At 44.6% G+C, this 144,179-nt stretch overlaps 1 protein-coding gene across 4 annotated transcripts; it reads left to right on the plus strand.

Moving 5' to 3' along the window:
- Positions 1-12,611: 12,611 nt before the first annotated feature.
- Positions 12,612-116,937, plus strand: DPYSL2 (dihydropyrimidinase like 2). 4 transcript variants are annotated; one of them, XR_013215539.1, is made up of 15 exons: positions 12,612-13,465; positions 72,944-73,032; positions 73,628-73,812; positions 87,342-87,506; positions 90,846-90,907; positions 92,862-92,942; positions 101,454-101,522; positions 104,340-104,460; positions 105,995-106,151; positions 109,195-109,336; positions 112,033-112,203; positions 112,288-112,467; positions 114,370-114,535; positions 115,570-116,392; positions 116,496-116,937. XR_013215539.1 is itself a non-coding variant. In XM_077262124.1 (14 exons), exons 1-14 carry the CDS (start codon positions 13,172-13,174, stop codon positions 115,659-115,661), a joined length of 1,974 nt encoding a protein of 657 aa, XP_077118239.1. In that variant the 5' UTR covers positions 12,613-13,171; the 3' UTR covers positions 115,662-116,937. The 4 variants fall into 4 exon arrangements, 2 of the variants coding, with proteins under 2 accessions (XP_077118239.1, XP_077118240.1); XR_013215540.1 differs by lacking the exon at positions 12,612-13,465 and adding an exon at positions 54,860-55,038; XM_077262124.1 differs by having other exon boundaries at positions 12,613-13,465; positions 115,570-116,937.
- The last annotated feature ends 27,242 nt before the right edge of the window (positions 116,938-144,179 follow it).

Genomic DNA, 144,179 nt, shown 5'->3' on the forward strand with positions numbered 1-144,179 from the left:
TACCACAAAAGTATCGGATCTCGGTATCGGAATTCCGATACAGCAAATATCGGCCGATACCCGATACTTGCGGTATCGGAATGCTCAACACTAGTCATGTTACATTTGTCTCTTGTGCATTCTGATAAAGTTTAGTGACAAAAAAATATATTCTACTTCATAAGGTTTTGGCACAAAAAAACAGCAAAACCTGATACCTGCGTTTTTCAGCTTTTTTTCAACACCCATTACTTTCAATGGGTGAGAAACTCTGAAATAACGCTGAAAAAATTGACGCTCTAGTTTGCAAAAACCAAGCAAAGCACAGAATACTGAGGACAAAAGAACAAGCTGTGTGTACTAGATTTTTGAAATCTCATAGACTTTGCTGGTACTGTAAAACGCAGCTGAAAAGTTGCATAAAAACAGCATAAACGCCACATGTGAATATGGCCTAATGCACTCTCCATAGTCCTCCATATAGTACAATGCACTAGCCATAGTCCTCCATGTAGTACAATGCACTAGCCATAGTCCTCCATGTAGTACAATGCACTCCCCATGGTATAATGCACCCCACAGTCCTTCACACAGTATAATGCAGCCCCATATGGTACATATAGTATAATGCACACTTCATAGTCCTTGACAGAAAACAATGTGACCCCATAGAGTACAATGCAACCCCTATATAGTATAATGCAGCCCCCATACAGTACAATGCAGCCCCATATAGTATAATGCAGCCCCCATGTAGTCCAATGCAGCCCCATATTCCTCCAGTATTATAGCCACCACAATATAATCACCTATTTAAAAAGATAAATAGAATACTCACCTCTCCCCATTCTCCCCCTGCTCTGGAGTCTGCAGCACGTCACCTAAGCAGCATGGGGTGCGATGATGTTCTCTCGTCCATCATTGCTTTCAACTGCATCAGTATCTATGATGCTGATACAGTTAAATGCGTGATGCAGAGGGGGGAACACTGGCACCAGGCCCCTCTAACTCACGGGCCCCATAGCGGCTGCATGGCATAGGCTGCGTGGCGTATCACAGTCTGTGTGCTATTGGGGGTGTGGGGGCTCTAGGCAAATGCCTAGTTTGCCTGCCCCTACAATGGCCCTGGTTCTGGTGATTACTAGTTGCTTTTAGCGCATATTGTGTTTTTTCAAACAATCAACAAAAGTCAAAGTAACCTCAAGCTGTTGTTGTTTTTTTTGTCACATCTAACCTCGTGGCGTGGGAACAATCCTCTGAACAAAACTCCCATTGTTAAAGTGTAGTTCCCCTCAAGGAACACGCGCCTCTTTCTCGTCAGTCGTTCACCATCAACATTACCATTTCCCTATTAACCCTTTCAGCAGCCGCTCGTGAATCCGTGCCGACATCACGTAACAGTCGGAGTGTGAAGAAGCAAAACGCAGAGTGATATGCGCCGTCATGCCCAACAAAGCAAACATTTCACTTCTCTTCGAAAGTAGATTTGCTCCGGGCCTTTTTTTTTGTCCCCAATCCTCTTACAACTATACACCACATGGATCCAATCGACTAGGACCCCCAAAGTTCCAGCTGAAGAGGACCATGTTTTACTTGTTATGGGGCAAATCCCTATGAGTTACATTCGTAAACAATATATGATGTGCACAATGGTCACTTTGTGGAATAGTTTCCTCTGGCGCAGCCCTGTCCTGGGGGTCCTCCTGGTATAACGCATCTTGTCTGACGGTCCATGATTGCAGTGTAATACTCTCTGCTTGGTACGGAGAACTGCGTGATATACCCTGATTCATGCCACGTATTGTGCATGACAGCCGAGCCCTGTTATTGGCGGCCGCTCGGTGGTCTGACAGCAGATGTCACTACGTCTGGGCCATTAAAGCGTTTAGCAGCTTTCTTCCTGCTCTACACTTATGCTAATGTCGGAGGGGGCATCTGCTATAGATCTGCTGTCCCCCCTGTGCGTGCCTGGGAAAGCTCCTATGGAATTAGGTTACAATACCAGGCAGTGACAGCTTTGTGAGGTCACACCCCATTATTCCATGTGTTTATAGGCATTACCGTGCACTTTCCAGACATATTTCTTTCAATGGTAGCTCCTTGGATTATCAGGACGCCTCACAAAGCTGTAGACCCCCACGCGAATAATGCTGATACCAAGGGCATGGCTGCATCTTGTAGGGAAAAATATTGCGCGGCTGCACACCGGCCCTGGGGACAAAGGGGACCTGCTGGCCGGAGGGGTGACGTGAAGCTTACGGGTCCAAATACAAAATCTTTGACAGGGCTCCCACTTACCATGTGCCATTTATAAAACCCAAAAAGGCAAAAATGAGGAGCAAGAACTGTACCAATAATGGCAGCAGGTAACATGAAAAATACAATATTATTAGGGCTCAATTACAACAAGCAAATAAACAATTATCACAAAACAGGCACCAATGTGCTACACACAGAACTTAAACCATGAAAGGTGGTGACAATCAGCCCCCTATTTCTTTTAAACAAAGATCCCTGCCCAATACAAAAATTTGGCATAAAGAGCAATTATGTAGTGTAACAAAGCATACACATATAGTACAGCTGATAACATGCCAAAAACAGGAATGATATAAAATACAACATCCAGGAATAAAGTGTTTTAATACAAGAAATAAATCAAATATTTCCTAGAGATATACGGGGCCTTTTTGTCCCATGTATCACCACACATGGCTTCATCAGGGGTTACTGGTATTTTTGTTTCAGTGTCTTAAAGGGAATCTGTCAACTGGTGTTTGCTACCCTTTAAACTGCTCTCAAATTATGTGACAAAACCTGATGACAGATTCCCTTTAGCCCATTCAAGATGAGGAAATTTTTCCCCATTCCTGAACTGGCACTTTTTTTTTGTACATGTGGTTTATAGAGGAGTAAATTTTATTCTCGTTTAAAATAATTTTTACTTTTTTTTATAATTATTATACAGTATGTAGTAATTATAATTTATTTTATATTATTTTCATGCTCTCTCAGACGATATCAGTTCACTTTTTTTTTTTAAGTGAAAATATAATTTAAATTGTTTTACCCTTCCAAAACATTGGGAGTCTGTTGCTGTGAACCCACAACATGCAGACAAGGGAACTCTCAATGGAAGTGAAACAGATCATCATTAGGCTGGAAAAAAAGAAGTCACAGAGATAGCAGAAATGTTAGGAATGAACAAATCAACAGTTTTGTACATTATACAAAAAAAAAAGTGCATTGATGAGCTTGAGAACTCAAAAAGGCCTGGATGTCCACGGAAGACAACAGTGGTGGAGAAAAACCCCTACATAACATCCACCCAAGTGAAGAACACTCTCCAGGAAGTTGGTATTTAAAGGGAAGACTTCATGGGAGCAAATAGAGGGTTCACCACAAGGTGTAAACCATTAATCAGCCTTAAAAATAGAAAGCCCAGATTAGACTTTGCAACAACAAAAGAAAAACACCTAGAGAAGAGAGCCCAGAAGCCCAAATTTATGCCCAGTTCTGGAAAAGCATTCACATGGCAGATGAAACCTGAACCAGAATGATGCGAAGAAGAAAGTATGGAGAAGACTTGGAACGGCTCATGATCCAAAGTACACCACACCCTCTGTAAAGCATGGTGGAGGCAGTGTGATGGCGCGGGCATGCATGGCTTCCAATGATATCCTAAAAATATTTTTGTTCAACCCCTATAATTAAACCTGAAAGTCTCCACTTCAACTGCATCTCAGTTGATTCACTTTAAATAAAAAAAAAATAGTGGCTTGCAGAGCTGAAATCACGGAGATAAGGTCAGTGTCCAAATATTTCTGGACCTAACTGTACGGCATGGCGATATACATAGGGACATACAGGTGCTAAACAACCGGGATTGGAGTTCTCTGACCTCGGCCATTAGAGCAATGTGCTGCGTAATACGGCTCCTGTAACATCTCTAGATATAGTTTCTGCAGCGTAATAGTACAACACATGGTGGGAAAGATTTAAGGACTTCCCGTCAGGTTACAATGTGAAGAGTAATGGATTGATTTCAGTAAACCCTCTGAGCTTCCATGTACAGCTGAGCTGAGCTGATGTTTATTGTCTCAGGGGAGTACAGAATCCAATATTCGTTATCCATAAGAGGAGGGGAAAGTGGCGCCAGGGTGAGTCAAAATGCTGAGCAATGATGGCTCTGACAACTGCGTGACCCACCATATATATGGCCGTCATCTCTGATCAATGTCATTAATACAAGTGAAAACTAGAAGATGACTATAAGTGTGTATCTGATAGGGGAAGACCATGCGGCTCCTATGGTTGCATGTCTTGCCTTAGTTGATGATAACCCCCTATGCTGCTGGGTGTCAAAAACCTATGAAGGACTCCATTTTCCATAGAAACTGTAACTTTATGCCTCACCCAAGAGATGGATCTTTAATGTCCTTCGCCTGGATGAGCAGTTCTTCTGAAGCACAGACATGTGATGCTGGTGCAGTGACAATAGACGTAGCGAAGTTGTAATCCATGAAGAAGCAGAGCAGACACCTTGATGCAACAGAGTTGACACAGTGATATCAAGCCATGCAGGGAGCTGAGTTTGTAATAATAGCAGCTGAATGTAGTGCAGCTGGAACAACGATGTAGCAGAGTTGTCTCAGTGAAGAGAAACCATTGTAGCAGAGCGGAGTTTCAATGCACAGGAGCTGCAACAGCAATTTATTAAAGCTGACTCAGCAAAGGGAAATCATGGTAGCAGAAGTGACTTGGTGATTAATGTTCACTATAGCAGGGCATTGTCACAAAGGCGTCACATCCACCTGGAAGACCTGGAGTTAGACGGTTAAATCGGGTAATGAATCGCAGGTCTTCTGTAGAGATGATGTGATTTGTGTCCCATATTAAATGGATTTAGTTTCCTCTGGTGCTGAAGAGATTACCCTTTCTATGCAGGTCAGAAACATGCAGCTCTATTTCAGCTACTTCTGATTTGATCATTACCTCTTCCTATAAAAACTGGGCATACCTTCTTGTCCCTGCTGGTGAAAGATTTGTCTTCCTGTGCTGTGTGGTAAAGCTAAGTGGTTGGAGTAGAGTTGTAGTGTTTCATGGTTTTCTATAATACATATGTGTTTATCTCCTGGTCCCTGTTCCCATTTAGTTTATTCCTCCATGTCCCTATCCTCCTATTGTTTGTTAGTGCTTCTGTATTATAAAGCTTTTCTGTTATTCCTGTTTTGTCTTTGTGTCTTGTTTACATTACATTTCTGTCCCATGCTTCATGGGGTGGAGGAGGGGGCAGATCAGGGTTTAACAGGAGCATAGTAAGGTCAGAGACTCAGACCTCTCTACCTTCAAGAGTACCCCCAGGAAACGGATAGTTAGGGTCCCAGTTCTAGGGACAGTTTGAGGCTCTCCTTCCTTACTGAAGACCGTCATAGCATGACACTAGTATAGCAAAGCTGAGCTTGCAACATATTCAATGTAGTAGAGCTGGCATGGTGATGTAGCAGAGTTGACTTAATTAAGCAGATCCAATGAAGCAGAGCTGAGATGGCAATGGAGGTTCAATTTGCAAAGCTGACGTGGTGAGGTAGCAGACTTGGCTCAAGGACTGAGGTAGCAGTACTGGAACAATGAAACAGCAAAGCTGTGGCATAGGGAAAGTTCCTAGTACCAAGTAGCAGCAAGATGTCAACTATCTGAATACTCAGGCAGTGTCCTGCTGCATGAGCCGGGCTATGTGGCCCGGGAAGTGGACAAAACAAAGGACAAAGGGATCTGGAAGCTGAGGATGAAGGACCCAATGCCCGGTGCTGGAGCTAGGAGAGGTGTGTAAGATTTTAAATAAGGGGTAGGGATATCGGTCCAACATGAAACATACCGAGCTCTTTCATCCTGGGTTGTAAAACTGTTTGTACAAGTATCCACAGAAGTCCATGTGACTTATTCACTCAAAAAAAGAATGTCCTGTTCAGATACCATATTATAAAGAAAAACAATTTTGTAGCAAGTGGATCTGATTTGGAAAATATTTGTCATGTTCCAAAACTTGGGAATCATACAGTATTGTATTGCTGTTGTTATAATGCTGGATTAATTCGGAGGGTCTTTCTGCGGACCATTTAATAAGAGAGTACTGTCAGCATTGTCAGAGAATGTGAGTTCTGAGGGTCCGGTGGCCCATTGTAGAAGGAGGGGGACTGTCATGGCTCGACTCTGGGTCTTGATCCAGTGACCTCTGGCTGTGTGGTTGATTTCCCTATCTGTTGGACCACAGCCTGTTTTGTCTCTGTCCAACTGCTGATACTGCTGGTCTTTCTTGTGCTTTGCTGTTTTGCTTCTGAGCAGGTGTTTTCACTTCCTCATTTGGTTTGTTCTATCACATCTTTAGAGGGACTATTTATACTCTCCTGGAACATACACTCTTTGCTAGTTATATTTTAAGACAGATGGTGTTTGGTGATCCAGCTCCTCAGCTAGGAATTATCTTACCTGGTTAATCTATTGTTTTTCCTTCGGTTTGTGTGCCCAGTACCCTTTCCTTCTTTTATGTGTCGGATCTGGGAGGTTTTCCACTTATTCCGTTTGTTGTATAGGTTTTCTTATTTTCTTCCGTGTTTCCTGTGTGTCTGTGTGTTCACGTTCTTTGGCCTGCGCCACATATTTTTGTGTATTTCACCTTATAGTTATTATTGTTTTAGTGCTGCACATTGTTTATAGAGAGGGTGCAGTTAAGGACAGTTAAAGTAAGTCGACGTTGAGTGGGGACACCATTGCGCATACTTAGGGTGCAAAACCTCCATGGTCAGGCAGGGAGAAATTAGGGCCGGATTAGGGACTTTCCTAGTCTGAACAGGGACCTGTTTGGTTCAGGTGTTTGTCTCTCCTGGTTTTTACGTTACTCATGTGAGTTTGCTTATACAGTCACAACGCTTTAAAGAAAAAAATCGAATGAAGAATAGAGTGTCATGGTCCTTGTTGGTAACATGGATTCCCACTCAGGCTTGGCTGAACGATGCAGGATCAAACAGATGTCACTTGGAGAACTTTACTCCCAAAGAACCAATAAACTTGATAGTTACAACACTTACATGAAGTAATGGGATTAAGTGAAGACAGGCAAAACAGCTGGCACTTGAGACAATCTTCTGGCAATTCCTTCACTCTGGAGTAGTCTCTGTATCACTATCTAAGCAACTCAACTCACGCGCTCGTCTCAATCCCACTCATGGTCACCTTGTGAGAGCAGCAAAATCCAGCAGTAAGAAGTCCAACCTGTGTTGCTATGAGAACAAACCTCTGTAATCCCATTGCTATTCGGCCATTTTGGGCCCTGATGGGATTAAAATAATAAAAACATGATAAGTAACCATTACATCTTACGTCACCTCCACGTCATCTCTGTCACTGAGATCAGTCATTCGACTACGGCACAGGACTGAACACCGGCGTGGAGGAACAGGGGGCTGTAGTGTAAGACAGGTGAGTAGAACGTGTTTTATTATTATTTAACCTCTTCCCTTACCTCCATTTATTATGTTTTGGGGTCTAGAGGCACCTCAGTATAATAATCATAATCATCGCATTTGAGCAAAACTGCCCAAAACAAACTTGGGGAGATTCGTATATCTCTAGCTGAATATTACTCACTATCGGGGCGTAATACTGCACAACACAATATAACCTAACATTGCAGGCTAGGTATACAGCACTGATATAATCAGATGGTATTTCCATCACAACGGGGTCCGCGATAACCCACAGAAACCATAAATGATCTGACAGCCCAGAACATAACAGTGGGGTCAATGCAATTTTTTTGTAAAAGGGAGGATAATTTTTGTTCCCTCTTACAAGCTCCTGGGATATAAACAGAATCATGAAACAGACTAAATCTGGGGCGTACAGCAAGACGCTCCCTGTCTCTTACATGGAGTTTTCCTGCGAACAATGCAAAACTCAGTTTACCATGGCAACTATGAATACCAACCGTACAGATCCCACTGCAGAGAAACCCATAATGTCAGCTATGGAGACCAAAGATGTCGGAAAGTCAAACATGACATGGTCGTATATCAAGGGAACCAAACTTGGGTCACCATAGAAGCCTATATTTTACTGAAGGTGTTATAGATCGGAGTTTGTGACCATAATAATACTTCTCGCCTATTTATTGTGCTTGAGATGGTTCATGTCCCCTTTTTTTTTTTATCCAATTTTTCGTATTTTTTTCTAATTTTTTATTTTCTGAAACATTTTGATTCCACGCTTTCACTACATGAATCGTCACAAGGACTGGACCATCCTACAGGTCTGGATTCATGGCTATGTAAAATTGCCACCATTCTCCTAATTATTGTTATATCAGAAATGGAATACGAAACAACTTTACAAATGGACTCAAATATGTGATTTCATTCTGGGGCTATAACTTTACAGTCTGCAGTATATTTCAATGAGATCCTGTAACAGTGCGCTGTCCGAGGACGGCTGGCAGCTCTTAATCGGGCTTACACGGGTAGTCATGGCACAAACCACTTCGTTTAAAAGATTCCATGGTGAACCCTAACCTTCTCCCTTTAACCTCTGTACAGGGGTCTTCACTTATGCAGAGTTACATCCACTGAGTGGCTGCTGACCGGTGGGGCGAGCTGAGCAGAGAGTAGGGTTGTCAAGCCGAGTCAAAACCAGAGAGGACTGCTTTAGGACAGAATAAGAAGATAGGGACATGGTCAGGAGGATGCCGAGATTAGTAGGAGGACAGAAGTTAGAGATAGGCAAGATGTCAGTAACAGGAGTAGCAAGCAGAACCGGGGAAGAGATTCCGGAGGATAAACCAGGTAAGTAGAACTATAACTGGCAGCTAGAGATAGACGGATAGGGCTTTAACTACTGAAGTGCCCTGTCCATGGCTCCCAAAAGAGCTAATTACATCTGAGAACTATCTCTCCGCGGCAAAACACAGGTGAACTGGAGACGGACAAGTAGTCCCAGCCATGCTAAAGTGTAACTGAAACACAGTGCCGTCACCAAGCGGCATCTGCAGCGTCAGTGTGGTACTGCCTAGCGACAAAGGCAGAGATAGGAGCGTATTCTACTGCCATGACCCTGACAACAATGGGGGGTATTGCTGTTTTAGCAATCCCCCACCCCCCCAAAAAAAACTATGCATTTACGGTTTCACAAAAATATGCATCAATCTGTATAATAAGATTCAGGATTTTTATTTCACGGTAAACATGGCAGAATTTGTGCCTCAAATAAATTACAATTATACGTCCCCCAAAAATGGAGCAAGTGAACGATACAACTCATCCTGCATTAACCAGGCGCTTATAGAACAAATAGAGGGGAAAACAAGTTACGGATCTTGGAATGTGACAATAAAAACACAAAAAAAAATCCTCGGGTGATTTCTAAGACCCAAAACGATTTTCCATCAGTTTCAAAAATTTTTTTGAAAGGGCCCAAGGAGGAGAAATAACAAGAAAATTCTACCCCCTGAACCCGCGCTCCTCCTCTGTATTCACTGTTGTTCCCCCCATGGACAGGGGTCATCATGTGACTGCTGCAGCCAATCAGCAGCTCTTGCTCTGCCGCTTCTTTTAGACTCTGTCCAAGCTGGATTTGACTACAAAATGTGAACGCTGCTGTCGATCAGCAGCTGATTGGCTACAGCGGTCACGTAATGTTCCAGACAGATTTTGATGCCAGTAAGCCCGAAGGGGGAGACACCAGAGAGTATATATTTATTACCCTCATCCTGGGCCCACGCAGAAAACACTTTAACAGTAGGAGAGAACCACTTTAACCCTTGAAGGACTAAGGCACTGTCAGCATGAATGGGACCCTCACCCACAAAGCTCTCCACAGGTCAGCACCACCCTCCATCTCCTCCCTCGTCTATCACCCTACCCCACCCTCCGCTCCTGATCTAACATCCTCCGTAATCTGAACCTCCCTCTCCCGTCTCCAAGACTTCTTTGTGCTGCACCACTTCTATGGGATGCGCTACCCAGGACAATTCAGTTAATGCCCAATACCCACAGATTTCATCATGGCCTAAAAATACATTTCTTCAGACTCCCCTCACTTATGTAACTATTCCCATTTTACCCGCACAATATTTTCCTCCAAATCCGGACCCTCTTAGCATCCGTTCACACCCTCCATGCACTTAATAGCCCTCCGTGTCTGTACACATACTGGATGGTGGCTGGATCATGCAGCATTATGTCAGCACCCTATTTATTACATTGATGGCCGGACCGTACAGTACACGCGCTCGTTACCATTCACCTCTCATGTTTCCCCTATTTCCTCATAGACTGTAGCTTATGTGCAGGGTCCGCACCCCTCTCGGTATCTGTCAGTCATGTTTCTATTCTGTAATGTCTTTATTGTCTATACAAGTCCCCTCTATAATGTAAAGTGCTGCAGAATGTGTTGTCGCTATAGAAATAAAACTATTATTATTATATGGGCGACACCTGTCAATCACTTAATATCGATGCCGGTTTTTCAGAGAAAGACACATCTGGTGGCATTACTGGTTCAGGCAGCATGAATGCACTGACTGATGTTAGCAGACCTACAGTGAGTGGGGTGCATGTCCTGGGGGCACCGAAATGGGAAGAAACAGGGGCGACTTTATTGTCTATTAAGTGGATAGACACAAGATAAATAGATATGGGATAGATGATAGATAGATAATAAATAATAGATAATAGACAGATAGATAATAGATAGATGATAGATAATAGATAGATAAATAATTGATCGATAACAGAAAGATAATAGATAGATATGAGGTGTCCATAGATCATGCATCTACAGAGGGCTGGCAGGGTGGCACACATGGCCGGCAGTGGTGCTTTCTTCTTCTGGCAGGGTGGCACACATGGCCGGCAGTAGTGCTTTCTTCCTCTGGCAGGGTGGCACACATGGCCGGCAGTGGTGCTTTCTTCCTCTGGCAGGGTGGCACACATGGCCGGCAGTAGTGCTTTCTTCTTCTGGCAGGGTGGCACACATGGCCGGCAGTGGTGCTTTCTTCTTCTGGCAGGGTGACACACATGGCCGGCAGTGGTGCTTTCTCCTCTGGCAGGGTGACACACATGGCCGGCAGTGGCGCTTTCTTCCTCTGGCAGGGTGGCACACATGGCCGGCAGTGGTGCTTTCTTCCTCTGACACGGTGGCACACATGGCCGGCAGTTGTGCTTTCACCTCTGGCAGGGTGGCACACATGGCCGGCAGTGGTGCTTTCTCCTCTGCCAGGGTGACACACATGGCCGGCAGTGGCGCTTTCTTCCTCTGGCAGGGTGGCACACATGGCCGGCAGTGGTGCTTTCTTCCTCTGACACGGTGGCACACATGGCCGGCAGTGATGCTTTCTCCTCTGGCAGGGTGGCACACATGGCCGGCAGTGGTGCTTTCTTCCTCTGGCAGGGTGGCACACATGGCCGGCAGTGGCGCTTTCTTCCTCTGGCAGGGTGGCACACATGGCCGGCAGTGGTGCTTTCTTCCTCTGGCAGGGTGGCACACATGGCCGGCAGTGGCGCTTTCTTCCTCTGGCAGGGTGGCACACATGGCCGGCAGTGGTGCTTTCTTCCTCTGACACGGTGGCACACATGGCCGGCAGTGGTGCTTTCTCCTCTGGCAGGGTGGCACACATGGCCGGCAGTGGTGCTTTCTTCCTCTGGCAGGGTGGCACACATGGCCGGCAGTGGCGCTTTCTTCCTCTGGCAGGGTGGCACACATGGCCGGCAGTGGTGCTTTCTTCCTCTGGCAGGGTGGCACACATGGCCGGCAGTGGCGCTTTCTTCCTCTGGCAGGGTGGCACACATATCCGGCAGTGGTGCTTTCTCCTCTGGCAGGGTGGCACACATGGCCGGCAGTGGTGCTTTCTCCTCTGACAGGGTGGCACACATGGCCGGCAGTGGTGCTTTCTCCTCTGGCAGGGGGGCACACATGGCCGGCAGTGGTGCTTTCTCCTCTGGCAGGGTGGCACACATGGCCGGCAGTGGTGCTTTCTTCCTCTGGCAGGGTGGCACACATGGCCGGCAGTGGTGCTTTCTTCCTCTGGCAGGGTGGCACACATGGCCGGCAATGGTGCTTTCTCCTCTGACAGGGTGGCACACATGGCCGGCAGTGGTGCTTTCTCCTCTGGCAGGGGGGCACACATGGCCGGCAGTGGTGCTTTCTCCTCTGGCAGGGTGGCACACATGGCCGGCAGTGGTGCTTTCTTCCTCTGGCAGGGTGGCACACATGGCCGGCAGTGGTGCTTTCTCCTCTGGCAGGGGGGCACACATGGCCGGCAGTGGTGCTTTCTTCCTCTGGCAGGGTGGCACACATGGCCGGCAGTGGCGCTTTCTTCCTCTGGCAGGGTGGCACACATATCCGGCAGTGGTGCTTTCTCCTCTGGCAGGGTGGCACACATGGCCGGCAGTGGTGCTTTCTTCCTCTGGCAGGGTGGCACACATGGCCGGCAGTGGTGCTTTCTCCTCTGGCAGGGGGGCACACATGGCCGGCAGTGGTGCTTTCTCCTCTGGCAGGGTGGCACACATGGCCGGCAGTGGTGCTTTCTTCCTCTGACAGGTCGCACATGTTTCTGGAGGGCCGGGCTGGGTGGTGCTGAAGGGACAGCGCCCCGGAGAAGGCTCCTGCCGGCAGCTCCGCTCCCTGCGCCGTCTCGCTCCTATTGTTCCTCACCTAGGGGACCGTGCACACAGACCCTACAAGCCAGGACGGACCCCCGGCCCTGTGGTCAGCGCCTCCTCCTCCTCACACCAGCACTGCAGCACGGGGACCCCAGCAGTGGCCATTGCCCCCAGCAGATGCTGCTGCCGGTAACTTGCAGGCTCCCTCACTTCCGGGTGTGCGGCTTTCTGCAGCAGCCTCCTCCTCCTCCTCCTCTCCCCTCCCTGCTCCTTCTCCTGCTAAGTTGAGGCGCAGGCTGGGCAGTTGGGAGCGGAGGAGATCCCGGCAGATCCTCCAGCTGAGCTCTCCAGTGGACTCAGCATGGTGTGAGCAGGACTCGCTTCTTTTGTCTCCTCCTAACCTGCAGTGCCTTCTCCTCCTCCCACCACATCACAGTCCTCCTCCTGCAGACTCCTTATTTTTTTTTCACCCATTTATTAATCTTTATCTGCCTGAAATAACTGGTCCATCCCTAGGGTGGGGGGCAGGCGAGTTCAGGATGGCAGACAGGAGGCAACAAGGTGGCCGGCAGAATGATGGGGAGGAGGTCCCAGCCTTCTTCAAGAACATGGGCTCTGGAAGTCCCAAGCCAAGGCAGAAATTCTGTGGGATGTTCTGCCCCGTGGAAGGCTCCTCTGAGAACAAGACCATTAATTTTGACTCTTTATCTTCTTGTCGGGGGTCTGGGAAAGTCATTGACCAGCAGAAGGATGTGACATCTTCAGACATGAGGAGGAAGCTTGAGATCAAGTGTTCTTATGGCAAAGAAGCTCTTCAATACCTCAATGACAAGGTGGGTGATGTCTGATGACCTATGTCAGTAGACCAGAGGAGGGGGCAATGAAGCCGCCTATAGGGCAGGGCATTAACCCTTCTCTCGCTGCAGCTATCAGAAAGTGGGAGTCTCCTGTGGTTAAAGTTGATTGCTTGTCATCATGTGATGTAGGAACAGGGGTGTCCGTGCCCCTTGTGTGGCCCATACGGTACCCCAGGATTAGTGATGCTCAGTGCCCCCCTATTGCATTGCCTTATTCTCCATGGACCCAGCTGTATTGATGAGGCTTGTCCATGTGGGCTCCACCCTATAGGTGGGCTCAGATTTACTGCAGATCTGCTGGTGGCAAGCAACATGTGCCATAGTGAAGGCCACCATGGAGCCACCAGGACCTACGATATTCATGGCCAACCCACCTCACGTAATATATACATATAGGCCATACAATATCACTTAGGAATCCAATGACTGGGCCTCTGGGTGCGGAGACGCCAAGAAAGTTTTTTTTTTTTAATGGTGGGAAGTACTGACTATGGCGCCATAACATGACTCAGATACATTTATACAGAGAAGCTACAATTCAGCATGGATTTATTATTTACATTATTATTTGTCTTTATTAATTATGGATTTTAACTATTTCTTTTATTTCCATGTTTATTTTTTACATGTTATTTATCTACGGTATTTTATGGATTTTTATTTCTTATGTTTAGTTTGGGGTACTAATTACATATTTTTGTTTACATAATTTTATTTATTTATTTACCTACATTCTAATTTACATATTTTTTTTATCTAAATGTTATATATGCTTAATTATTTTCACTTTTTTAATTTATTTATTTGCATACTTATTTATTATATTTTCAGTTTTACTTACTATTTATCCATTATTTATATTTTTTTATCTTTTTTAACAGGTTTGTATTTAACTACTTTCTAATTTACATAATGATTTATTATATATCTATTTTTTCTTTATTATTTTTTTGTTTTTATTTATGTACTTATTTATATTTTTATATTTTGTTACTATTCATCCATTTATTTATATTGATTATCTTTAATGTATTCACTTTCTAATTTAAATATGTATTATATGTTTACTTTGGAGTACTATTTTTTACATATTTTATTCACCTACTTTCTAATTTACATATTTATTATTTATCTATTTTTTTAACATATCTATTTTCATTTTTTATTATTTATATACATATTATATTTTGGTTATTATTTATCCATTTATTTATACTTTTATTTATGTATTTTTTAACATTTTAATTTACCTACTTTCAAATTCACATATTTATTATTTATCTTTTTTTTTACATATTATTTCTTCACAAATTTATTTATGTGCTTGTTTATTATAGTTTTTAGTTTCGGTTACTATGTATCCATTTATTTATATTTTTATTTATTATCTTTTTTTTTTCATATTTTTATTTGTTTACCTACTTTCTAATTTATTTAAATATATAGACCCAGACAGGGACGGGACTTTCACTGTCTAAAAAAAAGTTTTTTATTTTTTTTCGCACATAGAAAAGTGTAGAATAGCAATATAGTTTTACAATTAGCTCCGTATAGTAATTCTGGTCCCCAGCCTGTAATAAAGTCCAAAATCATGTAATAATGTGCCTCATCCTGTAATAATCTCCCCAGCCTGTAATAAAGTCCAAAATCATGTAATAATGTCCCTCAGCCTGTAATGTCCCTCACCATGTAATAATGTCCCGTGTCCTGTAATAATGTCACTCAGCCTGTAATAATGTCCCCGCCCTGTAATAATGCCCCCTGTCGTGTAATAATGTCCCTCCGCCTGTAATAATGTCCCCTGTCCTGTAATAATGTCCCTCCGCCTGTAATAATGTCCCTTGTCCTGTAATATTGTCCCTCACCCTGTAGTAATGTTCCCCGTCCTGTAATAATGTCCCTCACTGTGTAATAATGTTCCCAGTCCTGCAATAATGTCCCATCTTGGAATAATGTCCCTCACCCTATAATAATGTCCCTCAGCCTGTAATAATGTCCCCGTTCTATAATAATCTCCCCAGTCCTGTAATAATTTCCCTCCCCCTGTGTCACGATCCATGTTTGGACTTGTGGCAGCTCTGGTTTTACTCTGTTTTAAATATAGCTTTTTCCTTTCAGGACCAGCGGGGGGTTAATATCAACTTTCCCACACTGGGTATGAGCAGTAACTGCAGTGTGGCTAGGTCAGCTGATGTGGGTGGTGACCACACTCACCGTTCTTTAAATGGTCACCTGATGCATCAGCTGACTGTCCGTGATAGAGCGATCTATAGTGACCAAGCCTGGAGGAAGGGGCTTGCTGGCTGCTGTGGTGTATCAGCTGGTTTCATGAGCTCCTTATCATGGTGCCTTTATTCTGCTGTGCACTGCAGCAGAGGAAGTTGAAGCTAAGTTGTGTTTTTACCCCGTCCCTTTTGTGCTTGTCACTGTCCCCTGTGTGGTATTATCTGAAGTGGTGAGGCTAGCGCACCTTGCCGGACAGTGCACTAGTCAGGGCAGTATTAGGTGACAGCGAGGGACAAGGTTCCTGATGGCGGTGGGGGGAAGGACACACTTAGGGCGTTAGGGGAGTGCAGGGACAGGCTCAGGTTTGAGCTCAGGTGGTGACCATCCCCCATTTCACTATCAGTAGGGCCTTCCTCTCCCCATTTCCATCCCATTGTTAGTGTGTTGCGCTATCCGCTGACCGAACCCCAGTTGGCTCGTGTCACATCATGACATTCACTTTTTTTCCGGTGAACCTATGGCGCAAGCACAGGCTTTTGCTCAGCTTATCCAGACCCTCACTGATGAGGTTAAAGGGGTTGTCCACTACTTTCAATTAACCCCCCAATGTATCCCCCCGGGGCCCCTAATGAATTGTGCAAATACCTTTCGTTGCCGTTTTCGCCTGTGAGCGGCGCTATTCCGGCGGCTGAGTCTGGGTCACGTGACCCCCAGGCTGCAGCCCCCGCTTATTTCCGCCGACATCACGTCAATTTCCAGACTCTGGAAATTGACGTGACGTCAGCAGCAGGCGTGAGCCAGCCTCACAGTCAGCAGTCACTCATCAAGAGTGACTGGGCTGTGGGCGGGGCTGGGGGCAGGCGGGACTTTGCTGGGGGCGGGCGGGGCTAGGCAGGGAATCCACGATGTGATGAGCGGGACTCTGTGTGCCGGCGCCAGTATGTGCGGGCCGGCGCAGGTATGTGCGGGCCGGCGCCTGGGCTCTGCGTGCCGGTATGTGCGGTGCTGGGGTCTGCTGTGGGGGTGGTCATTGGTGTGTGTGTGTGTGTCTCTATGTGCAGGCATCGTCCGATGGGACTACAAGTCCCATCGGGCTCTGCCTGCTACAGTGACAGTGAGTGACACACTAGCCAATGATGAGACAGTAGTAGTCCCATCATCCGGCTAATGTGTTGAATGTAAAAAAAACCCAAACACATACACATGTACAGTACATACATACAACACACACCATGTAACATGTGACATGCAATGATATGCAACATGCGACGACATGCACCATGCGACGACATGCAACATGCGATGACATGCAGCATGCGACGACATGCACCATGCGACGACATGCGACATGCGACAACATGCACCATGCGATTACATGCGATTACATGCGACGACATGCAACATGCGTCATGCACCATGCGACGACATGCAACATGCGATGACATGCAGCATGCAATGACATGTGACGACATGCAACATGCACCATGCGACAACATGCACCATGCGACGACATGCGATTACATGCGACGACATGCAACATGTGACATGCGACATGCGATGACATGCATCATGCAATGACATGCCACATGCGATGACATGCGACGACATGCAACATGTGACATGAACCATGCGACGACATGCACCATGCAGCGACATGCAAGATGCGATGACATGCAGCATGCAATGACATGCAACATGCGATTACATGCGACAACATGCAACATGTGACATGCACCATGCGACAACATGCACCATGCGACGACATGCGGCGACATACGATTACATGCGATGACATGCAACATGTGACATGCGATGACATGCAGCATGCAATGACATGCCACATGCGATGACATGTGACATGCAACATGCACCATGCGGCGACATGCCATATGCGACGACATGCAACATGCGATGACATGCACCATGCGACATACGACATGCGATGTCATGCTACATGCAACATGTGACATGCGACATGCAACATGCCACATACAGTAGGTACATACATACAACATACATACAGACATACAGTACATGTAACATAGAGTACATACTCACCATCACTTGTCACCTTGATCCCCGAAGCCAGTGTCATCTGTATAAAATATTAAAATAATAAACAATATACTATAATATATGTCCACAGAAATCCAATTAAAACGAGTGTCCCTCGACGATCTCCCGTGGAGAGCAGGAGCATCTGCTGATGCGACTGCTCTCCAGGGGCTCCAGGAATACAATGATGGAAGGTATCCTTCCACAATATATTCCTCACAATGTATTCCTATGCCCCTGTGAGAAAATAGTCCCTAGTCTCACTTCATGCCATTGCTGTGTGAGATATTTTCCCAGGCAGCAATTGCCATAAAGTGAGACTCAGAGGTTACTATAGTTCAGTGATGCACTGCAGGAGCCATTGTCTCCTGTCAGTGTGTCACTGAGGGTCCTATAGAGCAGTGACATCACCCGATGTCACTGTTCTATAGGGGAGATCGTCGTGGGACCCTCGTTATTAATTGGTAGTATGCGGTTTATTATTTTACGTTTTTTGCAGGCCCTGAAGTATGGTAAGTATGGTTAAATGAAGAATATTAAAATACATTTTTCCTAATGTGTGTGTGTTTTATTAACCCTTTATTACTATTGGATTAATAACGGATAGGCGTCTTATTGACGCCTCTCCATTATTAACCCGGCTTAATGTCACCTTACAATAGCAAGGTGACATTAACCCCTTATTACCTCATATCCCACTGCTACACGGGAGTGGGAAGAGAGGGGCTAAGTGCCGGGAATTGGCGCATCTTACAGATACGCCATTTCCGGGGCGGCTGCGGACTGGTATTTGTAGCCGGGGGGGACCAATATCCATGGCCCCTCTCTAGGCTATAAATATCAGCCTGCAGCTGTCTGCGTAGCCTTTCTGGCTATAAAATATAGGGGGACCCCACGTCATTTTTTTTGGGGGGTCCCCCTATTTTAATAGCCAGTAAAGGCTACGCAGACAGCTGAGGGCTGATATTTATAGCAGGCTACAAATATTGGCCCCCGGCCATCGGCTTTCCCCCTCTGGCGCAGAAAATTGCGCGGGAGCCCACGCCGATTTTTTCCGTTTTTTATTAAATTAAACGCTCATTAAGGCCTCTTTCACACTTGCGTCGGTACGGGTCCGTCGCTATGCGTTGGGCCGACGTACTGACGCACGTTGTTAAATTTGTGCACGTGGGCAGTGGATGCAGTTTTTCAACGCATCCGCTGCCCATTCTGAAGTCCGGGGAGGAGGAGGGGGCGGAGTTTTGGCCGCACATGCGCGGTAGAAAATGGCGGACGCGACGGACAAAAAACGTTCACTTGAACATTTTTTCGTGCCAACGGTCCGCCAAAACATGACGCATCCGTTGCACGACGGACGCGACTTGTGGCCATCCATCGCGATCCGTCACTAATACAAGTCTATGGGTAAAAAACGCATCCTGCGAGCAAATTTGCAGGATCCGTTTTTTTCCCAAAAAGACGGATTGCTAAAAACGCAAGTGTGAAAGTAGCCTTAGAAACATCGGCCTTTCTATTATATATCTATGGATATATCTATCTATAGATATATTTATAGATAGATATATCTATAGATACATAGATGTATCTATCCATATATATGGCTGCTTTCACACATCAGGTTTTTGCCGTTAGGCACAATCCGGCGAGTTTTGAAAAAAATGGATCCATTTTTTTCCGCCGGATCCGTTTTTTTCTCATAGAGTTGTATTAGCGCCAGATTGTGCCTGATGGCCACACGTTTCATCCGGTTTTTGCCGGATTGGTCAAAAAAGCTGTTTCCGCCGGACGGAAAACACATACAGAGGAAAGTTTTTTCTGTCCAGCGAAAAAACGCACAGCGACGGATCCGGCAAAAAACATATGAAACTGAGATGTGAAATGATGAATCCAGCCTCGGAATCCGTTTTTTTCATGCATGTTTCCTTTCAAATCATGCACATTTTCCGTTTATTTATTTATTTCCAAAAACTGCATCAAAACCGTGCAAAAACCGCACCAAAAACAGCATCAAAACTGCACCAAAAACTGCATCAAAACCTGGTGTAGTTTTGCAGTTTTGGTGCGCTCTTGATGTAGGTTTTGGTGTGTTTTTTATGCAGTTTTTGGTGCGGTTTTTGCGCATTTTTTTGTGCGGTTTTGGTGCAGTGTTGATGCAATTTGGGTGCAGTTTTGATGCAGTTTTTGGTGCGGTTTTGATGTAGTTTTTGGTGCAGTTTTGATGCGTTTTTTATGCAATTTTTTGCACGGTTTTGATGCATTTTTTAATTCGCTTTTGGTGTGGTTTTTGCACGGTTTTTATGCGTTTTGGTGCGTTTTTGAAAGCTCAATAAAGATGTATTATTGAACAAAAAAAAAAAGATTTGTGATGTCATTATTGTCCAACCTCCTCTTTTACATTTGTCCAACCCACACTCCATTACACACACAGATAGATAGATGATAGATGAAATGGATAGACAGATCTGCATATAGATAGATCTATAGATGCATACATCTATTTATTCATATATCTATCTGTAAATGTGTCTGGATAGATATATCTATTGATAGATGTATGGATAGTGTAGGGTGTGTGTCCACTGTCCGGATTACATCCGAATTAGTTGCAGATTTGATGCTGCGTACTTGTAGTCCCATCAGATGATGCCTGCACACACACCCCAAAAGACCCCCCGCACAGCCCCGCACACACCCGTACAGTCCCGCACACACCCGAACAGCCAGGCACCCACCCGAAAAGCCCCGCACACACCCGAACAGTCCCGCACACATCCGAACAGCCCGCAGACCCAGCACACACATACACGCACACAGTCACCGCCCACACACTTCCCTCCTCCCGAACTGCAGCGTTTCTTGGACCTACATCCGCAGCAAAACTGCAGATCTTTTTTATATCTTCGGCTTTGCTGCGGATGTGCCCGACTCAATGAAAGTCTAAAGGTGCAAGAAACGCTGCAGTTCCGCACAAAAGAAGTGACATGCTGTGAGAAAAAAAAGCTGCGTTTCGGTGCGGCTTTTTCCGCAGCATGTGCACAACAAGTCTGCGGCTCCCATAGACTTACATTGGTTATGCACTACACTGCGGATTTGATGCAATTCAGTGCGGCAAAAAACACTGCGGATCTGCAATCAAATCCGCAACGTGTGCACACAGCCTTAGCATTTAGTGAGCCTAGCAAAAAAGCCAAGCAAAAAACAAGTGTGGGATTGCACTTTTTTTGCAATTTCATTGCACTTTGAATTTTTTTCACATTTTCTGTTACACGACATGGTAAAACCAATGGTGTCGTTCAAAAGTAGAACTTGTCCCGCAAAAAATAAGCCCTCACATGGCCATATTGACGGAAAAATTATAGCTCTGGGAAGAAGGGGAGCGATAAACGAAAAAAGCTCCAGGGGTGAAGGGGTTTAGAAACATGGATATGGACATATCTATAGAAATAGATATATATATCTATCTCTGTATCTATCTATCTATCTATCTATCTATCTATCTATCTATCTATCTATCTATCTATCTATCTATCTGTCTGTCTGTCTGTCTGTCTGTCTATCTGTGTGTAATGGAGTGTGGGTTGGACAAATGTAAAAGAGGAGGTTGGACAGAAATGACATCACAAATCTTTTTGAAGACAGAGGGGGGGAGAGGAGAGAGGGGTTGGGGTGTGTTTTGGAGTGGGTGTGCCAGGTGCAGAGTTACAGGCAAGTGCAATGCATCATGGAACTTGTAGTATTAGAGCACAGTAAGTCAGGAGAAAGGAAGTTGTCGATTAACCCCATGAGAGCTGGATCCAGCACTAAAGATGTGCTGCTACAGCATGATAAAAGGTAATATTGCTAAAATAAACACAGTAGATGTTTTCAGTGGCCCATAATAGCAAGATTTATGTAAAAAAAAAAAAGTTATAGTAGTGGACAACTTCTTTAAGGTGCTGCAGTGTCAGGTGGTGCAGCAGCTTCAGCAGTTGTCTTGGTTCTGGGTCTTGGCTCATGTGCATGCTCAACCGGATCCCAAGATATCTCTCCCAGACAGGTTCTCTGGAGGGAGAGATATATTTGTGGTTTTTCAGGAGGCCTGTAAATTGTATTTCAGGCTTCACCCTCGTTCTTCAGGGAGTGAGGAGCAGCATGTAGGGATTATAGTCTCCCTTCTCCCTGATCCCCAATCCTGGGCTTTCTTTTTCCATGCCGACCAATTCACCATGTTTGCATTCGGTGGACACATTTTTTGCAGCATTGGCGCTGGTTTATGGGGATCTGTTGTGAATTTGGATTCTGGGCTCCCCCGGTGGCCGCTTGTGGAATTGGACTTGTCATCCTCTTTCCTGTTTCACCTGGTTCCATCAGTAGTGGGTGTCGCTATTTAAGCTCATTTCTCTGGTGGTTTCTTGCCGGTCAACAATGTTATCTGATGCCTCTCAGTGCTTGTTCCTGCTTCTAGACAACTACTAGATAAGTTGGACTTTTGTCCATGTTTTGTTTTGCCTATTTGTTCCAGTTCACAGCTGAAGTTTTGTTACTGTGTCTGGAAAGCTCTCGTTGATCAGGGATTGCTACTCTGGCGTTATGAGTTAATGCCAGAGTTTAAGGTAATCTCTGGATGGTGTTTTGTTAGTGTTTTTCTGCTGACCATGAAAGTATACTATCTGTCTTCTGCTATCTAGTAAGCGGACCTCAAATTTGCTAAGACTATTTTCCTGCTGCGTTTGTTGTTTCATCTGAACTCACCGTCATTATATGTGGGGGGCTACTGTCTTCTTTGGAATATTTCTCTAGAGGTGAGCCAGGTCTTATATTTCCCTCTGCTAGCTATTTAGGTCTTAGGCCAGAGCTGGGCATCTAGCTATAAATAGGAAATGCTACCTGGCTATTTCTAGTTGCGCGGCAGGCTTAGTTCATGGTCAGTATAGTTCCATCTTCCGAGAGCTTGTCCCTCTATAGGCTTGCTATGATCTCTGCCTGCAGAGATCATGACAGTTTGACCGGCCCATAAAGTGTTAAAGACCCAGGTTGAGAAAGGAGAGTTATAAGAAGTCTGCTGGAATTTTTTTTTTTTTCCTCCAGTCTGCCTTGCTGCAGTCTTTTTTCTCTCTCTCCTCCTAATCTCTGTATGCTCTGTGTGCACCTGACAATAATGGATCTCCAGAGTGTAACTGCGGGTTTGAATAATCTCATCACGAAAGTACAAAATTTACAAGATTTTGTGGTACATGCTCCGGTATCTGAACCGAGAATTCCTTTGCCGGAGTTCTTCACAGGGAATAGAGCTAGCTTCCAGAATTTCCGAAATAATTGTAAGCTTTATTTGTCCCTGAAGTCTCGTTCAGCTGGAGACCCTGCTCAGCAGGTTAGGATTGTGATTTCCTTGCTCAGGGGTGACCCTCAAGATTGGGCCTTCTCATTGCCAGCAGGGGATCCTGCGTTACGCGATGTGGATGCGTTTTTTCTGGCCTTGGGCTTGCTTTATGAGGAACCTCATTTGGAACTTCAGGCAGAAAAAACTTTGATGGCACTATCTCAGGGGCAAGACGAAGCTGAAGTTTTCTGCCAAAAATTCCGTAAATGGTCTGTGCTTACTCAGTGGAATGAGTGCGCCTTGGCGGCAACTTTCAGAGAAGGTCTCTCTGATGCCGTTAAGGATGTTATGGTGGGGTTCCCTTTGCCTGCAGGTCTGAATGAGTCCATGACAATGGCTATTCAGATTGATAGGCGTCTGCGGGAGCGCAAACCGGTGCACCATCTGGCGGTGTCTATGGAAAAGACGCCAGAAAGTATGCAGTGTGATAGAATTCTGTCCAGGAGCGAGCGACAGAATTTTAGACGGAAGAATGGATTGTGTTTCTATTGTGGGGATTCTACTCATGTTATATCAGCATGCTCTAGGCGTACAAAGAAGCTTGATAAGTCTGTTTCCATTGGCACCATTCAGTCTAAGTTTATTTTGTCTGTAACCCTGATTTGCTCTTTGTCATCCATTGCCACGGACGCCTATGTTGACTCTGGCGCCGCTCTGAGTCTTATGGATTGGTCCTTTGCCAATCGTTGTGGTTTTGATTTAGAGCCTTTGGAGACTCTTATTCCTCTGAAGGGGATTGACTCCACCCCATTGGCTAATAATAAACCACAATACTGGACACAAGTAACCATGCGTATCAATCCGGATCACCAGGAGATTATTCGTTTCCTGGTGCTGTATAATTTACATGACGATTTGGTACTGGGATTGCCATGGTTGCAGTCTCACAACCCAGTCTTGGACTGGAGAGCAATGTCTGTGTTGAGCTGGGGATGTAAGGGTATTCATGGGGACGTACCTTTGGTTTCTATTTCGTCGTCCATTCCCTCTGAAGTCCCTGAGTTCCTCTCTGATTATCAAGACGTCTTTGACGAACCCAAGCTTGGGTCGTTACCTCCGCACCGTGAGTGCGATTGTGCCATAGATTTGATACCGGGTTGTAAATATCCAAAGGGTCGTTTGTTTAATTTGTCTGTGCCGGAACATGCTGCTATGCGGGAATATATAAAGGAGTCTTTGGAAAAGGGACATATTCGTCCATCTTCTTCTCCCTTGGGAGCTGGGTTTTTCTTTGTCTCAAAAAAAGACGGCTCTTTGAGACCATGTATTGATTATCGGCTTCTGAATAAGATCACTGTTAAGTATCAATACCCATTGCCATTGCTTACTGATTTGTTTGCTCGTATAGAGGGTGCTAAGTGGTTCTCTAAAATTGATCTTCGTGGGGCGTATAATTTGGTGCGGATCAGGCAGGGGGATGAGTGGAAGACCGCATTTAATACGCCCGAGGGCCACTTTGAGTATTTGGTCATGCCTTTTGGTCTTTCTAATGCCCCTTCAGTTTTCCAGTCTTTTATGCATGATATTTTCCGCGATTTTCTGGATAAATTTATGATAATATATCTGGATGATATTCTGATTTTTTCTGATGACTGGGACTCTCATGTCCAGCAGGTCAGGAGAGTTTTTCAGGTTCTGCGGTCTAATTCTTTATGTGTGAAGGGGTCTAAGTGCGTTTTTGGGGTCCAGAAAATTTCCTTTTTGGGGTATATTTTTTCTCCCTCTTCCATTGAGATGGATCCCGTCAAGGTGCAAGCTATTTGTGACTGGACTCAGCCCTCCTCTCTTAAGGGTCTTCAGAGATTTTTGGGCTTTGCCAACTTTTACCGCCGATTTATTGCTGGTTTTTCGGATGTCGTTAAACCACTGACTGATTTGACCAGACAAGGCGCTGATGTTGCTAATTGGTCCCCTCATGCTGTAGAGGCCTTTCAGGAGCTTAAGCGCCGTTTTGCCTCTGCCCCTGTGTTGCGTCAGCCTGATGTGAATCTGCCTTTTCAGGTTGAGGTTGACGCTTCGGAGATCGGAGCTGGGGCAGTGTTGTCGCAGAAAGGTTCCGACTGCTCCGTCATTAGGCCTTGTGCCTTCTTTTCTCGCAAATTTTCGCCCGCAGAGCGGAATTATGATGTTGGGAATCGGGAGCTTTTGGCCATGAAGTGGGCGTTTGAGGAGTGGCGCCATTGGCTCGAGGGGGCTAGGCATCAGGTGGTGGTATTGACTGACCACAAAAATTTGATTTATCTTGAGACTGCCAGACGCCTGAATCCTAGACAGGCGCGCTGGTCTTTATTTTTTTCTCGCTTTAATTTTGTGGTGTCATACCTACCGGGTTCTAAGAATGTTAAGGCAGATGCCCTTTCTAGGAGTTTTGACCCGGACTCTCCTGGTAATTCTGAACCCACAGGTATCCTTAGGGAGGGAGTAATTTTGTCGGCCGTTTCTCCTGATCTGCGGCGGTCCTTGCAAGAGTTTCAGGCGGATAGACCGGATCGTTGTCCGCCTGATAGACTGTTTGTTCCGGATGATTGGACCAGCAGAGTCATCTCTGAGGTACATTCTTCTGCATTGGCAGGTCATCCCGGAATTTTTGGTACCAGGGATTTGGTGGCAAGATCCTTCTGGTGGCCTTCCCTGTCACGAGATGCGCGAGTTTTTGTGCAGTCATGTGACGTTTGTGCTCGGGCCAAGTCTTGTAGTTCTCGGGCTAGCGGACTGCTGTTGCCCTTGCCTATTCCTAAGAGGCCTTGGACACACATCTCGATGGATTTTATTTCAGATCTGCCTGTTTCCCAGAAGATGTCTGTCATCTGGGTGGTCTGTGACCGTTTCTCTAAAATGGTCCATTTGGTTCCTCTGCCCAAGTTGCCTTCTTCTTCTGAGTTGGTTCCTCTGTTTTTTCAGAATGTTGTCCGATTGCACGGTATTCCTGAGAATATTGTTTCTGACAGAGGTACCCAATTTGTGTCTAGATTTTGGCGGGCATTCTGTGCTAGGATGGGCATAGATTTGTCTTTTTCATCTGCTTTTCACCCTCAGACTAATGGCCAGACCGAGCGGACTAATCAGACCCTTGAGACATATCTGAGGTGTTTTGTCTCTGCTGACCAGGATGATTGGGTTGCTTTTTTGCCATTGGCAGAGTTCGCCCTCAATAATCGGGCCAGTTCTTCCACCTTGGTGTCCCCGTTTTTCTGTAATTCGGGGTTTCACCCTCGATTTTCCTCCGGTCAGGTGGAATCCTCGGATTGTCCTGGAGTGGATGCGGTGGTGGAGAGATTGCATCACATCTGGGGGCAGGTTATGGACAATTTGAAGTTGTCCCAGGAGAAGACTCAGCGTTTTGCCAACCGTCATCGTCGTGTTGGTTCTCGGCTTTGTGTTGGAGATTTAGTGTGGTTGTCTTCTCGTTTTGTCCCTATGAGGGTCTCTTCTCCTAAGTTTAAACCTCGGTTCATCGGCCCTTATAGAATATTGGAGATTCTTAATCCTGTTTCTTTCCGTTTGGACCTCCCTGCGTCCTTTTCCATTCATAACGTTTTTCATCGGTCGTTATTGCGCAGGTATGAGGTACCTGTTGTACCTTCAGTTGAGCCTCCTGCTCCGGTGTTGGTTGAGGGTGAGTTGGAGTACGTTGTGGAGAAAATTTTGGAGTCTCGTGTTTCCAGACGGAAACTCCAGTATCTGGTCAACTGGAAGGGTTACGGCCAGGAGGATAATTCTTGGGTCAATGCATCTGATGTTCATGCTTCTGATCTTGTTCGTGCCTTCCATAGGGCTCATCCTGGTCGCCCTGGTGGATCTGGTGAGGGTTCGGTGCCCCCTCCTTGAGGGGGGGGTACTGTTGTGAATTTGGATTCTGGGCTCCCCCGGTGGCCGCTTGTGGAATTGGACTTGTCATCCTCTTTCCTGTTTCACCTGGTTCCATCAGTAGTGGGTGTCGCTATTTAAGCTCATTTCTCTGGTGGTTTCTTGCCGGTCAACAATGTTATCTGATGCCTCTCAGTGCTTGTTCCTGCTTCTAGACAACTACTAGATAAGTTGGACTTTTGTCCATGTTTTGTTTTGCCTATTTGTTCCAGTTCACAGCTGAAGTTTTGTTACTGTGTCTGGAAAGCTCTCGTTGATCAGGGATTGCTACTCTGGCGTTATGAGTTAATGCCAGAGTTTAAGGTAATCTCTGGATGGTGTTTTGTTAGTGTTTTTCTGCTGACCATGAAAGTATACTATCTGTCTTCTGCTATCTAGTAAGCGGACCTCAAATTTGCTAAGACTATTTTCCTGCTGCGTTTGTTGTTTCATCTGAACTCACCGTCATTATATGTGGGGGGCTACTGTCTTCTTTGGAATATTTCTCTAGAGGTGAGCCAGGTCTTATATTTCCCTCTGCTAGCTATTTAGGTCTTAGGCCAGAGCTGGGCATCTAGCGATAAATAGGAAATGCTACCTGGCTATTTCTAGTTGCGCGGCAGGCTTAGTTCATGGTCAGTATAGTTCCATCTTCCGAGAGCTTGTCCCTCTATAGGCTTGCTATGATCTCTGCCTGCAGAGATCATGACAGGGATCCTGATGGCGTCTCCCTGGTGAGACGAGATGTGGGCTGTGCTGTATATATCCCTGTGTGGGCTGTGCTGTATATACCTCTGTGTGGGCTGTGCTGTATATACCCCTGTGTGGGCTGTGCTCTATATACCCCTGTGTGGGCTGTGTTGTATATACCACTGTGTGGGCTGTGCTGTATATACCTGTGTGGGCTGTGCTGTATATACCCGTGTGGGCTGTGCTGTATATACCCCTGTGTGGGCTGTGCTGTATATACCCCTGTGTGGGCTGTGCTGTATATACCCCTGTGTGGGCTGTGCTGTATATAGCACTGTGTGGGCTGTGCTGTATATACCCCTGTGTGGGCTGTGCTGTATATACCCCTGTGTGGGCTGTGCTGTATATACCCCTGTGTGGGCTGTGCTGTATATACCCCTGTGCGGGCTGTGCTGTATATAGCACTGTGTGGGCTGTGCTGTATATACCCCTGTGTGGGCTGTGCTGTATATACCCCTGTGTGGGCTGTGCTGTATATACCCCTGTGTGGGCTGTGCTGTATATAGCACTGTGTTGGCTGTGCTTTATATAGCACTGTGTGGGCTGTGCTGTATATAGCACTGTGTGGGCTGTGCTGTATAATACTATGCGGGCTGTGCTGTACACTACTACGCGGGCTGTGCTATATACTATGCAAGTTGTGCTATATACTATGCGGGCTTTGCTCTATACTATAGGGGGTATATTATATTCTATAGGGGAGGCCTATACTATGTGGCTGTGTTATATATGTGTAATATAATACTATATTATATACTATGTGGCTGTGTTATATACTATTGCGGGGTATATTATATTCTGAACAAATAGTCCCCAAAACATTATTATCAAAAAGGTTTTACCATGCATATAATTGCATACCAATGCTGAATTGCATTTTCGAATACTAGGCAAGAAACGACTCAAACGTTTAGCTACAAAACCGGAGAAAATAGAGTCAAAATGCCAATAGTTGCAAAGAATTTTTTTAGAAACTTTATTTAATCACCTATACAAACACTGAAATCAATATTGTGCACAACATGTACACAATGCCGTGAGCAATTAGTATAACACAATGAGGTAAGTGATATAACATTCCAAGAAAAATGAGTAACGATGCGCCTTATCAGTGCATATGGGTCATAGCATGAATATAGCTTATTATCACATAGGTGGATCTAATGTTTAACATCCCATACATATAGGAAGCCGCAATGAGGTGGTGGGTGCTTCAATATTGGGCCAAGCTACAGCCAGTAGAGGATATCTGAGTCAGCAACTCCTTCTGGGTGCCTGACACCTGTACCGGCCAAACCACTAAGCATGGTCCAAAGGCTCCAACCAGCCCATAGCAGCATATTAAGTCATCCCCTAAATGTTAAACAAATAGGCCACAGAAGGCATGAACAACCTAAGAGAAGTATTTACCCATATTTCTACAGAGACAGGCGTCACCGAACTCTCTCCCCAACGCACGTTTCGGTGCGAGATCACCTTCTTCAGGGGGCGTATATTATATTCTGTAGGGGAGGCTGTGTTATATACTATGGGGGGTATATTATATTCTATGGGTGAGGCTGTCTTATATACTATTGGGGGCTGCATTATATTCTATGGGGGGCTACAATATATATTATGGGGAGGTGGGCTGTATTATATTCTATGGGGGGCTGTATTAGATTTTATGAGGGATGATTGCATCATACTCTGATGGGGCTGCATTATATTCTATGGGGAGGTGGGCTGTATTCTATTCTATTCGGTGCTACATTAAATTCTATGGGGGGCTGTATTATATTTATATTCTATGAGGGGTGATTTCATCATACTCTATGGGGGGGCTGCATTATATTCTATGGGAGGTTACATTATATTCTGGGGTGGCTGCATTATACTCTGTAGGGTGGTGGCTGCATTATACTGTATGTGGGCTGCATTATACTGTATTGAGGACTATGGGGAATACGTTATACTATATGAAGAACTATGGGGTGCATTATACTATGGGAAGTGAATTGTACTACATGAATGACTATAGCGGTGCATTATACTATATGGAGCACTATGAGGAGTGTATTATGCTCTGTGGAGGACTGAACATACATTTTAATATATGGAGGACTATAGGGAGTGTATTATACTATATGGAGGACTGTGGTGCACATTATAATATATGGAGGACAATGGGGTGTATTTTACTAAACAAGTAAAATGCTGCATATTCAGATTGTTTTTGCCAGAACAAAAATCATTGCACAAGGACGGTGAATGTTGCCGCTTCATTCTGCATGTTTTCTCCAAAAAACATTGTTCTCAGCAGCACATCGCCGCTGTAAACTGTAGATGTGCTGCTGATAACATGATACTGTATGGTGATCTGTTAGTGATCGTTCTGTCCCATCATTCTGTCTCAGACAGTGGAAAGAGGCCGGGAAACAAGTGTTGAACAACTTCAGTATTGTCGATCAAACTCATTTAGCGGCCTGAACTCAGCGCTTGTAAATACAACCGAAATGCTTTTGTGTGATGTGCAATATGTTAGCATTTGGGGCCCCATTTTAAACTTTGCCTAGGCGTAGGGCCCCACTTTGCCTAAAACCGGCCCTGCCTACAAGTGTACAAAGATATTATACAGTCACCATGTGACAAGTGGGCCTGTGTAACTTCAAATGCCAGGGCTGAATTTTAGTCCCAGTCCGGCCCTGGCTCAGCGTTTAGGAAGTGGGCCACTGACACATAGTGGAATGACTCTGCTCTTAGCAGTCATTTCTGTCAGGGTCTGTCACCTAGGCTACTCTGGTGCAGTACGCCACTCCTGGGTCATTGGAAGCCACCATTGCCCTTGCTATCCGGGTGGATAGACGCCTCAGGGAGAGACATACACCAAATCTGCCCCCTGTTGTCCTTTCTGGGGAGGCAGACACATCCGGGCAGACGGACGAACCAATGCAGGTGGGAGGAGTCTCTTCTCAAATGGGGTTACCTGCGGTTTGCTGTGGTATTGGGGCATATTTCTACTGTGGTCTGACAGGTCATTTCATCAATGTCTGCCCAACTCGTGCCAAAGTATGTGCACTAACTCAAAAGCCATGTCCCCCTGGTCGTGAGGAGGGAGGCGACCAGGGTGTGTATATTTCCTCCCTCTTTTTACCTCAGTGTACCATACCTGCTGAAGTGGTGTTTGGTGGGGTTACTGAGACTGTTCGGTGCTTGTGGACAGTGGAGCGGGAGTCAATTTGGCGGATGCTCGCTTTGTGCAGACCCATGGCCTGATGGGTAGGAGGCTGGCGAGACCCATTAGGGTTCAGGCAATTGGCTCTGTTCCTTTTAGCCAGGGGAGAAGACCCAAGTCCTAGATATTAACCTGCGTATAGGGACTCTTCATAAGGAGTCCCTGTCATGCTACGTCTTGGAGGGTATGCCAACTCCCATCGTCCTAGACCTTCCCTGGCTGAAGAAACACAACCTTGTCATAGATTGGCAGTCCAGGGAGGTGGTCAGTTGGGACCAGTCTTTCAAGGACTGCTGCCTGAGAGCCACTGTCTCTACCGTCCTTCTTAAACCTACCCCTTCATCTCCGTTGAAGGCAGCTAAGGAGCTGCCAGAGGGTAGGGGCAAGACTCAACCCTCACCACAAGTAAACCCTGAGTCTCGGAGTCCTCTTAGGGGGAGGGGTCCGGGGAGGGTGGTGGTTCCCTCTGTGTGTAGTGGGGGTATGAGTTTGGTGACATATGGGGACGCCTCTGTTGTCGGTTCCTCAAAGAGTTCACTATCTTATGGCAAACGCATGCATGGAAATAAACGTTCAGGTCCGGACCTGGGTGTGAATGAGCTGTGTGGGTGTCCACCCAAAACATCAGGCGGTAGTATGCTTCTGGGACCTGGTGTTTTAGGGTGATGAGGCTGAATCAGGTGTCGGCCATTCTCAGCAGGGACTTTCCAGCTGGAGTTACCCCCAGTAATGTACGTACACAACGTATTCCCTAGGTTGGCGCTGTGGAGATTTGTGGTGCTTCCAGAGCCTACATTTTTACCATCTCCATTGGACTGCGTTTGCCGTAAACCTGAGGATCAGGTGACTGCAGAGGTGAACTCTGGTGGATCGAAGCGTCCTCACCGTATGTAGTTTCTGGTGAGGTCCGGTGTTGAGGGTCCAGAGGCCCCTCATTGAAAAGGGGGTACTTGCACGATCCATGTGTATAGCTTTTTCCTTTCAGGACCAGCGGGGGTTAATATCAGTTTTCCCCTGCTGGCTATGAGCAGTAACTGCAGTGTGGCTAGGTCAGCTGATGTGGGTGGTGACCACACCCACCGTCCTTTAAATGGTCACCTGATGCATCAGCTGACTGTCAGTGATAGAGCGATCTACAGTGACCAAGCCTGGAGGAAGTAGCTTGCTGGCTGCTGTGGTGTATCAACTGGTTTCATGAGCTTGTTATGCTGGTGCCTTTATTCTGCTTAGTTGAAGCTAAGTTGTGTTTTTACCCCGTTCCTTTCGTGTTTGTTGCTGTCCCATGTGTGGTATTATCTGCAGTGGTGAGGCTAGCGCCCCTTGCCAGCCAGTGCAGTATTAGGTTACAGCGAGGGACAAGGTTCCTGACAGCGGTGGGGGGAAGGACCCACTTAGGGTGTTAGAGGAGTGCAGGGACAGGCTCAGGTTTGAGCTCAGGTGGTGACCATCCCCCATTTCACTATCAGGGCCTTCCTCTCCCCATTTCCATACCGTTGTTAGTGTATTGCGCCGTCCGCTGACCGATCCTCCGTTGGGTCGTGTCACATCGTGACACCCTGTAATAATGTCTACAATCCTGTAATAATGTCCCCTGTCCTGTAATAATTTCCCTCAGACTGTAATAATGTCCCATCCTGTAATAATGTCTCTCAGCCTGTAATAATGTCCCCTGCTCTGTAATAATGCCGCTCACCCTGTAATAATGTCCCTCAGCCTGTAATAATGTCCCATGTTCTGTAATAATGTCCCTCAGCCTGTAATAATGTTCCCTGTCATGTAATAATGTCCTTCAGCCTGTAATAATGTCCTTCCGCCTGTAATAATGTCCCCAGCCTTGTAGTAATGTGCCTTTCTTATAGAAATGTCCCTCAGTCTGTAATAATGTTCCCTGTCCTGTAATAATGTCCCTTAGCCTGTAATAATGTCCCCGTCCTGTAATAATGTCCCTTGTCCTGTAATAATTTCCCTCAGCCTGTAATAACATCCCCGTCCTGTAATAATGTCCCTTAGCCTGTCATAATGTCCCCGTCCTGTAATAATTTCCCCGTCCTATAATAATGTCCCTTGTCCTGTAATAATCTCCCTGTCCTGTAATAATGTCCCATCCTTGTGCCTACATTCAGTTGAAAAGCACTAACGTCGGTGGCCCCTGGCTCACTGGATGTGATCGTCTCAGGGACCAGAGGGCCGCACATCGGAGCCTCAGGGGCCACATGCTGCCCGCGTGTTTCATATCCATGCCCTATACCATAGGAGAATGGAGATCTCTTGGCACTCCGAAAGAGGTAGATGGGTAGTCGGGCATCCAAGCTTCTCTGTAGTTTATCTGAGCTGTAAATTACTCCACTGTTTCTACATCTCCAATAAACAATGACGTAAATAAGCTGGATGTCTGCTCCCTTCTGTAGTGTGGAGCTGGAAAGAAGAGGATTCTGATTCTATTCCATAACTAGACCACCCACCAATCAGGCACGACCACTAGCAGTGGGGCAATCTGACAATTTGGCCCTCAGGCCAGACATATTGTGCATCCCAATAGTAAGAGGAATGATATGGTGAATAGAGGGGATCACTCACAATGGCGGCAGTGGTGCACCCCAGTATGGCAGACTACTGAAATCATATCAATCACATATGATTAGTGGTGCTTGAAAGTTTGTGAAACCTTCAGAATTTTCCATATTTTTGCATATTTATGACCTAATACTGCATCAGATTTTCACACAAGTGCTAAACGTAGATAAAGAACCAAATCAAACTCACGTCCAAGATACCAAACTTTGTCAACTTTTTTTTAGGAAAGTGATCCAATATTACATGTTTGTGAGTGGCAAAAGTATGTGAACCTTTCCTTTTAGTATCTGTTGTGACCCCCTTGTGCTGCAATAAATGCATCAAAAAGTAATTTTTGGTTAGTCCTGCATATAATTTTAGCCTATTATTCCTGTGATGCAGTGACCCCTGTTACAGCTGCCTGTGCTCCTCAGGATATGCATGGAGGCGTAACTGGGTTTGTGAAACAGTGTCCGGCATGATGTGTCGCAGAGGGAGGCTGCGCTGTAAGCCAGTATTGTTGTTCTGGGACCTGTAGTCCCACAAGTATTGTTGTGTAGCTTTAAAGGGAGGCTTACAGGGTTAGTTGGAGAGCTGGACGGGTCTGACTAACCACACACACCTCCCACCTATGGGAGTGGTTACTAGTATATAATGTGACCATGGTGTGGTCACATGAGAGAATGGATAGACCTGATTGGTCCGTGTGTAAGGTCCTGGAAGGCCTATGTGTTGGACGGTTCCAGGTGGGGACGGACGTCCTGAAGAGCACATGGTGAGGCTTTGGATCTGGTGGACTGTGTGTTGGACGGTTCCAAGTGGGGACGGACGTCCTGAACAGCACACAGGCCGTGTGTGCAGAGTCTGTGATGGCACTGTGTTGGGGAAGCTATCGTCCGTCTGAGGATCTGGACTGTTGGGAGTGCACTGGTCACAGGGTCGGTGATCCCAGTTCGGCAGCTTCCCCAGGAGAGAGCACTGACAGGAGGTCAGCATGTGGAGCAGGAGATCCAGGAAGGTAACCCAGAGTTGGAGAACTGTGTGCACTGACAAGGGTCAGTTAATAAACTGTGTGGTCTCCCTCGGTAACTGGACGAAGTGAGGTCCGGCGTGTGTAGAGACTGCAACTCAATGTGAAGCGCTATGGACTATGTGGAAGGTCTGTAATGTGTAACATGGCCTACAGTGGTTTATGCTGAGTGTATAACAAACCACATGGACTGTTTAAGTAAGAAAACGTGACTGTGTGCCTTCATCCCGTTGTCAAGCGAGTATTCCCCAACCCGCTAGTGATTGCGGCATTACATTCCCTAACAAACAGCTTCAACTCTGTCATGTTGGTGGTTTTCCCCCATGAACTACTCAGCTCCGTGAACAACATTTCTATAGGATTAAGTTTAGGAACTTGACGTGGACATTCCAGAACTTTAATTTAATTGTTTTTTTAACTAAGTTGAACGACTTGTGGACTTTGGGTCGTTGTCTTGCTGCATGACCCACATTCTCTTGAATGGTCAGATATCCAGATACTACAGTCTTGCCTTGCACACCATTATTGTTCAGTGTCCTCCTGATGGTGGAGTCATGAACATTAACACTAGCTAATGCAAAAGAGGCCTTTAATTTCTTAAAGATTACCTTTGGTTCCTTTGGGACTTTGAAGACTACTAGACTCCTTGCTCTTGAAGCGATCTTTGCTGGTTGACCAGTCATGGAAAGGATAACAATGGTTTTGAATTTTTTCCATTTGTACACAATCTGTCTGACTGTAGATTAGTGAAGTCCACATTGTAGAGATGGTTTTGTAACCTTAACCAGCCTGATGAGCATCAACAACTCTTCCTCTGAGTTCCTCAGAAATCTCCTCTGTCCTTGCCATAATACACTTCTACAGTCATGGGTTTGATAGGTCTGTTATTAAAATAAAACAGGTCACTCACTCACACCTGATTGTCATCCCATTGATTTAAAAAAAAAAAAAAAAGATGAGCTAATCCTAAAGGTTTACATACTATTTCCACTCCCTCGTTCATATACATGTGATATTGGATCTTTTCAATTACCGGTAATACGAAAAAAATTAAAATGGTCAAAGTCCAATATTTTTGACCAATTTGTTTAAATTTATTGTTCTTATCTACTTTTAGGACTTGGGCGAAAATCTGATTTACGTCAAGTTTAGGCAGAAATATGGAAAACTCTGAAGGGTTCACTTTGTGCATCTCTTCAGCTCATATGTTCCACATTTAGTAATTCCTGTACATTGTGGTTATCCATCGCAGGAGCTCCCCAGTGATTACAGATCCTGGAAAATGGGATGTAATAGATCATAATAACAGCCATAATCCTATTGTGCTTGTCTTGCAATCACTAATGACTGAGGAGTAGTCTCTGACTATTACATCACTGGTAATTGGGTTCACTAATGGGTATATAGATTATGCTGAATCAGCGGATTCCTAATATTCAGGAGCTATATTATCGACCTGTCAGAAAACACAGAGGACAATGTCTTATGGCAATCTGCCTCTGTAGCCTTACATGCTAATATAGGCTGCTGTACAAGATATGGGACTCTACTTATCGGTGGTCCAGTAGGGTCGGCCATCCGCTGCTCTGACACATCCTATGTAGGCCAGAGAAGGAGGCTAATAATTTGAGCCAGCCAGCCAGCCCCCTTCACCATCATGGTCACAATTCTTTATCTGCAAACATGTCATAACAATGTAGAAGTATTTTTCATTCAACCATATTAGTAAATTCTAAGAAATGTGAATGTCAAGTAAATAACCAGACTCTCATCCTCCCTGGTCTACACTCACCCCACATGGTCTACACTCGCCCCACATGGTCTACTCTCACCCCACATGGTCTACACTTGCCCCACATGGTCTACACTCGCCCCACATGGTCTACACTCGTCCCTTATGGACTACACTCACCTTTCTAGCCTCAACTTCCATGATTTACATTTACCCTTTATGGTCCATTCTCCCCCCCACGGTCTACACTCAACCTTCATGGTCTACACTCACTTTACATTTATCTACACTAACCCTTCCTGGTTTATATTCACTTTATATGATATACACTCACGATCTATATTTACCTTCCAAGATCAAAATTCACCCTCCATGGCGTTTGCTCACCCTAAAGGGTCTACACTCACTCTCCATGGTCTGCACTCACTCTTTACGGCCTAAACTTACCCTCCAAGATCTATATTCACTCACCATGGTCTACACTCACCTGCCATAACCTATACTCACCCTTCATGGTCTATACTTTCCCTTCCAAGATCTATATTCATCCCCCATGCTCTATGTTCATCTTACATGGTCAACACTCACTCTTCATGGTCAACACTCACCCTCTATGGTCTACACTCATCTCCTGTAACCTATACTCACCCTTCATGATCTATACTCGCCCTTTAAAACCTACATTCATCCTCTATGCTGTATACTCCTCCTATATGGTCTATACTCACCCTACAGTCTACACTCATCTGCCGTAATCTATACTCACTCTCCATGGTCTACACCTACCCTCCTTAGTCTACACTCACCTGTCGTAATGTATACTCACCCTGCATGGTCTACACTCACCCTCCAAGATCTACACTCAGGAATGTTCTACAAGGATGATCCTGTAGAAGCTGCGACGTTCTTGGTCCTTGTTTTCTCTTCTCCAGCTTTTTCTTGTGTTGCTGTTTCTCCGGGTCCATATTAATACTTTTCTCGACTTCCTCACTCATCGTAGTGGATGACTTTAAAGATAAAAACCTGTCATTCATATGAATGTCAATGGATTTTTAAAGATGACCGTCTCAAGGGCATCTTATCCTTAGCTGTTCTTTCTGGATGCCAATATCTGCTGTTATCCCAGCATTTAGTACTGCCAGACCAGCAATAATTCTATCTGGTGCCAAAGATGACAGGCCCCAATACAGCAATGGGATACAGTGTCAAAAGTTGCAAATTACCATATGAAGTCTTTTACAGATTCTCTTTACATGACCCATTCCTAGGAGCTTTCATCATGCAATAAGGTACATGTTTAAATGAACGCATCATTCATTAAAAAAAAAACTAAAATATGTCTTACTCAACTGATAGTTTACTGAGAGATCAGATTACAGCCACCTATTGAAGCCTATGGAAAGGGGAGAGAGGAACACAACACAAACTCAGGCAGATACATTCTAGTGAGTATTTTATCTCATACCAGTGCTGTATTCACAGCTACCCTGCTCAGTACTTCTATATAATGTCCTCCATGCTACTGCTGCTTCTCAACATGTGCTACATAGAGACAGGAGAGCAGGAATCCCTCGTGTCTGTGTGTGCTGTGTATAGGAGGCCTTATAGAAGCTAATCTCCCATTAAAGCAGAGACAGCTAGAGTCTGCAGAGGGGAAAGCTGGTCATAGAAATGGCTAGAAATAATGTTATTTCTGTGTGTGTACTGTGCATGACTGCGTATTCTAAAAACAATAGCTGCACTTTAAAGGGGTTGTACGGCCTCGGGGTACAAGTCTGCAGTCACTCTATGTGACTGCGAGCTGTGAGGATTCTCTGGTGTCGCGTGACAGTAAGTATGTGATGTGCATTCATGCGGTCATGTGCCAACTAGACGTGCTCAATGCAAGCGTATTGAGCGAGGCCGGACACGTCTAGTTGGAATGTGGCGGAAAGTATGCAAATCACATGCTTGTGATCATATGACCGCCCGCTCCCAGCGCCAGACAGATTAGCGGCTGATTACATCTCAATAACTTGGGTCGATCCGACCAATGAATGGTGAGTTTTTATCTTCTCAGTGATAAAAATCTTTTTGGCTTGCTGTAGTAAATATTTCACATTTCTACAATGTGAGTGTGCGAGCGATGAGACGGCAGCTAATGATCCCACCCTGGCATCAAATCGTAATGTATTGTCAGCAAGAGGCACTGGATGCCACTGAGTCGTCACCCACTGGTGCTGGGCTGGCAAAATCAGGGCTAGACTAGCCAGTGATATGATATAGTTGGCACTGACTGTGAAATCTCTGTGAATTACACTGCAGTAATAGATTCTGTCACTGCAACTCCAAACCCCGACACTGCATGACAATGAGTAATAGAACTGGATTACATTGGAAAACAAAGATTGGCACTGGCTCACAATGTGATATGTAAGGGCGTCATCACAGGATATCACTGGATCACTGGAACATCAGGTCTGATGGCACCGGAGTTCTTCAGCACTACTTTAATTCACAGTATAATGCCAGCGAGAGACACTGGATTACGCTGTAATTTTACCGACCGAGCACTGGATTGCACCATGGTTTTACACACTGAAAATTTGATTCCTCTGTAATTTTACCCTCCGAGAATTGGATTACACTGCAATTTTACCTCCTGAGCACTGGATTACATTTTAATTTTACATCCTGAGCAACAAATCCCACTGTAATCCACACAACCCTGTTCACTGGATCACACTCAGACTGAGCACTTGATTGCACTGCAATGTAAGCTCCAAAAGACTAGATCACACTGTACCCCATGAACCATATATTACACTGACCCACTAGATTACTAGGTAATTTACTCCCCTGAGCATTGAATCACATTGTAATCTTACCCCATGTGCGTGCACTGGATTACACTGTAAATTAACACCTTGAGCAAGGAACTGCATTGAAATTTTATCCCCCTGAATACTGGATTACACTATAATTTGATTCCCTTGCAACTGGATTACACCGCAAATTTAATCCTTTGAGCACTGGATTACACTGTAATTTTACCCTCTGAGCACTGGATTACACTGTAATTTTACCCTCTGAGCACTGGATTACACTGTAAGTTTACCCTCTGAGCACTGGATTACACTGTAATTTTACCCTCTGATCACTGGATTACACTGTAATCTGATCCCCTGGGTACTAGATGACACTGCCATACTAACCTCTAAAGACTGGATCAGACTGTAATTATACCCTCTAAGCACTGTATTACATTGTAATTCTACCCTGTCAACACTGGATAACATTGTCATTTTCCCCCCAGCACAGGATTACACTATAATTTCCCCACCACCACTGGAGTAAAGTGCAATTTCACCTCCTGAACACTGAATAACACTGTAATTTAACCCTCTGAGCACTTTACCTCATGATCGCTATATTACATTTTAATTTTACCATTTGTGCACTGGATTAAATTGTATTTTTACTCCTGGGGCACTGGATTACCCTATAATTTTATCCCCAGGGCACTAGATTATATTGTAATCTCACTATTTTATCACCGGATTCCACAGTAATGTTAAACCCATGAACACTGGACTACACTAATATCCCACACCACTGGATTAAAATTGTAATTTCAACACCTAAACACTGTATTACAATGTAGTTTTACCCCCTGAACACAGGATTACACTGTAATTTTATTCCATGAGCACTGAATTATAAAAGTAAATGTAACCCCCCTGAGTACTGGATTACACTGTAAATGTTTTACACCCGCAGAGGACTAGATTACATTGTAATTTTACTACTTGAGCACTGGATTACACTGTAATTTTATCCCCAGAAAAAAGGATTATACTGTAACTTTATCACCTGAACACTAGTTTACACTGTAACTTTACTACTTTATTATTGGATTACACTGCAATTTTACCCCCTGAACACTGGATTACACTGTAATATCCCACCACTGAATTGCATTGTAATTTTACCCCATGAGCACTGTATTACATTGTAAGTTTTCATCCAGATCAATGAGCTACACTATAAGTGTACCCATTAAACACTGGATTACACTGTAATGTTATCCCTCATCACGGCTTTACATAGTAAATATACCACCTGAGAATTTCTCCCCTGAACAATGGATTATACTGTCATTTTATCCCCCTCCATCAGAGGATAACTGTTATGACCTGGTGGTTAAGAGGCCACACTGATATGACCTGGTGGCTAAAACGCAACATGGGACGAGCTCTGAGGAGGTGGTATCTCTACTGACCGCAGTTCCTAATCCTAACAACAACACTAGTAATAGCCGTGGGATGTTCCTGACTCTCCCTAGACACCTCGTTACAGCCTAAGAGCTAACTACCCCTAAAGTAGGAAATAGAAAGCTATCTTGCCTCAGAGAAAACCCCCAAAGGAAAGACAGCCCCCCACAAATATTGACTGTGAGTGGAGAGGGAAATGACGTACACAGAAATGAAATCAGATTTCAGCAAAGGAGGCCAATACTAAACTTGATAGACAGAGAGAAAAGGATACTGCGCGGTCAGTATTAAAAACTACAAAATCCACGCAGAGTTTACAAAAATGAACTCCACACCGACTCATGGTGTAGAGGGGCAAATCTGCTTCCCCGGAGCTTCCAGCTAGCCTGAATATGACATAGTGACAAGCTGGACAAAAAGAGACATATTTGCAGAGCAATAGAGTCCAAACAAATGGACAAACAAAAACTAGCAAAAACTTATCTTTTGCTGACAAGGACAGGCCATATGAGAAATCCAAGGAGAGAACAAATCCAACCAAGAACATTGACAGCTGGCATGAACTAAAGCCCAGAGCAGGTTTAAATAACAAACCCAGGCAAGGCGATCAGTGGAGGCAGCTGCTACAGCTACCTAAAGGAGCAGCAGTTCCACTCGAAACCACCAGAGGGAGCCCAAGGGCAGAACTCACAAAAATACCATTATCAACCACAGGAGGGAGCTCCAGAACGGAATTCACAACAGATAACATTGTAATTCTTCCTTATAAGCACTGGGTTCCACTGGAATTACAATGTCATTTCCCCCAACAATAGGTTGCAGTGTAAATTTACTCCCTGAACACTGGATTACACTGTAACTTTCCCACCGAGCACTGACATATGTTATTATGTTACCTTCCGGATTAAACTGATTTTTTACCCCCTGATCACTGGATTATACTGTAATTCTACCAATTAACACTTTAAATTACCACCTGAGAACTGAATTTTACTGTCATTTTACCCTATCCCCTCATCACTGGATTGCAAAAGTAATTTTACCCCCTGAATACTGGATTAAACTCAATTTTTACTCCCTGAGCACTGGATTACAATATTTCTTTGCCTCAACTCCCAAGCATTGGGTTTCACTGTAACTTTACCCCTAAGCACTGTATTACACTATGATTGTACCCCCTGAGCACTGGATTATATTACACTTTTCCACCCAAAACACTAGATTACTTCCGGAGCACTTTCTTCATTAGTACTGTATTATACTGTAATTTTACCCTCTGAACACTGGATTGCATTCATTTTTCCCCACCAAACACTGAATTATGAATTACTTCCTGAGCACTGGATTATTCTAAAATTATATCCCTTGAATCCTGGATTGGACTGTAATTTTTCCACATAGCACTGGATTACAGAGTACATTTTACACCCAAAAAACTAGATTACGTTGTGATTTTAACCCCTGAGCACTGGATTACAATGCAATTTAACCCACTTGAACACTTGGTTACACTGTAAGTTTATACCCTGAACACTGCATTACACCAATTTAACCCCTGAACACTGCATTACACTGTAATTTAACCCATTAAGAACGGGATTGCACTGTAATTTTCCCTCATAACACTGGATTACAGAGTCAATTTTACACTCAAACACTAAATTACCTTGTGATTTGCAACCTCTGAGCACTGGATTACAATGCCACTTTATACAATGAACAATAGATTACACTGTAATTTTACCTCTTGAGCACTGGAGTATACAGGATTTTTATCCCCTGAACATTGGATTACAGCATAATTTGATCCCCCTAGCACTGGATTACACTGTAATTTCAACCACCGAACTCTAGATTACGCTACAATTTTACCCTCTTCCCCCTGAATTACACTGCAATTTTACAACCCAAGAACTGTATTTCACTGTAATACGGAACTGTAGTATATGAAATATGCCCTTGATTATCATCTCTCCCGGAATCTAACCAGTGCGCACTTGCTGCCAATGTTTGGACAGGCGCAAGTGGATGATCTCTATGGAAACCAGCAGTACACTATGAAAGATAAAAGCTCTCACAGCAGGAGAATGACAACAGATAGCAAAAGCAAGTCAACTGCATACTTGCTTTCATGCTGTCTTACTAATTAAAGCAATTTAAGAACACCCTTTAAAATCTATTGCCAGAAGCACCAATACAGACTGGCACTGGATAATACTTGAAAACCAGAGTCTGGCACTGGGATGCAGTATACAGTAACTGGCACAGACTAATGTAAAAGCAATCACTGGATGATGGTGTAATACTATACTATTCATATGGAAAACACTGCCGTGCACTGTGTGGAAGGTCGGCTCACTTAGCTGCTCCTCGAGTTAGACAAAGGCACACGTGGGGTCAAAGTCTCGGTATTTTTTTGGGTCATAAACCAAAAACTCAAAATGGTAACAGAAAAACAGCCTGTCCAGCTCAAATGAAAAACAGTTCGCACACAGTCCTGCCCAGTACTACTGGGACAACACATATGGCACCTTACAATAGCAAGGTGACATTAACCCTTTATTACCCCATATCCACCTCTACTCGGGAGTGGGAAGAGAGAGGCTGAGTGCCAGAATAGGCGCATCTTACAGATGCGCCTTTTCTGGGGTGGCTGGGGGGCAGATGTTTTTAGCCAGGGGGGCAATAACCATGGTCCCTCTCTAGGCTATTAATATCTGCCCTCAGTCACTGGCTTTCCCACTCTGGCGGAGAAAATTGCGCGGGAGCCCACGCCAATTTTTTCCGTGATTTAACCCTTTATTTTAACAGCTAGAGCTCCCAAATTTTGCACACACACACTACTAACATTATTAGTGAGGAATATGTAAAAATATAACGGATATAAAATGGTTTACTGTATGTAAACCATGTATCATATCCTGTCGGGTTTGATAAGGAGATAGCAAAAGCCGGCAATTGAATTATTGGCTTTTAAGCTATCTAGCGCTGTATGAAATATAAATATATATGTATGTGTGTCAATGACACACATATATATATATATACAGTATATATATATATATATATACTGTATATACAGTATATATACCTATTCTATGTGTAGACATTTATTTGAACTATTCTATTCTAACCTGTCAGTGTGATTTTACTGTACACCGCACTGAATTACCTGCTTTTCTATAGAACACTGCTGCGTATTTCTCGCAAGTCACACTGCTGGTCCATGTGTAATCCGTATTTTCTCACCCCCATAGACTTTCATTGGCGGATTTTTTGCGCAATACGCTGACAAACGCATCATGCTGCGATTTTCTCAGCCCGTAAAATACGGCCGTGAAATATACGGCTGATGGGAGCTGCCCCATAGAGAAACATTGGTCCGTATGCAATGCGTTGTTTTTGCGCCTCTCACTCCACGTATTCCTCTCTAGTGTGACCCCGGCCTGACCCTGTCACATATTCCCCCCCTCTGCTTTGGCACCTTCAGACACCAAACAGGGAATTAGGGAGAGGGCATGTGCGTTCCAGTGTGACTTCCAGGGCCTTTGAAATCCCTTTTTCTCCCTTAACCATCTCAGAGGGGCATGATCAGACACAAGTTTGAACCTACGGCCTAGTAGATAATACCTCAGTGTATCCATGGCCCATTTTATGACTAGACGCTCCTCCTCGACGATGGCGTAGTTCTCCTCGCATGACGAGAGCTTTCGGCTCAAATACAGGATGGGATGTTCTTCATTTATTACTTGAGACAGGACGGCCCCCAAGCTAACTTCTGACGCATCCGTCTGGACCACGAACTGTTTGCTGAAGTCTGGTGCGACCAGAATCGGATGTTTACAGAGAGCTCTCTTCAGTTCCTGGAATGCCATCTCTGTGTCATCAGTCCATTTAACTATCGTCAATTTGGTGCCTTTACGAAGATCTGTCAATGGCGTGGCGATTATAGCGAAACGCAGAATGAATCTCCGATAGTAACCCACAATTCCAAGAAATGCCCTCACTTGCTTCTTGGAAAGCGGTTGCGGACCATCTTGAGTCACCTCGATCTTGTTGATTTGCGGCTTAATTTCGCCTCTCTCAATGACATCCTCTTCACCTCACTGGATATCACCTCTCTCCGTGCTTCCGGAATTCTATAGGGCTTGAGGTTCACCCTTACGTGCGATTCCGTCCACACGTCATGCTCGACCACCTGCGTATGCCCCGGCAACTCTGAAAATAGGTCCCGGTTCCACTGCAACAGCTCCCGACACTATTGCCTCTGGGCCGGCGTCAAAGTCTCTGCAATGGTGACATCATCCATGGTGACTATAGGACTGGCTCCCAGGGAACGGGTGTCCAGCGCTTCTCGGTCTCACCAGGGTTTGAGCAAGTTCACATGATAGACCTGGTGCAGCTTCCTTAGCCCTGAGTGGTGTACCTTGTAATCGCCCAGTTTTTCCACCACCTCGTATGGGCCTTGCCTCTTGGCTAGGAACTTGCTTTCCACCGTGGGGATAAGCACTAGCACATGGTCCCTGGGCTGGAACTGGCTCAGCCTCGCTGATCAGTTATACACCCTTGCCTGTGCCTCCTGTGTCTGGAGAAGAAGCTCCTTCACGATAGGCATCACTTTTGCCATTCTCTCCTGCAGCTGGGTGACAGGCTCTATGAGACTCCAGTGTGGTGTGACCTCAGCTTCCCGTGTTTCCTTGGCGATGTCCAGGAGCTCTCGCGGATGCCGACCATACAAGAGCATAAACATCGAGAAGCCTGTAGAGGCCTGGGGAACTTCCCTGATGGAGAAGAGCAGAAACTGAAGTAGGTAGTCCCAGTCTCGACCGTCTTTCTCAATGACCTTTTTGAGCATGGCTTTCAAGGTTTTATTGAAGCGCACTACTAGGCCGTCGGTCTGTGGATGGTACACGGAGGTTTGCAGCTGGGCAATCTGGAGGACCCTACAGAGTTCTTTCATTACCTTGCTCATGAAGGGGGTTCCATGGTCTGTCAGAATCTCCTTTGGTGGGCCCGTCCTAGCAAAAATATTGACAAGTTCCTGGGCGATACTCTTAGCCAAAGAGTTCCTTAGGGGTATTGCTTCAGGGTACCGAGTCGCATAGTCCATGACCAATAGGACATATTTGGTGCCCTCGTGCAGACTTAACTAAAGGACCAACAAGGTCCATGGCAATTCGCTCAAACAGGATCTCTATTACCATTAACAGGACTAGAGGACTTCGGAAGTGCGCAGAGGGTGCGGTTATCTGGCAGGTAGGGCAGGACCTACCATAATACAGCATCTCCCGATAAAATCCCGGCCAAAAGAACCTCTGCAGTATTCTCTCCTGCATTTTCTCCACCCCCAGATGTCCCCCCAAAACATGTGAATGGGCCATGTCTTGAATTCTCCGCCGGTATAGCCCTTAAACCATCAAATGCTACACTATTACAACTCCCCTCAGTGTAGTCACTCTTTACAGCAATTCTATACTGTATTGAATGCAAAGTGTGGGTACCTTGTGTCAGCCCCAGGCTATTGAGCAACCCCATCAATTACAGACACATTTTCAAAGGCCCCTTTTAGGTTAAGATCCTGTATTTGAGCAGTCCCAAAATTATCCCCAGAAACCCCCAGCTCAGGAACCTCGGCCTCCCTGCTGACCGTTTTGTCCTCATCACTAGCTAGGACACACAAGGGGAACTCCTCCACCTTCAACTGGTATTCTTTAGAGTGGCGCTAGCTCCTGCCTGAGCCACTTGGCAACCCTGCCTTTCCCCACAAGTCCCAGAACAGGCTGAAGTCCCGCCCAATTATCACGGGGTGTAGTAAGTCTTTGACTATCCCGACCTCATGGAACTCCGTACCGCGGCTCGTTTTAATCAACTCTGGCAACCGGGTAGTCTTTGGCATCCCCGTGGATACAGCGGACGCTCACATGCTTCCCTGGGATCAACTGGTGGGGAAGCATGGTCTGATACCAGTACTCTGTTTATGGTCACAGGGTATGACTGAGGCCCCTCTCCGGGCTGATAGTTCACACTGCAGGCTGGGTAGGCATAATACGAGCAGCGCCTGCTTAGGCTACAATCCATCTGCAGCTATAGGACAACGGACCACCATGTGTCCAGGACTGTGACACCGCCAGCAGATCAGGTCTTTACCAGCAGCATTTGGTAGCCCATCAGCGGCTCCTTGGACTCGCCCCAGTGGAGGCTCTGTTACCCCTCTTTTGGGACTCAGGCTCCCGCTGGGTATCGCATTATAGAGATATACCACCCTCCGGGTTCCTCAGGGACTTCCAGACCACCTGATAGCTTTCTATGAGGCCCCCCAGGTCATCCGCATTCTGGGGGTCTCCTTGGGCAACCTAGGTCTGCACCAGCCTGGGGAGTGAGTGAATAAATCTGTCCATGACAACCTGCTCGACCATCTGGGCTGGAGTGGAGGACTCTGGCTGCAACCATTTCTGGACCATATGCAACAAGTCAAACATTTGTGAGCGGGGAGGTTTGTCACCAAAATACGCCCAGTGATGAACCCTTTGGGCTCTGACAGACATAGTGACCCCTGAACGTACCAATTAGTGATGAGCGAGTATACTCATTGCTCGGGTTTTCCCGAGCAGGCTAGGGTGGTCTCCCGAGTATTTGTGACTGCTCGGAGATTTAGTTTTTGTTGACGCAGCTGCATGATTTACAGCTGCTAGCCAGCCTGAGTACATGTTGAGGTTACCTGGTTGCTAGGGAATCCCCACATGTAATCAAGCTGTCTAGTAGCCACAAATCATGCAGCTGCTGCAAAGAAAACTAAATCTCCGAGCAGTCACAAATACTTTGAGATCATCCGAGCGTGCTCTGGAAAACCCAAGCAACGAGTATACTCGCTCATCACTAGTACCAATATATCCATTTTCAACTTGGCATATTCTCGGGCATTTTGCAAGGCCAAGTCAAAATAGGCTTTCTGGGGTTCACGTGTCAGACAGGATGCCCGCATTCTCCACCACTTGTGGAAGGTCGGCTCACTTAGCGGCACCTCGAGGTAGACACAGGCACACGTGGGGTGGTTTATTGAGTCGTAGACCAAAAAAACAATATGGTAATAAAAAACTGCCTGTCCAGTGATCCTGTCACAACTGTAATGTAAAGGAAAACCAATGCCTGACAGCAATACCAGAGCCTAGCATTGTCTGACTGTCTGAGCTGGACTGCACTGTAATATTACAGTCTGATGCTGAGATCAGGTTCTGTCACCTTCTCATATTGTACCAAGCCAAAGTAATATAATAGACTATTACTGAAACATACTACAATACCTCCCTTCACTGGATTACACACTGTAGGATAAGATCCCAGCAACCCCGGATTACAGTGTTATATTACAACCCATCAATGGATCAATCTGTGAAATCAGAGCCCAGCAACACTGGATCATATTGTTAAACCACTGCCCATTACGGGATCAGACTGCACGATCAGAGACCATGAGCACTGGATCACATTGTCATATCACTGGATTAATCTGTGACATCAAAGCCCAGCAACACTGCATCACACTGTTAAATCAGACCATCAGATCAAACTGTAGTATCAAAGCCCATTAGCACTGGGTCACACTGCAAAACCACAGTTCATCACTGGATTAGATTATGAAAGAGCCCAGAAACACTGGATCCCATTATTATATTACTGCCCATTAGTGAATCAGACTAAGATCAGAGACCAGAAGCACAGGATCATACAGTCATATCACTGCCCATCACTGGATCAATCTATAAACTCACAGTCCAGCAACATTGGATCACACCGTTAAACCACAGCCCATCACCGGATCAATCTGTGAGATCAGAGCCCAGCAACACTGGATCACATTGTTAAACCATTGTCCATCACTGAATTAGACTAAGATCGGGGACCAGCAGCACTGAATCACTGTTATATCACTGAATCAATCTATAAAATCACATTCCAGCAACACTGGATCACACTGTTATATTACAACCCATCACTGGATCAATCTGTGAGATTAGTGTCCAGCAACACTGGATAACACTGGTAAACTACAGCCCATCACTGGATAAATCTGTGATATCAGAGCCCAGCAACACCGGATCACACTACTAAACTATAGCCCATCACTGGATCAAACTAAGACCAAAGCCCAGCAGCACTGGATTACATTTTTATATCAGAAACTAGATCAGACCGTAGGATCAAAGTCCAGCAGTACTGGATCACAGTGTTATATTACAGCCCATCACTGGATCAAACTATGAGATCAGACGACCAATTTGTAGGATCAAAGCTCATTAGCACTAGTTCACACTGCAAAACCACAGTCCATCACTGGATCAGATTATGAAATCAGAGCCCAGTAACACTAGATCACATTGTTAAGCCACTGTCCATCACTGGTCACACTGTAAGAACAGAGACCAGAAGCACTGGATAACACAATTAAATCAGTAGCCATTACTACATTAAAATGCAGGACTATAGGGAGGCCACGAGCACTGGAAGACATTGTTATACTAAACCCGATCACTAGATCACAATGCAATATCAAACACCATCCGTACTGGATAACACTGTACCATGAGAGCCCAGTATTGAATTCACAGTAATCGCATAGCCCAGCATCACTGGACTGCACTGTAATATGATCGCCCAGCACTGCATCACATAGTAATATCAGAGGTCAGTGTTTGATCAGCACTGGGTCATATTCTTCTCTCAATGCACCTCACAGTCTGGCACTGGGTGGTATTCTGCTCTCACAGTCCGGCACTGGGTGGTATTTTGCTCTCACTGCACGTCACAGTCCGGCACTGGGTGGTATTCTGCTCTCACTGCACCTCACAGTCCGGCACTGGGTGGTATTCTGCTCACACTGCTCCTCACAGTCCGGCACTGGGTGGTATTCTGCTCTCACTGCACCTCACAGTCTGGCACTGGGTGGTATTCTGCTCTCACTGCACCTCACAGTCCGGCACTGGGTCATATTCTGCTCTCACTGCACCTCACAGTCCGGCACTGGGTGGTATTCTGCTCTCACTGCACCTCACCGTCCAGCACTGGGTGATATTCTGCTCTCACTGCACCTCTCAGTCCGGCACTGGATGGTATTCTGCTCTCACTGCACCTCACAGTCTGGCACTGGGTGGTATTCTGCTCTCACTGCACCTCACAGTCCGGCACTGGGTGGTATTCAGCTTTCACTGCACCTCACAGTCTGGCACTGGGTGATATTCTGCTCTCACTGCACCTCACAGTCCAGCACTGGGTGGGATTCTGCTCTCACCGCACCTCACAGTCCAGCACTGGGTGGTATTCTGCTCACTGCGCCTCACTGGCACTGGGTGGTATTCTGCTCTCACAGTCCAGCACTAGGTGGTATTCTGCTCTCAATGCACCCTACAGTCCAGCACTGGGTGGTATTCTGCTCACACTGCACCTCACAGTCTGGCACTGTGTCATATTCTGCACTCACTGCACCTCACAGTTTGGCACTGGGTGGTATTCTGCTCTCACTGCACCTCACAGTCTGGCACTGGGTGGTATTCTGCTCTCACTGCACCTCACAGTCTGGCACTGGGTGGTATTCTGCTCTCACTGCACCTCACAGTCCAGCACTGGGTGGGATTCTGCTCTCACAGACCGGCACTTGGTGGTATTCTGCTCACTGCACCTCACAGTCCGGCACTGGGTGGTATTCTCCTCTCACTGCACCTCACAGTCCAGCACTGGGTGGTATTCTGCTCTCACTGCACCTCACAGTCCAGCACTGGGTGGTATTCTCCTCTCACTGCACCTCACAGTCCAGCACTGGGTGGTATTCTGCTCTCACTGCACCTCACAGTCCGGCACTGGGTGGTATTCTCCTCTCACTGCACCTCACAGTCCAGCACTGGGTGGTATTCTGCTCTCACTGCACCTCACAGTCCAGCACTGGGTGGTATTCTCCTCTCACTGCACCTCACAGTCCAGCACTGGGTGGTATTCTGCTCTCACTGCACCTCACAGTCCGGCACTGGGTGGTATTCTCCTCTCACTGCACCTCACAGTCCAGCACTGGGTGGTATTCTCCTCTCACTGCACCTCACAGTCCAGCACTGGGTGGTATTCTGCTCTCACTGCACCTCACAGTCCAGCACTGGGTGGTAGTCTGCTCTCACTGCATCTCACAGTCCAGCACTGGGTGGTATTCTGCTCTCAATGCACCTTACAGTCCGTCAGTGGGTGGTATTCTGCTCACACTGGATCTCACAGTCCAGCAGTGGATGGTATACTGCTCTCACTGCACCTCACAGTCCGGCAGTGGGTGGTATTCTGCTCACACTGCACCTTACAGTCCGGCAGTGGGTGGTAATCTGCTCACACTGGATCTCACTGTCCGGCTCTATGTGGTATTCTGATCTCACTGCACCTCACTGTCCGATACTGGGTGGTATTCTGCTCTCACTGCACCTCACTGTCCGGCACTGGGTGGTATTCTGCTCTCACAGTCCAGCACTAGGTGGTAGTCTGCTCTCACTGCACCTCACAGTCTGGCACTGGGTGGTATTCTGCTCTCACTGCACCTCACAGTCCGGCACTGGGTGGCATTCTGCTCTCAATTCACCCTACAGTCCGGCACTGAGTGGTATTCTGCTCTCACTGCACCCCACAGTCCGGCAGTGGGTGGTATTCTGCTCACACTGCATCTCACAGTCCAGCACTGGGTGGTATTCTGCTCTCACTGCACCTCACAGTCCGGCAGTGGGTGGTATTCTGCTCTCAGTGCACCTCACTGTCCGGCATTGGGTGGTATTCTGCTCTCACTGCACCTCACAGTCCAGTACTGGGTGGTAGTCTGCTCTCACTGCACCTCACAGTCCGGCACTGGGTGGTATTCTGCTCTCACTGCACCTCACAGTCCGGCACTGGGTGGTATTCTGCTCTCAATGCACCTTACAGTCCAGCACTGTGTCATATTCTGCACTCACTGCACCTCAGTTCGGCACTGGGTGGGATTATGCTCTCACTGCACCTCACAGTCCAGCACTGGGTCGTATTCTGCACACACTGCATCTCACTGTCCGACACTGGGTGGTATTCCGCTCACACTGCACCTCACAGTCCGGCAGTGGGTGGTATGCTGCTCACACTGCACCTCACAGTCCGGCACTGGGTGGTATTCTGCTCACACTGAAACTCACAGTCCGGCAGTGGGTGGTACACTGCTCTCACTGCACCTCACAGTCCAGCACTGGGTGGTATTCTGCTCACACTGCATCTCACAGTCCAGCACTGGGTGGTACTCTGCTGTAACTGCATCTCACAGTCCAGCACTGGGTGCTATTCTGCTCTCACTGCACCTCACAGTCCGGCACTGAGTGGTATTCTGCTCACAATGCACCTCACAGTCAGGCACTGGGTGGTATTCTGCTCACACTGCACCTCACAGTCAGGCACTGGGTGGTATTCTGCTCACACTGCACCTCACAGTCAGGCACTGGGTTGTATTCTGCTCACACTACACCTCACAGTCCGGCACTGGGTGGTATTCTGCTCACACTGCACCTCACAGTCCGGCACTGGGTGGTAAATAGCTCTCACTGCATCTCACAGTCCGGCACTGGGTGCTATTCTGCTCTCACTGCACCTCACAGTCCGGCACTGGGTGGTAAATAGCTCTCACTGCATCTCACAGTCCGGCACTGGGTGGTATTCTGCTCACACTGCACCTCACAGTCCGGCACTGGGTGGTATTCTGCTCACACTGCACCTCACAGTCAGGCACTGGGTTGTATTCTGCTCACACTGCACCTCACAGTCCGGCAGTGGGTGGTATACTGCTCTCACTGCACCTCACAGTCCAGCACTGGGTGGTATTCTGCTCACACTGCATCTCACAGTCCAGCACTGGGTGGTATTCTGCTCTCACTGCACCTCACAGTCCGGCAGTGGGTGGTATTCTGCTCTCACTGCACCTCACAGTCTGGCAGTGGGTGGTATTCTGCTCTCACTGTACCTCACAGTCTGGCAGTGGGTGGTATTCTGCTGTCACTGCACCTCACAGTCTGGCACTGGGTTGTATTCTGCTCACACTGCATCTCACAGTCCGGCACTGGGTGGTATTCTGCTCACACTGCACCTCACAGTCTGGCAGTGGGTGGTATTCTGCTCTCACTGTACCTCACAGTCCGGCACTGGGTCATATTCTGCTCTCACTGCACCTCACAGTCTGGCACTGGGTGGTATTCTGCTCTCACTGCACCTCACAGTCCGGCATTGGTTGGTATTCTGCTCTCACTGCACCTCACAGTCCGGCACTGGGTGGTATTCTGCTCACACTGCATCTCACAGTCCGGCACTGGGTGGTATTCTGCTCTCACTGCACCTCTCAGTCCGGCAGTGGGTGGTATACTGCTCTCACTGCACCTCACAGTCCAGCACTGGGTGGTATTCTGCTCACACTGCATCTCACAGTCCGGCACTGGGTGGTATTCTGCTCTCACTGCACCTCACAGTCCGGCAGTGAGTGGTATTCTGCTCTCACTGTACCTAACAGTCTGGCAGTGGGTGGTATTCTGCTGTCACTGCATCTCACAGTCCAGCACTGGGTGCTATTCTGCTCTCACTGCACCTCACAGTCCGGCACTGGGAGTTATTCTGCTCACACTGCACCTCACAGTCTGGCACTGGGTGGTATTCTGCTCTCACTGCATCTCACAGTCTGGCACTGGGTGCTATTCTGCTCTCACTGCACCTCACAGTCTGGCACTGGGTGGTATTCTGCTCACACTGCACCTCACTGTCCGGCACTGGGTGCTATTCTGCTCTCACTGTACCTCACAGTCTGGCAGTGGGTGGTATTCTGCTGTCACTGCATCTCACAGTCCGGCACTGGGTGGTATTCTGCTCTCACTGCACCTGACAGTCCGGCACTGGGTGCTATTCTGCTCTCACTGCACCTCACAGTCCGGCACTGTGTGGTATTCTGCTGTCACTGCACCTCACAGTCCAGCACTGGGTCATATTCTGCTCTCACTGCACCTCACAGTCGGGCACTGGGTGGTATTCTGCTCACACTGCACCTCACAGTCCGGCAGTGGGTGGTATTCTGCTCTCACTGCACCTCACAGTCCGGCACTGGGTGGTATTCTGCTCTCACTGCACCTCACAGTCCGGCACTGAGTGGTATTCTGCTCTCACTGCACCTCACAGTCCGGCACTGGGTGGTATTCTGCTGTCACTGCACCTCACAGTCCGGCACTGGGTCATATTCTGCTCACACTGCACCTCACAGTCCGGCACTGGGTCATATTCTGCTCTCACTGCACCTCACAGTCCGGCAGTGGGTGGTATTCTGCTCACACTGCACCTCACAGTCCGGCACTGGGTCATATTCTGCTCTCACTGCACCTCACAGTCCGGCAGTGGGTGGTATTCTGCTCACACTGCACCTCACTGTCCGGCACTGGGTCATATTCCGCTCTCACTGCACCTCACAGTCCGGCACTGGGTGGTATACTGCTCTCACTGCACCTCACAGTCCGGCACTGGGTGGTATACTGCTCTCACTGCACCTCACAGTCTGGCACTGGGTGGTATTCTGCTGTCACTGCACCTCACTGTCCGGCACTGGGTCATATTCCGCTCTCACTGCACCTCACAGTCCGGCACTGGGTGGTATACTGCTCTCACTGCACCTCACAGTCCGGCACTGGGTGGTATACTGCTCTCACTGCACCTCACAGTCTGGCACTGGGTGGTATTCTGCTGTCACTGCACCTCACAGTCCGGCAGTGGGTCATATTCTGCTCTCACTGCACCTCACAGTCCGGCACTGGGTGCTATTCTGCTCTCACTGCACCTCACAGTCCGGCAGTGGGTCATATTCTGCTCTCACTGCACCTCACAGTCCGGCACTGGGTGCTATTCTGCTCTCACTGCACCTCACAGTCCGGCACTGGGTGCTATTCTGCTCTCACTGCACCTCACAGTCCGGCACTGGGTGCTATTCTGCTCTCACTGCACCTCACAGTCTGGCACTGGGTGCTATTCTGCTCTCACTGCACCTCACAGTCCGGCACTGGGTGGTATTCTGCTCTCACTGCACCTCACAGTCCCGCACTGGGTGCTATTCTGCTCTCACTGCACCTCACAGTCTGGCACTGGGTGGTATTCTGCTCTCACTGCACCTCACAGTCCGGCACTGGATGCAGCGCATCACTCTCAGCCCCTCTGCATTGCAGTGGTTGCATCCTTAGTCGCGGCTCCGCCCATTATCCGAGCTCCTCATTTGCATAGCGGCAGCCGCCTCAGCCAATCAGAAAGTCTGTGAGCTGTTGCCTCAGATGAGCACAGGGAGTGGCGCGGCGCATGCGTAGTGGCGCTTGCTGCAAGTCCTTTATTGAAGCCCGGGTGTCGGGAGATCGGGGGCAGCGCAGCCTCATCCTCCTCCTCCGTCCGCAGCCCAGTGTCCGTCACCCCCGCCCTGCTCCGCGGGCACCGCCGCCACCATGTCCTACCAGGGCAAGAAGAACATTCCGCGCATCACGGTGAGTGCACGGCGCAGATTGGCGGCGGGAAGCAGCAGAGCCGCAGCACCAGGCTGTCTGCACACACGTCTGCCGGGGGATGCCGGGCAGGAGGGATCGGTGCCTGATGTCACTGTGTGCACTGACCGGAGGATGGGAGGAGTAGTGTCACTACAGGGGCCAGAGGATGGGAGTAGTAGTGTCACTACAGGGCTGTGTGCACTGATCGGAGGATGGGAGTAGTAGTGTCACTACAGGGCTGTGTGCACTGATCGGAGGATGGGAGTAGTAGTGTCACTACAGGGCCAGAGGATGGGAGTAGTAGTGTCACTACAGGGCCAGAGGATGGGAGTAGTAGTGTCACTACAGGGGCCAGAGGATTGGAGTAGTAGTGTCATTACAGGGCTGTGTGCACTGATCGGAGGATGGGAGTAGTAGTGTCACTACAGGGCTGTGTGCACTGATCAGAGGATGGGAGTAGTAGTATCACTACAGGGCCAGAGGATGGGAGTAGTAGTGTCACTACAGGGGATGTATACACTGATCAAAGGCTGGGAGTAGTAGTGTCACTACAGGGCCAGAGGATGGGAGTAGTAGTGTCACTACAGGGGATGTATACACTGATCTGAAGCTGGGAGTAGTAGTGTCACTACAGGGCCAGAGGATGGGAGTAGTAGTGTCACTACAGGGGATGTATACACTGATCTGAAGCTGGGAGTAGTAGTGTCACTACAGGGCCAGAGGATGGGAGTAGTAGTGTCACTACAGGGGATGTATACACTGATCAGAGGCTGGGAGTAGTAGTGTCACTACAGGGGCTGTGTACACTAACAGGAGAATGGGAGTAGTAGTGTCACTACAAGGGCTGTATACACTACCGTAATCAGAGGATGGTAATAGTAGTGTCCCTACAGGGGTCAGAGGCTGGGAGTAGTAGTGTCATTACAGGGGCTGTGTACAGTGATCAGAGGATGGGAGTAGAAGTGTCACTACCGGGACTGTACATAATAATCACATTGTGTCAGCTGTATATACAGTATATTGGCTGTCGGATGGGGCTGGCTGTATATACAGTGTATTGGTTGTTGGATGGGGCTGGCTGTATATACAGTGTATTGGTTGTTGGACGGGGCTGGCTGTATATACAGTATATCGGCTGTCGGATGGGGCTGGCTGTATATACAGTATATTGGTTGTTGGACGGGGCTGGCTGTATATACAGTATATCAGTTGTTGGATGGGGCTGGCTGTATATACAGTATATTGGTTGTTGGATGGGGCTGGCTGTATATACAGTATATTGGTTGTTGGATGGGGCTGGCTGTATATACAGTATATCGGCTGTCGGATGGGGCTGGCTGTATATACAGTGTATTGGTTGTTGGATGGGGCTGGCTGTATATACAGTGTATTGGTTGTTGGATGGGGCTGGCTGTATATACAGTATATCGGCTGTCGGATGGGGCTGGCTGTATATACAGTATATTGGTTGTTGGACGGGGCTGGCTGTATATACAGTATATCAGTTGTTGGATGGGGCTGGCTGTATATACAGTATATTGGTTGTTGGATGGGGCTGGCTGTATATACAGTATATTGGTTGTTGGATGGGGCTGGCTGTATATACAGTATATCGGCTGTCGGATGGGGCTGGCTGTATATACAGTGTATTGGTTGTTGGATGGGGCTGGCTGTATATACAGTGTATTGGTTGTTGGATGGGGCTGGCTGTATATACAGTGTATTGGTTGTTGGATGGGGCTGGCTGTATATACAGTGTATTGGTTGTTGGATGGGGCTGGCTGTATATACAGTATATCGGCTGTCGGATGGGGCTGGCTGTATATACAGTATATTGGTTGTTGGACGGGGCTGGCTGTATATACAGTATATCGGTTGTTGGATGGGGCTGGCTGTATATACAGTATATCGGCTGTCGGATGGGGCTGGCTGTATATACAGTATATTGGTTGTTGGACGGGGCTGGCTGTATATACAGTATATCGGTTGTTGGATGGGGCTGGCTGTATATACAGTATATTGGTTGTTGGATGGGGCTGGCTGTATATACAGTATATCGGTTGTTGGATGGGGCTGGCTGTATATACAGTATATCGGCTGTCGGATGGGGCTGGCTGTATATACAGTGTATTGGTTGTTGGATGGGGCTGGCTGTATATACAGTATATTGGTTGTTGGATGGGGCTGGCTGTATATACAGTATATCAGTTGTTGGATGGGGCTGGCTGTATATACAGTGTATTGGTTGTTGGATGGGGCTGGCTGTATATACAGTGTATTGGTTGTTGGATGGGGCTGGCTGTATATACAGTATATTGGTTGTCGGATGGGGCTGGCTGTATATACAGTATATTGGTTGTCGGATGGGGCTGGCTGTATATACAGTATATTGGTTGTTGGATGGGGCTGGCTGTATATACAGTATATCAGTTGTTGGATGGGGCTGGCTGTATATACAGTGTATTGGTTGTTGGATGGGGCTGGCTGTATATACAGTGTATTGGCTGTTGGATGGGGCTGGCTGTATATACAGTGTATTGGTTGTTGGATGGGGCTGGCTGTATATACAGTGTATTGGCTGTTGGATGGGGCTGGCTGTATATACAGTATATCGGCTGTCTGTATATACAGTGTATTGGCTGTTGGATGGGGCTGGCTGTATATACAGTGTATTGGCTGTTGGATGGGGCTGGCTGTATATACAGTATATTGGTTGTTGGACGGGGCTGGCTGTATATACAGTATATTGGTTGTTGGACGGGGCTGGCTGTATATACAGTGTATTGGCTGTTGGATGGGGCTGGCTGTATATACAGTATATTGGTTGTTGGACGGGGCTGGCTGTATATACAGTGTATTGGCTGTTGGATGGGGCTGGCTGTATATACAGTGTATTGGCTGTTGGATGGGGCTGGCTGTATATACAGTATATTGGTTGTTGGACGGGGCTGGCTGTATATACAGTATATTGGTTGTTGGACGGGGCTGGCTGTATATACAGTGTATTGGCTGTTGGATGGGGCTGGCTGTATATACAGTATATTGGTTGTCGGATGGGGCTGGCTGTATATACAGTGTATTGGCTGTTGGATGGGGCTGGCTGTATATACAGTATATCAGTTGTTGGATGGGGCTGGCTGTATATACAGTATATTGGTTGTTGGACGGGGCCGGCTGTATATACAGTATATCGGTTGTCGGATGGGGCCGGCTGTATATACAGTGTATTGGTTGTTGGACGGGGCTGGCTGTATATACAGTAGATCGGTTGTCGGACGGGGCTGGCTGTATATACAGTATATCGGCTGTCGGATGGGGCTGGCTGTATATACAGTATATCGGTTGTTGGATGGGGCCGGCTGTATATACAGTATATCGGCTGTCGGATGGGGCTGGCTGTATATACAGTATATCGGCTGTTGGATGGGGCTGGCTGTATATACAGTAGATCGGTTGTCGGATGGGGCTGGCTGTATATACAGTATATCAGTTGTTGGATGGGGCTGGCTGTATATACAGTATATTGGTTGTTGGATGGGGCTGGCTGTATATACAGTGTATTGGTTGTTGGATGGGGCTGGCTGTATATACAGTATATTGGCTGTTGGATGGGGCTGGCTGTATATACAGTGTATTGGCTGTTGGATGGGGCTGGCTGTATATACAGTGTATTGGCTGTTGGATGGGGCTGGCTGTATATACAGTAGATCGGTTGTCGGATGGGGCTGGCTGTATATACAGTATATCAGTTGTTGGATGGGGCTGGCTGTATATACAGTATATCGGTTGTCAGACGGGGCCGGCTGTATATACAGTATATCGGCTGTTGGATGGGGCTGGCTGTATATACAGTGTATTGGCTGTTGGATGGGGCTGGCTGTATATACAGTATATCGGCTGTTGGATGGGGCTGGCTGTATATACAGTATATCGGCTGTTGGATGGGGCTGGCTGTATATACAGTGTATTGGTTGTCGGACGGGGCCGGCTGTATATACAGTATATCGGTTGTCGGACGGGGCTGGCTGTATATACAGTGTATTGGTTGTTGGATGGGGCTGGCTGTATATACAGTATATTGGTTGTTGGATGGGGCTGGCTGTATATACAGTATATTGGCTGTTGGATGGGGCTGGCTGTATATACAGTATATTGGTTGTTGGATGGGGCTGGCTGTATATACAGTATATTGGTTGTTGGATGGGGCTGGCTGTATATACAGTATATTGGCTGTTGGATGGGGCTGGCTGTATATACAGTATATTGGCTGTTGGATGGGGCTGGCTGTATATACAGTATATCAGTTGTTGGACGGGGCCGGCTGTATATACAGTATATCGGTTGTTGGACGGGGCTGGCTGTATATACAGTATATTGGTTGTCGGACGGGGCCGGCTGTATATACAGGTTGTGGGGATCAGTTTTTGGTAATGTGTCGCTGCTGATGCTGCCAGTCTCTGGTAATGGCAGGTGGTTGAGGAGGGCACAGGAATTGGGAAGCGTCACCACTGCTGAGGTTACATAACATGTGTGGGTCTGTTATGATGCCAGCTGTGTCCAGGGTATTTTCCAGGGCGTGTGGCAATGTTCTTAGTACAAGACGGATTTGTATTCTATATTTCATGCCATGGACTGTAATCATAGTAGTCCCATGTAAAGGTGCTGGGTATGGCTAGTAATGAACAGATGGGGCTCCTGTGACACATATATAGGAGGAGGGTCTCCCAGCAATCATGCCCTTATACTCTTCATCCGTTGATTCTCCTCCCCTATCCTTAGGTACTCCCTCATCTACGGCCATCACACTGGCACCAGTGTCCCCGGTGTACCACCCTGCTATCTCATTGTGTGCTTTTGTATGTGGATTAGGTCAGGGGTAGGGGGGAGGAGAGGCACGCAGACCCCCTGTCACATCCCAGGTTGGGGGGGACGACAAGCCGAGCTCCGTTGGCACAATACATTGGTGGGGTTTTGTTTCCATGGTAACCGCTGCCATCTGATGGGAGACGCCGTGCATTAATGCGCACTGCTCTTCTTCACTGGAGCAATCTGGAGCATGTAATTTATGTGGAAACGCCCAGCGCCGGGACGGTTAACACCATTATCAGGGCAGGAGATGGGAAGAAAAGATCTGACATCACTGCTGGTTCTTTATCTGCTGCTCAGGGGGGCTTCTATCTGACAGGCGGATCTGAAGGACATGTGTCCAGATGATGGAATTATGCAGCGGTGCTGCGTACGCCGAGCGGACTGGTGCCATCCATACGTTATCTCTTGTGCTATAAATCAGCATATGATTCTGTGAGGTCATGGTTAAAAGGGAGAAGAAAAACCTTACTGGCTGTCTTGGCGTATATTCACACCACTTTTTTTTTTAGTAAGCACCGTCGCGTTTTAATTTTTAATTGTGAAGCGTTTTGTTTTCCCACCTGCGTCATTTAGGCTTTTTTTTTTTTTTTTGTTCGATTTTTAGATGCTTTTTGAAACACGTTAATCAATGAATAAAACGCTGGCGATTGTTTTTGCCAAAAAAAAAAAAAAAAAATCACTTCAAAAAGATCAACCAGATGTTTTTTTTTTTTTTTAAGCCTTCCCAATGCTTCTATTGCAAAGTATGGAACGTCTCCATAGCAGAGAATTACTGAAGAAAGTTCTGCATACTTTTTCTTTTTTGACCCCCTTGGCGTTTTTCTATTAAAAGATGCTAAAACGCTGTGTGATCTGAAATGTCGTTTTTCCATAGAAATCAATAAGAGTCTAAATCGTTTTCAGGCGTTCTTCGGAATGGACCTGCTAAAAAAAAAAAAAAAAAAAGACAAACAAAAACGCCAGAGCAAAACGTCGCGTGAACCTGCCCTTATGGTGCCCATACACAGCTAATGGCCAACCGGCCGACCGTTTATTATAGTTCACAACACCAAACTGACATGTTGGATTTTTTTCGGACATTAATAAGCACAGACAACATGGCCGCTGCATCTGAGATGTGATTTTATTCCCCCCCCCAAATAATGAACGCTCACTCGCCGATTAATTTTTTTGTCTAATTTAGTTTAACACTAAATTAAGTGGTGGGAAAATCAGTATTTAACCTTCTGATATGCATGGGTAAAATTTGAGTTTTTTTAAGCTGCTTATTTAAAAAAAAATGCAAGTAACCTATTGCATTTTATTCCCATCTCCAAGATCCTATCCCAATTCTGATTCGCGCTGTCTCTTTCCTCATGTGCAGGCATTGCAGGACCTTAGGTATCCATGGTTACGACCACTGATATAGTGACAGCTAATTGCTAATGGTCGTAACCATGGATACCTAAGGTCCTACTACATATTGGGATAAGATCCTGGAGATGGGAATACCCCTTTAAGGATTCATAGTCACTTTGCTGGTATCAGGAAACCGTTCAGTTTTTGGAGCAAATCTGCGTAGAAAGAAAAATGCGACAAATCTGCACAGGCCTTAACTGGCTAGTGGATGACCTAAGTGTTTGCCGCTTGCTGGTGACTCCTTCATCACAGAAAATGGATGTTGTGGTGACGGTCACATCTCTGACCTGTCAGTTTCTGATTTTTGACAGAGGTTCCCCCTCCCCCAAATCTGTGGTAAATCCGTATGAAAATCTGCTGTAAAATCCCCTTCAAAAACCCCACAATGAAACGCCATGTAGACGTTCTATAGTACAGGCTTTTGGTGCTCCATTTTCACAACCTTCGGCATTCCAGCTCCTGTAGAACCACTCCAACGGGTCATGACAACCGTCTGACATTCGGCGCCTTACAGGAATTGTTGGGGGTTGGAGCTTCACAATTTCTGATAATATATGGAGCTTAGTTTGGGCACCTGACGCTCTCCATGTTTATTTTCCCCCAAAAAATGACGTTATCTTGACAGGTATCATATTGTTAGGTAAATTCAGCTAAAAATGGCGCATACATAGGACAGAATAATAAACATTCGTTTTTAGTCACGGATTGTGTAACTTTTGCTTTAAATTATGTTTTCTGAATGAAAACAGGAACGTTTCCATTCACTGACAGCAAGCAGAGATCTGTGAGTGAAAACGTAGCGGGCCTCATTTATCAAAACGGTCTTTGTTGCCAGTAGCGACCAATTGGAACTCTGCTTTCATTTTGTAAACTGCTCTAGTAAAATGGAAACTGAGTTCTGATTGGGCAAGGAAGTGAGCGTTTCTTTTAGACGGTTTTCATAAACCTGCCGTCGTATGTCCTATATCGGGGGGGTAGAGCAGTACGCCGTTACCAGATATCTCTAAAGGCGGCTTATCTCCACTCAGAACAAAAAGATTGGGCATGTTGTAATCCAGCTGCCTGATCGTTACCTCCTCTGACATTAAGCGGGAGGAAAAGAGTTAACCCATCCTGCAGAATTCGGCGTGTTTAGCTAAAATTAACCTAATGGTAGCATTAAAGGCGGGTGGGTTAATAAAGGAGAGCTCCGCCCCCCCCCCCCCCTTTTTTTTACCAGATCCGGCAGCCTCATTTTTTCGGTCCCAATACTGACCATGAGTCTCCTGACAGTCATCCCCATAGAAGCCTATGGAGCTGTAAGTTCGGGTCAGGAGACCCACAATTAGGCCACGTTTACACCCTCAGTATTTTACCTCAGTATTTACCCCTTTAAGTGCACCCTTATAGCCTTCATATCAAGAAACAAATTACTGTTTTTCTAAGGCTATTTGTGCCCCAATTTTTACAGATGTCTCCGTAACCCCCGGCTGAATATACATAAAATGGATCCCCCCCTCCGTCTTCACTCTCAGATGTCCATTAATTAGGTCTTGGGGCCATATCCGGAAGCTACATGTGCTGCCTGTATAAGCGTTTTACCGTCAGGCGTTGCCTCGTACGTGAATATTTCTTTTTCCCGTGGGTTTTCCATCCTCTGAGAAGCTCCACAGCGCCAGTTGCTATAGTTATAGATGTTACCGTCAGGCGCTCGTCCTAATAACGGTTCTAAAAACTAACGAGAGAGCCTCACAGGTAAAAAATGGCCATGTTAGTCGGGTACATGATATTTTGTTTGATTGTAATAATCAGTCTATTGGCCGCATACTCGGAGGACAATGTGAAAGAGCAGAGATGCAGTGTAAAGCATGGAGGCATCACACCTTTTGTGTAAAAGTGGCTCTAGAGGCGGGCACCCCTCTGTAACATTGAAATGCCCTATTTTACATAGTATTTGTGTTATAAGCATCATCTGCAGTAAAAGAGAGCCATCACCATTTTAGCGTGTTAAACTCCCACATGGAATAATGGCTGCAGATCATAATAAAACTTTGTTTTATTTATCTTCACTTATTAGTTTGTAAATTTTAGATCCAATTTTATGTTAAGGCCAATGGGGCATTAGCAGATGTTCTTCTCGGGGGTCACGTGTTAAACTCCCACCATATGTAGCGATAACCAGCCCTGACCTCTGCAGCTATTGTGTAGAGTACAGAGTAATTACAAACACCTCCAGCTTGTATCTCACAGCAGTCAGTGTGGAAGAAAGGGGTGCAACTGACAGCCCTGTGAGAGGAGAGCTGCAGAGGTGTTTGTAATCACACTCAAATATGCTCTACTCTTCCCCCCCCTTTGTCATGGCGGTAACTCGCATGCCCTTTCAGTGCCTCCCTACTAACCATGATCACCATAAGGTTTTTCCTCGCCTCATGCAACGCTCATGCACTGCTGCAACGCCAAGTTTTTTTCCATTTAGTCTTAAGAGGACGTGACCGTTTTCTGCAGGAATTTAATCCTGCTGTGTCCTGCAGAGATTAGGTTCCCCGACCTATCCCATGCCAGCAGGCTTTATATTAGGCAACTCCTCCCACCACTTCTGGCTCAAATTTTGGTCCCTAGTCAGTTTGCCTGCTAGTGAGCTGTTTGTGCATGTATGTTTCTGTTTCTCCTGTAAGGGTATGTTCCCACGGTCAGTAAACGCTGCAGGTTGGAAGCTGTGTACATCCGCAGCGGCCAGATGTTTCACAAAATCCCATCTCCACTATGCGTGCACCGACGCCTCCGGCTTCCCTGCGGAGACGGACATGTGACACGTCTTTCCAGACCGCAGCATGTCTTTTTGTCTTGCGGAAACGCTCAGTCTCCGTAAGATAAATGTCACCAGTCCAATGTATAGGACGCGGTGATTCCATACGGTTCAATGAACACATGTTGAATCACCTGCGTTCAAAATCCAGCAGCGCTTTGGACGGAGCGGACATGTGCTGCGTCCAAAGTGCTGCCAGTTACTGACCATGGAAACATGCCCTTATTGACCCAGTTTGCCTATCCTTCCTGTCTGACCTTGGCTATGTTTTCTGATCGTTTGCTGCCTGCCCTGCCCTGACCTTGGACCGTCTGATCTTGTCTTTGCCCTCCTGTATTTTGAATCCATGCCTCTGACCCTCCCATCACCTGCTGTAGTCTGAGGGACGGCTCTGCAGTGGTACCTGATGTCTACCGGCCTATCCTCAACACCAGAGGCTTTAGTGAAGGCCCGATAGACACCTAGCCATGCCCCTCCAAGATAAGCCCTGCCTGTGGAGAAGTGTGTCCACAACCACCAGTGTAACACCCCCCCCACACTAATTGCCCTGGGATGAAAGCTGGAGGTGTTTGTAATGACACTCAGTTTGCTGTACTCTACACAGTAGTTGCAGGGATCTTAGGTGTCTATCATTACATCTCACATGAGAAAACATATTCTTCTGGGGGCGTGTTCTTTTTCCCCTCTACATGATGCATCCTGCTTATGATTGATCAACCTTATACAGGGGAAAAGTACATGCCCCCAAAGACGAATCTCTAGTAACGACCTGTCGGGGCTTATCATAAGTTATAAACTAAGCTTTACAAGCTAATATCTCCACAACGGAGAGGAGAAAATATAAAAACACAGGTTTTATTCCGCTCCGCAGTCACGATGCCATGATGTGACCAGTTTAACATGCTCTAACTGGTGAAAGATCATCTTTATTAAGATACTTCTGACACAGATCAGTTTTCCCTCTCGGGTCATCCTCATCTGTCAAATGTATTTTGTATTTTTTTAGCAATTTAGGTCCCGTTCACATGCAGTGTTTTTGCTGCTTTCTCCTGCAAATTAAAATCTGCTTTTTACAGTACCAGCGACACCTATGAGATTTCAGAAATATCAAGCACAGACTTGTTTTTTTGTGTGTGTGTGTTTTGAGGAGTGTTTTTGAAATCTGGAACATGTCAATTCTTTCCTCCATAGAAAGCCACAAAAATGCTATAAAAAATGCAGCAGAAATGCTGAAGGAACATAGCGTTAAAATAAAAAAATAATTAATTCACCCTATTAGTAAAATATATTTTTCTGTTAACAAACAACTTCTCCCTTCATATCAGCTTCCACCAGGTCAAAATAATAAACTCACCCTCCCCAGGTCCAGTGCTAGGTGTACGTGTAGTGGGGGCTTTTCCAGGACCTGGGAGCTCTCCCCATGCAGGATGTTTGGCAAGTATCTGGTATGCCTGCCCCTGTATATTACTTGGATAATAACATACACTAGGAGGGGAGTTAGGTTCCATGATCGGGTGTGACATTTGGCGTAAGACTACGGACGTCTTTGTCAGCTGAAAAGTGTTACTGTCTGATGAAATGTCAGTGTGGCCTCCTGGCAGTGCCAGCCTCATCAGCATGGCGTAGAGCGCAGCGCCTTGGTCTGGTGGAGACGTCCTGCTCCTGGATTCTTCTGTTTGTATACTGGTTTCTGCTGGTTACCAGACATGGGGTTTGTATCCTACATGTGACTCACATTCAGACCGACGGGCTGGCGGAGAGTGGCCTCCTCTGCGTGCCTGGCTCCACTGCTACAGGAAGCCCACACCCTGGCCACCATGAGGCGGCGTCCCCCCGCAGTGACCGTGTGGTTACACTGACGGAAGAATGGGCTCTGTCTCTGGATACGATGTGTCACCCTACAGATGGCACGGCGTCACATCATGTCATCTGCTGAGCCACCCTCTGTTACCGCTCATCCAAGAGCGAGCCATCTATCATCTATCTATCATCTATCTACCTATCTATCTATCTATCTATCTATCTATCTATCTATCTATCTATCTATCTATCTATCATCCATCTATCTATCATCTATCTATCATCTATCTATCATCTATCTATCATCTATCTATCATCTATCTATCATCTATCATCTATCATCTATCTATCATCTATCTATCTATCTATTATACATCTATTATCTATCGTCTATCTATCATCTATCTATCATCTATCTATTATCTATCTATTATCTATCTATCATCTATCTATCTATCATCTATCTATCATCTATCTATCATCTATCTATCATCTATCTATCATCTATCTATCTATCTATCTATCTATCATCCATCTATCTATCATCTATCTATCATCTATCTATCATCTATCATCTATCTATCTATCATCTATCTATCATCTATCTATCTATCTATTATACATCTATTATCTATCGTCTATCTATCATCTATCTATCATCTATCTATTATCTATCTATTATCTATCTATCATCTATCTATCTATCATCTATCTATCATCTATCTATCATCTATCTACCTATCTATCTATCATCTATCTATCATCTATCTATTATCTATCTATTATCTATCTATAATCTATCTATAATCTATCTATCATCTATCTATCATCTATCTATCATCTATCTATCTATCATCTATCTATCATCTATCTATCTATCATCTATCTATCTATCATCTATCTATCATCTATCATCTATCTACCTATCTATCTATCTATTATCTATCATCTATCTATTATCTATCATCTATCTATCATCTATCTATCATCTATCTATCATCTATCATCTATCTATCATCTATCTATCATCTATCTATCATCTATCTATTATCTATCTATCATCTATCTATTATCTATCTATCTATCTATCTATCTATCTATCTATCTATCATCTATCTACCTATCTATCATCTATCTATCATCTATCTATCATCTATCTATCATCTATCATCTATCTACCTATCTATCTATCTATTATCTATCATCTATCTATTATCTATCATCTATCTATCATCTATCATCTATCTATCATCTATCTATCATCTATCATCTATCTATCATCTATCATCTATCTATCATCTATCTATCATCTATCATCTATCATCTATCTATCATCTATCTATCATCTATCATCTATCTATCATCTATCTATCATCTATCATCTATCTATCATCTATCTATCATCTATCATCTATCTATCATCTATCTATCATCTATCTATCATCTATCTATCATCTATCTATTATCTATCTATCATCTATCTATCATCTATCTATCTATCTATCTATCTATCTATCTATCTATCTATCATCTATCTACCTATCTATCATCTATCTATCATCTATCATCTATCTACCTATCTATCTATCTATTATCTATCATCTATCTATTATCTATCATCTATCTATCATCTATCATCTATCTATCATCTATCTATCATCTATCATCTATCTATCATCTATCTATCATCTATCTATCATCTATCTATCATCTATCTATTATCTATCATCTATCTATCTATCATCTATCTACCTATCTATCATCTATCTATCATCTATCTATCATCTATCATCTATCTACCTATCTATCTATCTATTATCTATCATCTATCTATTATCTATCATCTATCTATCATCTATCATCTATCTATCATCTATCTATCATCTATCTATCATCTATCTATCATCTATCTATCATCTATCTATCATCTATCTATTATCTATCTATCATCTATCTATCATCTATCTATCTATCTATCTATCTATCTATCTATCTATCTATCATCCATCTATCTATCATCTATCTATCATCTATCTATCATCTATCATCTATCTATCTATCATCTATCTATCATCTATCTATTATCTATCTATCATCTATCTATCTATCTATTATACATCTATTATCTATCGTCTATCTATCATCTATCTATCATCTATCTATTATCTATCTATCATCTATCTATCTATCATCTATCTATCATCTATCTACCTATCTATCTATCATCTATCTATCATCTATCTATTATCTATCTATTATCTATCTATAATCTATCTATAATCTATCTATCATCTATCTATCATCTATCTATCTATCATCTATCTATCATCTATCTACCTATCTATCATCTATCTATCATCTATCTATCATCTATCATCTATCTACCTATCTATCTATCATCTATCTATCATCTATCTATTATCTATCATCTATCTATTATCTATCATCTATCTATTATCTATCTATAATCTATCTCATCTATCATCTATCTATCATCTATCTATCATCTATCTATCATCTATCTATCATCTATCTATCATCTATCTATCATCTATCTATCATCTATCTATCATCTATCTATTATCTATCATCTATCTATTATCTATCTATCATCTATCTATCATCTATCTATCTATCATCTATCTATCATCTATCTATCATCTATCTATCATCTATCTATCATCTATCTATTATCTATCTATAATCTATCTCATCTATCATCTATCTATCATCTATCTATCATCTATCATCTATCTATCATCTATCTATCATCTATCTATCATCTATCTATTAACTATCTATCATCTATCTATTATCTATCTATTCTATCTACAGTAGTATCTATCTAATTGCAAAAAGTGAGAGCAGCACAGAAAAACAAATTCAGAGTGCAAAGCCCCTCAGACATGTACCAAACCTTATAATAAAAGTCCAAAAAGTCAGAGGCCGCACACCATTGCAAATAAGTTTCAAAAAGTGTTCAGGTTTTAATAGCCCATCATGGCGACGTTTCAGCTCATGGAGAGCCTTTCTCAAGAGAATGCCAAGAGTGTGCAAAGCAGTCATTAAAGCAAAAGGTGGCTACTTTGAAGAACCTAGAATATAAGACATAATTTCAGTTGTTTCACACTTTTTGTTAAGTATATAATTCCACATGTGTTAATTCATAGTTTTGATGCCTTCAGTGTGAATGTACAATTTTCATAGTCATGAAAATACAGAAAAATCTTTAAATGAGAAGGTGTGTCCAAACGTTTGGTCTGTACTGTAAGTCACACAAACTACTTAATAAGTAACATTTCCCACATGTCTACTTTACATCAGCACAATTTTGGAACCAAAATTTTTTTTTTGTTAGGGAGTTATAAGGGTTAAACGTTGACCAGCAATTTCTCATTTTTACAACACCATTTTTTTTTTAGGGACCACATCTCATTTGAAGTCATTTTGACGGGTCTATATGATAGAAAATACCCAAGTGTGACACCATTCTTAAAACTGCACCCCTCAAGGTGCTCAAAACCACATTCAAGAAGTTTATTAACCCTTCAGGTTTCACAGGAATTTTTGGAATGTTTAACAAAAAATGAACATTTAACTTGTCTTCACAAAAAATTTACTTCAGCTCCAATTTGTTTTATTTTACCAAGGGTAACAGGAGAAAATGGACCCCAAACATTGTTGTACAATTTGTGCTGAGTACGCCGATACCCCATATGTGGGGGTAAACCACTGTTTGGGCGCATGGCAGAGCTCGGAAGCGCCATTTGACTTTTCAATGCAAAATTGGCTGGAATTGAGATCGGATGACATGTCGCGTTTGGAGAGCCCCTGATGTGCCTAAACAGTGGAAACCCCCCAATTGTAACTGAAACCCTAACCCAAACACACCCCTAATCCCAACCGTAAATGTAATCCAAACCCTGTCCCTAACTTTATCCCCAACCCTAACCCTAATGGGAAAATGGAAATAAATACATTTTTTTTATTTTATTATTTTTCCCTAACTAAGGGGGTGATGAAGGGGGGTTTGATTTACTTTTATAGCGAGTTTTTTAGCGGATTTTTATGATTGGCAGCCGTCACACACTGAAAGACGCTTTTTATTGCAAAAAATTGTTTTTGCATCTCCACATTTTGAGAGCTATAATTTTTCCATATTTTGGTCCACAGTCATGTGAGGTCTTGTTTTTTGCGGGACGAGTTGACGTTTTCATTGGTAACATTTTATGGGCACATGACATTTTTTGATCGCTTTGTATTCTGATTTTTGTGAGGCAGAATGACCAAAAACCAGCTATTCATGAAATTCTTTTGGGGGGGCGTTTATACCGTTCCACATTTGGTAAATTTGATAAAGCAGCAGTTTTATTTTTCGGGCGATACCTCGTTTATATAATTTTTTTTTATGTTTTGGCGCTTTTATACGATAAAAACTATTTTATATAAAAAATAATTCTTTTTGCATCGCTTTATTCTGAGGACTATAACTTTTCTATTTTTTCGCTGATGATGCTGTATGGCGGCTCGTTTTTGCGGGACAAGATGACGTTTTCAGTGGTACCATGGTTATTTATATCCGTCGCGTTGCTCCAAGGGTCTCAGGGAAGAACGCAGGGAGCCCCCTATCCCATATCCCTCTGTCTGTCTACACAAGTGGTCAAAATAGTTGGTAGCCCTCGTTTAATGACAGAATAACCCACAATGGTCACAGAAATGCCGTATTTTTCGGATTATAAGACGCACCCCAAATTTTGCTGAGAAAAATCAGAAAAAATATTTTTTCATAAAATGGTGCTTCTTATAATCCTTTCATCTTATTGCTTACCGAGGGCGGTGGTTGCGTTGATGCGTGGTGACAGGGTCGCTGCTGGAGGATGCAGGAGTGGGTTCATGCTGCAGGCCGCAGGCAGGGATGAGGAGGGGCTCCGATGTGCAGCGCACTGCTGCAGGGGTCTTGCGCAGAGGGTGATCTCGGGACCAAGATCTCGAGAGATGAGATTTCAGCGCTGAAATCTCATCTCTTGAGATCTTGGTCCCGAGATCAGCATCTGCGCATGTGGCGCCCCCGGCGGCGGCCATATTCACGGAGACCACCGCACATGGAACTGTGGATTTTGATTAGTGACCTTCCCTTGTACACATTTACAATTTGGTAATGTGTTACTGCCATCATTAGAAATGGTTGTTTCCAGGGAGCATATTGGTTTCTGTGAGCCTTCCAGATATACATGAAGTTTAATTTCATCATGGGTTTTTTGGTACTCTCTTTATGGGACTAATATGATTATTGATGCTATTAGTATGGATTTCTAATAATTCTTTTACTGGATCCCTGTTTTCCTGCTTCGGCATTAATATTCTGTTCAATTTCTGTATATCCTAATATGTGTTTATAATAAAATATTTTGTGGTCTAAGATACTCCTTTTGCCCCATTTTTTTGCTTTACCTAAGCTTGTAAGGGTTTTGTGTATGACACCATGGTTTATGCGGTACTAATAAACCAAGTGCTTCCTTAAAGGCGCAGTGTTCCATTGACGACCTCCGTGTGCAGCCGAGTGAGCCAATCTACCACAGTTTGCATAGCAAAACATTTGTAATTGCAATGATTTTCAGGGAGGAATACTTCATTAAAATGGAACAATTTCTGGGTTGCCAACACTTTTGACCATGACTATCTATCTATCTTACAGTGTCAACTGATTGGACAGTCTTGAACCACATAGATACACACAACTGGTAGCACCCAGTTTTCAGTTCATTCATACATTTCCAGGTGGTCTTTACATAGGATCAGCACAATGTAGAATGAATTGAAAAAAAAAAAATAAGCTTGAGTTTTTTCTTTTTTGTCAGGAGGTTAAAATAGCCAGTTTTTGCTTTAATGTTATTCCCTCTGCTCCCCTGAGTATTCCGGTTTTTTGCCTCTTTAAATCCTCCATACTGTTCTAGAGATCTTGGTCTTTTTATTTAAGAGGGTGTGGCTCACAGGAACCTCAGGGGCGTGTCTCCAAGGCTGCGCTGCATAATTACAGCAAGCCACGCCCCCTTAGTAAATATTGTAAAAATCAGTACAAAGTAAAAAAAACAATATGTCTGGTGCCGTATGCCTTTAAAATAGGAAATGAAGCGATAGGTCGTAATAGTAATGTTTTTTGATTAGTATTTTTTTATTGTTTTCCTTTTTTTTTTTTTTTATGAAAAAGCCACTAGCTTCGTTTTTGCTTTTAAAAAAAAAAAAAAAAAAAAAAAAAAAAGGCAAATCGCTCGAAAGGATGTGTGGGCATCTATTGAGCTTTCACTTTTACTTATATTAGAAAACGGAGCATCTTCCAAGCAAAAAAACGTCAGAAGGAATGGATCGATCACTTCTTTTTTAGAAACCTAAAGTGGTTAAAAGACTCTCAAAAGCCTGAGTGTGCACAGCAAGCCATTTCTTACATAGGAAAGAGTCTGTTCATTCTTTTGAGTGTTTTCTTACGCGGAATCTGCCCCAAACGACGTCATGTGCACATTCCCTATTGATAACAGGCCGTCAACAAATTCTGTGTAGTCCGAATCTAGTCATACTTCTTTCTCTGCGTCTCCATAACCTTCAAAATGTACATTATCCTCAAAGGAAGTTGGACTGCACCGTCAGACTACACAGGGTTTGTTTGTAGTCTGTTACCATGGAGATGCAGAGACAGAAGACTTGAATTCTAGTGTCAACTATAAGAAGTAGCAATCCTAAAAAGTCAACATCGACCCTTTAACGAGCCTTGCCAGGTGACTTGGGATAAAAGCCAAACCTTGAGGAGAGTGACATGCTAGTGTAAGGAGACTTCTAGGCCATGCCATGCTGCTTTAGGAAATTAAACATGCAAATTGTCTCTTCAGGTGGAGATTCTGGTTTGAATATTCTCCTAAGACATGGCAAGTCTCGTTACAGGGTCTACATTGAAGCGTTCCTATAAGTGAAGTAATCCAAAAATGCCTTGGAGTCCATTACATTTGTCTTAGAAACTATCGGCTGCATTGTTTTGACTCTTATCTTTGTCTTTGCTTTCAGAGCGACCGACTCCTTATAAAAGGCGGTAAAATCGTCAATGATGACCAATCATTCCATGCCGACATTTACATGGAGGATGGGCTCATTAAGTAAGTATTAAATTCACAGGGGGGGGGGGGCATTAAATCGGGCCAGATCTGAGTTGTTGTTTTTTAGAACTTTACCCTGGAATGAAACCATAGTGCGAAAAGGTTTTTTAAAAAAGAAATATGGATCCATAAGCCAACGCGTTTCGGGTTAACCCCTATGAATACAGGTTGTTAACCTCAAATGCGTAAGCTGCCAAAGTGCTGCACCTGCCTCACCGGATTTTGCTTTGTCAGGGGCTTCAGGTCAGCCATCTCCTTTTGTGGTTGGGGTAAATCCCTAATAAAACAACAAAAAAACCTCAAACCTTTATACCTATGGTTTCCTTGCATGTTAGGTAGAGAGAGAAGAGGGACGAGTGGCCGCCAGGTATTTCTAGCACCTCCTTTACCTGCATGGTCCATTTTTTCTAAGAGTTGATGATGGACCTGGTGGACTTCTGTCTTTACACTTTAATACCTACAAATGCCACTATTCTATATTTAGCTTTGAGGAGCAGCCCCTGAGATCTTATTCTGCTGGTATCCCACCATGATGTAGATATGACCATAGGTAGATGGCAGCGGGTGAGGTTTTTCTTACGACTTTCTCTTATAGGCAGATCGGCGAAAACCTAATTGTGCCCGGTGGTGTGAAGACCATTGAGGCTCATGGCAGGATGGTCATACCCGGGGGCATTGATGTCCACACCTGCTTCCAAAAACCATGCAATGGAATGGTGTCTGCTGATGACTTCTTCCAGGGGACCAAAGCATCTTTGGCTGGTGGCACCACCATGATCAGTAAGTGGCAATATCTCACTTGTCCATTCTCTTAACCGATTTTGCTTCCAGAACAATTTGCACAAAGATAAGTAGAATAATAAATAAAACTTCCTTCTTTCCCAAAATGTGAGATTGTCCGATTGGTAAGAGGGTGATAACAAGAAGTCGTCGCTGGAAGCTGTACAAGGGCAGAGATGATAGTAACTGACTGTAATCTTTCTTCCTCATTTCTACCCGTCCCTTAGAACCGCTCTATACTGCGCCTCGAATATTTCACCCAGAGCTTCCATCCTGGTATCTCTTGAAAGAAAAGGTTCTAAGTCTTAGATGGGTTGTCCACTGTTGGGACAACCCCTTCTCAAACCCTATGGTTTCCCCCAGTAAAATAGTAAGACTTCTACTCGCCTCTGGTGTCGGAGCCGTTTCAGCAGTATCGGCACTGGCTCTCCCGCGAAATTCTTGCAACCAATCAGCTCTGGTTTGACCTCTCTCCTCTTTCGGACAAATCAGACAAATGGAGGAAGTTAGAGCTGCGGCTGTCCTCTCACTTCCTCCAGATGTCAATTACATCCAAAGGAGTGAAGATCGAATCCAGAGCTGATTGACCGAAGGGATCTTCAGGAGAGTCAGTGCCGCCACTGCTGAAACGGCGCCGGAGGTGAGTATAGGGCTTATTATTTTACTAGGTGGGGGGGAACATAAGAATTAGTCCGGGTAGTGGACAGTTCATTTAAGATCTTATTTCTGATCTATATATACCAGCCCTGGTAAAAAAATTTCCTGGGACAATATCTATGCTGTATATACAGTGGCATGTAAAAGTTTGGACACCCCTGATAAAAATTGCTGATGTTGTGAACAATTAAGCAAATTGAAGATGAAATGATCTATTATTATATCTTAGGCAAAAAAAATGTGAATATATTTTTTCTTCTTTTACGTTTTAAAAATGATAAAAGGAAAAATGGGCCGATGCAAAAATTTGCCCCCTGCATGGTTAGTACCTAGTAGCACCTCCTTTTGTAAGTACCACAGCTTGTAAACGTTTTTTGTAGCCAGACAAGAGTCTTTCAATTCTTGTTAGAGGGATTTTCATCCATTCTTCATTGGAAAATTTTTCCGGCTCTGTGAGATTCCTGGGTCATTCTTCATACTCTGCTGTTTTGAGATCTAGCCACAGATTTTCAATGATGTTCAGATCAGGGGACTGTGAGGGCCATTGTGAACCTTCAGCTTGCGCCTTCCGAGGTCATCTATTGTGGATTTTGATGTGTGTTTAGGATCATTATCCATTTGTGGAAGCCATCCTCTTTTCTACTTCAGCTTTTTTTTTTTTACAGATGGTGTTATGTTTGCATTAAGAATTCGCTGAAATCTATTTGAATCCATTCTTCCCTCTTCCCGTGAAATGTTCCCCGTGCCATTGGCTGCAACACAACCCCAAAGCATGATTGCTTCAGCCTCATAATGGTTGGCAACTTGTTCTTTTCCAGAAATTATGTGCCCTTCTTTCTCCACACATACCTTTGATGATTGTGGCCAAAGAGTCCTATTTTAAAGTGAACTTGTCACCAGGTTTGGCCGATAAGAGCTGCGGCCATCACCTTTCAGGGCTGATATACCGCATTCTATATTGTGGTATATCGGCCCCCAACCTGACCTGCAAGAGAAGAAAAATAACTTTTATTATACTCACCTGCGGGGCGATCCGGTCCGATGGGTGTCGCTCTTCTTTGTTCGGCGCCTCCCATCTTCTTGCGATGCCGCACTCCTGCTTGCTTCATGTGGATGACGTGTCTCCTTGGCACCGCGCTGCTGTGCAGGCACACTTCTCTGCCCTGTTGAGGGCAGATTAAATCATTGCAGTGAGCAGGTGCCGAGAAATTTCAAAGAGCCCCGGCGCTTGCGCATTGCAGTACTTTGCTCTGCCCTCGACAGGGCAGAGAAGTACGTCTGCACAGGAGCGCTGTGCCAAGGAGACTGGATAATGAAGGGACGCCATCCACACGAAGCAAGCAGGAGGACGGGTTTCGTAAGAAGATGGGAGGTGCCGGAACCAAGACCAGCGACACCCCTCAGACCGGACCGCTCCGCAGGCGAGTATAATAAAAGTTATTTTCCAGTTCTTCCAGGTAGGGTTGGCGGCACATATACAGCATTATAGAATGCTGGATATCAGTCCTGAAAGGTGATGGCCGCATCTCTTAGCCAAATCTGATGACAGGTTCACTTTAACCTCATCGGTCCACAGGACTTGTTTCATAAATGCATCAGGCTTGTTTAGATGTTCTTTTGCCTGACGCTAAATTTTATGGTGAGGACGCAGGAGAGGTTTTCTTCTGATGACTCTTCCATGAAGGGCATATTTGTGCAAGTGTCTCTGAACAGTAGTAGAACAATGTACCACAAGTCCAGAGTCTGCTAAATCTTTCTGAACGTCTTTTGCAGTCAAGCGGGGGTTCTGATTTGCCTTTCCAGCAATCTTATGAGCAACTCTCACTGAAATGTTGCTTAGTCTTCCAGACCTTATCTTGACCTCCACTGTTCCTGTTAACTGCCATTTCTTAATTACGTTTCGAACTGAGGAAAGGGCAACTTGAAAACGCTTTGCTATCCTCTTATAGCCTTCTCCTGCTTTATGGACCTCCACCACTTTCATTTTCAGAGAGCTAAGCAGCTGCTTAGAAGAACCCATGGCTGTTGTTTCTTGGCACAAGGTTAGAGGAAGCTGGGTTTTTATTAAGCTGCGAAATTTGCATCACATGTCATTTCCTAATTATGACAGGGAACAAGCCATAACATATATATATATATAATATATATAAGTTTGAAGAAAAGAAGGCAGCACTCCAATTCCTTTTCAAAGTGGCTTGAGAAAGGCTCATTGCGAGCCGAAACGTCGCACAAGAAAGATGTGGGTTTGAATAAACTGCACATTTTGCACTTTGAAAAGGAATTGGAGTGCTGCCTTCTTTTCTTCAAACTTGTATGCAATTTGGGTGGATGTGTGGACCATCTTACCCAGGAGGCCAGGCACCCGCTGGTGAGCATTGTGCTGTTCCAATTTTTTTGTATATATATATATATATATATATATATATATATATATATATATATATATATATATATATATATATATATATATATATATATATATATATATATATATATACACACACACACATACACACACACACATACACACACACACATACACACACACACACACACACACACACACACACACACACACACACACACACAGCTCTGGCAAAAATTAAGAGACCACTGCTAAATTTTCAGTTTGTCTGTATTTTCTCTTTATAGGTACATTTTTGAGTGAAATGTAAATTGTTCAATTTAATTTTGAGTTCAGAAATCAATATTTTGTGGAATAACCATGATTTATAATCACAGCTTTCATTCGTCTTGACATGTTTTCCGCTAGTCTTTCACACTGCTTTTGGGTGACCTTATGCCACTCCTGGTACCAAAATGTAAGCAGTTCTTCTTTGTTTGATGGCTTGTGACTATCCATCTTCCTCTTGATTACATTCCAAAGGGTTTTCAATGGGGTGCAGATCTGTAGATTGGGCTGGCCATGACAGGGATTTGATGTGGTGGTCCTTCATCCACACCTTGATTGACCTAGCTGTGTGGCATGGCGCATTGTCCTGCTGGAAAAACCAGTCCTCAGAGTTGGGGAACATTGCCTGAGCAGAAGGAATCAACTGTTTTTCCAGGATAACCTTGTATGTGGCTTGATTCATACGTCCTTCGCAAAGAACAACCTGCCCAATTCCAGCCTTGCTGAAGCATCCCCAGATCATCACCGATCCTCCACCAAATTTCACAGTGGGTGCAAGACACTGTTGCTTGTACGCCTCTCCAGGTCTCCGTCTAACCATTAGATGACCAGGTGTTGGGCAAAGCTGAAAATTAGACTCATCAGAGATTACCTTACTCCAGTCCTCTATAGTCCAATCCTTATGGTCTTTGGCAAACTTCAGCCAGGCTCTCCTTTGCTTCTCATTGATGAAAGACTTTTTTCTAGCTTTATATGACTTGAGTCCTGCCTCTAGGAGCCTGTTACGAACTGTTCTTGCACTTCACCCCAGCTGCCATTTGCCATTCCTTTTGTAGGTCCCTTGATGTCATCCTGCGGTCCCTGAGTGACATTCGAATAAGATGACGGTTATCCCGGTCAGTGGAGAGTCGTTTTCGCCCTCTGCCGGTCTGTAGCTTTGTTGTCCCCAATGTCTGCTGCTTGGCCTTGTTGTAATGGACTGCCGTCTTAGAAATATTAAGGATGGAAGCAACAAGACACTCACTGTGTCCCTCTGCTTGTAAAGCCGGAATTGGGCCCTTCTTTTCCTCACTCAAGACTTTTCTTTTCAACTCCTTTGGCATGGTGAAAAGTTATTTTTTCATTCCTATTACTTTTGGGATATTACTAGCACTTGTTTTGCCATCCAGCTTGTCCTATTGCAAGTTGATTGTGAACACCACAGCAGGGTATTTTTTTATACTTCATTAAATAAGATTTGGTTCAGGTGATACCTAATCAGAAGCACATTAGGTACAATGAGGTGTCCTCTGGTGGGAATTCAACTGACACTGGAATGGAATAATGGCTGTCAGACATGTAGAGATGGTGATTTTTAGAAAACTGTGCAGTGGTCTCTTAGTGTTTTCTAAAATGCAAAGGTAAGGTGGTATCTTTAACGTTAGGTGTTTTAAAGGTGTATATATATATATATATATATATATATATATATATATATATATATATAAGTAGTAAAAAGAAGGCAGCACTCCAAGACTTTCCAGTAGAAAAAATGTGAAGTTTTAATCGACCCACATCACTGCGCGACGTTTCGGCTCCATGAGCTTTTTTCAAGCAGTGGGTGTTAACAATAGTTGTGCTTATATAGAGACAATTTGAACTAATTTGCATATTACAATTGCCATTAATACATACATAAACAAGTGATTGTACAATTTTCTGTAAAGTGCATATTATATATCTTTAGTGCAGTCTTCATACTTATAAAAGTGCTATGTGCTATATTGCTTATAAAATCGCATGATCTGCTAGTTTCTTATTTCATTCATAGATAATCCCATTGGTGTATATTGTAATTACATTAATCTTATTGTAACCCTCACCTTGCCACAGTCCGGCGATACCACATGGAGGACTCTGCTTTCGCCATTACCGGCGTTCATCTAAGTGTATTGCGCATGTCTAAATGTCTAATTGCTATGTCACAGAGTGTCAGCCAATGAGAGTTCCAATGCACTTTCGTTTTAGTAGCGCATGCGCACTATCATTTTGTCAGCGCTGCAGCGCCATCTTTAATGCGCCCGAGCGTTCTGTTTTACACAGCTATATAGCGGTCATGTCACAACGCAATAGCGTCTTCTTTTTGTACAGAGTTATTAAACAGTTACGTTTAAGCTGTATATTTTGACATGCAGGAATATGCATGTTGCTTACTTGGTAACTGGCTAGATGGATGCAGTTTCACTCAGACACAACGGACGAACGCCTTATTCAGACTATCTCCATTCGTCTATGCTTCTCCAAGTTGATGCACAGCCTCTCCAGGCCATGACATCACCCTTTAGAGAAGCAAAAAAGTGAACACATTAAAGTACCATATAAATAAGTAAAAGTCTGACAGCCGTTGCTGCTTTTTCTATGCTGTGATTTTTATTATAGGGAAAAAAAGAACCATTGCCATTGGTCGACACTTGTGACAAATAACTTGAATCAAAAAAGTAAATAGTTCAGGATTTTCAGAGAAAGATAAATAAAAATAAAATGGGTAAAGAACTATTTATTTATTTTTCTAAGGAAAAAGATTTTTTCATTCCTCCATGTGGATGCTCCATCCGGTGGCTGGTAAGGGAACACACAGGGCCCACTGGTCATACGGGAATCTATAGAATGACAACAGAGAATTAAAATCAGTACACTATGTAATGCAATGAGTACCCATGCATAGTGTTACAAACCTTAAAAAAAAACAACAAGGAGCCAATATACATCAAGTTCAAGGGTCTATCATAGGGGTTCATTCACATACCCGACTGGATTTTAAATTCTACGTTCAGTCCTTTCGGTTTTAGAGTATTCAACTCATAAATCCATTTAAGTTCCAATTTTTTTAAGAGGCATACCCTGTCTCCTCCCCTTCTCTGTATGGGGACCCTATCTATTATTCTGACTTTAAGATCTTTTTCTGTGTGTTTAAATTCCATAAAGTGTTTAGAGACCGGGAGATCTAATCGCTTCTTTCTGATCGAGTGCCGATGGTTATTTATGCGTGTTTTCAGCTCACAGGTCGTTTCACCTATATACCACAGTGTACAGGGGCATTCTAATAAATAGATTACATGGTCAGAATTACATGTCAAATATTGTTTGATTGTGTATACCTTATTAGTGTCCGGATGTTTCAATGTGGGACCTTTTAATATACCGTATTTTTCGCTTTGTAAGACGCTCCGGATTATAAGACGCACCCCAAATTTTGAGGAGAAAAATAGGAAAAAACTTTTTTTAATAAATTGAGGGGGCTTCTTATAATCCATGCGTCTTATTGCTTACCAGGGGTTGTGGCTGCGGTGGATCAGGGTCCCAGGGTCGTTGCTGGAGGCAGGAGTGGAGCATTGCTGCAGGCTGGGATGATGGGGTCTGCAGGGGGGCTTCGGTGCTGCATGGGGGCTGCTGTGCTGCAGGCTGGGATGAGGGGTGCTGCAGGGGGCTCTGGTGCTGCAGGGGGCTCTGGTGCTGCAGGGGGCTCTGGTGCTGCAGGGGGCTCTGGTGCTGCAGGGGGCTCTGGTGCTGCAGGGGGCTCTGGTGCTGCAGGGGGCTGTGGTGCTGCAGGGCTGTCTCCAGGGCTGTCTCCGGTGCTGCGGGGGGCTCTGGCAACATTTTGTGAAAGACCAGAGCCCCCAGCAGTTCGTCCATGCGTTCCTGTATGACTGACTCCGGGAAAATGGCCGCCGGAATCTCGAGAGATGAGATCTCAGTGCTGAAATCTCATCTCCCGAGATTCCGGCGGCCATTTTCCAGGAGTTAGTCATACTAGAACGCATGGACGAACTGCCGGGGGGCTCTGGTCTTTCACAAAATGTCGCCAGAGCCCCCCGCAGCACCGGAGCCTCCAGCATCACCCGGGGCAGCAGCGGACAACCCCGGCAGTGGCGGCGGGTGACAGCGGCGGCGGGCGACAGCGGCGGCGGGCGGTAGCAGCGGCGGACACCCCCTCATCCCAGCCTGTAATGGTAAGTGGTATATCCACTTTGTTAGACGCACCCACATTTCCCCCCCAAATTTGGGGGAAATAAAGTGCGTCTTACAAAGCGTAAAATACGGTATATGAACAATTTACACAGGACAGGCACGGGAAGCAACCTTTTTGAGTTATACCTGTGATCGTAGTCTGACTGAGGTTTCTTAGGGGACCAATGTCTGCTTTGACCACAAAATCTTTAATATTCTTGCCCCTACGGTATGAAAACAGTGGGGGCTCCCTAAGTTCTTTAATTCCTGGTAAGCAATTGCTTAACATCCCCCAATGTTTCCTGATGACTTTTGCTATGGCTCCGCTTTCCTCAGAGTATGTCATCACACAGGGTACCCTGGTTAATATTTTTTTGCCTCGATCGTTCTTTCCCAAGAGGTCTTTACGATCTTTTTTAGAGGCCTTGCATTTTGCAATATTGATTATTTCTTGTGGATATTTTCTGTCCAAAAATTTTTTAACCAGGGTATCAATGACTCCCTCCATCTCTTTATCCTCTTTAACAATCCTACGCACTCTTAGGAGTTGACTAAGGGGTATAGACCTTACCATACTGCGTGGGTGTTGACTGTCATAAGTTAAAAGATTATTCTTATCTGTCTTTTTGACATATAGCGTAGTTGTCAATTTTTTCTCGTTCTGTATTACAGATACATCTAGAAATTGTATCTCTGACCTGGAAAAATTTAACGTAAATTTAATAGTGTCATCAACCCCATTCAGGAACCGATGAAAACTATTCAATTCTTCTTCCGTGCCTTTCCATAGGAGGAAGACATCATCTATGTATCTCCACCACACCAGAACATGCCGGAAGTGGTGGGACACATAGACAAGGTCCTCCTCCAAGGCACTCATTACAAGGTTTGCATAAGCAGGGGCCATATTGGCCCCCATAGCTGTACCTCTTTGTTGAGCATAAAAGGTATCCCCAAACAGGAAGTAGCTGCGCCTCAAAATTATTTCCAACAATTTAATTATGAATATTTTACCCTCAGGGGTTATCTCAGTTGTGTTCAATTTTTTATCAACTGCTCTTATTCCCGAGTTGTGATCTATTAAGGTGTAGAGTGAGATGACATCGAAAGATGCCAGAATGACATTATCCTCTAATTTTATAGATTCCAGTTTGTTTAGAAAGTCTGTGGTATCTTTAATGTAGGATTTTGAATTTTTTGCAATTGGGTTAAGGATTTTGTCTAGGAAAGTTCCTATTCTACTAAATACTGAATCCACACCAGCCACTATGGGTTGCCCCGGAGGGTCGACCAATGACTTGTGGATTTTTGGGGTTATGTACAGTACAGGGGTTCTTGGAAATTCTATGGAGAAGTACTCCATTAGTTCCTGGTCTATAATTTTATTGTTCAGGGCTTCTTGCAAATATTTATTAATTTCCCCCATTATTTTAAACTAAAGGTACCTTCACACGAAACGACGCTGCAGCGATAGCGACAACGATGTCGATCGCTGCAGCGTCGCTGTTTGGTCGCTGGAGAGCTGTCACACAGACCGCTCTCCAGCGACCAACTATGCCGAGGTCCCCGGGTTACCAGGGTAAACATCGGGTTACTAAGCGCAGGGCCGCGCTTAGTAACTTGATGTTTACCCTGGTTACCATCGTAAAAGTAAAAAAAAAAAACCAGTACATACTCACCATCTGATGTCCGTCAGGTCCTTTGCCGTCTGCTTCCTGCTCTGACTGAGTGCCGCCGTACAGTGAGAGCAGAGCACAGCGGTGACGTCACCGCTGTGCTGTACTTTCACTTTCACTTTGTGGTGCTCAGTCAGTGTGGGAAGCAGATGGCAAGGGACTTGACGGACATCAGATGGTGAGTATGTACTGTTTGTTTTTTTTTACTTTTACGCTGGTAACCAGGGTAAACATCGGGTTACTAAGCGCGGCCCTGCGCTTAGTAACCCGATGTTTACCCTGGTTACCAGTGTAAAATATCGCTGGTATCATTGCTTTTGGTGTCAAACACAACGATACACGGCGATCGGACGACCAAATAAAGTTCTGAACTTTATTCAGCGACCAGCGACATCACAGCAGGATCCTGATCGCTGCTGCGTGTCAAACTAAACGATATCGCTAGCCAGGACGCTGCAACGTCACGGATCGCTAGCGATATCGTTACAAAGTCGTTTCGTGTGAAGGTACCTTTAGGATCATTCTCTAGTTTTTTATAGACATTTACATCCCCCAATTGTCGATTTATTTCTGCTATATATTTGGACTTGTCCATGATGACGACAGCACCACCTTTGTCGGCAGGTTTGATTATGATGTCGTCATCATGGACAAGTTCCTTCAAGGCCTCAAATTCCTCTTTTGTTATATTGGGGTGTTTGAATTGGTTTAACGCTCCATTTCTAATTTCTTCTATCTCCTTTCTTACAACTCTCTCAAATGCATCTATAATTGTGGAACTAGTAGGTGGTGTGAAGTCACTTTTATTCCTCAATTCCATGTTATTGGAATTGAATTCACCACATCCTACTTTATTTTCTACATTCCTGTTCTGGAACCACTCTTTTAATTTTATAGATCTAAAAAATCTCTCCAGATCTATCTGTAGGTCGAACCAATTAGTATGTGCACACGGTGCAAACGACAGTCCTTTGCTCAGGATTGAGACCTGTGGAGCGGTTAATACCTTAGTAGAAATATTGATCACGAGTTCTGATCCCTCTTCTTGGATGCTGCTTGTCTCTGTGGTTGTGTTCTGTTCTTTTCTGGTCTTTTTTTGGGACCGGTGGTGGCGCTTGCCTCCTCTCCTCTTGCGTTTGATTGTCCCTCCATAGTATTGTCCTGGTCTATGGGAAATAATGTCATTAGTAGTCAGGTTATTATTATCACCACATTGCTGATTGTTCCAAAAACCACCTTTCTTTTTCCAAACAGGTTTACTATTTTCTTTCTGCCATGCATATATTTGACCCGTTTCATAGTCCTCTAAGTCTCTGTTCCACTTTTTCCTTTTGATCTCTTCCAAGTCATTACGCAGCTTAATGCCCTCTTTATCAACTTTTTCTTTAAATATATTCCATTCTTCCGCCGTTATTAATGCTTGTATTTTGCTTTCAGATTCTCCAATATTTAATTGTAATTTTTTTATCTCAGTTTGTAAAAAGTCAATATTTAGCAATATTGTGTCCATCGCATACTTGTTAGAGATCATGACAAATCGTGCACAATATGCTGTATTACCGTATATACTCGAGTATAAGCCGAGATTTTCAGCCCAAATTTTTGGGCTGAAAGTGCCCCCTCGGCTTATACTCGAGTCACGGTCGGCGGGTGAGGGGGAGAGGGCGCTGAGGCATACTCAACTAGTCCCGGCGTTCCTGTCGCTCCCCCTTCCCGTCCCACTGTCTTCGGGTGCAGCAGCCTCTTCCCCTGTTCAGCGGTCACGTGGGACCGCTCATTAGAGAAATGAATAGGCTGCTCCACCTCCCATAGGGGCGGAGCCGCATAATTCATTTCTCTAATCAGCGGTGCCGGTGACCGCTGACAGAGGAAGAGGCTGCGGCACCGAAGACCAGCTGTCTGGGGGAAGGAGCGGGACACCGGGAGCAGGTAAGTATCGCATATTCACCTGTCCTCGTTCCACACGCCGGGCGCCGCGCCATCTTCCCGGCGTCTCTCCGCACTGACTGTGCAGGTCAGAGGGCGCGATGACGCATATAGTGTGCGCGCCGCCCTCTGTCTGATCAGTCAGTGCGGAGAGACGCCGGGAAGATGGCGCCGAGGAGCTGCAAGCAAGAGAGGTGAGTATGTGGTTTATTATTTTATTGCAGCAGCAGCACAGCTATGGGGCAATAATGGACGGTGCAGAGCACTATATGGCACAGCTATGGGGCAACGGTGCAGAGCACTATATGGCACAGCTATGGGGCAATGGTGCAGAGCATTATATATATGGCACAGCTATGGGGCAACGGTGCAGAGCACTATATGGCACAGCTATGGGGCAACGGTGCAGAGCACTATATGGCACAGCTATGGGGCAACGGTGCAGAGCACTATATGGCACAGCTATGGGGCAACGGTGCTGAGCACTATATGGCCAGCTATGGGGCAACGGTGCAGAGCATTATATATATGGCACATCTATGGGGCAACGGTGCAGAGCACTATATGGCACAGCTATGGGGCAACGGTGCAGAGCACTATATATATGGCACAGTTTTATGTGGAGTATCTATGGGGCCATAATGAACGGTGCAGAGCATTATATGTGGCACAGCTTTATGTGGAGCATCTATGGGGCCATAATGAATGGTATGGAGCATCTATTTTTAATTTTGAAATTCACCGGTACCTGCTGCATTTTCCACCCTAGGCTTATACTCGAGTCAATAAGTTTTCCCAGTTTTTTGTGGCAAAATTAGGGGGGTCGGCTTATACTCGGGTCGGCTTATACTCGAGTATATACGGTACCTTGGAATAGGTTAGGGCGTATACCTGATCTCAACCCTCTAGGGATTTTGCCCTCTTTATAATACTGCCCCAAAGTCATCATATGTAGTTGTAGATTTATGGTACGTTTGATATCACTTTCATACTTGCGTTTCAGTTCCAATACGGACGGTGTCTTAAGAAAGCAAGCTTCACCTTGAATGCCCCCAAGGATTCGCTCCTCTTCCTCAGGTGTATATTTAAACACTCCTAGCTCCATGGTGTTTCCCTCCATGGAACAGAAAAATGGCTTGTAAAGCAAAAAATGGCAAACAATTGAAAAAAGATAATATGTGCAAAAATTTCCGGACATAAATTGATAGGGAAAAAATGGAACAGCACAATGCTCACCAATGGTGGGTGCCTGGCCCCCCGGACAGAATGGGTCCACTCATCTATCCAAGATGTATACAAAAGTAGTAAAAAGAAGGCAGCACTCCAAGACTTTCCAGTAGAAAAAATGTGAAGTTTTAATCGACCCACATCACTGCGCGACGTTTCGGCTCCATGAGCCTTTTTCAAGCAGTGGGTGTTAACAATAGTTGTGCTTATATAGAGACAATTTGAACTAATTTGCATATTACAATTGCCATTAATACATACATAAACAAGTGATTGTACAATTTTCTATAAAGTGCATATTATATACCTTTAGTGCAGTCTTCATACTTATAAAAGTGCTATGTGCTATATTGCTTATAAAATCGCATGATCTGCTAGTTTCTTATTTCATTCATAGATAATCCCATTGGTGTATATTGTAATTACATTAATCTTATTGTAACCCTCACCTTGCCACAGTCCGGCGATACCACATGGAGGACTCCATGTATATATATATATATATATATATATATATCACCATCTTTATTAAAAGAAAATTACAAGTTAGAAATTTTGCTATTTTCATACTGGGGCTTTTATAGAGTCCCGGTTCCTGTTTCAGGAAATTCACATGAACATTAGCAGCATTGAACAGACTCAGACCCAATGGTTTGTATCGAATCATCTAATAAATGTGTGCAAATGTCATTGTGAAGGGAAGCGGGAGCTGTACATCACCTATTGTGATTGTGGATCTGCCTGTAGATATCTCATCTGTCATTCTGCCTGTGATGATAATGAGAATACTGAAAATTCTTCTGAAAGTACAGGAAGAATGAGTCCAAAAAGCTCCAGTTGCCAATGTAAAAATTGCAAGATTACTAATTTTGGTTTCAACCCATTAACGAAAAGCGCCATTCAGTTACGGTGCTTGTCAACAGAGGATAAATGGGGAGGGCGTTGACGTGTTTCTGGTGTTTTCACCCTTAATTCTGGTGATCAGCCATTTAGTTGCTGTTCATGTGATTGTGGGAAGCTTATAGGTCACCATGGCAGTCGGAAGCTGCCAATTTGGGAAGCTGAGCCAGAGGCTGATCCATGTATACGCACTATAGTATCGCAGTATACTATAATACTGCACTGTATAGTATGAGCGATCGAACAATCGCAGGTTCAAGTCCCCTAAGGGGACTAAATAGTGATTAAAATACATACATTTCAAAAAGGTAAAAAAATAAAAAATAAATGGAAAAAGTAAAAAATATATAATCTTATTTTACCCCATTTTCCCTCACTCAAAAATGGAGAAATACTAAATATTTTTGTTTTTTTTTGCCAATTTTTGTATCTTACTGTCTGGAAAAAGTCCAATCTGTATGTCTATATAGTGGGAACAAAACCTAATAAACAATCGCTCACCTTTATTTCTGTCCCCCCGACAGTCGACCATGTGGTGCCGGAGCCGGGGACCAGTCTGATCAGCGCTTTTGAGCAGTGGCGAGAGTGGGCAGACAGCAAAACCTGTTGTGACTACTCCTTGCACGTGGACATCACAGAGTGGCACAAGGGCGTCCAGGAAGAAATGGAGGCGCTGGTGAAAGATCATGGTAAGTCCTAATATGTACACTATGCCCTCATGTAAAGGTACCAGAGAGATGGATGCCACCAGCGCTGTGCCCTTATACACAGCCGGTGTCATTTGGGGCCGTAAGCAGGGCAGGGCACCAGGGAGTCCGGCGTTTTCATTCCTGCCAGAGATGGCAGTGCCCATACAGTATCCGTGTGTGGATGACTGTATATCACTATGGTGACATGACTGTGGACTGTCGGGCATCGTTGGTCACTTGGGCCTGCTAAATGGGCACTGTTAGATGTGAAGCTGCTATAGGAAATGCAGTGACTGTGAGGACTGTAGATGATCTGAGACGGCCATATTTGCGCTGAAGAAGTTACTATAAATCTGTCGTGGCTCTGTGGTGTCAGGACTACTATAAAGGCACTACGGAGAGTGGGCACTGTTGGTGATTACTATAAGGGCACAGCTAATGACATGGATGAAGATTACAATAAAAGGCACGATTAATGACTACTGTTGAAGGTGCTGCTACTAAACCGGCACTAATGGGGGGTAGTGCCAGTATTTGGGCACTGTTGAAGGTAGTACTACTCTTGGGGCACTGTTGGAAGTAGTACTACTACTGGGGCACTGTTGTAGGCAGTACTACTATTGGGGCACTGTTGTAGGCAGTACTACTACTGGGGCACTGTTGTAGGCAGTACTACTATCGAGGCACTGTTAGAGGTAGTACTACAATTGGAGCACTGCTGGAGATGCTGCAGGTGCTTCTACTATTGCGGCACTGTGGGAGGTGCTGCTACTATTGGAGCACTGTTGAAGGTAGTGCTACTATTGGGGGTTGGTACCACTATTGGGGCACTTTTTGAGGTAGTACTGCTATCACGAGAATGTTGTAGATGGTTGCCAGTATTGAGGCACTGTTAGTACTACTATTGGGGTATTGTTAGAGGTGGTGTTACTATTGGGGCACTGTTGGAGATTGTTTCACTATTGGGACACTGCTGGAAGTGCTGCTGATATTATGGCAATGTTGGAGCTGGTGCCACTAAAAAGGCAGTATTGGATGTGCTGCTTCTATTGGGGCACTGTTGGGGGTGCCTCTTCTATTGGGGCACTATTGGGGGTGCCGCTTCTATTGTTCTATTGGGGTACTGTTGGGGGTGCCGCTTCTATTGGGGCACTGTTGGGGGTAGTACTACTATTGTATCTGTCGGAGGTGGATGCCACTATTGGGGCACTGTTGGATGTAGCACTGTTATTGGTTCACTGCTGGAGATGGTGCTATGATTGGGACATTGTTGGAGTTGGTGCCACTATTGGGGCACTGTTGGAGGTAGCACTATTTTTGGGTCACTCTTGGAGATGGTGCTTTAATTGGGGCACTGTTAAAGGTAGCACTGTTATTGGGGCACTGTTGGAGTCAGCGATATTATTGGGGCACTGTTGGAGGTAGTGCTATTATTGGGGCACTGTTGGAGGTAGTGCTATTATTGGGGCACTGTTGGAGTCAGCGATGTTATTGGGGCACTGTTGGAGGCAGCGCTATTATTGGGGCACTGTTGGAGGCAGCGCTATTATTGGGGCACTGTTGGAGTCCGCAATAATATTGGGGCACTGTTGGAGGTAGTGCTATTATTGGGGCACTGTTGGAGGCAGCGCTATTATTGGGGCACTGTTGGAGGCAGCGCTATTATTGGGGCACTGTTGGAGGCAGCGCTATTATTGGGGCACTGTTGGAGGCAGCGCTATTATTGGGGCACTGTTGGAGTCCGCAATAATATTGGGGCACTGTTGGAGGTAGTGCTATTATTGGGGCACTGTTGTAGGCAGCGCTATTATTGGGGCACTGTTGTAGGCAGCGCTATTATTGGGGCACTGTTGGAGGCAGCGCTATTATTGGGGCACTGTTGGAGGTAGTGCTATTATTGGGGCACTGTTGTAGGCAGCGCTGTTATTGGGGCACTGTTGGAGGCAGCGCTATTATTGGGGCACTGTTGGAGGCAGCGCTATTATTGGGGCACTGTTGGAGGCAGCGCTATGATTGGGGCACTGTTGGAGGCAGCGCTATTATTGGGGCACTGTTGGAGGCAGCACTATTATTGGGGCACTGTTGGAGGCAGCGCTATTATTGGGGCACTGTTGGAGGCAGTTCTATTATTGGAGCATGCTTGAGGCAGCGCTATTATTGGGGCACTGTTGGAGGTAGTGCTATTATTGGGGCACTGTTGGAGGCAGCATTATTATTAGGGCACTGTTGGAGGCAGCACTATTATTGGGGCACTGTTGGAGGCAGCGCTATTATTGGGGCACTGTTGGAGGCAGCGCTATTATTGGGGCACTGTTGGAGGCAGCGCTATTATTGGGGCACTGTTGGAGGCAGCGCTATTATTGGAGCACTGTTGGAGGCAGCGCTATTATTGGGGCACTGTTGGAGGCAGCGCTATTATTGGAGCACTGTTGGAGGCAGCGCTATTATTGGGGCACTGTTGGAGGCAGCGCTATTATTGGGGCACTGTTGGAGGCAGCACTATTATTGGGGCACTGTTGGAGGGTTGGAGGCAGCACTATTATTGGGGCACTGTTGGAGGCAGCGCTATTATTGGAGCACTGTTGGAGGCAGCGCTATTATTTGGGCACTGTTGGAGGCAGCGCTATTATTGGGGCACTGTTGGAGGCAGCGCTATTATTGGGGCACTGTTGGAGGGTTGGAGGCAGCGCTATTATTGGGGCACTGTTGGAGGCAGCACTATTATTGGGGCACTGTTGGAGGGTTGGAGGCAGCGCTATTATTGGGGCACTGTTGAGGTAGCACTAGTATTGGGGCACTGTTGGAGGCAGCGCTATTATTGGGGCACTGTTGGAGGGTTGGAGGCAGCGCTATTATTGGGGCACTGTTGGAGGCAGCGCTATTATTGGGGCACTGTTGGAGGCAGCGCTATTATTGGGGCACTGTTGGAGGCAGCATTATTACTGGGACACTGTATGACAAGGAGCTACTTTCTAGGTGCTGGAGATGACCACGGTGTGAGCTCTGCTGGAGTTGGCAGTGGTTTGATATTGACACAAGCAGCATATCACAACAGCGATTACTGTACCATCATTGTCACAACGTCTCCCATCCGATATTCAGTATTTTACTTTAATATTAACCTCTGACTTGTGCAGGATTAGGAAAACCTTAAAGCTTTTTTTTTTTCCCAAAGACAGCGCCACACCTTTTCACAGGCCGTATGCGGTATTGCAGCTCAGTTCTATTGAAATGAATGTGTGCAATACGACAGAAAAACAATGGTCAGGACGGCGCCGTTTCTGAAAGGAGGCAGCAGTATATTTCTAACTCTGGGGAACCCCTTGTGTCTTTCTGCAGGCGTTAACTCCTTCCTGGTGTACATGGCGTACAAGGACCAGTACCAGCTGATGGACTCTCAGGTAACCTGGTGGCCGGGTTATGGATTCCCGGGGCACGGTGTGTTTCTGGGTGTGGAATAAGAATGAGCCGGCTCCTGCCAAGAGTCCTGGCCACCTCGCAGGCGAAGCGCATATTCGGCATTCCTATGACACAGCCTGCGTGCCGACCTCTGCCGCCTCTTCTCTCGCTTGTTTATGGAAGCTTTTTACTGACGTTTCATCAATGTCCATGAGATAAGAAAAAAAAACTTTAAAAAAAAAAGCCTTTTTCCCCCAAAATAGCGCCACCATTGTTCATAGGCCGTGCCACACACAGTTGGCTGCAGTCTTCACAATGCTGTCAGAGTGGTAGGTGGAATAAGTGATGGCTGCAGACGATCAGTGGCCGCTGATTGGCTGCAGCGGTCACCTGAAATTGTTTTGGGATAAGAGCTTAAGTGTGGCAGCCTGTAAGTGCATTGTGTCATCAGGAACTAATCAGTTGTTTAAATCGGGACGTTATGTTAAATGTGTTTAAAAAAAATTATATATTATTTTTTATATCCCCATCTTTGTTAAAAAGTAAATAAATAAAAAAATCTTGCAATTTATACACTGCCCATTAGGCCAAATGTTAAGACATCTACCTCCTGTTCTTCACATGGACTGGAGTAGCCATAGAACTATTTAGACCCCATTTGTTTGTAAATAAGTGTTATCTGAGCATGCTGTAGTCTGGGCCAAGGTCATTATATAGTAGGAGAAGGAGGTGAGCTGTGACATCACCTATTGTGAATGGTGGATCCTGTGTTATCTACTGTATATGGAGGTGTTATCAGTCATTGTACAGGAGGAGGAGGTGAGCTGTAACATCACCTATTGTGAATGGTGGATACTGTGTTATCTACTGTATATAGAGGTGTTATCAGTCATTGTACAGGAGGAGGAGAAGGTGAGCTGTGACATCACCTATTGTGAATGGTGGATCCTGTGTTATCTACTGTATATAGAGGTGTTATCAGTCATTGTACAGGAGGAGGTGAGCTGTGACATCAGCTACTGTGAATGGTGGATCCTGTGTTATCTACTGTATATAGAGCTGTTATCAGTCATTGTACAGGAGGAGGAGGTGAGCTGTGACATCAGCTACTGTGAATGGTGGATCCTGTGTTATCTACTGTATATAGAGGTGTTATCAGTCATTGTACAGGAGGAGGAGGTGAGCTGTGACATCACCTACTGTGAATGGTGGATCCTGTGTTATCTACTGTATATAGAGGTGTTATCAGTCATTGTACAGGAGGAGGAGGTGAGCTGTGACATCACCTACTGTGAATGGTGGATCCTGTGTTACCTACTGTATATACAGGTGTTATCAGTCATTGTACAGGAGGAGGAGGTGAGCTGTGACATCACCTATTGTGAGTGGTGGATCCTGTGTTATCTACTGTATGTAGAGGTGTTATCAGTCATTGTACAGGAGGAGGAGGTGAGCTGTGGGTTGTTACCTTTCATTGTAATCCTGTCTGTGATGATAATGAGACTGCTGAAAACTGATCTGTTTAGAGAAGGAAAAGAGCGAGAATACCCTTTTCCTCTTCCATCTAATCTATACTTCCTGCAAAGTTATTTTCTCTTAAGACTCCATGATACTGTAATATATTGAAAATTGAAAAAAAATTATCTTTTTTCCTAAATAAATTTAATATAAAAACCTGATTTAATCCCGGGCTCATTTCTGATGACACACGTCCTTTAACCAAAAGTTCTCTGACAATGAGGCAAATTTCTCGCATTCCTTAGTTATCGCTCGGCTCTCGATAAATGTGGCGTCAAAAGACCAAATCTCCACTAGTCCTGCGCAGACTGAGATTTCTGTGTGCGGCCAATCTATATACTGTATATATATATATATATATTTTTATTATTATTATTTTTTTTATTTTTATTTTTTTATATTTTGCCATCTGTAACTGGTCACATAAATCTTTTTCAGATCTACGAGGTGTTCAGCACCATCCGGGAAATTGGAGCCATCGGACAAGTACATGCTGAGAACGGTGACGTCATCTATGAGGTGAGGCGGCTTTTTGCCCCTTTTTTTGGGGGGGGGGTGACATATAACAGAGGTGTCAAACTGCATTCCTCGAGGGCCGCCAACAGGTCATGTTTTCAGGATTTCCTTGTATTGCACAGGTGATAATTTAATCACCTGCACAGAATGATTCCAGCACCTTGTGGAATGCTAAGGAAATCCTGAAAACATGACCTGTTGGCGGCCCTCGAGGAATGCAGTTTGACACCTCTGACATATAACCTTTTATTGACCACTTTAACCCCTTCATGACCTTGGGATTTTCCGTTTTTCCGTGTTCGTTTTTCGCTCCCCTCCTTCCCAGAGCGATAACTTTTTTATTTTTCCATCAATTTGGCCATGTGAGGGCTTATTTTCTGCAGGACAAGTTGTACTTTTGAACGACATCATTGGTTTTACCATGTCGTGTACTAGAAAACGGGAAAAAAATTCCAAGTGCAGTGAAATTGCAAAAAAAGTGCAATCCCACACTTGTTTTTTGCTTGGCTTTTTTGCTAGGTTCACTAAATGCTAAAACTGACCTGCCATTATGATTCTCCAGGTCATTACGAGTTCATAGACACCTAACATGACTAGGTTATTTTTTATCTAAGTGGTGAAAAAAAATTCCAAACTTTGCTAAAAAAAAAAAAAAAAAATTGCGCCATTTTCCGATACCCGTAGCGTCTCCATTTTTCATGATCTGGGGTCGGTTGAGGGCTTATTCTTTGCGTGCCGAGCTGGCGTTTTTAATGATAACCACTTTTGTGCAGATACGTTCTTTTGATCGCCCGTTATTGCATTTTAATGCAATGTCGCGGCGACCCAAAAAACGTAATTCTGGCATTTCGAATTTTTTTCTCGATACGCCGTTTAGCGATCAGGTTAATCCTTTTTTTTTTTATTGATAGATCGGGCGATTCTGAACGCGGCGATACCAAATATGTGTAGGTTTGATTTTTTTTTTATTGATTTATTTTGATTGGGGCGAAAGGGGGGTGATTTAAACTTTTATATTTTTTTTTATTTTTTTCACATTTTTTTTTACTTTTTTTTTTTACTTTTGCCATGCTTCAATAACCTCCATGGGAGGCTAGAAGCAGGCACAACTCAATCGCCTCTGCTACATAGCAGCGATCTGATGTTCGCTGCTATGTAGCAGAATTGCAGGTGTGCTGTGAGCGCCGACCACAGGGTGGCGCTCACAGCAGGCCTGCATCAGTAACCATAGAGGTCTCAATGACCTCTATGGTTACTATTCTGAAGCATCGCCGACCTCCGATCATGTGACTGGGTCGGCGATGCGCTCATTACCGGCCGCCCGGCCGGATGCGGTAGTTAAATGATGCTGTCTGCATTTGACAGCGGCATTTAACTAGTTAATAGGCGCGGGCGGTTTGCAATTCTGCCCGCGCCTATTACGGGCACATGTGAGCTGTTCAAAACAGCTGACATGTCCCGGCTTTGATGCGGGCTCACCGCTGGAGGAAGAAGTCCGCTGACTTCGAAACGCGTTGGATAGCACCTCTTTCGGTCCTCTGTGCAGTCTTCTCAGCCGTTCACGTGGAACATCACGTGATAGTGACGTCACACGAGGCCCTGCAGCTTCTCTGCGCCTTGTCGGCATAAGCATATGGAAGCGCTGACACGCGCTGAAGATTTGTGCTCACCATTAATGAAGTAAGGGGTGACTGTCACCGGCCGGGACAGACCCTTTTTTCACCCGATTTTTATATGCTGAGCAAAAAGAAGGAACGCAAGGATTTTGGAAGCACAGCTATATCGTCCATCTAGAGGATCTAGATCGTGTCACATGCGGCAACTCAGGTTACCAAGTCGGGAGACTCGGACTGCCAAAACGCCCGGTAAATATTAGTACATAGATTTTTAAGGCAACAGAACAATTGATTTTAAATTGTATAGCCGATGGTAGAGTGTTAAATTAAATTACATTGTACTGTAACCTACATGGAAAAAGGATGCGGACCCGCAGCTGCAAAACAGCTGCGGGTCCGCAGCAAAACCCGCAGCATGTGAACATAGCCTTAAACAGTGTTCACAAGCAGAAATGGTTGTATTGGGCCCACACATACATGAAGACTAATTTCCAAACAGTCTTGTTTACTGATAAGTGTCGAGCAACTCTGTACGGTCCAGATGGATGGAGTAGTGGATGGTTGGTGGATGGCCACCATGTCCCAACAAGGCTGTAACGTCAGCGAGGAGGTGGAGGAGTCATGTTTTGGGCCAGAATCATGGGAAAGAGCTGGTAGGGCCCTTTAAGGTTCCTGAAGGTGTGAAAATGACCTCTGCAAAGTATATAGAGTTTCTGACTGACAACTTTCTTCCATGGTCTAAAAAGCAGAAACGTGCCTTCAGGAGCAAAATCATCTTCATGCTGACAATGCCCCATCTCATGCTGCAAAGAATACCTCTGAGTCATTGGCTGCTATGGGCATAAAAGGAGATAAACTCATGGTGTGGCCACCATCTTCCCCTGACCTCAACCCTATAGAGAACCTTTGGAGAATCATCAAGCAAAAGATCTATGAGGGTGGGAGGCAGTTCACATCAAAACAGCAGCTCTGGGAGGCTATTCTGACTTCATGCAAAGAAATACAAGCAGAAACTCTCCAAAACTCACAAGTTCAATGGATGTAAGAATTGTGAAGGTGACATCAAAGAAGGGTCCTATGTTACATGTAACTTGGCCTGTTGGGAGGTTTTGGAGTTAAATAGCTCTTTTGATCAGTGATTGTGACCTCCTAATACTGCAAATTCCACAAATGAGCATTTTCAGTTCTTTAAAACAGATCAGATGTTTAGAAATTCTACTGTGCATAATAATTTGGAACAGTGCATTTTGAGTTTTTATCCATTTTGGAGATTATACTGTTATCATTGGGAGGTTTCTTCAATAAAATTTGATGTATAATCTAACGGGTGATGACTTTTGTTAGACTGATTGTCATTTGCACCGACCATTTAGGAAAATCCGATAAAAATGTAAATTGCATAATAATTTGGAACATAGCGTATGCCTCCCATTATTTTCAGTGTATTCCGCATTTATTGTGCAAATGTTGCATTTTTTTCCGCGAAAAAAAATCGCATCGCGGAAAAAAACGCAGCATGTTCATTAAATTTGCGGAATTGTGGGGATTCCGCACACCTAGGAATGCATTGATCTGCTTACTTTCCGCATGTGGCTGTGCACACCATGCGGGAAGTAAGCAGATCATGTGCGGTTGGTACCCAGGGTGGAGGAGAGGAGACTCTCCTCCACCGACTGGGCACCATATAATTGGTAAAAAAAAAAAGAATTAAAATAAAAAATAGTGATATACTCACCCTCTGATGGCCCCCGGAGTCTTCCCGCCTCTCTTCGGTGCATGCTGCCGCTTCCGTTCCTATAGATGGTGTGTGTGAAGGACCTGCGATGACGTCGCGGTCACATGACCGCGATGACGTCGCGGTCACGTGACCACGACGTCATTGAACGTCTTGCACACACCATCTATAGGAACGGACGCCGCTGAGGAGATCGTCTGTCTGCAGGTGAGTATAACCATTTTTTTAATTTTTTTTATTATTTTCAAACATTCTATCTTTTACTATTGATGCTGCATAGGCTGCATCTATAGTAAAAAGTTGGTCACACTTGTCAAACACTATGTTTGACAAGTGTGACCAACCTGTCAGTCAGTTTTCCAAGCGATGCTACAGATCGCTTGGAAAACTTTAGCATTCTGCAAGCTAATTACGCTTGCAAAATGCTAAAAAAAGTGAAAAAAATGGGAAAAAAAACGCAAAAAGAAACATGCGGATTTCTTGCAGAAAATTTCCGGTTTTCTTCAGGAAATTTCTGCAAGAAATCCTGACGTGTGCACATACCCTGACAGCGTCATTTAACTAGCACTTCCGGCCATCGGGCCGGAAATGAGCTCGTCGCTGACTCCCGCCATGTGATCGGGGGTCAGTGATGCATCGGCATGACAACCAGAGGTCTCCTTGAGACCTCTATGGTTGTTGATGCCGGCTTGTTGTGAGCGCCACCCTGTGGTCGGCGCTCATAGCAATGCTGTAATTCAGCTACATAGGAGCGATCTATGCTTCGCTCCTATGTAGCAGAGCCGATCAAGTTGTGCCAGCTTCTAGCCTCCCATGGAGGAGTAAAAACAAAAAAAAATATATATATAAAAGTTTAAATTGCCCCCCTTTCGCCCCATTGAAAATAAAACAATAAAAAAAAAAAAAAACAAACCTACACATATTTGGTATCACCGAGTTCAGAATCGCCCGATCTATCAATGAAATAAAAGCATTAACCTGACCGCTAAACGGCGTAGCCCCAAAAAATCGAAATGCCAGAATTACATTTTTTTGGTCGCCGCGACATTGCATTAAAATGCAATAACGGGCGATAAAAAGAACGTATCTGCACCAAAATGGCATCATTAAAAACGCCAGCTCGGAATGCAAAAAATAAGCCCTCACCCGACCCCAGGTCATGAAAAATGGAGACGCTACGGGTATCGGAAAATGGTGCAATTTTTTTTATTTTTTTTTAGCAAAGTTTGGATTTTTTTTTCACCATTAAGATAAAAGAGAAGCTAGACATGTTAGGTGTCTATGAGCTCGTAATGACCTGGAGAATCATAATGGCAGGTCAGTTTTAGCATTTAGTGAACCTAGCAAAAAAGCCAAACAAAAAACCAGTGTGGGATTGCACTTTTTTGCAATTTCACCGCACTTGGAATTTTTTTTTCCATTTTCTAGTACATAACATGCTAAAACCAATGATGTCGTTCAAAAGTACAACTCGTCCCGCAAAAAATAAGCCTTCACATGGCCAAATTGACGGAAAATAAAAAAGTTATGGCTCTGGGAAGTTGGGGAGTGAAAAACGAAAAAAGGAAAATACCCTGGGTCATGAAGGGGTTAAAGTGGATCGTCATTAACACCTTCATTTTTGTGTATCCATTTTTTTTTCTCCCTCCCCTTATTCCAACAGCCATGAGATTATTATGTTTGTCGACAACTTTTTTTTTTGCGGGATCGGTTTTAGTTTACCATGTAATGTTCTGATTTATTTTAATTTTTTTAATGTCTTGGTAAAAATTACCCGACGACCTGAATTTCTAGCGTGTTACAACTTTATTATTATTAAAATTATTATTTATAAATTATTTATCATTTAAAACCATACCAAACTTAAAGGAGTATTCCAATCTCCTATCCCAATATTTAGTAGGTGTAAAAATATTAGCTAATATTATCTCCAATTAGAAACCGAATATAGTTCTTCTGATTCGCTATTGTCTCTTTCCTCATGTGCAGGCATTGCAGGATCGTAGGTAGCCATGGTTATGACCACTAGCAACCAACTAACTGTCACTATATCAGTGGTCGTAACCATGGATACCTAAGGTCCTGCAATGCCTGAAAATGAGGTAAGAGACATAGTGAATCAGAAGAACTATGCTACATTAATTGGAGATATTTGCTATTATTATTATTGTTACACCTACTACATATTTGGATAGGATTTTTGAGATGGTAATACTCTTTTTTTTTTTTTTTTTTTTTTTTTTATTAATTTTTTTTTTTTTTTTAAATGTTGGTGCTTTTAAAAAGTTTCCAAAAAATAAAAAGTTGGTTCATATCACCATTTTATAGGACCTATAATTTTTTTTTTGTTCTGTTAATGGACCTGTGAAATGGATTGATTTTTGCGCTGTGAGCTGGAACCTTTTATAGCTATTTATTTATTTATTTTATCATTTGGCATTTTTTTAAAATGACTTTTTACTTATTTTGTAGTCCCCACCAGGGACATGAGCCTGATGGTGCCGCTGTACTGAGAGCGTCTGCCTAATCCTGATCTTAAAATCAGCCTTCTCTAAGTCCAGCTCTGGGTCATGTGTAGATTGTGCAGCGGATATTGCTGGGCTTCATCCTCCTGTCTGCATTTTCTTCTCATTTCTGTTCCCCCTGGGGTGACATCTGTCATAGTTAGAGCATTGTTGCTGTGTCTGTTTTCCTCAGGGCTCGTGCTTCCTCTGGAGCTGCGCTATCCTCCACAGTTGATACTCGGCCATATTATGAGCTTATTTAACCTCTCATTTAATCCCCCTAAAAAGTGATAGAAACCGAATGTTTAGCTCCTATGATTTCCTCTGTAGTATCGGCCTTTGAGTTGACTACAGTCTATATCATTGTTTCAGGTTGAATTGACTACTGCGTTAGATTTGTGGCCCAGCTAATGCTCATGTCACACCCCAACCCTGTGGAAGTATCAACAACCCCATGGGCATAGCCAGCGCCCTGTCCCACCACAGCCACGTAGGCATAGCCAACGCCCAGTCCCACCCCAGCCACGTAGGCATAGCCAACGCCCAGTCCCACCCCAGCCATGTAGGCATAGCCAACGCCCTGTCCCACCCCAGCCACATAGGCATAGCCAGCGCTCTGTCCCACCACAGCCACGTAGGGATAGCCAATGCCCAGTCCCACCCCAGCCATGTAGGCATAGCCAACGCCCTGTCCCACCCCAGCCATGTAGGTATAGCCAACGCCCTGTCCCACCCCAGCCATGTAGGTATAGCCAACGCCCTGTCCCACCCCAGCCACGTAGGCATAGCCAACGCCCTGTCCCACCCCAGCCATGTAGGTATAGCCAACGCCCTGTCCCACCCCAGCCACGTAGGCATAGCCAACGCCCTGTCCCACCCCAGCCACGTAGGCATAGCCAACGCCCAGTCCCACCCCAGCCATGTAGGCATATTTAACGCTCTGTCCCACCCCAGCCACGTGGGCATAGCCAACGCCCTGTCCCACCCCAGCCACGTAGGCATAGCTAACACTGTCCCACCCCAGCCACGTGGGCATAGCCAACGCCCTGTCCCACCACAGCCATGTAGGCATATTTAACGCCCTGTCCCACCCCAACCACGTGGGCATAGCCAACGCCCTGTCCTGCTCCTAGCTGCTTTGTCAGAGCTGGGCGAAAAAGGTGTGAGAACACCAAAACTTGCAAAATTTAGCCCACAAAATTATGCAACTTTTCAATGCTTTTTTTTTTTTACGCCACTTTAAAAGCTTTGCTGAATCTTGTCCTATGAGCCTAAAAGAAGCTCCACTGTGGAAAGTGACAGATTAATAATTTTTTAATAAATATTTAAAGGGAGTCTGTCACCCAGAGGGTGTTGTGTTGATGTATGTGCTCTGTGTACTGGGTGGATTTGCAAACCCTAACGAGAAGCTATAATCAGAAAATGACTTTATTGTTTATTCAGGTTTTTGCATTTCATGTATTTTTTTAACGAGAATCTGTCTCCCCCCGGGACAATGATGACCTATTAATATGGGTATACAGGTAATAGAAATGTTACACTGGTCCTACCTGTCTGCCTCATATTAATGGTCTTGTTGCTGAGAAATGTTATATTCTGTGTTTATGCTAATGATTTCTTCCAGGCTGTCCTCATTGGAATACTACCCCCACCCATGAACGTCAGCTCTGGCCCCCGGAATCCTGCGCCCTGCACTCCCTCACAAATACATACCTCGTCCTCCCTTCTATGGGGGCTGCATTCAGATATCTTCTGCGCAGGCGCCTGTGACTTCCACTTCACTGACCAATAAGATGCTCTCTCCCATTTCCTCCCTGCATAGTCCTCGCTATGTACACATGGTTCCTAGCGATGACTGTGCAGGGAGGAAGTGGGGAGCATATTATCGGCGCACACACACCGGTGGTCACAGTGATGAGGTCTGTATTTCTGAGGGAGTGCAGGGCGCAGGCACGGGATTCGGGGGCCAGAACTGACATGCATGGGAGGGGGGTAAGTATTACAATGAGGACAGGGGGCACAGAGTTCTTCTAGGCACCGCACGCCCTGAAGCCTGGAAGAAATCATTAGCTTACAGACAGAATATAACAGTTTTTTAGCAACAAGACCATTAATATGAGGCATACAGGTAGGACTAGTGGAACATTTCTATTACCTGTATGCCCATATTAATAGGTCACTTACGTCCCGGGGGGAAGTGACCGATTCCTTTAAAAGATGCATGTAATGCAAAAACCTGAATAAACAATAAAGTCATTTTATGATGATACATTCTCGTATCATCATATCTCGTATTAGGGTTTGAAAATCCACCCAGTACACAGAGCACATACATCATCAACACAACGTGACACACTTATTTTGTAATTTTTACTTTGCAATCCTTTTATGAAAATAATAACTATATATATATATATATATGTATGTATGTATGTGTGTGTATGTGTGTATATATATGTATATATGTATGTATGTGTATATATATATATATATATATATATATATATATATATATATATATATATATATATATATATATATATAATTTAGATTGTTTTCTGATTTATATAAATTATTTGGATGACCTACATGTGAGTTCAGCTCTTACATCTGCATTTATTTTACAGTTTTCTTATGTGTTTTTTTTTTCTTGTTCCAGGAACAACTGAGGATCTTAGAACAAGGGATCACCGGCCCTGAGGGACACGTCCTGAGCCGACCAGAAGAAGTGAGTGAATCTTACCTGTAGACGTCAGTGTGCTGGAGGTGTGGATTTCTGATATTGGGGCGGTTACACAAATCTCTCTGAAGAACTACAGGTCCATACGTCACATTAGTAGCCCATTCATAACTGTGTGTACCCTGTACTGCCTTTTATCCTGTGTAATAAAGGCCTAATGCAGGACCCTTCTTTAATAATCATCTATGGATAATTTAGGTTCATTTAAGTAAAGACCTTTAAAGTGAATGTCACCAGAAAATCACCTCTCCTTTAACCCTTTACGATTAAATTTTTTTCCATTTTTTTTTTTCAAGACACATGGCCTGTTGAGAAATAGAAAGTGCAACCTGCGATATCTGCAGGTTGAGGTCAGTACTAATCAAAACAAATGCAACATATAACATGTCGGACATCTTCCGACATCAGAGCAGAACAGGAAAATCATAATGTTGAACCGGGTCAAATGTTGGATAGGAAAGGGTAAAATCAAGGTTAAATCGCCAGTCGCATTGTCATCATAGGCAGGATTACAATGAAAGGTAACACCATTCATTGTATATACAGTAGGTAACAGGGGAATGCACCATTCACAATAGGTGATGTCACAGCTCACCTCCTCCTCCTGTACAATGGCTGATAACACCTCTATATACAGTAGATAACACAAGATCCACCATTCACAATAGGTGATGTCACAGCTCACCTCCTCCTCCTGTACAATGGCTGATAACACCTCTATATACAGTAGATAACACAAGATCCACCATTCACAATAGGTGATGTCACAGCTCACCTCCTCCTCCTGTACAATGACTGATAACACCTCTACATACAGTAGATAATACAGGATCCACCATTCACAATAGGTGATGTCACAGCTCACCTCCTCCTCCTGTACAATGACTGATAACACAGCTATATACAGTAGATATCACAGGAGTCACCATTCACAATAGGTGATGTCACAGCTCACCTCCTCATGTACAATGACTGATAACACCTCTATATACAGTAGATAACACAGGATCCACCATTCACAATAGGTGATGTCACAGCTCACCTCCTCCTGTACAATGACTGATAACACCTCTATATACAGTAGATAATACAGGATCCACCATTCACAATAGGTGATGTCACAGCTCACCTCCTCCTCCTGTACAATGGCTGATAACACCTCTATATACAGTAGATAACACAAGATCCACCATTCACAATAGGTGATGTCACAGCTCACCTCCTCCTCCTCATGTACAATGACTGATAACACCTCTATATACAGTAGATAATACAGGATCCACCATTCACAATAGGTGATGTCACAGCTCACCTCCTCCTCCTCATGTACAATGACTGATAACACCTCTATATACAGTAGATAATACAGGATCCACCATTCACAATAGGTGATGTCACAGCTCACCTCCTCCTCCTGTACAATGACTGATAACACCTCTATATACAGTAGATATCACAGGAGTCACCATTCACAATAGGTGATGTCACAGCTCACCTCCTCATGTACAATGACTGATAACACCTCTATATACAGTAGATAATACAGGATCCACCATTCACAATAGGTGATGTCACAGCTCACCTCCTCCTCCTGTACAATGACTGATAACACCTCTATATACAGTAGATATCACAGGAGTCACCATTCACAATAGGTGATGTCACAGCTCACCTCCTCATGTACAATGACTGATAACATCTCTATATACAGTAGATAACACAGGATCCACCATTCACAATAGGTGATGTCACAGCTCACCTCCTCCTGTACAATGACTGATAACACCTCTATATACAGTAGATAACACAGGATCCACCATTCACAATAGGTGATGTCACAGCTCACCTCCTCCTCCTGTACAATGACTGATAACACCTCTATATACAGTAGCTACCACAGGATCCACCATTCACAATAGGTGATGTCACAGCTCACCTCCTCCTCCTCTCGTACAATGACTGATATCACCTCTATATACAGTAGATAACACAAGATCCACCATTCACAATAGGTGATGTCACAGCTCACCTCCTCCTGTACAATGACTGATAACACCTCTATATACAGTAGATAACATAGGATCCACCATTCACAGTAGGTGATGTCACAGCTCACCTGCTCCCCTTTCCTCCAGAATTACTTTTTCCCAAATTTGAGCAGGCTCAGTTTTTCACTTTTACACAAGTAAAAAGTTCAGTAATTACTACTAAAATCCCACAGTAAGTAGTACTCTAAATTATTTGGCCAGTGTGCACAATTTTATTTTATTTTTTTATTTTTGATGTAGAAAAAAAATTCTGAAATGTTTTAAAAAACAAAACCTGATTACAACCGGTCATTTCCTGATAAGATTTCATTTTAAACTATGTCCTGCTTCGGATGGCCTCTTTTGACAGAAGCACCGTATTCTAATCTCACCGATCCCTCATTGATCAACTGTAATCTGTAAGATAACCCTGAAGAAACAAGTGTTTAATTTCCCAACAGCGCCGCCACTGGGGGTTTCTGGAATTACACAGTTTCTTTAGGAGTAAGTGATCCACACAAGTATTTCCTGGATATGCTGGGTCCTCCAGAAGAAGCTGATGGTTCTAGCGGCGAATATTGTAATCTGTTTATAGTCGGGGGGGGAAAGGGGCCATCAGTCGTTGTGAATGTGGAGTTCCCCTTTAATTTCATGCATGTAAAACATTTTTTTATGAGGTTCACAAATGATAATTGGTGTGATTCTCTATTGATTGCACATCTATTAGCTGTGTATAGAAATGCTCCCAGTGTGTCTGATGGTTCCCATCCCTGTATAGGTGGAGGCAGAAGCCGTCAATCGCTCCATCACCATCGCCAACCAGACGAACTGTCCGCTCTATGTCACCAAGGTGATGAGCAAAAGCTCCGCCGAAGTGATCGCACAATCCAGGAAAAAGGGTGAGTGCCGAATAAAAGCACTTGAGGTCCTATGCCTGGAAGTCATGAGAATGGGGTCCTAAAGTCTCCTGGGTGAGTGAAGCGGTAGTGAGCATGTGCGACCACTGCTCCATCTACTGGCTATAGAAGTGGTGGTCGCACATGCTCACTACCGCTCCATTCATACAGGAAACAGAATATTGTTTTGTGTTTTTTTTTTATTTTATTTTTTTAATCATTTTTTTTTCTTTTTTTCTTATCTCTATATTAAAAATAAAAATGAGAAATCTTGCAATTTTCACACTGTTTTTAGACTCTAACTTAATGTAGTTTCAGGAAAATTCACGTGTACATTAGCCCCAATGACCAGAACCTGACCCTATTTTTAGATCTGAAGCATCTAATGAGCGTGTGCTAAAGTCATAGTGACGGGAGAAGGAGGAGGTGAGCTGTGATATCACCTATGCTGATTGGTGGATCCTGTGTTGTGAGCTGTGTATAGAGGAGTTATCGGTCATTGTAACTCTGAATCTGATGATAACGAGCCTGCTGAAAACTATTCCTGAATGGACAATGAGTGTGAATAATAAAATGGCCCCAATGGACAGTGTGAAAATTGCATACATATATATATGTATGTATGTATATATATATATATATATGTATGTATATATATATATATATATATATATATATATATATATATATATATATATATATATATATATATAATCTTATTTAATGCAGATAAAATGTTTTAATAAATCATTAACAAAATTATTTTAAAAATATATGTAACATAATATCCTGATTCAAACAGCAGGCCATTTTCTGATAAAGCATTCCCTTTACAGGGAATCAATAAGTTTTTGCTATGTAATCTGACAACCGTATGATGTAGGCTGGTTATTAAAAATACAGGGCAACCCCACGTCATTTAAAAAAAAAAAAAAATTATTTACTTATAGCACAAGCGGCTGCGGGTGAATGCTCCCGTGAGTCACCGCCTGATTCCACTGATGTATCACTTAGTTTACCGGGTGCAGCAATAACAATTTTCAATTCTGCAAATCTAGCAGAGCTCGAATGCTGAGCTCTGTGTAACCCCACCCACATCACTGATTGGCCGCTTCCTTTCAATATACAAAAAGCTGCCAATCAGTGATGGTGGTGTGGTTGGACTAAGAGGCACTAGGCACCTAGTCCTGTAGGGATAATCTCCAGCTGAGAAAACACTGATTGTATTGAAAAAGCAAAACACAGCCTAGTAAGTGACATATTGCTGGAATCAGGGTCTTTGCTTCTACATCGTGCTGCTCTCAGATTACATAGCAACAACCCGCTGACAGATTCCCCTGTATAAATGGCATAATTAATGCAAGACGTGATATTCTTCTAAGCCACATAGATATATTAGTGGATCACGTTGCTGGAAGTGCTGGTGCATAGTTTCCATCCATTTCTGGTGTAGCCCTGCCTCACCCAGACCCTGATGTCACAGGATCACCTTAATGCCGTAATGTTCACATGAGCCCGTTTTATTCCCTGGTGACAGGCGCTGTTGTGTATGGGGAGCCAGTCACTGCAAGTTTGGGTACCGACGGCTCCCACTACTGGAGCAAAAACTGGGCAAAAGCTGCAGCCTTTGTCACATCTCCGCCTCTGAGCCCCGATCCTAGTACTCCTGATTTTCTCAACTCCCTCCTAGCCTGGTGAGTGCCGCTCTCTGTGGAACAATAGTCCTGCCGTGCCCTGTCATACAAGGAATTGTCGTATTAAATGTGTTGTCCTCTGCGGATGGGCATTTTGAGTACGCAGCTCTCCGACGCTCGTGGAGTTTTGGCGGAGGATGGCGGAGGGGAGGTCACACAACAGGTGCTGAAACATTACAGTCCATGGGCCAACACATGTCAGCATTCCCTATTATTAATAACGGATCCTGTGTTATCAGATGTTTAGAACCCTGCCTCTGATGATAAGGAACCTGCTGAAAACTCTTCCTGAAAAGACAGGAATTATAAGTCTAAAATAATCCTGGCCGCCAGTGGAAATATTACAAGATTTAATTTTTAATACAGATCGTATGTAACTAAAGAATCCCAAAATAAAATGTATATTTTTTTTTTAAATGTAAAGTGGGGAAAATAAGTATTTGATACATTGGTGATTTTGCAAGTTTTCCCACCTACAAAGAACGGAGAGGTGTGTGATTTGTATCGTAGGTACACTTCACCTGTGGGAGACAGAACCTAAAGAAAATCCAGATAATCACTGTATGATTTTTACATTATTAATTTGCATGAAATAAGTATTTGATACAATAGAAAAACAGAACTTAATATTTGGTCCAGAAACCTTTGTTTGCAGTTACAGAGGTCAGACGTTTCCTGTAGATCTTGACCAAGTTTGCACACACTGCAGCAGGGATTTTGGCCCCCTCCTCCATACAGATCTTCTCCAGATCTTTCAGGTTTCGGCACTGTCGCTGGGTAACATTGAGTTTCAGCTCCCGCCAAAGATTTTCTATTGGGTTCAGGCCTGGAGACTTTCTACACCATTCCAGGACCTTGAAATGCTTCTTATGGAGCCACTCCTTAATTGCCCTGGCTGCGTGTGTGTTTTGGGTCATTGTCCTGCTGGAAGACCCAGTCGCGACCCATCTTCAATGCTCTTACTGAGGGAAGGAAGTTGTTAGCTGAAATCTCGAGATAAATGACACCATCAATCCTTCCTTCAGTACAGTGCAGTCGTCCTGTCCCCTTTGCAAAAAAAAAAAGCACCCCAAAGTATGATGTTTCCCCCACCATGCTTCATGCTTGGGACAGTGTTCTTGGGGTTGTGCTCATCCTTCTTTCTCCAATACGGCGAGTGGAGTTGATACGAAAAAGTTCTATTTTGGTCTCATCTGACCACATGATCTACTCCCATGCCTCCTTTGGATCATCCAGTTGGTCATTGGTGAACTTCAAATGGGCCTGGACATGTGCTGGGACCTTACATGTCCTGCAGGATTGTAATCCATGACAGCGTAGTGTGTTAGTAACAGTAATGTTTCAGACTGTGGTCCTAGCTCTCTTCAGGTCATTGACCGGGTCTTCCTGTGTAGTTCTGGGCTGATTTCTGACCGTTCTCGGAATCCTTCTTATCCCACAAGGCGAGATCCTGCATGGAGCCCCAGACTGAGGAAGATTAACATTTTACCTTGTGTTTCTTCCATTTCCTAATAATTGCACCGACAATTGTTGCCTTCTCACCAATTGATTGAGTGTTTGTATAGGTGTCTTTCATACAGGTAACGAGTTCAAACAAGTGCAATTAATACAGGTAATGAGTGCAGAGTAGGAGGCTTCTTAAATAAAAACTAACAGGTCTGTGAGAGCCAGAGTTCTTGCTGATTGATAGGTGATCAAATACTTATTTAATGCAATAAAATGCAAATTAATTATGTAAAAATCATACAATGTGATTTTTATGGATTTCTTTTTTTTTAGAGATTTTGTCTCTCACAGTTGGTGTACCTACGATAAAAATTACAGACCTCTCCATTCTTTGTAGATGGGAAAACTTGCAAAATCGGCAGCGTGTCAAATACTTATTTTCCCCACTGTAGATATAACACAAAAACCTAAATGTGTTTTTTTTTTCAATTAAGCTTTTTTACCTTATTACTGTAAATCATTCAAAAAAAATCTTGCAGTTTTCTCGCTAACCACTAAGTCTAATAGTAGACTTCTGAAAGAAGCCTATAGTCCAAAAATTAACTCCTATATAAGTGAGAGCCTAAAATATCATAAGGGTTACCCCATTTTATTCAGAAAGATATATTTAAATTTGGTGCAATGTAATGCACAAAATGAAAACAATAATAAAGAGATTAAGAGGCATTATAATTAAAAATACCCTACTTCATCTGGAAACGCGCGTCGTGGTCTGAGATGGGAGCTAATATGGTAACACGTTCTTTTTTTTATCTCTGGGTATGTCTGATTGTAATGCATCTTTATCTGTTCACTAGTGATTTATTTTGTGCATTCCATTTCACCAAATTGCGATATATCTCTCAGAATTGTATTGTAATAAGCTTTGTGGATATACATATGTGCCTATACATACCTGTGGTGACGGGTTTCTATTATACTCTTCCTCTGATTGTTCCACTCCTGGTTTTGGCTTACAAATGCTGAGGTAAAATACTGTCAAATACTGAACGTGTGAACGTGGCCTTATGACATTCGGTGGCTACCCTTAACATTGGTTTCTTACCTTCTTTATTTTGTGTCTCTCATCGGACTCCCTTTACTTTTATCGTTTCTTGATTTTAATTATTTATAGTTATTTTTATTGCATTGCTGTGTATTACTGTTTGCATACATTGGTCTGATATCGGATTAAATTGGAGTAATGCTTGTGTGAAATTTTAATGTTAGACTTCTACTACCTTTTCCTCAGGGGGATGTTAGTAGCAATAGACTGGCTCGGTTTGGTTTTTATCAGAGTACTGGACGTGCTCTAATCTGGACGTAGTGAAGGGAGGGAACGTACGTGAGCTGTAACTTCACCTGTTGGTGGATTAAGTGTTATCCTCTATATATAGAAGTGTTATCTGTAATTTTCACTATGGTCTGTGATGATAATGAGACTCCTGAAAAGTCTCCTGTGCAGAACAGGGAAGTATGAGGGTCTGTTTATGCAGGTTATTCTTCTTTGAAGAGGTTTAGTTAAAATGAGTGCTAATATTTGTTTGTTGTTTCCCAGCGGTGACCTGCAGGTTTGCGGGAGCGCACACTGCACTTTTAACACGGCTCAGAAAGCTGTTGGAAAAGACAATTTTACAATAATTCCAGAAGGGACCAATGGAGCTGAAGAGAGGATGAGTATCGTGTGGGACCGGGCTGTGGTGGGTATTCATATATGCCAAAGGTTTCTCTGCCGTAATAGTGAAGCAAAGAGAGGAGAAGGTGACAGTGGGAGATTTTCTGTAGTAAAAATGGCGGACCTTTCTTCTTGTCTGTTCATAGTTTTTGTCTCACCATAATGTGCTCCACTTTTAATATAGAAATTGCCAAAAAAATGCACCCAAAAGCTGAGACTTTCAACACTTTTGCCTTTTCCGCTCGAATGTGAATTCGAAGCAAAAAATTCGAATATTGGTGCAAAATAGACCAGCTTGCAGGTTTTGTTAAAAATTATCCAGATGTATTAACAGCTTGAGACTGTTGAATAAAGGTGCCTCTTTTTTAGACTACGTGGTCAATATTTGCACTCTCTAAAAGTAAATGTTCGTTATTGCTTCTTGAAGGGTTGACCAAAATGACATTTAAAAGGGGTTGTCCCAACTTCTTAAATGGTTTTGGAAAGTTCTTATAAAAACAAGAAACTTTGCTCTTTATATATAATTAAAAATCCTCTTTGTTTTAAAAACCGCAGGGTTTCTCAATCCTATAGCTTAATGCTCTTTGCCTAGGTCAATGGCCACCTCTACATTCTCTTGGCGGCGGCCGGTCTCCTTGGCAGCGAAGGCAGACTTTACGGGAAGCCAGCTGTCAATCAGTATGGCGTCGGCAGTTACGCCCTGTCGACAGATCAGCCTTTGTACCGTTTTTTTTTTTTGTCAATTCATAATTCAGCTTGCACTCTTTTTTTTTTTTTTTTTTTTTTTTGAAGTCTATTATATATATCTGTGCTTTTTGTTTTTTTATTCTTTATTTTTTTTTTATAGGGTGAGTTTTTAATGATTTGATGTGTTTTCAGCTGACTAATCAATGGCAACTTTTTAAAAAGTCACAAAATGTGGCGCAACTCTACACCAGCCGGCCCCTGGTGTAGTTATATGCATCTTTAAAAAAAATCAAAAAAAAAATCAACATATTGATAAAAATACGACTTTTTGTTCTTGTTGCAAAAATGGATAATGAATGGAAAAACGCTAATTGGCGCCATATTTACGAGCAGCGTGTGCCATTTTGATGAATTTGTTGCAGTAAAAGTCATTGAATACCACAAGACAAAAAAAAAGTGACTGCAGATTTGTGATTCCTCGCATCGTGTGTACTGTGCACTGTGAGAATTCTCCATGGCCGGGAGCTGGTGGTCATGTGACTGCAAGAATGCGATTTGCTTAAGGTACCTTCACACTAAACGATATCGCTAGCGATCCGTGACGTTGCAGCGTCCTGGCTAGCGATATCGTTTAGTTTGACACGCAGCAGCGATCAGGATCCTGCTGTGATGTCGCTGGTCGTTGAATAAAGTCCAGAACTTTATTTGGTCGTCAGACCGGCGTGTATCGTTGTGTTTGACACCAAAAGCAACGATACCAGCGATGTTTTACACTGGTAACCAGGGTAAATATCGGGTTACTAAGCGCAGGGCCGCGCTTAGTAACCCGATGTTTACCCTGGTTACCAGTGTAAAAGTAAAAAAAACAAACAGCACATACTCACCTTCGCGTCCCCCGGCGTCCGCTTCCCACACTGACTGAGCGCCGTAAAGTGAAAGTGAAAGTACAGCACAGCGGTGACGTCACCGCTCTGCTGTTAGGGCCGGCGCTCAGTCAGTGCAGGAAGCGGACGCCGGGGGACGCGAATGTAAGTATGTACTGTTTGTTTTTTTTACATTTTACGCTGGTAACCAGGGTAAACATCGGGTTACTAAGCGCGGCCCTGCGCTTAGCAACCCAATGTTTACCCTGGTTACCCGGGGACCTCGGCATCGTTGGTCGCTGGAGAGCGGTCTGTGTGACAGCTCCCCAGCGATCAAACAGCGACGCTGCAGCGATCGGCATCGTTGTCTGTATCGCTGCAGCGTCGCTTAATGTGAAGGTACCTTTACTTCTGGCCACATTCCGACTAGACGTGTCTGGCCTCCCTCGATTCACGTCTAGTTGGAATGTGACCGTCTGTATGCAAATCGAGCTTGCGGTCACATTTTCCGCTCCGTTTCCGGCGCCGGAGAATTGTGACAGCATACACGGTGCATGCTGTGTGGAGTCACAGGACTTGAGCCCCAAATCTGAACCACCACTTTATTAATTTTTTGCTATGTGATGATCACTTCAATCAGTATTCTGCTCGCCTAAGGATACTTATCATTAGTGATTCCCTGTTACTCTTGTTCCAACAATCCCTCCGAGTTTCCATACTTCCTGGTTGGTCCAGACAGCAATGTAACCTCTGCAGCCAATCGCTGGCTAGTGCAGTAACCACTGCGGCCAGTGATTGGCTGCAGCGGTCACATATCTGCCAGAATCAGGGAAAAACCACAAAACCTGTTCCGCCCGGCCTGACCTGTGCTGTGGTTACATGCCCAGTAGAAGGTACAGAGGCTGGCAGGGTGCTGTTCACTTGGATCCATTCATAGACTCCATGATAACCAGGGACATAAGTCCCTATTGTAGTGCAGTCTCAGGCTTTGGGCCTGTCACTTCAAATGAGCCGATCTCTGGATAGACGTAAGATATTAACAAACCGTTTTCCCGTTTTGTGTTCACTGAAAAGACTTTTGTATTACGTCGGCAGTAAGAGACCCAGAGGTCTTGTTGGGGGTGTGGGCTTTTTAGTATTTCGGCATTAAAGTTTTGTTTTTTGACTTTAGGTGACTGGAAAAATGGATGAAAACCAGTTTGTTGCGGTCACCAGTACCAATGCTGCCAAAATCTTCAACCTGTACCCTCGAAAAGGCCGCATTGCGGTGGGATCTGACGCCGATCTGGTGATCTGGGATCCAGATAGCGTAAGAACGATCTCGGCCAAAACTCACAACAGTGTAAGGACATTTCCGGGTATTTTTTGTGGAGGAAAGTCCTGGTAGATTTCTCAGTCCCGGAACTTTCGTTCTGTGTCATTGCAGTCAGTGGAGTACAATATCTTCGAAGGGATGGAGTGCCGCGGAGGTCCTCTGGTGGTCATCAGCCAAGGAAAGATCGTTCTCGAGGACGGCAACCTCCATGCCACCGAGGGATCTGGACGCTACATTCCCAGGAAACCGTTCCCAGACTTCGTGTACAAGAGGATCAAGGCCCGAAGCCGGGTGAGTGCATCAACTATTAAAGGAGAAATCCACCTGTGGTCGAGATCTGAGACCTGTTCAGTGCAGAAGTATTTCGATTGCTATTTTAAGCACTACACCCATTTTATTTTGGTAATTTGTGGGGTCCTCAAGAAGGGAAGTAACATCATGGCTTTTTTTTTCTCCTTTCATAGAGAGAAAATATGATGTTTAATATTGCAGTAAATTAATTTGTAAAGTGACAGCTTACCAGTGTTTCGCTATAAGGGCTTGCCTACACTAGTGCATGAAAAATCGTCCCATTGCCATCTCGGAGAGTGGGACGATTTTTTTTCTCACTTGTCATCCTTGTGCTGTCCATATACAATCCGCAGCTATTAATATTAATCATTTACAGCCGTTTACCGTTTCCCATCTTACAGAATTGTAATGTATCCAAGAAAAATCAGATCCTGTACTGATGGTCCTTATGGCATCCGATTTTTGTTGGGTTTTTTTCTCACGCATTAAATTTGTGAATAAAATGCATATCTGAGAAAAAATAATCAGCCCGCCACTGTCTCATTGAATAGGATTAGTATGAGCGTTAATCAGGCTATGTTCACACGGTGTGTTTTTTGCTGCGTTTTTTAATGCAAACTTTAAGCTGAATTTTACAATACCAGCAAACGCTATGAGATTTCATAAATCGCATTTTCTTTATTCCTGAGTGAATTGGAAAATTGCTGCGTTTTTGAAAGAAGCAGCACGCCTCTTCTTCCAGCATTTTTCCAGCAATGAGTAGTGCAAAAGTGCAGCAATAAACGCAGATATCAGGTTTTGCTGCGTTTTTTATGCCAAAACCTAAGGAAATGGCATCATGTGTTTGTTTTTTTTTCACGCGACTGTGGTCGTGCATGGGACTGCAACTCATCCAGTTCACTTGGTCAGGATATTCAGCACGGTTAGTGATAATAGAAGCCATTTATTAATAATTCTGAAAAAGTGCTTTTATCAGCACAAAACAGGGAGTGATAGAATATAGAACGAGGATGACTTGTGGTTTATAATCATTAGGTAGAATCTTAGTATGATTCTAGTGTTAGGATCTTGGAGATGGGACTAAACCTCTATCTCAATATGTAGTAGGTGTAATAATATTAGCAGATGCCTCTAATTAGGAATCTAGTATAGTTCTTCTGATTACCTATGTCTCTTTCTCCATGTGCAGGGCATTGCAGCAGCTTAGGTATCCATGGTTACGGCCACTGATATGACGACAGTTAGTTGTTAGTGATCGTAAACATGGACACCTAATCAACTGTAATGCCCTGTACATGGGGTAAGCGACATAGAAAATCTGAAAAACTGTACTACATTTCTAATTGGAGGTATCTGCTAACATCATTATTACATCTACTACATATTGGGATAGGATCTTGGAGATGGGAATACCCTTTTAACTTAGGGTAGCAAAAATCTGACAACAGATTCTATCTGAGAGCATCATGATGTAGGGGCAGAGGCCCCGATTCCAGTGATGTCACTTACTGTTTATCTGCTTCAGATCTAGCAGTTTTCTGAAAGCTGAGCCCTGTATAACCCCGCCCACACCACTGATTGGCAGCTTTTTGTTTACACTGTGCATAGGCAGAAAGCTGCCAATCAGTAGTTTGGGCATAGTTGGACTACTTGCCAACAGTCCTCTACTGATATTCTCATTCTGACAAAACACTGATTTTATAAAAAAAATAAACCACTACAGCAAGCAGCCCAGTAAGTGACACATCGCTGGAATATCCGGGTCTCTGCCCCTACATAATGATGCCTTAGATTATATGGCAAGAACTTTTATTATGAGTGGCCTGTAGGAGTGGAAAGTAGGCGGATAAGGTGTAGGATAGTCTGAGGACCTTGTGATAAGTGATGTTGTACTGTCTCCAGCTTGCTGAGCTGCGAGGAGTTCCACGTGGCCTGTATGATGGACCTGTCTGTGAAGTCTCCGTGACTCCAAAAGCCGTAACACCTGCTTCTTCTGCCAAGACATCACCTGCCAAACAGCCAGCGCAGCCCATAAGGAACCTCCACCAGTCTGGATTCAGCCTGTCAGGTGACTTCTTGCATTTCACTTTTGCATTAAGGTGTCTTTATTTTTTATTCGCTTCTTAAATGCAAAACTTAAAGGGAACCTGTCACCTGAATTTGGCGGGACCAGTTTTGGGTCACATGGGCGGGGTTTTCGGGTGTTTGATTCACCCTTTCCTTACCCGCTGGCTGCATGCTGGCCGCAATATTGGATTGAAGTTCATTCCCTGTCCTCCGGAGTACACGCCAGCGCAAGGCAATATTGCCTTGTGCAGGTGTGTACTACGGAGGACACAGCATGAACTTCAATCCAATATTGCGGCCAGCATGGAGCCAGCGGGTAAGGAAAGGGTGAATCAAACACCCGAAAACCCCGCCCATATGACCCAAAACTGGTCCCGCCAAATTCAGGTGACAGGTTCCCTTTAAGGAACATTCGTAATATGATAAATGGGTAAAAACACGAAAAGTTTGCAATTCACATGTTACTATAATCCTTTCTGTTCTCTCAGAATGGAGGGATTTTTTATTTTATAGTTCACTACCCGTTGCCCAGGTTACCGGCCACCGCTGCAGTTTTATGGTCTCTTAGGCAATGCAATTCTATTACATAGGTTTGTGTCAGAAGCAGCGGCAAAGTCTTTCTATATCGAGTCCCCTCTTCACTTCTCTTAATCTTGGAAAAGTAGTGAGCTTCAGGAGATTGTGTCAGGAAGATCACAGAGTGGAGAGGGAGGAAAGCATCCAAGTGTTCAGGGAGGGCAGATCATTCCTGTGTTAGAGTATAGATAGGGAGGAAAGCACTTATTTCAGACTGTGCAGGGAGGGAGAGGAAGATCACACACTTCTTTGCATCTACTGATCCCACTCTTGTTCAAAGAAAAACGTCTTCTCCTTTGTCCTCCTTTACAAAAATCAAAGAGTTGTCTGGTGCTCCTCACTATTGCCCAATGTGTAGATGCGACATGTGCGCCGCTCACCTTCCGAAGCCGAAGGGGTGCCGGATGACCCTTTTTAAGCACAGTTTATCTAATGCCTTATCTTGCTTTCTTCCTGCAGGAGCACAGGTCGATGACAACGTCCCCCGTCGCACTACTCAGCGCATAGTGGCGCCTCCTGGTGGCCGTGCCAACATCACCAGCTTAGGCTAGACCCAAACTAATTCTCCTGCCCCAAGGATTCCAGTTCCTTTTTTTTCTCCAAGATTTACCGATTCCTGGCATTTTTTTTTTAATCTTGGGGGCAGTGACTTTTCTAGGAGCAGATCTAGGAGACACCGGAGTGTGCCGTCGCTCATACACACCTATGTACGTATATGTACCCGAATACATATACACGGATGTAAAATGGCGCCCGCAGTGAGTTCATTGCGGGAATCGGTTGGTATGTTTGCATGAGTGTGTGGGCAGAATCGGGATGAGTTAGGGAGCCCCCTCAAGACCTGTCCTTCCTAGTGACCATTCCTCGCCCTCTTTTGAACTCGTCGACCCCCACCACACACCCACCCGGTCTTTCTTTTGTACGTAAGTGAACGGTCCCCCCTTACAGAAAACATCTCGGTCTTGCTACAGTCAGGATTTAGGATTATACATCTCTGTGAGAAAATAAATCGGTGCGTAGAAGAAGATACGTCCATCATCTACTAAAATCAGGACGGAAATACAATTTATTTTTTTTTTAAATTGATTTTATCGGGCGAGGTCGAGGCGCGTACCTCATGTCGTCACTTAATTCAAGGCTGATACGACTCAGACCCTGACGCAAGACTTAAAGGGGTATTCCCATCTCCAAGATCCCATCCCAATATGTAGTAGGTGTAATAATAATAATATTAGCAAATACCTTCTGTTAGCGATGTAGTATAGTTCTTCTGATTCACTAGGTAGCTTACCCCATGTGCAGGGCATGGCAGTGGCTTAGGTATCCACAGTTACGACCACTCATATAGTGACAGTTGTTAGGGGTCGTAATCGTAAATATGTAAGCTACTGCCATGCCCTGTACATGGGGTAAGTGACATAACTAATCAGAAGAACTGTACTACGTTGCTAATTTGAGGTATTTGCTAATATTATCATTGCATCTACTACATATTGTGATGGGATTTCAGCTTTAAGGCTGAACGACAGCGGAAACCTCCTAGGTGTGCGGGTGTAGGGGTACAGAGGGACCCTCCGGGGCTGACATTGCAGGGTAGATGTTCCATACAAGCAGTTTTAACCCATTGTGGGATTTGTGGTTGTGTTCCTGAGTGCAGGAGATGTCGTGCTTATGCTAATAAATGTGTCTAGAATGAAAAATGTGCTCTCTCCGATGTCTTAAATAGCAAAAGAGATAAGTCTTGTGTCTTCCCCTCTCCCCTGTAAACACTGTGTTCTTATTTCTTATCACAGGATCCACTAATAAAATGTTGTGCTTTCAACAATGCTTCTGGCGTGTCACTCCTAATCGGCGGTGTTCACACTATAATCCACGACTGGGCATCAAAATGTACTAGGCCTCATGCCTGTGTTTGTTTCCCATAGCAACCAATGGGAATTCAGCTTTAATTTCTTAAACGGCTTTGGTGGAATGAAAGCTGTGCCGTGATTGGTTGTCTACAAGCAACAAACACCAGCTTTAAAAAAAAAACCCTCTTTGTTCCTGTTTAAACCTATAATTTTACCAGAGCAGTTTAAGAAATGAAAGCTGCTCTTTGACTGGTTGCTACGGCAACACAGACATTTTTGCTTCTTTAGACGTGTATGATAAATGTCCCTGTCTTTTTTTAATGTTTGCCTTTGCTGCTCATAGCAACCAATCACAGCGCAGCTTTCATTTTACCAGAGCAGTTTAAAAAATGAAAGGTTCATTCTGATTGGTTGCTAAGAGCAACAAAGACATTTTTTTTTCTTTGACAGTTTTGAATTATATTAGTTTTTTTTTCAATATTTAAGGGCTATTCCCGTCTCTAAGATCCTATCCCAATTTGTACTAGGTGTAATAATAGCAAATAACTCCAATTGGAGATTTAGTATAGTTCTCCTGATTCGCTATGTTGCTTACCCCATGTGCGGTAGCACATTTTTAGGGTGACCTTTTGTTGTGACCACCCTGAGGCCCACCTATGCAATAATCATGCTGAATAATCATCACCTGGATAGGTCACACCTGTGAGGAGACCGGATTATCACGGCAGAGGAGAAGATCCTGCTAACAAAGATTTAGACAAAATTGGGAATATTTGTGAGAAAAAGGCCTTTTGTCTCCATAGAAAAAGTCTTAGATCTTTGAGTTCTGCTGATGAGAAACTGTACTGGATAAAAATGAAAAAAAAAAAAAAATCAATTGTAAGACAATATGACCAGGAAAAAATAAAATATAGAGGTGTTTACATAGAAATGTTCAAAATGAAACCCCTGGAAAGCTAATATTTAGCATCCTATCATGTAATAGAAGAAAAGAAGAATTGCAAGCAAAAGAATGAGGTATAGAAAGCAATATGCACTATCCCTGGCTGCAGCACAGGAGACCCAGGCTGGGATTCCTTAGAAAACCGGTAGATGGCAGCCTGTCATTAAGAGGAGGACAGGAAATAGAAAGGGGCCACAAAGGGTCTACGGTGAAAAAAAAATGGTCTGATACCGTGTTAGCCTGCTGAAAAAAAGATTGTTCTCAGTGGGAAAAACAAATAATCTCGGTAGTTATGATGCCTTTTAATGGTTAACAAAAATAAAATAAGTCAGGTTACAATTACAAAGCAAGCTTTCCGGACTTCTTAGGTCTTCTCCTCAGGCATGTATTACAAAGTATCTGGAAAAAAAACCCACAAAAAAAGGCACGGCATAATGAATGGACATTTAACCCCTTCCCGACCTTTGACGCCACGTAGGCGTCATGAAAGTCGGTGCCAATCCGACCCATGACGCCTATGTGGCGTCATGGAATGATCGCGTCGCTGCAGAGCGGGTGAAAGGGTTAACTCCGATTTCACCCGATCTGCAGAGACAGGGGGAGTGGTACTTCAGCCCAGGGGGGTGGCTTCACCCCCCCCACGTGGCTACGATCGCTCTGATTGGCTGTTGAAAGTGAAACTGCCAATCAGAGCGATTTGTAATATTTCACCTAAAAAACTGGTGAAATATTACAATCCAGCCATGGCCGATGCTGCAATATCATCGGCCATGGCTGGAAATACTGAAGTGACCCCCCCCCCCCACCCCACCGATCGCCCCCCCAAGCCACCGATCTGTCCCGTAGTCCCCTCCGACCTGTGCTCCGCTCCCTCGTCCTCCTGTCCGCTCCCCCCCTGCTCCTATGTCACCCCCCCCGTGCTCCGACGCCCCCCCCCCCGTGCCCCGATCTCCCCCCCCCCTTATACTTACCGAGGCTCCCGGTGCCCGTCCGCCTCCTCCATGGGCACCGCCATCTTCCAAAATGGCGGGCACATGCTCAGTGCGCCCGCCGAATCTGCTGGCCGGCAGATTCATTACAAAGTACATTTTGATCGCTGTGGTAGGTTCTATCACAGCGATCAAAATAAAAAAAATAATAAATAAACCCCCCCCTTTATCCCTTTATCACCCCCATAGGTAGGGACAATAATAAAATAAAGAAAATATTTTTTTTTCTTTTTCCACTAGGGTTAGGGTTAGAACTAGGGTTAGAACTAGGGTTAGGGTTACGGGTAGGGTTAGGGGTAGGGTTAGGGTTATGGCATGTGCACTCAGTGCGGATTTGGCTGCGGATTGGCCGCGGATCCGCAGCGGATTGGCCGCGGATCCGCAGCGGATTGGCCGCTGTGAATTCGTAGCAGTTTTCCATCAGGTTTACAGTACCATGTACACCTATGGAAAACCAAATCCGCTGTGCCCATGGTGCGGAAAATTCCGTGCAGAAACGCTGCGTTGTATTTTCCGCAGCATGTCAATTCTTTGTGCGGATTCCTCAGCGTTTTACACCTGTTCCTCAATAGGAATCCGCAGGTGAAATCCGCACAAAAAAACACTGGAAATCTGCTGTAAATCCGCAGGTAAAACGCAGTGCCTTTTACCTGCAGATTTTTCAAAAATCGTGCGGAAAAATCTCACACGAATCCGCAACGTGGGCACATAGCCTTAGGGTTAGGGTTGGAATTAGAGTTAGGGTTGGAATTAGGGCTAGTTTTGGAAATAGGGTTAAGATTAGGCTTGTGGTTAGGGTTACGGATAGGGTTAGGGGTGCGTTGGGATTACAGTTGTGGTTAGGGTTGGGATTAGGGTTAGGGTTGGGATTAGGGTTAGGATTAGGGTTGGAATTAGGGTTACGGGTGTGTTTCGGTTAGGGGTGTGTTGGGGTTAGGGTTGTGATTAGGGTTATGGCTACAGTTGGTGTTGGGGTTAGTGTTGAAGTTAGAATTGAGGGGTTTCCACTGTTTAGGCACATCAGGGGTCTCCAAACGCAACATGGCGCCACCATTGATTCCAGCCAATCTTGCGTTCAAAAAGTCAAATGGTGCTCCCTCCCTTCCAAGCCCCGACATGCGCCCAAACAGTGGTTTACCCCCACATTTGGGGTACCAGCGTACTCAGGACAAACTGGGCAACAACTGTTGGGGTCCAATTTCTCCTGTTACCCTTGCAAAAATAAAAAATTACTTGCTAAAACATAATTTTTGAGGAAAACAATTATTTTTTATTTTCACGGCTCTGCGTTATAAACTTCTGTGAAGCACTTGGGGGTTGAAAGTGCTCACCACACATCTAGATAAGTTCCTTCGGGGGTCTAGTTCCCAAAGTGGGGTCACTTGTGGGGTGTTTCTACTGTTTAGGCACATCAGGGGCTCTGCAAATGCAACATGACGCCCGCAGACCATTCCATCAAAGTCTGCATTTCAAATGTCACTACTTCCCTTCCGAGCCCTGACGTGTGCCCAAACAGTGGTTTACCCCCACATATGGGGTATCCGCGTACTCACAACAAACTGAGCAACAAATATTGGGGTCCAATTTCTCCTGTTACCCTTGTGAAAATAAAAAATTGCTTGCTAAAACATCTTTTTTGAGGAAAGAAAAATGATTTTTTATTTTCACGGCTCTGCGTTGTAAACTTCTGTGAAGCACTTGGGGGTTGAACGTGCTCACCACACATCTAGATAAGTTCCTTGGGGGGTCTAGTTTCCAAAATGGGGTCACTTGTGGGGGGTTTCTACTGTTTAGGCATATCAGGGGCTCTGTTGGAATGGTCTGCGGGCATCATGTTACGTTTGCAAAGTCTGCATTCCAAAACGTCACTACTTCCCTTCCGAGCCCCGGCATGTGCCCAAACAGTGGTTTACCCCCATATATAGGGTATCAGCGTACTCAGGAGAAACTGGACAACAACTTTTGGGTCCAATTTCTCCTGTTACTCTTGCAAAAATAAAAAATTCTGGGCTAAAAAAATATTTTTGAGGAAAGGAAACACATTTATTATTTTCACGGCTCTGCATTATAAACTTCTGTGAAGCACTTGGGGGTTCAAAGTGCTCACCACACATCTAGATAAGTTCCCTTGGGGGTCTAGTTTCCAAAATGGAGTCACTTGTGGGGAGTTCCTACTGTTTAGGCACATCAGGGGCTCTGCAAAAGCAACCTGACGCCCGCAGAGCATTCCATCAAAGTCTGCATTTCAAAACGTCACTACTTCCCTTCCGAACCCCGACGTGTGCCAAAACAGTGGCTTACCCCCATATATGGGGTATCAGCGTACTCAGGAGAAACTGGACAACAACTTTTGGGGTCCAATTTCTCCTGTTACCCTTGGGAAAATAAAAAATTGTGGGCTAAAAAAATCATTTTTGAGAAAAGAAAAATTATTTTTTATTTTCATGGCTCTGCGTTATAAACTTCTGTGAAGCACTTGGGGGTTTAAAGTGCTCACCACACATCTAGATTAGTTCCTTGGGAGGTCTAGTTTCCAAAATGGGGTCACTTGTGCGGGAGCTCCAATGTTTAGGCACACAGGGGCTCTCCAAACGCGACATGGTGTCCGCTAATGATTGGAGCTAATTTTCCATTCAAAAAGCCAAATGGCGTGCCTTCCCTTCCGAGCCCTGCCGTGCGCCCAAACAGTGGTTTACCCCCACATATGGAGTATCATCGTACTCAGGACAAACAGGACAACAACATTTGGGGTCCAATTTCTCCTATTACCCTTGGGAAAATAAAAAATTCTGGGCTAAAAATCATTTTTGAGGAAAGAAAAATTATTTTTTATTTTCACGGCTCTGCGTTATAAACTTCTGTGAAGCACCTGGGGGTTATAAGTGCTCACTATGCATCTAGATAAGTTCCTTGGGGGGTCTAGTTTCCAAAATGGGGTCACTTGTAGGGGATCTCCAATGTTTAGGCACACAGGGGCTCTCCAAACGCGACATGGTGTCCGCTAACGATTGGAGCTAATTTTCCATTCAAAAAGTCAAATGGCACGCCTCCCCTTCTGAGCCTTGCCGTGCACCCAAACAGTGGTTTACCCCCACATATGAGGTATCGGCGTACTCAGGAGAAATTGCCCAACAAATTTTAGGATCCATTTTATCCTGTTGCCCATGTGAAAATGAAAGAATTGAGGCTAAAAGAAATTTTGTGTGAAAAAAAGTACTTTTTCATTTTTGCGGATCAATTTGTGAAGCACCTGGGGGTTTAAAGTGCTCACTATGCTTCTAGATAAGTTCCTTGGGGGGTCTAGTTTCCAAAATGGGGTCACTTGTGGGGGAGCTCCAATGTTTAGGCACACGGGGGCTCTCCAAACGCGACGTGTCCGCTAAAGATTGGAGCCAATTTTTCATTCAAAAAGTCAAATGGCGCTCCTTCCCTTCCGAGCCCTGCCGTGCGCCCAAACAGTGGTTTACCCCCACATATGAGGTATCAGCGTACTCAGGACAAATTGGACAACAACGTTCGTGGTCCAGTTTCTCCTTTTACCCTTGGGAAAATAAAAAAATTGTTGCTAAAAGATCATTTTTGTGACTAAAAAGTTAAATGTTCATTTTTTTACTTCCATGTTGCTTCTGCTGCTGTGAAACACCTGAAGGGTAAATAAACTTCTTGAATGTGGTTTTGAGCACCTTGAGGGGTGCAGTTTTTAGAATGGTGTCACTTTTGGGTATTTTCAGCCATATAGAACCCTCAAAATGACTTCAAATGTGAGGTGGTCCCTAAAAAAAATGGTTTTGTAAATTTTGTTGTAAAAATGAGAAATCACTGGTCAAATTTTAACCCTTATAACTTCCTAGCAAAAAAAAAATTTGTTTCCAAAATTGTGCTGATGTAAAGTAGACATGTGGGAAACGTTATTTATTAACTATCTTGTGTCACATAACTCTCTGGTTTAACAGAATAAAAATTCAAAATGTGAAAATTGCGAAATTTTCAAAATTTTCGCCAAATTTCCGTTTTTTTCACAAACTCAGAAATTATCGACCTAAATTTACCACTAACATGAAGCCCAATATGTCACGAAAAAACAATCTCAGAATCGCTAGGATCCGTTGAAGCGTTCCTGAGTTATTACCTCATAAAGGGACACTGGTCAGAATTGCAAAAAACGGCAAGGTCATTAAGGCCAAAATAGGCTGGGTCATGAAGGGGTTAAATAAACTAAGCTTAGAGATTGAATCCTTAATTGTATTAGATTAGTGGTGTGAAAGTTTTATAGTCCCAATATCCATGTAAGATCAGATTCCTGGTGCCCTCACTGTCTCTGGAGCAGATTCCTGGTGCCCTCACTGTCTCTGGAGCAGATTCCTGGTGCCCTCACTGTCTCTGGAGCAGATTCCTGGTGCCCTCAGTGTCTCTTGAGCAGATTCCTGGTGCCCTCAGTGTCTCTGGATCAGATTCCTGGTGCCCTCACTCTGGAGCAGATTCCTGGTGCGCTCACTGTTTCTGGAGCAGATTCCTGGTGCCCTCACTGCCTCTGGAGCAGATTCCTGGTGCCCTCACTGTCTCTGGAGCAGATTCCTGGTGCCCTCACTGTCTCTGGAGCAGATTCCTGGTGCCCTCACTGTCTCTGGAGCAGATTCCTGGTGCCCTCACTGTCTCTGGAGCAGATTCCTGGTGCCCTCACTGTCTCTGGAGCAGATTCCTGGTGCCCTCACTCTGGAGCAGATTCCTGGTGCGCTCACTGTTTCTGGAGCAGATTCCTGTTGCCCTCACTGCCTCTGGAGCAGATTCCTGGTGCCTTCACTCTGGAGCAGATTCCTGGTGCCCTCACTCTGAAGCAGATTCCTGGTGCCATCACTGTCTCTGGAGCAGATTCCTGGTGTCCTCACTGTCTCTGGAGCAGATTCTTGGTGCCCTCACTGTTTCTGGAGCAGATTCCTGGTGCCCTCACTGTTTTTGGAGCAGATTCCTGATGCCCTGTCTCTGGAGCAGATTTCTGGTGCCCTCTCTGTCTCTGGAGCAGATTCCCGGTGCCTTCACTGACTCTGGAGCAGATTCCTGGTGCCCTCAGTGTCTCTGGAGCAGATTCCTGGTGCCCTCGCTGTCTCTGGAGCAGATTCCTGGTGCCCTCACTGTCTCTAGAGCAGATTCCTGGTGCCCTCACTGTCTCTGGAACAGATTCCTGGTGCCCTCACTGTCTCTGGAACAGATTCCTGATGCCCTCACTGTCTCTCGAACAGATTCATCAGAATTTGTAGTGTCATAGATTTTCCTGACAGATTTAGTCCTGTGTGGAGGGAATCAAATAATTGAGTATATTTGTATTCCCAAACCCTTCAATGTTTTTGTGATTTTAAAGTTGCCTTTTATTATGACAACTTTCATCTTGTTTATGTTGTGTCCTGGACCACAGACATGTTTGGCCACTGGTAAAGTGTCGTGTGGCGAGGATACGTCATCCTTGCTCTTAGCTTCTGTCCGGTTTCTCCCTCATAGAGGACCCAATAGGACATATAGTGCACAGAATTAAGTACACCACATTGGAGGAAGAACATGTGAATGTCGTAGGAAACTTATAGTCCTGCTGTGTGTTGGGAATCTATTTCCTGTCTTTGGTCTCTACACTAGTGCAGGTTTTCACATTGCACAAGTTCCTTTTGGTGTATCCGGGGGCAATGAACTTCGGATCATGATATTTCTTAAATTTGGAGGTTGCCTGTAGCACAGCAAGGGAGGATCTTCCAATATTATCTTTAGCGAGTCATCCTTGTATAGGATGTGGTGAAGTTTTTTATCAGTTCTTCTCAGTACCTCAAGTTGTGGGCAGTAGGTCACCACCCGAGGTAATTGACTTCACATCCTTGTGGTTCTAATGATTTGATCATCCATGGAGTTGGGGTGGTAGCCTTGGTTTAAAAATGCGTTTTTAAGATTGGTTGTTTATCCCTGTCCGTTGGGCTGGAAAAGATATGATTATATATCTAAGTGCCTGGCTGTAGACTATGGACTTATTAATGTGTTTCGGGTGGAAGCTGTTCCATCTGAGGTATGTGAGAGGGTCAATTGGTTTCCAATACAGCGATGTCTGGGTTGAACAATTTAGAATTTTTATGGTGGTATTCAGGAAGTTGATTTCCGTTTTTGAGTTTTCCAATGTTAAGTTTATGGAGGGATGAAATGTATTGAGTTTGTCATAGAATTTTAGAAGTTCTTATTGAGACTTAGTCCAGATTAAAATCTCACTGATGCAATGGAAACAGGCCTAGGGTTTGTTGGAGCAGGATGCGAAAAAGTAATTTTCCAGTTTAGCGATGGAAAGGTTGGCATACTGGGGTGCCATTTTGCTACCCATAGCAGTTCCGGTGCTTTGTAGATTTCACTCCTCGCCAAAAGAGAAAAGTATAAATCTGGTGAATCTTCAAACAGACTTAGAAGGGATCTCATTAGCTTCAAGAAACATTTGGCAGGCGGAAAGTCCAACTTACTACAAAATTTGAAGACGTTGCTCCAGAGACAGTGAGGGCACCAGGCCTCTGATCTTACTTGGATAGTGGGTCAATAAAATTTACTCCACTAATCTAATCTAATGAATGATTAACTCTGAGCTCACTTTGTTTATTTAAATGTCCATTCATTATGCCTTTTTGTCTATGTAATTGTGTTTCTACAGATACTTTGTTATACCACACCTGAGAAAGAGACCTAAGAAGTCTCGAAAACTTGCTTTATAACATTACTTTTTTTTAATTTTGGTTAGCTATTATAAGGCATCATAACTACAAGATTTGTTATTTTTCCCACTGAGAGGAAAGGTTCTATAGTCCAATAGCTGTAACCAAAGCACCTGTACAAGAGGTGCACAAATGTTCTAGTAGAAATGCCTGTCTGCCGCAGTATAGGGGATCATGTCCACAGTGGCAGCGCAGTGGAAGTGCGACTTGGGTCACCTAAGTGCAGCGCTGGTGTTACGCTGCCGCAGCTACTATCTGGAGCAGCGCCCTGAAGCGATGGTGCCCACGTGATGAGGGTGTGGTGATGACCCGTTCGAGTAGGCGTCACTGTGATGTGTGATTGGAAGGTGTGTTTATGAGAAAGACGCTCCGCTCACTGACTGAGCCAGGGGCGCGTCTGTCAATGCAGTATGTCAAAGTGACGATTTGGCCGTGCAGGGCCTTTATCAAGCCATAAAAAAGCATATCTCTTTCTATGGCTTGATAAAGGCCCTGCGCTGCCTAAACATTGTGATTTTTCTGCACTAATAGCCAAAAAAGAGAAAGCACCACTGCAATAAATGCACTCCACAAAATTGTATAGAAAATTATTTAACAGTATATTTTATTGGTACGCCACACAAAATATTAAAATATAATTAAAACCAGACAGGAATCAATCCACTCAGAAAAATAAGTACATGTTATATTGCCCAATATACACAGATATGCATATAAACCAATCTCAGACCTACCGGCTAATGGGGCTATGTGGTGCAACTCTGCAAACCTAACGTGGACAGTAACATGCCCATCAAGGAAAAGGGCCCCCCAAGGTAGGGAAGGACCCTATAGGTAAGACCACAGAAGATGACCAAAGACAATATATATAAAAAGGGTCATCTGCATAATGCAACCAAGAGAACTCCGTAAAAGCCTGAAAGGTAAAGGGTTAAATTACCAAATGCTCCACGTATGAAAGAGGGCAAGACCCCTCAAATGCAGGAGCTGAGTGGAATGAAGACACATATTTCCTGCATTAATATAGTTACCAAAAGGAGGAAGTCTGATGCAGTTTCATGAATATCTAAAAAAAAAAAAAATAATTACAGCTCACTGAAAACGACGATTTTTTTTTTTTTTTTTGCATTTACAAAGCTCAGAATTTGTTTTACCACTAATTTATTAAGAAAAAAAACAAAACCAGTTTCGTATCATCATAATTATAAAAATGAGAACTTGACCTGAAGGAGTTAACAAAGGAGTTAGGACAATCTGTTCTTAGAGCAGTGGGTTATGATGTTCCTTTGTTATTCCTCTTCCAAATGGATGATTTACAACCTGAACGGTGCCATGATGCAACTGTCAAGGCTGAAAATCAGGACACAATGAGGTGCTGCAAGTGCAGTTTCAGTAACCAGCAGTGACATTCTAGAGGTTACCACAGGTCACTGAAGGTGCGTTCCCACCAGCAGATCACTGTGAGAAAGGACGATGAACTGTGTTGGCCTCAATGAGATCACTGCAAGCGCTCGTGGTGATCTCATTGAGGTCGCCGTAGTTCATCGGCCTGCTCACAGAGAACTGTGCTCGCATCACCTCATTGTGTCCTGCCTTTCAGCGTGAATGGTCACATCATGGCACCGTTCATGTGAAAATCTTATGTTGGAGAGACGGATTACGGCGTGGAACAGTATGGATTATATTAACACAGATAAAGATATGGTTGTCTTATTTTTGTTTTTTTTACAGGGGACATGGGCTTCAATGGATTAGGTGTAAAGGTGAGTAGAACTGTGGTTTTTATTTTTAAATAAATGTGTAAAGCAGGGTGTTTTGTTTTATTTCAAATAAAGGATTTTATTCTTGCTGTGTGGTTATTTCCATCATTGTCGCCTGGTTGTGCTGATCTCAGGGAGACCAGGCAACATTGATGAGAGCTGCCTTCAGCCACCAGCGCCTGGGACACACGGATGTCATATATGTACATACGGGTGTCACACGGACCACGGATCTCACCAGTACTGTTTTTCCTATACAGGAGTCACCAGGACGTGTGAAGGAGGCCTAAGGCAGAGTAGGAATACAGCCTAATGACAAGAGGAATTGTTGAAGTTATCTATTTATTTGTATATTTCCAGGAGGAATAACAGAGTCAGGGCACAAGGCAGAGATCTGAAAAACGATAATGCACATGATGATCTCCATCTAAAGGTATCAGAAAGGATAAAATCAGAATTCCAGATCTTCTTCAGATTTTGTTATATGAATTACTGACTTCCACCACCAGGGGGAGTGAAGCGCCTGTTAATTTTTACAGTTACTATTAAAGTCACCAGAAGAAAAATGCTACTAGCCTGCAGATATGGGGTTAATCTGCAGGTTAATAGCGTTGTAAGGCTGGCCGACGACTGCACTTAACCGAGTGCTGCGGAGAGGAACGTTATTCTGCCCAGCAGTATCCCTGTTTGTCATGGCGGAAGCTCCGACACTGGTTCGGTCACTGCTCTGATGGGATTATCTGCGACCCTGGCCTTGACTGACAGTCAGCCCCAATGCAGAGTGAATGTCAGTCAGAATCGGGGGGCGCAGTTACAGCTGCCAGAGCGGTGACTGAACCAGTGCCACCCCGATGGCTGAAACCTAAGTGCTGCCGGGGAGAACAAAGTTCATTTTGTCCCCGCAGTGTTAGGCTAAAGGTACCTTCACACGAAGCGACGCTGCAGCGATAGCGACAACGATGTCGATCGCTGCAGCGTCGCTGTTTGGTCGCTGGAGAGCTGTCACACAGACCGCTCTCCAGCGACCAACGATGCCGAGGTCCCCGGGTAACCAGGGTAAACATCGGGTTGCTAAGCGCAGGGCCGCGCTTAGTAACCCGATGTTTACCCTGGTTACCAGCGTAAAAGTAAAAAAAACAAACAGTACATACTCACCTGCACGTCCCCCAGCGTCTGCTTCCTGACACTGACTGAGCTCCGGCCCTAACAGCACAGCGGTGACGTCACCGCTGTGCTTTCACTTTCACTTTAGGGCCGGCGCTCAGTAATTAGTGTCAGGAAGCAGAGGCTGGTGGACGCGCAGGTGAGCATGTACTGTTTGTTTTTTTTACTTTTATGCTGGTAACCAGGGTAAACATCGGGTTACTAAGCGCGGCCCTGCGCTTAGTAACCCGATGTTTACCCTGGTTACCAGTGTAAAACATCGCTGGTATCGTTGCTTTTGCTTTCAAACACAACGATACACGGCGATCGGACGACCAAATAAAGTTCTGGACTTTATTCAGCGACCAGCGATATCACAGCAGGATCCTGATCGCTGCTGCGTGTCAAACGAAATGATATCGCTAGCGAGGACGCTGCAACGTCACGGATCGCTAGCGATAGCGTTACAAAGTCGTTTCGTGTGAAGGTACCTTAAGTGCAGGCGCCGGCCAGCATGATAATGCTATTAACCTGCAGATTAACCCCATGTCTGCAGGTTAATAGCATTTATTCTGGTGACAGGTTCACTTTAAACTCTATAGCATGAATGTATTTGCTCCCCCTAGTGGTGATTGTATGCAACTATTAGTGATGGTGATTAAGGAATCTGCTTGTCAGAAGTGTCCTCTCATCACCATCAGTGACCGGCACATTCCCCTGTAACAATAAAAAATGCAAAACGTGTCCCCACATATTACCAACAGATATAGTCCGTGTACCAAACACAAATCAGGACTATAAGGTCACGGGTTCCTTTTCTTGTACATCCTCCAGCATGGTGGACATGATACAATGCACGAGGTGCCCTGGAAGTATCTATATGGCCGGAGACACACTGGTGCGAGATACGGCCGAGTCTCGCTGGTTAAAAGCAAGCTGTGGCACCTGCACTCCGGAGCGGAGCGTGCGGCTGCATAGCAATACATGGAGCTGCACGCTCCGCTCCGGAGTGCCGGTGCCACAGCTTGCTTTTAACCAGCGAGACTCGGCCGTATCTCGCACCAGTGTGTCTCCGGCCGATTGGGGAAACTATGCAAAGACTACAAACCAGGATGAATCTACACAGACACACACTCAGGAATGCAATGGACACACCGGTGGGAAAACATTTCTCTGGACCTGGACACAGTATGACAGACTTAAAAGTCGTAATACTAAAAGGTCATTTTAAGGACCACGGGGAAAGAAAAATTTAGGAATACAAACTAATGAATATGTTTAATTCGTTGACACTAGGACTCAATTTAACACCTGGATTAATGAGTCACTACATGGATACAATTCACACCTCCACCAGACGGACTCCAGATAACTAAGAACATTATTCCCACTGAACCCCATTTGTAAGAAAATGCCCAATTGGATTACCTTGGCTTATCTATGGACTCATCACACTTCCCACCCCCTAACAAATGTCCTCCTGTAACATTCTTTAAATGTTGTGCTTTTTTCATATTAATCTATTTGTAATCTTGCCTGAAGAAAGAGCCTCTGTGCTCTGAAAGCTGCAAACATATTATTTTCTGGTTAGCCAATAAAGGTATCACTCCGAGAATACTTCTGTCATCATTGGGCAGAAAAGTATTCACATCGACTATTAGTAAAATGACCTGCACATACAGGTACCTACTATTTAGTGACATCTAGTGGCCATATTCAAATACTGCACATGGAAACACATTTCCTAATATTGTTACACATGTAAAGCAACTTCTTTTTTAGGCTGCTTTCACACATCAGGTTTTTTGTTTCAGGCTAAATCCGGCGAATGTTGGAAAAACTGGATCCGGCGCAGATTGTGAAAAACTGAGGCGCCGGATCCTTTTTTTTGACGGATCCGGCTAGCCTATCTAGAGTATTGGATAAAAAAAAAATCAGTTTGAAAAACCGGATCAGGCTGCCGGATCCGCCTTTTTCCGAATCCAGCACCTTCCGGCTCCCATAGGCTTTCATTGTAGCAAACAGCCAGAAGCGCCGGATCCGGCGCTTCAGGCTTTTTCGCCGGAGACAAAAAACATTGCAGTAGACGTTTTTTTCAGAAGCCGGAATCAGAATTTTAGCCAGATCCGGAAAAAAAACGGAAGGAACGCTAGGCCATGCGGCGCGATCCGGCACTAATACAAGTCAATGGGGGGGAAAACCGGATCCGGTTTTCCACCTTTCCGATTCCGGTTTTTCTTGGAAGAGCCGGATTTAGCCTGAAACAAAAAACCTGATGTGTGAAAGCAGCCTAATTAGCTTCCACCACAGTCATTACTTGTGCTGTCCTATAACTCATAATGAGTGAATTCGCTAAATTAGAATAAGATGGCCGTTCTCTTACAAATGCAGTGCCCCACCCGGCCTCAGCTTGTTTGTGCTATTGCCGCTCAGCTCTATTCACTTCAAGTGGAACAAGCTGCAATGTCAGACAGAACCACTTGTGGCGCTGCTTTTGCAAAAACCAACCATGTTTTTCTAACTCTGTGTGATCCCCTATAGTGCTACCCCCACTTCATTATGACCATAGTGGAAGCCAAAACCGATGAAGGGAATTGTTCTTCAGGTCTTATTTTTAAAACAAATTGATTCTGTGATAAATCAATGTGATAAATTGTAATAAATTCTCTTTTTCTCACTTGCCCCACTGCTGCCTCAATCCTTGGACTATATATTAAAATACAGAAAACAGGCGAAACTCAAACATTGAAAACTATCAAAAGTCCAGTGAAACTTTTAATAACCCATACGCGCAACAGGCAGTGTCTCTAGGCTTTTCCCTATCTCCCCCATAATCGATACATCTATTAACCCTTTTCTATTGGGGAGCCATTTTTTACCAATACTACACCTCTGTTTATTTTTTTTTTTTTAAACCAAATATTTTTTATTGTGCAAAAGAAATACAATAAAATCCATTTAAATACCAAGGTACATCAGTGTTTTAGATTTTAAAGAAACAGACCCACCCACCCCCCTCCCCCCTTAAGGACCAACTCCAACCATACAATACTCTTGGAAAGAAGAGATTAGACATTACATACATATTTACTATTAGCATAATTTTACCACAATCCCTCAGTTATTCCCATCCAGCCATAGCTGCCACAGCTTTTGAAAAAACCCCATCCTGTTCCTCTTATTATATATGCTTCTCTCGAGCTGGACAATATGATTCGCTTGTGCGATAAACTCCCGTCTAGTAGGAGGTTCCTCCCTGATCCAATACCTTGCAATCACCTTTCTCGCAATGAACAATAATCTAGCAATTGCCATTTTGGCAGTTTCGTTGGTCAGGATTTCCTCCACGTACCCAAGTATGCACACCACCGGATCCCTGGGAATCGTACACCCATAAATCACCCCTAACTGGTTCAGCACTACAACCCAGTATGCGAACAATCTGGGACACAGCCACATCATGTGCAGTATACCCGCCTGAGACTGGGAACACCTGGGGCACTCAGAATCGTCTCTCAGCCCGGCTTTAAACAACATGTCAGGTGTCCTGTATGCCCTATTTATCACATATAGTTGCGACAGTCTCCCAGGTTCACTCATCGACAACTTAGGTATGTATTCCAGTATGGACTCCCACCTATCATCGTCTATTTGCCCCAGTTCATCCTCCCATTTCCTTCTGGCCTTAATAGGGTAATCCATTAGAAAGGTATGTAACAAATCACCATATACTTCGGATATTGCCCCTTTTGTTCCATTATTATTTAGTATAAAGTCCAACATTAGATCCTTCTGGATCACTATAGGCCCTCTCTTTTTTTGTGCCTGAAATGCGTGCTGAACCCTTCTATATTGATACAACTTTAACCCTGGGAACTGAAATTCCTGCTGCAGCATATCAAAAGATTTAAGATTCCCGTTGTGAATCAACTGACCTATCAACCCAATACCTTTTTCCCTCCACTCTCCCATTCCTTCCATATGATTAAATTCTTGAAAAGAGAGGTTATCCCATATAGGCAAAAACTCAGTGAATTTCACAACCCCCCTTATACCTTTAATCGTCTGCCATACCTTATGGATCAAATTTATGGTGTGAAAACAAGTTCCCAACTTCTTAAATATTCCTGCTTCTAAACCCTGACCCAAGGGCCACCTGCCAATAATATGTACCAGACTACTATGCCCCTGACCTTTCTCAAGTCCATCCCCCCATCCTCTAAGATGCTGGCTCTGCGCAGATAGTATAACCAGGGATTGGGCAGGGCAAGTCCCCCTTCGTCTTTAGGTCTCTGCAGTATCTCCTGCCTAATTCTAGGGTTCTTCCCACCCCACACCAAGTCCCCAAATAATGATCTTAGTTTACGAAATCTGGTCAGAGGGAAGAGGGATCCATATCGGAGAGTTATGAAAAACATACAAAACCTGTGGCATCACCACCATCTTAAGGAGATTTACTCTACCCACCACCGACAAATGTAGCCTATTCCAAGCTGAGATTTTGGCACGTAGTTTGTTTATTAATGGCTCAAGATTAAGCTCCTCAAATCTAGTTCATGGAAGAGAGACCTGAATCCCCAGATATTTGAATTGCGACACCACCCTTAATTTCGTATTCTGCTCCACCTCCCTCGTACAATCTACTTCCCTATCCACCTGCATAACACTTGATTTATCCCAGTTGATAATCAATCCAGAAATTTGCCCAAATCCTTCAATTAATGAAATCACATTTCTCAAAGGCTCCCCAGGATCCTCAAGAAAAAGTAAAATATCGGCATACAGAGCAATTTTCTCCTCCATTTTCCCATACACAAACCCCTTTACTAACTGAGACCTTCTGATAGCCGCTGCCAGAGGTTCCACCGCTAGAGCAAACAGCAGCGGAGACAACGGGCACCCCTGCCGCGTACCTCGAAACAGTTGAAAACTTTCTGATAGTGCGTTGTTCACCCTAAGTTTAGCCACTGGAGAGGAGTATAGGAGTCTCACCCATGACACAAAAACTGGCCCAAACCCCAAGCGACCCAGAACCAACCACAGGTATTGCCATTCTATACTATCAAAGGCTTTATGTGCATCGAGGGAAACCACCACCCTCCCACCAGCATTCTCCGCCGGTATCTGCATATTGAGGAATAGCCTTCTCAAGTTGATGGCAGTGGATTTATTGGGCATAAAGCCGGTTTGATCCGAATGAACCACCTTTTCTATCACCCGGGTCAGTCTGTTCGCCAAGGCTTTAGCCAAAATCTTAACATCTGTTGTCAGGAGTGATATCGGTCTGTATGACTCTGGCAACCGTGGGTTTTTTCCGGGTTTAGGAATGACCACAATAGTGGCCTCCCTCATGGAAGCAGGCAATATTCCCCTCTCCAGTGACTCCTCAAACACCCCCAACAATCTGGTCAACAACTCTTCAGAAAGGACATCATAGATCTCAACAGGGACGCCATCAGCCCCCGGAGCCTTCCCCCCCGCCATTGACCTCAAGGCACCCTCCAACTCCTCCACCGTTAGCGGCCTATCCAACGAATCTCTATCCTCAGCTTCCAGCCTAGGTAAGTCTGCCTCCTCTAGAAATCTATCAATTTCATCTTCCCTCTGCCCCGTGTGTGATGCATACAATTTATTATAAAATCCCTTAAACCATACCTCCCAACTTTTGAAGATGGGAAAGAGGGACAAAGTTTGCGGCGCGCGAAGCGCGCCGCGGTAAATTTTAGGCCACGCCTCTGACCACACCCATTCATAATTAGTCACACCCATATCCACGTCCCAAGCACACCCATTTAGCACTGCTGATCACACTGTTTCATATACAATAGTTATAAACAAAAAAATATGGCCACACAGTGCTCCATACTGTATAATGACCACACATGATGCCCCATACTGTATAATGGCCACACATGACGCTCCATACTGTATAATGAACACATGACGCTCCATACTGTATAACGACCGCATGCATACTGTATAATGGCCGCACATGATGCTCCATACTGTATAATGACCGCACATGATGCTCCATACTGTATAATGACCGCACATGATGCTCCATACTGTATAATGGCCGCACATGATGCTCCATACTGTATAATGACCGCACATGATGCTCCATACTGTATAATGACCACACATGATGCTCCATACTGTATAATGACCACACATGATGCTCCATACTGTATAATGGCCGCACATGATGCTCCATACTGTATAATGACCGCACATGATGCTCCATACTGTATAATGACCACACATGATGCTCCATACTGTATAATGACCACACATGATGCTCCATACTGTATAATGACCGCACATGATGCTCCATACTGTATAATGACCGCACATGATGCTCCATACTGTATAATGACCGCACATGATGCTCCATACTGTATAATGGCCGCACATGATGCTCCATATTGTATAATGACCACACATGATGCTCCATACTGTATACTGGCTGCACATGATGATCCATATTGAATAATGACCGCACATGATGCTCCATACTGTATAATGACCGCACATGATGCTCCATACTGTATACTGGCCGCACATGATGCTCCATACTGTATAATGACCGCACATGATGCTCCATACTGTATAATGGCCGCACATGATGCTCCATACTGTATAATGGCCGCACATGATGCTCCATACTGTATAATGACCGCACATGATGCTCCATACTGTATAATGACCGCACATGATGCTCCATATTGTATAATGACCACACATGATGCTCCATACTGTATACTGGCTGCACATGATGCTCCACACTGTATAATGACTGCACATGATGCTCCATATTGTATAATGACCACACATGATGCTCCATATTGTATAATGACCACACATGATGCTCCATACTGTATACTGGCTGCACATGATGCTCCACACTGTATAATGACCGCACATGATGCTCCATATTGTATAATGACCACACATGATGCTCCATACTGTATACTGGCTGCACAGGATGCTCCATATTGTATAATGACCGCACATGATGCTCCATACTGTATAATGACCGCACATGATGCTCCATATTGTATAATGACCACACATGATGCTCCATACCGTATACTGGCTGCACATGATGCTCCACACTGTATAATGACCGCACATGATGCTCCATATTGTATAATGACCACACATGATGCTCCATACTGTATACTGGCTGCACATGATGCTCCATATTGTATAATGACCGCACATGATGCTCCATACTGTATAATGACCACACATGATGCTCCATACTGTATACTAGCTGCACATGATGCTCCATACTGTATAATGACTGCACATGATGCTCCATACTGTATAATGACCCCACATGATGCTCCATACTGTATTATGGCCACAGTTCTCCATACTGTATAATGACATACAGGCACGCAGCTCACACAAATGCAGCATCACACACACAGTATCACACATACACACGCAGCATCACAAACGCAGCTCACAAACACATGCAGCTTTGACACAAATGCATCACACATGCAGCCATCACACACACACACAGCCATCACACACACACATGCAGTCATCACACACACACACGCAGCCATCACACACACGCAGTCATCACACACACACACGCAGCCATCACACACACAGCCATCACACACACACGCAGTCATCACACACACACGCAGTCATCACACACACACGCAGCCATCACACACACACACACGCAGCCATCACACACACACACGCAGCCATCACACACACACGCAGCCATCACACACACACACGCAGCCATCACACACACACACGCAGCCATCACACACATGCAGCCATCACACACACACACGCAGCCATCACACACACACACACGCAGCCATCACACACACACACACAGCCATCACACACACACACACACGCAGCCATCACACACACGCAGCCATCACACACACACGCAGCCATCACACACACCCAGCCATCACACACACACACACCCAGCCATCACACACACACACACACCCCCAGCCATCACACACACACACCCAGCCATCACACACACACACACAGCCATCACACACACACACCCAGCCATCACACACACACACCCAGCCATCACACACACACACCCAGCCATCACACACACACACCCAGCCATCACACACACCCAGCCATCACACACACACACCCAGCCATCACACACACACCCAGCCATCACACACACACACCCAGCCATCACACACACACACCCAGCCATCACACACACACACCCAGCCATCACACACACACACCCAGCCATCACACACACCCAGCCATCACACACACCCAGCCATCACACACACACACCCAGCCATCACACACACACACACCCAGCCATCACACACACACACCCAGCCATCACACACACCCAGCCATCACACACACCCAGCCATCACACACACACCCAGCCATCACACACACACACCCAGCCATCACACACACACACACCCAGCCATCACACACACACCAGATACCTCATACACACATGACACACACACACAAATGCAGCATCACACATCTCACACACACACACACATCACACACACACACAATCTCCTCTGTGTTGCAGGGGCGGCTGATCTGGCCATGTGCACTGCAGCTCTTCAGTTTCTCCGGCTGCTCACAGCTCTGCACTGTCCCGGCACCTCCCCCTTCTCTCCTTCTCTGCCGGGATAGCAGCTAAGAGCAGGAGACGCCGGAGCTCCGTGCACACACAGGAGGAAGTGAGTGGCTGACCTCTCATCTTGATCGCTGCAGGCTCTCTGCCTCAGCGTGGCAGCGCCGCACACACAGGGGGCGGGGGCGGGATCGGTCGGGATGAGACCCAGCATGTATAAGAAAAAAAAAACGGCTCTCTCTCTCTATGTCCCGGAAGTGGGCGGGGCTTCACCGGCGGCCGCAAATTCGGGATTTTAAATGCCCGAAGCGGGACAGCGGGACCCCGGTGCCAAAGCGGGACTGTCACGCTGAAATCGGGACGGTTGGGAGGTATGCTTAAACCCTTCCAAGATTTGTGCCCCGTCTTACTATATTACCATTTTCTAATTCCAAAGCATGTACGTGTGTCGAGTCCCTCTGGGCAGACGTCACCACTGATAGCAGGTGACCCACTTTCTCCCCTTCCGCGTAAAAGGCCTCTCTTTGGAAAGCTCTCGCCCTCTCTGCTTTGCCCAAGTGTAATTTATTAACCTCCTCCTGAGCCATCTTCATACGGTTCATGGTGTCCTGAGAACGTAAATTACTCAATGCAGCCTCCGCTGCCTTCAATTCCTCCAATATGATTTTGTCAGACTCCCTTGTTTGTGTTTTATGCCTAGAAATCTCTTTAGATAATATTCCCCTCAAATAAGCTTTCATGGTATCCCAAACAACATGCTTCGCTGCGCTACTGTCATTAAATTTAAAAAATTCCCCTATCTCTTCCCGGATCTTTCCCATGTCAAGAATTTGTAACCAGAAGGGGTTAATTTTCCAACCCAATTTAGCCACCTCCCCAGGGCCTTCAATTTGCAGTGTTACTACCAATGGACTATGATCCGACACTACTCTAGGCATATATTCTATCTCTTGTACCATCCTATCCATTCCTTCATTACCCAGAGCCATATCAATATGGGATAGAGAGCCATATGTCGCTGAATAACAGGAGAAACAGTATGTATCATTATTCCGAACTCTCCATAGGTCCCTCCATGCCACGTCTTTCAAATAGCTACCAAACACTGTTAAGTTCCCCTCCTTCCTCAACAGAGCATGCTGCCCCCTATCCCAGTGGTCATCAATAATATTGTTCATATCCCCAATTATGAGCAATGGAACTCCTCCCCACCTGCCGGAGAGATTTAGGATTTCCTGTAGTTTTTTCCCTGAGTACGGTGGAGGAATATACACTGACACGACACATAACAGTCTAGCATATATCTTACACACAAGGAATACATACTGTCCATCACTATCTATTACCACCTCTACCTCCTCGAACGGTACACTTGTATGCACAAGTATTGACACTCCTCTAGCATAGGCCGAGAAAGTCGCATGATATGCCTTTCTCACCCATCTTTTCTGCAATATACCCGTTTTTTCCTTTACTAAATGAGTCTCTTGAAGACATATCAGCGAGGGTCTCTGCTTCAAAATATATTGCAAGATAGCATTACGTTTGGTATAATTCGATAGACCCCTAATGTTCCAGCTCAAAATTTTAACTTTATCTCCCGTCATTTTGCATAATGGTAAAACTGCTCAACTTCCTTCCGTTGGTCTCCTTTATCCCCCCAACCTGAGCCCACCCACCCAAAACTCCCTCCCAAGCCCTCATTATACAAAACAAAACCCTAACCTTACCCTTCCCTCAATAACTTCCTTCCCCAAAACTTTATACCAATCGAGGTAAAATTTCCTACTCCCTCTCTGTATGAGAAAGGGGGACGCGCTATCTCAATCACAGCAGTGGCTCAAAAGCCGACACCAACCACCAATAGGTTTAACACTCTCCTTCGGTCACTCCTCCCTGCGCCCTTTAGAAACAGAATATAAAAACAGTTGCGCCGCCGAACACAACTTTAACACCCAGGAACCACATAACAGATTCCTCTAGCAATATATCAGTATCAACCAGCAACTCAGTTTTCTTCCCCTCCCACAACCATCACAATAGCCAGAAGTCCTCGTCTGACCCTCCTCAGCGGGTCTTTTCTGCTCCAATACGTTTCGCATTCAAATCCAGCCAATGAGACACCTCCTCAGGAGTTTGAAAAAAGTGGACCTTTTCCATGGCCACCACTCGTAATTTAGCTGGATACAGCATAGAGTAAGCCAGTCCCAGTTCACGTAGACGCCTTTTAGCCTCTCCGAACTTCATCCTGAGCTTTTGTACAATTGTAGAATAATCAGGGTATATAGATATTCTGTTGCCATCAATAGTTAATTCCTCCATATTCCTGGCCCTTCTTAGCAGAATATCTCGGTCTCTGTAATTTAGGATTTTGGCTAGAAAGGTCCGTGGGGCGGAGCCAGGGGGCAGAGGTCTGGTTGGCACCCGGTGAGCTCTTTCTACCGCAAATAATTTTGTGAGACTGTCTCCTCCAACCTTAGTTTTCAGCCATGTCTCTATAAACTCAGTGGGGTTGTTTCCTTCCGCCTTTTCAGGCACACCAATAATTCTCAAATTGTTCCTGCGTGAACAATTCTCCAAATCATCAGTTTTGAGCTCTAACTCCGCAATGCGTTGGACATACTTTTTCTCTCTCTTTGCCAGTTGAGCAATCTGATCTTCTGCACCACCCACACGTTCCTCCAGCAATTCAACTCTGCCCTCCATTTTATGCATAGCTGAGCGAAAAGAGGCCACCTCCCCCTTCAGATCATCCACCTGGACAGTTAGGGTTGTCAAAGCAGTCTTACAGAATATTACTGCAGAAAATATATCTCTCAGGGTTGGCTCTTCTCCCCCATCAGCACACACATTCCCCATTTGTACAGCATAATCCGGGGTCGGCTCAGTTAACTCAGTCAGTGGAGCATTCCTCATAGCTGGTATTGTACTAGATGTTATGGGGGAACCGCTCATCATTCTCTCTGCCTGTGCTCCAGCCTTCTCCCCCACCTGCTCCTCAAAGTCAGTCGCTCCTCCTGCCACCTCTCCACCGCTTCCCTGCATCAGCCGTCCTGCATCTTCAGTTCTGGCGAACTGTTCCAGCTTAGCTATTACCTCTAGCCGCTTCTGATATGCGGCGTTGGCCTTTGCTGCTTCTTCCACGGCGCTGTCGGCGCCATCTTGGGAGCGCGTGTTGCCCGCCATCCCAGGTTCTTTTTGCTTTTTCCAGGTCATCCTGCAGCTCCCACTCCATGCGGCTGGCTCTCTCCGGTCCCCAGTTACTCCGGAACACTGTCGTCGGTGCTTGGCGTTCGGCGGCGCCACTATATTAAACAGATCACCGTTCGGGCAGCGGGAGAGGTCCAGCTCACGTCCTCTCACATCCCCTGCTAGGCCACGCCCCCCATCCCCTGCTAGGCCACGCCCCCACACCTCTGTTTAGTCTGTCAGAACGCTGTCTGTCAGTCATGTGGATCGTGAGCCCACGGTGCCAAGGGACCGGGCTTTCCTAGGAGTGGTGTAGCTAAGCGGCTACCTGGTTTTCGCTAGAGCTCCTGTGGTGGACTCAGGCTTGGGCTGCAGGTAGCTGCCAGGTAGCCCTCCAGGGCAGTCCCCGGCACTGCAGCTGCTGACCCCAAAAAGGCAGGATCACAGTAATGATCATGGACCCTGATCTAGACGTGATCAGACAATACAATTCGGGATCACTGGACAGATGCGGCTTCAGGGTTCAGGTTCCACCTATGGTGGTTTTAATTACAGCAGGATCCTACCTTCCCATATAAATGTAGGCTATCAGCCCAGGAGAGGATTTACATTAGGCAGGTTCCTAGCAATGAGAATTGCCTTATTGTGGTTGCCAGGTACACGTGAATTGGCCAATTTATGCGCTAAGTATTCTCAATTTTTCCTATTTTCTATAGCTGTAATGCAATGCAAATTTCATGTATTCCATGTCTACATGCTACAGTGCTAAAGAATGCTACTTTATTTTGTTAGCTATGAAATGGAGCAACTCTGACTCCTAAAATATATAATACATTGAGCTCAGTAGTACAATGCCTGCATGGAATGTGCTGTAAATGTTTTCATAAGAATTTGGGAAAGTTATGAAATGTCCTATAAATGCCTGTTCTGCTCCTGATCTAAGGATCTCGGCTTTTAGTTGAGATGAACTTTATGCACATGCTCAGTAGTGACCAGGGCTGTGGAGTCGTAGTTGAGATGAATCTGTGCTGCACTTTATGCACATGCTCAGTAGTGACCAGGGCTGTGGAGTCGTAGTTGAGATGAATCTGTGCTGCACTTTATGTACATGCTCAGTAGTGACCGATGCTGTGGGGTCGGAGCTGAGATGAATCTGTGCTGCACTTTATGTACATGCTCAGTAGTGACCAGTGCTGTGGGGTCGGAGCTGAGATGAATCTGTGCTGCACTTTATGTACATGCTCAGTAGTGACCAGTGCTGTGGGGTCAGAGCTGAGATGAATCTGTGCTGCACTTTATGTATATGCTCAGTAGTGACCAGTGCTGTGGGGTCGGAGCTGAGATGAATCTGTGCTGCACTTTATGCACATGCTCAGTAGTGACCAGGGCTGTGGAGTCGTAGTTGAGATGAATCTGTGCTGCACTTTATGCACATGCTCAGTAGTGACCAGTGCTGTGGAGTCAAAGTCCTCGAGTCGGAAGTCATGGAAATTGAAAAGTTGGAGTCAGTTGGCATAGGAGGTTTGGCTTACCGACTCCACAGCCCTGGCTACAACCATTGGTCTGGCACCTACCCTTAATTCTGAAACTGGTGCGGTGTAGTTTTTAATATTTATAGTATTTTATAAGCATATTTAAAAAAAGCAAAAAACAAACACCTTTTCTATTTTTTTACTTCTCCTACTGGTCTTTATCCTATAATTGATCGCTTATGCTTTCTATATAATGGGAATAACAGTCTCCAATGAAGCCCAGGGGAGTACGAAGCTAGCAGTGTCAGGGGAGTTCAGGATGCCCCTGGCTGCCATAATAACCTATTGGAACTCCGCAATGTCATTCCAGCAGGAGAGCGATGGGCGGTGAAACGGTTACATCACACAAATGCCGCTGTCATAGATTGACAGGAGCACTTTATAGGTTAAATGGCAGCGATAAGAATTAGCTACTGCGCCTGCTCCATACACCCCCTGCACCCATATGACACATATTTTTGGAATATGGTTGTGAAGTATTTAGTTTTACTTGCATACTTTAATACGGCCATTAGATGTCACTGTAATCGCAGCCCATTATGTGTAAATCGGAACAATTTGTAATGAAACATCGACTATCTACAGCAAGAGGCGAAATACAGCAAGAGCAATAGAACGGCTAAAGTAAATGCTTAATTACTGGTTGCAAAGTAGACAATCAGCGCATCTTCATAGATTCCTCATTAATAGAGATGAACAAATCTTTTGAAATCCTAATTTGACAGATTCAACTATTTTTTATTTTTATATGATTTGCAGCAAATCAATTTTCTGCAGTTTGCAAGTATGGCAAAGCCTCCGTTTGTCCTGAAAAGACATATAATCATCTGAGGCATCCTTGGAATGGAAATACCTTTTACCAATGAGAACATTAGTAATGCCAATGTGAGCTCAACATGCAGGTGCTTCTTACAAAGTTAGAATATCATCAAAAAGTTCATTTATTTCAGTTCTTCAATACAAAAAGTGAACCTCACATATTATATAGAGTCATTACAAACAGAGTGATCTATTTCAAGTGTTTATTTCTGTTAATGTTGATGATTATGGCTTACAGCCAATGAAATCCCAAAAGTCATTATCTCAGTAAATTAGGATACTTTTCAAAAAAGAAAAAAGTATATTCGCGCTGGAAAAAGACAAACAGAATGGGAAGCTAAAATGAATGCTCAAGCTCATACGATACGACCACAGTAGGCAATGAACTGAGTTATGTTGATAATCTCCCATGTACGTGGCAAGTAAATAAAGTAGATATGTCCTTCAGGTGGTGCCTGCAAATGATCTAGTTTGCTAAATATACAGTAAATGTGCATCCAAGAGTTTCAAGATTTGACTGTATATTAAGCAAACTAGATCATTTGCAGGCACCACCTGAAGGACATATCTACTTTATTTACTTGCCACGTACATGGGAGATTATCAACATAACTCAGTTCATTGCCTACTGTGGTCGTATCGTATGAGCTTGAGCATTCATTTTAGCTTCCCATTCTGTTTGTCTTTTTCCAGCGCGAATATACTTTTTTCTTTTTTACTATTCCCCTGTGACTATCTCTGTGGTAGTTGTTTTAATTCACTGCAGGAAAGAGCTTTGACACCTTGCGCCGCTTTTTTCAGATTAATTTACAAAAAAACACCTGCAAAGGCTTCCTAAGCATTTATAAAGGTCCCTTAGTCTGTTTCAGTAGGCTCCACAATCATGGGGAAGACTGCTGACCTGACAGATGTCCACAAGGAGGGTAAGACACAAAAGGGTTTTGCTAAAGAAGCCGGCTGTTCACAGAGTGCTGTATCCAAGCATATTAATGGAATGTTTAGTGGAAGGAAAAGGTGCACAAGCAACCGGGATAACCGCAGCCTTGAAAGGATTGTTCAGAACAGGCCATTCAAAAACTTGGGGGAGATTGACAAGGAGTGGACTGCTGCTGGAGTCATTGCGTCAAGAGCCACCACACACAGACGTATCCAGGACATGGGCTACAGGTGTCACATTCCTTGTGTCAAGCCACTCATGACCAATAGACACCACCAGAAGCGTCTTATCTGGGCCAAGGAGAAGAAGAACTGGACTGTTACTCTGTGGTCCAAGGTGTTGTTTTCAGATGAAAGTAAATTTTGCATTTCATTTGGAAATGAAGGTCCCAGAGTCTGGAGGAAGAGTGGAGAGGCCACAATCCAAGCTGCTGGAGGTCTAGTGTGAAGTTTCCACAATCACTGATGGTTTGGGGAGCCATGTCATCTGCTGGTGTAGGTCCACTGGGTTTTAGCAAGACCAAAGTCAGCGCAGCCATCTACCAGGAAAT

This window comes from Ranitomeya variabilis, chromosome 5 (assembly GCF_051348905.1).
Source record: "Ranitomeya variabilis isolate aRanVar5 chromosome 5, aRanVar5.hap1, whole genome shotgun sequence".
Taxonomy (NCBI): domain Eukaryota; kingdom Metazoa; phylum Chordata; class Amphibia; order Anura; family Dendrobatidae; genus Ranitomeya; species Ranitomeya variabilis.

Excerpts from the sequence above, each read along its gene's own strand:
- DPYSL2 (XM_077262124.1), top strand. The coding sequence starts at position 13,172 with ATGGCAGACAGGAGGCAACAAGGTGGCCGGCAGAATGATGGGGAGGAG. Across the intron at positions 73,813-87,341 it reads TGGTGGCACCACCATGATCA|TCGACCATGTGGTGCCGGAG; the intron begins GTAAGTGGCAAT and ends TCCCCCCGACAG. Across the intron at positions 106,152-109,194 it reads CTCAACTCCCTCCTAGCCTG|CGGTGACCTGCAGGTTTGCG; the intron begins GTGAGTGCCGCT and ends GTTGTTTCCCAG.